The sequence below is a fragment of the Scaptodrosophila lebanonensis genome, unplaced genomic scaffold, assembly GCF_003285725.1.
Source record: "Scaptodrosophila lebanonensis strain 11010-0011.00,11010-0021.00 unplaced genomic scaffold, SlebRS2 tig00000161-arrow-arrow-pilon, whole genome shotgun sequence".
Lineage (NCBI taxonomy): Eukaryota > Metazoa > Arthropoda > Insecta > Diptera > Drosophilidae > Scaptodrosophila > Scaptodrosophila lebanonensis.
Window position 1 is genome coordinate 433,415 of NW_022060597.1, and position 144,179 is coordinate 577,593.

General features: G+C 38.7%; 11 protein-coding genes across 12 annotated transcripts; 5 read left to right on the forward strand and 6 right to left on the reverse strand.

The window, feature by feature from the left end:
• Nucleotides 1-28,389: 28,389 nt before the first annotated feature.
• Nucleotides 28,390-35,697, forward strand: LOC115629634. Its single transcript, XM_030526135.1, has 10 exons — nucleotides 28,390-29,254; nucleotides 29,323-29,504; nucleotides 30,276-30,484; nucleotides 30,549-30,982; nucleotides 31,050-31,129; nucleotides 31,188-31,286; nucleotides 31,343-31,599; nucleotides 34,282-34,476; nucleotides 34,539-34,708; nucleotides 34,775-35,697. The coding sequence occupies exons 1-10, from the start codon at nucleotides 28,390-28,392 to the stop codon at nucleotides 35,257-35,259; spliced, it is 2,976 nt and encodes a 991-aa protein (XP_030381995.1). The 3' UTR covers nucleotides 35,260-35,697.
• Nucleotides 35,698-36,238: 541 nt separating this feature from the next.
• LOC115629635 (NAD-dependent protein deacetylase Sirt2-like) lies at nucleotides 36,239-37,672 on the forward strand. Its single transcript, XM_030526136.1, has one exon. The coding sequence runs from the start codon at nucleotides 36,239-36,241 to the stop codon at nucleotides 37,670-37,672; it is 1,434 nt and encodes a 477-aa protein (XP_030381996.1).
• A 1,493-nt stretch (nucleotides 37,673-39,165) lies between these two features.
• Nucleotides 39,166-39,729, reverse strand: LOC115629636. The gene has a single exon (XM_030526137.1). The coding sequence runs from the start codon at nucleotides 39,727-39,729 to the stop codon at nucleotides 39,166-39,168; it is 564 nt and encodes a 187-aa protein (XP_030381997.1).
• Nucleotides 39,730-42,067: 2,338 nt separating this feature from the next.
• Nucleotides 42,068-43,895, reverse strand: LOC115629690 (sulfotransferase 1C4). The gene is made up of 5 exons (XM_030526210.1): nucleotides 43,802-43,895; nucleotides 43,506-43,740; nucleotides 42,964-43,168; nucleotides 42,619-42,745; nucleotides 42,068-42,562 (listed from the first exon to the last, which is right to left on the reverse strand). Exons 1-5 carry the CDS (start codon nucleotides 43,884-43,886, stop codon nucleotides 42,141-42,143), a joined length of 1,074 nt encoding a protein of 357 aa, XP_030382070.1. The 5' UTR covers nucleotides 43,887-43,895; the 3' UTR covers nucleotides 42,068-42,140.
• A 1,716-nt stretch (nucleotides 43,896-45,611) lies between these two features.
• LOC115629688 (malonate--CoA ligase ACSF3, mitochondrial) lies at nucleotides 45,612-47,704 on the reverse strand. Its single transcript, XM_030526208.1, has 3 exons — nucleotides 47,569-47,704; nucleotides 47,313-47,502; nucleotides 45,612-47,250 (listed from the first exon to the last, which is right to left on the reverse strand). Exons 1-3 carry the CDS (start codon nucleotides 47,647-47,649, stop codon nucleotides 45,668-45,670), a joined length of 1,854 nt encoding a protein of 617 aa, XP_030382068.1. The 5' UTR covers nucleotides 47,650-47,704; the 3' UTR covers nucleotides 45,612-45,667.
• A 3,129-nt stretch (nucleotides 47,705-50,833) lies between these two features.
• LOC115629660 lies at nucleotides 50,834-56,845 on the reverse strand. The gene is made up of 3 exons (XM_030526174.1): nucleotides 56,569-56,845; nucleotides 55,130-55,450; nucleotides 50,834-52,481 (listed from the first exon to the last, which is right to left on the reverse strand). Exons 1-3 carry the CDS (start codon nucleotides 56,650-56,652, stop codon nucleotides 50,856-50,858), a joined length of 2,031 nt encoding a protein of 676 aa, XP_030382034.1. The 5' UTR covers nucleotides 56,653-56,845; the 3' UTR covers nucleotides 50,834-50,855.
• A 426-nt stretch (nucleotides 56,846-57,271) lies between these two features.
• LOC115629664 (autophagy protein 5) lies at nucleotides 57,272-73,649 on the forward strand. The gene is made up of 6 exons (XM_030526179.1): nucleotides 57,272-57,461; nucleotides 57,527-57,626; nucleotides 57,737-57,842; nucleotides 57,915-58,140; nucleotides 58,714-58,819; nucleotides 72,665-73,649. Exons 1-6 carry the CDS (start codon nucleotides 57,309-57,311, stop codon nucleotides 72,781-72,783), a joined length of 810 nt encoding a protein of 269 aa, XP_030382039.1. The 5' UTR covers nucleotides 57,272-57,308; the 3' UTR covers nucleotides 72,784-73,649.
• An 8,487-nt stretch (nucleotides 73,650-82,136) lies between these two features.
• On the reverse strand, nucleotides 82,137-84,922 carry LOC115629637 (box A-binding factor). Its single transcript, XM_030526139.1, has 3 exons — nucleotides 84,404-84,922; nucleotides 83,696-84,289; nucleotides 82,137-83,395 (listed from the first exon to the last, which is right to left on the reverse strand). Exons 1-3 carry the CDS (start codon nucleotides 84,920-84,922, stop codon nucleotides 82,220-82,222), a joined length of 2,289 nt encoding a protein of 762 aa, XP_030381999.1. The 3' UTR covers nucleotides 82,137-82,219.
• Nucleotides 84,923-121,747: 36,825 nt separating this feature from the next.
• Nucleotides 121,748-124,547, forward strand: LOC115629674 (protein unc-119 homolog). The gene is made up of 4 exons (XM_030526193.1): nucleotides 121,748-122,031; nucleotides 122,298-122,851; nucleotides 122,917-123,089; nucleotides 124,191-124,547. Exons 2-4 carry the CDS (start codon nucleotides 122,433-122,435, stop codon nucleotides 124,307-124,309), a joined length of 711 nt encoding a protein of 236 aa, XP_030382053.1. The 5' UTR covers nucleotides 121,748-122,031; nucleotides 122,298-122,432; the 3' UTR covers nucleotides 124,310-124,547.
• Nucleotides 124,548-125,203: 656 nt separating this feature from the next.
• Nucleotides 125,204-131,868, reverse strand: LOC115629638 (protein ABHD11). Its single transcript, XM_030526140.1, has 4 exons — nucleotides 131,629-131,868; nucleotides 125,896-126,069; nucleotides 125,604-125,836; nucleotides 125,204-125,546 (listed from the first exon to the last, which is right to left on the reverse strand). The coding sequence occupies exons 1-4, from the start codon at nucleotides 131,866-131,868 to the stop codon at nucleotides 125,273-125,275; spliced, it is 921 nt and encodes a 306-aa protein (XP_030382000.1). The 3' UTR covers nucleotides 125,204-125,272.
• Nucleotides 131,869-132,144: 276 nt separating this feature from the next.
• LOC115629677 (zinc finger CCCH domain-containing protein 18) lies at nucleotides 132,145-139,252 on the forward strand. 2 transcript variants are annotated; one of them, XM_030526195.1, is made up of 7 exons: nucleotides 132,145-132,543; nucleotides 134,093-134,858; nucleotides 135,450-136,301; nucleotides 136,701-137,157; nucleotides 137,242-137,385; nucleotides 137,446-137,583; nucleotides 138,390-139,252. In XM_030526195.1, the coding sequence occupies exons 2-7, from the start codon at nucleotides 134,172-134,174 to the stop codon at nucleotides 138,644-138,646; spliced, it is 2,535 nt and encodes an 844-aa protein (XP_030382055.1). In that variant the 5' UTR covers nucleotides 132,145-132,543; nucleotides 134,093-134,171; the 3' UTR covers nucleotides 138,647-139,252. The 2 variants fall into 2 exon arrangements, with proteins under 2 accessions (XP_030382055.1, XP_030382056.1); XM_030526196.1 differs by lacking the exon at nucleotides 132,145-132,543 and adding an exon at nucleotides 133,007-133,137.
• The last annotated feature ends 4,927 nt before the right edge of the window (nucleotides 139,253-144,179 follow it).

The following is a 144,179-nucleotide window of genomic DNA, read 5'->3' on the forward strand; positions in this document are numbered from 1 at the left end:
CGTGCCAGTACGACTCTTAAATATCCTCCCATTCAACTAAATTAAACTTCAATGTCTAGGGTAGGGTGAGTTGGCTGGGAAAATGAATCTGTGCTTGGAATAATATAAACAAGAGAGAACGCTACAGTGGAGCAAGCCCGCCAGTGAAATACCCTGTACCCAGGTAAACTACCGACACTGAGGTATATGCGCCTCTAGCAGAAGCAAAAGGAAGAAGAAGGGCGAACTTGATGCTGCAGCTTGTGGGCGTGAAATTATTTCGCTAATAGCTTTTCTTAAAATTAATTGATTTAGATGAAATTTGTAACAAAAGTAGACTATAATGTATAAATTATGTGTGCAAAGTTTGGTTTAGGTAGCTTTTGAAATGTGAACGCTAAATTCCAAAAAATAAAATAAACTTGTCCTTTCTCCGATCTATGAGAATCTGGATACCAACTTTGGTTATTCAAGCTTTTATAGTTTCAGATCGATTTCTCTCGTCATGCTGCATGTTACATACTTTGCACAATACCTAATATACCCTCTTTACCCTACGGGTATAGGGTATACAAATGAAATTTTAAAACAAGAAAGGAATGACTACCAAATTTTAGATTAAAGTTCCAAGAAAAACGGTAGTTATAGAAAATTGCGAATAGCGGGAGAAAAATGAGCAAACTTGCCCTTCCTCAGGCGTTGGAGAATCTGGATACCAAGTTAGGTTATTCTAGCTCTTATACTTTCTGAGATCCTTGCGTTCAGACAGACAGGCAGACGGACTAAAATACAAGTACACTGTCGTATTATGGTACAATTCGCTCGCCGATTCGCAGTATAATGAACAAGAGAGAACGCTACAGTCGAGCAAGCCCGACAGTGTAATACCCTGTACCCAGGTAAACTTCCGTCACTGAGTTATATGCGCCCATAGCATCAGCAAAAAGAGGAAGAAGAAGAACGAACTTGTTGCTGCAGTTTGTGGGGGTTGTACTGGCGAAAATTTGTTTCGCTAATAACTTTTCTTAGAATTGACAGAATTGAATAAAATTTTAAACAACAGTAGATATTTATTTATAAATTATGTGTGCAAAGTTTGGTTTAGGTAGCATTTGAAATGTGGACGCTATTGACGAAATTCTGCAGCGGGGGAAGAGGGCGAAAATTAAAAAAAAAACTAAACTCGTCCTTACTCGGATCTAGGAGAATCTGGATGTCAACTTTGGTTATTCTAGCTTTTATAGTTTCTGAGATCCTCGCGTTCATCCAGACGGACGGACAGACGGACGGACATGTCTAGATCGATTTCTCTCGTCATGCTGATTCAGAATATATATACCTTATGGGGTCGAAGATGCTTCCTTCTGTATGTTACATACTTTGCACAAACCTAATATACCCTTTTTACCCTACGGGTACAGGGTATCAAAATACAAAATATATTTATTTATATAGTACAAGTATATATACAAAACAAACGATAGTTTGGCCATTGAGTCGGCTTTTTTATTGCCCCTAATAACGGGGTGCCTGGGAACCGAGATCATCTAATTCTTTAAGCATGCAAATTGTTTTTGTGAACTTTGCATATTTCTATTGCTTCTATCTTTTTTCAGTACATCTGTTTACAGTCACATCATCTATTCTAAACTCTATAATGGACATTTCCGATTTCTGGGTTCGTCCATCGTGTTATTGTTCACTGTAATAAAGCGTGTCTGTTCTATGTATTTATGTCTTCTTTATGGTTGACTGTTGTGCACTTTAAGGAAGTAGTGTTCCAGAAAGTTCGCCTATTTACTTTACCTTCGATAATTATGCAACAGATATTTCTCACATCATTTCAGATAAATCTCAAATCATCATCATTGAACTACATTTGAGCTGAGCTGGCGGCAAAGTGCCAATCGTATGTTATTATAATTTTTTTGTGGGAAAGCTATCGGAATTGCTGAAACATTGACCTGCTAACCGCCAATTGGCTTAATCCATTATTCTCTCAGTTATTGTGGGTCATCGTCACATTAGCCGTTGATGTGCTGGCTCATTGTCGATTCTGGACTTAAAGAAATCAAAATTTGTTGTCATTAAGATCGCGAATTATTTTTTTCCGCTTGACGGGAGCTCTTGTTTTTGGCTCATGCTTCTCTTTTTTTACATTTGTTGTTTTCTTACATTTTTAGTTTTGTGTAATTTTGATGATGATAGTCGATTTGGCAGCCTCATCGAGCGTGTCACAGTTACGGCTTTCCTCGCTTCGCGCTAATGTCTTCAAAACCGTTAGTCGCCAAAGCGTGAACAATTCACCTTAGCAACTAATGGGGGTGGGGAGATCGAAGCGGAATTACATGAAAGTTTGGGCACATTTGTTGTGGCATGCAATGAACTTGCAAAAGGATCATTAAATGCATTTAAAAGTCGCTTGCGAATTTAGGTAGCCGCCTAAAAGTATGCAATGTTAAACCTCAGGGACTATTACTTATAGTCGCTGAAAGATAAGATAATTAAGTAATTACGGATCAAGGGAGTAATTGATTTTCCCATTATTGGGACTACACCAACCAATATTCCGTTTATGGGTTAGATTCCGTACATCACCTCAGTATATTATCGGCTTTCAGAACGGAAAGGTGAAATATGCAAAAAAGATTATTTGGGACCATCGGTGCAATTTTTGTTGCATGGTTTTTTGGACCAAACATATTAAATACAAAAGGAATCATTTAAATCGGTTTACACTGTCTAAAGTTCTGAGGTACCAATGAACAATACAGTCGAATTGAGAACGTCCTCGTTTGCAAAACCTAACCAAACTCTCATCAAAGTACCCTTAAAGTACATCCTTTCCAATAAAAAAAGAATCATCGAAATCGGTTATCGTGATATAAAGTTATTCGTTCATTTGTCTTGCACATACTTAATACAAATTTAAGACATATGCTGTTTTCTCATGGATGCCATTGTCAGAACTGGACTAAATTTATATGGGACCATTCTGGAAGCACCAGCTTTCAAATGGTATAAGAAACATTAAAAACAGTTCACCCAGTCGAGTGTACCGAGGTAACAAACATAAAAAAAAAAATAAATAAAAATAAAAAATACAGACGAATTGATAACCTCCTCTTTTTTGAAATCGGTTAAAAAGACATTGATCATATGTAAAAAAGGTGATTGTTTTCTTATCTTTAAAGAAATGTATATGAAATTTTTAGTTTTCAAATCGTGTTATATAAAAATCGTGGTTTTGCGGCGAAATTTGGGCGAAAACGATATCTGCGGCACCCCCGCTAATGCCCTTAAGTGAACAACTATCTCTCAAAACTAAATTTTAGTTAAAGAATAAGATATGTTTGCTTTTAATATAAGCCATAATACTGTTCACATTTCAAAATCTACATAAACCAAACAATTATCTACGTGCAAAAAAGTTATTAACAAAATAATTTTACTCCAGTTTTACTCCACTTGTTTTAAAGTATATATACTCGTATGTATGGTGAGGGTGAGTAATAAATCGGTTCTTTACTTTTTCTTTGTTTTTATTTATTTAAAGTTTGTAAGTACATTTAACTTTTATGTATATCTAGGCACTCATAATTCACAACTTAGCTCTAATTTTGTTCATTTAACTTTTCGTATACATGTCTACATTTTATAAAATTAAAGTTTATTTTCGTAGTTCTTAATCAATATCTCTGTCTTTTTGGAAGTACTTTTTTAGTGCCTCATTTAAATTTACTTCTTTGGTATACTTTTCTATACTTTGGTATTATATTTTCTCTTCCTCCGGGTACGGTACAAAATATTTTCAAGCTTGGTAATGTCTTAGTTCAATAAGATTTCTGTCTTGTTTTATGTCGTTTATGTGTTATTTTAAGAAGTCCATGATAATTCATTTTTGATTCATTTCGAATAATAAATCAATTGGGGTGGTGCCTGTGATTTTGTGCAAAGTGTTGTTTAAGGCAAACTCTATCTCTGGTAGTATATTAATTAATGATTTTGTGGTTCCTGCACATGTTCTTTTTCATTTTATGGTAAACGTATAGGTTTAAAATGAAAAGGTTTTATATTACTTAGATTTAATTTTAGCTGACATTTGGTAGCTGGATTTTTATAATGGGTGCTTTTTAAATAATTTTGAACAACTATTTGAAGTAATTTTGTCTTTTCCTTTATGTGTATGTTAGTATTGTTAATTATTGGGTAATGTTCTAACTATTTATATCAATAGCCATTAAGTTATCATATTCTTCTTTCTTCATAAGATCGCATTAACATTCCCATTCTGTTTCCCACTTTTCCATAGTCTTTTCTGTTTGTTTATCAAACATTTAACTTGATTTTCTTTGCTTACCATTTTAAATGTTTGGTATTTTTTTTACTCATACAAATCATTCTTTTCTAGAAAATCAGTTCCCAATATTGCTGATTATTGCATTGTTTCCTAATATACTCTAAATCTTCAAATATGATTTTAAAAAATAATAATAAGTCTGAATAGAAGAAAGAATAATTTTCATTAATTCACGTATTAAACTGACAGCTTCGCGTGTCAATTAGAGTTTCCAAAAGATGTTTAATGATATAATTAGTATTGTTATGATGAATTGTTATCTATCCTTATCTCATTTGGAATTAAGTAACATATTTCATGTTTATGGGTCCTATCTTGGATCTTTCGTTTTTTAAGCTGTTAAGGTCTAATGATGGAAAATCATTAGTAGCGATGGGGTTACATATGACTAAACTAATATATATATATATATATACATAAATAAACGAATGCCAATAAAATATAAAAAACTAAAAGCAACACACAATGTACAATAATCATTCTGTAATCCTCTCCCTTTTCTTTTCCATCATCCGAATTGTGTGTGATAGATGGAATCACTCTGCTGATATTCTCCTTTTTTTCTTCATGTTCCTCAGACGAAATGGTGTTAGTTTGTAAGCTTCCATCGTCCGAACTGGGTGTGGTAGGCGTACTCGTTGTGCTAATATCCTTGTTTACTTCTTCATGTTTCGCATTGGAATGTTCTCCTATTTGGTCTTCATCTTGTTTATCAGACGAAATGGTGTTAGTTTGTAAGCTTACAACGTCCGAACTGGGTGTGGTAGGCATACTCGCTGTACGGATATCCACATTTTTTTCTTCATTTTGAACTTTTGAGGGCCCATGTATTTTCCTCAACGGATATCGAAGGGGATTTCCCTTATGGTCTATTGTTTTGGGTAGATTTCTAAGAGATTGCGGAACTGGCGGCGCCGAAACCAACACCGGAAAAGTCAGCAGTATGATTAAACGGATTGCCTGCAAATATTAAAATAAAAGACGAAAAAATACTTCACTTATTATGAGTGTGATAGAAAGCCAACATAAAAACAAGAAAGGAATACCCTGTACCACCCCACAAAAAAGTAATTAAATTAATTAATTAAATTAATTAACTAAATTAATTTAATTAATTAACTAAATATTAACTAATTAAATATAAAATATTCCATGCATGCATACATACATTTACATTTACATCAGAATCGTGCCTTATGCGTGTTTGTGTACTTGTACATATGTATGTATGTGTGCATTGGGCCTGGTTATATGGTTATAACTCTCTTTCCGATCATTGTATCATAATGATGGTATACGGATATATAATTACTAACCTAATGTGACTACCAAATTTTAGTTCAAAATTCTAAGAATTACGGGAGTTATAGAAAATCGTTAATATGGGGGGAGTGGGGGGGGTGGATCAGAAAAAATGAACAAACTCGTCCTTTCTCGGGCTCAGGAGAATCTGTATACCAAGTTTGGTTATTCTAGCTCTTTCGGAGATCCTTGCGTTCATACAGACAGACGGACATGGCTATATCGACTCGGCTTGTCATGCTGATCAAGAATATATATACTTTGTGGGGTCTACCAAGCCTCCTTCTGTGTGTTCCATGTGTGTTCAATTAGAGAAGCTAAAGTCGGGTATCCCGACTTTGAAATACATATGTTTAGAAAAATTATAGAAATTAAACAAGAGAGAACGCTACAGTCGAGCAAGCCCGACAGTGTAATACCCTGTACCCAGGTAAACTTCCGTCACTGAGTTATATGCGCCCATAGCAGCAGCAAAAAGAGGAAGAAGAAGAGCGAACTTGTTGCTGCAGTTTGGGGGGGTTGTACTGGCGAGAATTTCTTTCGCTAATAACTTTTCTTAGAATTGACCGAATTGAATAATTTTGAATTTGAATTTTGAACAACAGTAGACAATTATATATAAATTATGTGTGCAAAGTTTGGTTTAGGTAGCATTTGAAATGTGGACGCTATTGACGAAATTCTGCAGCGGGGGAAGGGGGGGGAAATTAAAAAAAAATAAATAAACTCGTCCTTACTCGGACCTAGGAGAATCTGGATGCCAACTTTGGTTATTCTAGCTTTTATAGTTTCTGAGATCCTCGCGTTCATCCAGACGGACGGACAGACGGACGGACATGTCTATATATACTTTATGGGGTCGGAGATGCTTCCTTCTGTATGTTACATACTTTGCACAAACCTAATATACCCTTTTTACCCTACGGGTACAGGGTATAAAAATTAAGAGAATTAAGAAAAACAAGAGAGAACGCTACAGTCGAGCAAGCCCGACAGTGAAATACCCTGCATCCAGGTAAACTTCCGACACTGAGGTATATGCGCTTCTAGCAGAAGCAAAAAGAGGAAGAAGAAGAGCGAACTTGTTGCTACAGTTTGTGGGCGTAGTACCGGAGTGAAATTGATTCGCTAATAGAATTAACCGATTTGGATGAAATTTAAAACTAAAGTAGATAATTATGTATAAATTATGTGTGCCAAGTTTGGTTATGGTAGCTTTTGAAATGTGGACGGTATTGACGAAATTCTGTAGCGGAGGAAGGGGGGGAAAATTCAAAAAAATAAAATAAACTCGTCCTTTCTCGGACTTAGGAGAATCTGGATGCCAACTTTGGTTATTCTAGCTTTTATAGTCTCTGAGATCCTTGCGTTCATCCAGACGGACAGACGGACGGACATGTCTAGATCGATTTCTCTCGTCATGCTGTTTCAGAATATATATACTTTATGGGGTCGGAGATGCTTCCTTCTGCATCTCACATACTTTGCACAAACCTAATATTGGTTAGAGCCACAGCCATAATAGTAGTTGCCAGTGCATATTTACAATAAACATTATAACGTTGTTGTTGAAGGTCAATTTGATTATAGTATTCAATACAGCTGCCAAACAAGATAGAACACTACAGTCGAGCAAGCCCGATAATAAAATAGCCTGTACTCTCCACAAAAATGAAAAGTTAAAAAAAAAAATATTTAAAAAAATTAAATTATTTAAAAAAAAATTAATTAATTTATTAAATTAATGAAGAAAATTTATTTAATACATACATAGAAGACATCTTTATGCAGATTTACATTTACATCACTTGTCTATGCTTGTTTATATACGTGTATATATAAGCAACAACAATAACAGCTGCGGGCAGCGCTGCAAGCAGAGCATGGGCAGCGATTTTATTTATGGCTATAACTTTCTTTAGAATTGACCTATCATGATGAAACTTGGCGTACGGACACATAATCACTAACTGGGCGTAACTACTAAAACTGATTTCAAAATTCCAAGAATTGCGGGAGCTATAGAAAAAAAATTGCGGGGGAGTGGGGGGGTGTATCAGAATAAAAACAAGAGAGAACGCTACAGTCGAGCAAGCCCGACAGTGTAATACCCTGTACCCAGGTAAACTTCCGTCACTGAGTTATATGCGCCCATAGCAGCAGCAAAAAGAGGAAGAAGAAGAGCGAACTTGTTGCTGCAGTTTGTGGGGGTTGTACTGTAGAGAATTTGTTTCGCTAATAACTTTTCTTAGAATTGACCGAATTTGATAAAATTTTAAACAACAGTAGATAATTGTATAGAAATTATGTGTGCAAAGTTTGGTTTAGGTAGCTTTTGAAATGTGGACGCTATTGACGAAATTCTGTAGCGGGGGAAGGGGGGGAAAATTAAAAAAAAAAAAATAAACTCGTCCTTACTCGGACCTAGGAGAATCTGGATGCCAACTTTGGTTATTCTAGCTTTTATAGTTTCCGAGATCCTTGCGTTCATCCAGACGGACGGACAGACGGACAGACGGACAGACGGACGGACATGTCTAGATCGATTTCTCTCGTCATGCTGATCAAGAATATATATACTTTATGGGGTCGGAGATGCTTCCTTCTGTATGTTACATACTTTGCACAAACCTAATATACCCTTTTTACCCTACGGGTACAGGGTATAAAAATAAACTTGACCTGCCTACGGCTTAGGGGAACCTGGATACCAAATTTGGTAATTCTAGCTCTTGTACCTTCTGAGGTCCTTGCGCTCATACAGACGGACGGACGGACGGACGGACGGACAGACGGACATGTCTATATCGACTCGGCTTGTCATGCTGATCAAGAATATATATACTTTGTGGAGTCTGCCACGCCTCCTTCTGTGTGTTACATGTACACACGCACAAAACTAATATATAAATATATAAAAATGGCAAAGACATGTCAAAAGGGCAAAACGGCAGAAAAATGTACATCGGAGATTGACAATTTACGAAAGCTACTAAAAGCTTCATATATCGATGAAGGCCTGACAGCCGAGCATGCCGATAGGTTTAGCACCAAAGAAGCCATTAGCACAATTGTTAAAAATTGTGAACATGGTCGACTTAAGACCATCCTAGAAGCAGGAAATTTCACAACGATGAACAAAGCCGTCACAAAGTACATACAATGCAGTACTGAAATGACAGGCAGTTCGAGGCTATACTTTATTCCCAAAGAGGACAATTCCAACGCAGTAGTAGCTATAGAGGCAATTATCGCGGCGGAAGAAGATCCCGTGGGTATGGCTCAAACCATAACCAGAATTATAATACAAATTATAATAACAATCAGAACAGAAGTTAACAATAGCTATAATGGAAGTAGAGGCCGTGGTATCATACGGCAATAATTATGGTGGCTTCAATAGCAACAATAACAACAACAGGTATAACAATGTCCGACTGGTGCAAACCACGTCAGAACACGTATAAAGTCCCTTAAGATAGACAAAACAGTGGAACAAACGGTTCGCAGTATAAATATTAATTTAAATCTTTACGTTAACCGAAAAAATGAATCAACACATAAGTTGTACACATTGTTGGTTGATACAGGTGCAGACGTTTCTTTAATAAAGGAAAATACAGACTCATTTAATAACGTCGATTACAAAAATATTACTCAATTGTCCGGTATAGGTGAGGGAACAACCAATTCTAAAGGATCGGCAATGATAGAACTTCTATCTTAAATCTTCTTAAATCAGGAAAGTGATTGGCTCATACTGAGATCTAACAATATTGACCACTCAATAAAAATCCCAATACAACATACAAGTCGTCCGAAAAATTGCAATAAACACTGCAAGCAGGTATATATTCATACCAAACCAAGAAATTCAAAACGGAGAATATATTGGAAATTACATTGCAGACTCTAAAAATATTTTTGTCCGAATTTTGAATATAACAGATAAAAATGAAATCATTCAATTAAACACAGTAAATTTGGAACCGTTGAATGATTATGAAATAATAGAAACAAACACGAACGGAAATCACGCTGAAGTCTTGGGTAAACTAAATAAAAATTTCCCACCACAGTTTAAACACGCTCTCACCGAGCTATACACTAAATATATTGACGTATTCGGAATAGAAACCGATGGCTCCTATCGCTTCACGCGATTTCCATATGGTTTAAAAATAGCACCAAATTCCTTTCAAAGAATGATGACAATCGCATTTTCGGGTATAGAACCCTCTCAGGCATTCCTGTATATGGATGACCTGATTGTCATCGGGTGTTCAGAAAAACATATGATTAAGAATCTTACAAGCGTTTTTGATTTGTGTAGAAAACATAACCTTAAATGGCACCCAGAAAATTGCTCATTCTTCAGACACGAGGTAACCTTTTTGGGCCATAAGGTCACTGATGAGGGTATTTTGTCAAACAGCAAGAAATATGATGTCATAGAAAAGTACCCAGTCCCAACGGACGCAGATAGCGATAGAAGATGCTATTGCATTCTGCAATTATTACAGACGTATACCTCCGATTTTTCACGGCACATAACAAGATTATGCAGAAAGAATGTTAACTTTAGCATTCCTTTCTTGTTTTTATAACAAAACGTTTACTTTTCACAGATCAAAGATTTTCACAACGCCTGCACGAAAAAAGCTGTGACTCACCTCATGTACATACATATCTAATGTCTGTATACAAATATATTTTCCAGCTATCGTTTATGGAATGCTGGACAAATTCCAGGTATAAATAATTTTTCCACCGGCATTGAAATCATTCAATTAAACACAGTAAATTTTGAACCGTTGAATGATTATGAAATAATAGAAACAAACACGAACGGAAATCACGCTGAAGTCTTGGGTAAACTAAATAAAAATTTCGCTGCACAGTTTAAACACGCTCTAACCGAGCTATGCACTAATATTGTATGTATTCGGAATAGAAAACAAAACATAAGATAAGATAAGACATAAAACAAAAGAAAAGATTGAAAGACATCCGTACATAAATACTTATGTTAGCAACGACTCCAAATTAAAACACTCAAAATCTGTCAACGCCCCTTTGGCACCCACATAGCCCACGCACGGCGCTATCGTTTATGGAATGCTGGACAAATTCCAGGTATATATAATTTTACCACCGGCACATACATATGTACCAGAGAACTGCATGAGTGCCTATTTTTGTGACTCTAAGTATACTTACTGAAAAAGCGGTTGCGGTGTGATCGCCACCGCATACTATTTTGTCAATTCAGTGACCTACTCAAAAGGCATTTTTGTATTGCTATGACTGGATCACTTTCGTACTCGATCATGGGTGTATGCGGTTTCTGCTTTACTTTTTCATCGCACATTCTTGTTGTCGTTTTCTGCAATCGTACTTATACTCATACGCGCACAATACAAATATTGCGTGCGCAAGAAACGATGAGAGAAGAGTTGACAAAATCAATGTGATGATTAGCAAAGCAAAGACCGGGTACTGCAAACACCGCATATGAAAATCGAAGCGAAGCAAAGACCAAGTACTGAAAACAACGCATGTGCATAACGGCGTTTTTTTATGTATGCTCATAATGCACTGTAAATTATTTTTTTCTGCATTCTGCTTCATATGGAAGGGTATAGTTAATTGCTGCATAAGCCTCATTAGTGTTGAATCGATCATAGAGGAACGTATTCATAAGAGCAAAAAAATGAATTAAATAAATCCTTTTAATTTTGTACACATCTTTTTTTTACCTTGCCTTATTTATGTTTGTATTCTTAGCGATATAGCTAAAACAAAATCGTAGCGGAATATGTACAGTGTACACACAAAAGAACATACATACATGTTCTACTACATACATATGTACATACGTGTAAACACATGTGCACTGAATATCCAAGGTCAACATCGCAAATCATACTTTCATAAGTAGAAGTATTGCAGGCACCGCATCTGAATTGATCGTGCAGAGCGAACACTCAAAAAGACAGAGTAAAAAAATTGCCGAGTGCGAGAAAACCCAATACTCAATTGATCGCAAACATTTGGTGGTGGTTTTTACTCTCACAAGTTTCTTTGCAATCACCAACCGCATAAGTACAAAAATGAGTGAAGAGGATAGCGAAAAGTCTTGTTGTGATTGCATTGATCTAAGTATAAGAAGGCCATGAGTATAATCAACACCGCATCATTTTTTATGCGGTGTTTTGTGTGATCGTGAGTAAAATATTCTAAGTAGGTATGCGGTGTACTTATTGTTGCGGTGCACCGCTGCAGTTCTCTGATATGTACATATGTATGTATCTATGCGCGTATTTCCACATACGCCTGCTACATCTTTATTTAATTTTAGCACAACAACGCACCTGTGTACAGATCGAGCACACCCACAATTGGCATCTCCTCCAAGCGAATATTCCAGCACAGCTCCATGGACACGAACACGCGTTCCACAAAGAACATAACAAAAGCGCAGCCGATAAGCACTAGAGCTGGCAAAAAATCGATGTAAAACTCGATTAAATCGATCGACCTTATCCCCGTCAAACCATCCAAGTGGTTCGGCCCGCGGCGGGGCGGCCATCCTCATCCGCAGCAGCATCAAGTTCGAGACCCTACCGGCCATCCAAGAGGATTGGGTGCAATGCGCCCGAATTTCCGTCAACACCACTCATGGCGACATCACTGTAGGCGCTGCCTACTGCCCTCCAAGGCATAGGGTCAGAGACGAGGATTTCGAAATGCTCCTGGACAGCCTGGGTCCCAAGTTTGTCATAGGAGGGGACTTCAATGCCAAGCACACCTGGTGGGGATCCAGAGTCTGCAATCCAAAAGGCAGAGTGCTGTGCAGGCAGGTTCTGTCCCGCAATCTCAAATGCCATGGGACTGGTGCACCGACCTACTGGCCCACCGATCCTGCAAAAATCCCAGACGTTCTGGACATTGCCATCTCCGGTGGCTTGGATTCTGCAAGGATTCTAGCCAGAGAATGTGCTAAGGGACGTCCACTTTTGGAATCCCCAAGTAATCGAGCTGAAGACCGAGAAACGGCGTCTCCGACGAGTATGGTTCCTCTCAAGAAATCCTAGAGACAAGATCGCTCTTAACAGAGCCACAAAGGAGCTTAAGGAAGCTTTGGCAAACCTGAGGAAGGAGGCCCTTGACAGCTTCGTAGGGCCTGGTGACCCTCATCACAATTTGTGGAATGTCACCAAGCACATTAAGCGGCCGCTCAAGAGGATTCGCCCATTAAGAAACCAGACGACTCATGGTGCAGAACAGAGGCGGAGAGGGCCAACGCATTCGCCGAGCACCTGGAGGGAGTCTTCACACCAATTCTTCGATGCTCTCCCTATGACGCAACGGAAACGGCCAGACTCCTGGATGAACCTCTCGCAGACTCTGAGCCGATTCCCCAAGTTACGGAAGAGGAGATTGCCGAGCTAATAGCTGCAATGCATAACAACAAGGCACCAGGCGATGATGCCATCAATGCAATCGCATTAAAACTTCTCCCACCCACAAGCAAGAAACTCATTACGCTCATATTTAACAAATGCTTGCAAATGGGGCACTTTCCATCATCATGGAAACGTGCAGAGATAGTTATGATACCTAAGCCTGGAAAACCTGAAGCTAATCTTGCCTCCTATCGGCCGATCAGCTTACTGGCAGTACTCTCAAAGATACTCGAAAGAGTATTCTTAAATAGAGTATTGCCGATAATGGACGAGGCTGGTCTGATCCCCGATCACCAGTTTGGATTTAGGCGCTGCCACGGAACCCCAGAGCAATGCCATCGAGTGGTTCAATATATCTTGGACGCTTTTGAAAACAAGAAATATTGCCTAGCGGTCATGCTGGACGTCAAGCAAGCCTGCGATCGGGTCTGGCACCCTGGACTCCTCCTGAAGATTAAAACCGGCCTGCCCCAGCCCTACTTCAAGTTCTTGAAGTCATTCCTGGAAGGCCGAAGGTTCGCCGTTAAATGTGGAGAAGCCCGCTCAGGTCTCAAAGATATTCGCGCTGGTGTCCCCCAAGCAAGCGCCCTCGGCCCGCTTATGTACAATGTTTACACGGCCGACCTCCCGGTGCTACTGAGCCCCAACATTATGGTAGCCACATATGCCGACGACACGGCCTTCCTCACCGTAGCAGACACCCCAGCAGAGGCCTCCCAGGTAATGCAAGAGCAACTCCATCTGCTTAACTCGTGGCACAAGAAGTGTAATATCTATGTTAACAGCGATAAGTCCACCGCCACCACCTTCTCCACCCGCTTCGGCAACTGCCCACCAGTTAGCCTCAATGATATTACAATCCCAGAAGAAGACACTCCCAAATATCTTGGCATCACCCCACAGGAGGCTAACGTGGAAACCGCACCTGCAGAAGAAGCGCCGCCAGGCAGAAGACCGCATTAAAGCGTTCTACTGGCTGATGGGTAGGAGATCCAAGCTGCCGACGTCATCAAAGCTTCTTGTATACGAGGCGATCATCAGGCCAATCTGGACATATGGTATCCAATTGTGGGGCACCGCCTGTAAAACTAATGTCCGAATTATACAGACATTCGAGAACAAAGCTCTCCGCATCGCCACCAGCGCTCATCCTCTGCACGACAACGACACTATTCATGAAGTCCTCAGCTTTCCTTGGGTGAAGGACGAAGTTAAGAAAATCAGCAAGCGGTACATGCATAGGCTACATGACCACCCCAACAACTTGGCGATGAACTTGCTGGACAACAGCGAACGGACCAGGAGGCTGCTCAGGACCCATCCTCTGGACCTCCCCAGGGACTAGCCGGATACTACAACCACACTCTAAATGAAATAATAAACTGAGAAGTTTATCTTTATCAAATTTAATGATTGTCCATGATGGACAGTTTTAAATAAAATACGAAGAAAAAATATGTTGTAAGTATATTATTATATTTAACAATGTAAAATTAATATAGATAAACAAAGTGAAACAAAAGGCGTTGGCGGGTTTCCGATGGATGCATATTTACATTGTTCAATAGGTAAGTTTCATACACAGCCTTACACAGGTTGCAGGTTAATTTGTTTCTTACAAATTTAAGATGGCGCCAAAAAAAAAAAGTCAGTGGCAAGCTACAATGACGAGATTGGCGACTTTTCGGGAAAAAACGGAAAAGGTTCAAAGGTATGGACATATTTTGAAAATGCTAAAGATGGTCAATTTGCCAAGTGTCTTTTATGTGGCTCTAAATACAAAACATGCGGCAATACCACAAATATGTTTAACCATTTGAAGCCGTGCCGTTTTGTCGAAGTTATTATACATACATTTTATTAATTAAATATTCTCTCGTGTAGAGATGAACTCGTATCCCATTTCTGAACCGTCAGGTTCTTTTATTGTATCCATTTCTTCAGATTATTAACATACAAGGTTTTAATCAAACAATATATATAAGAACTTAAAATAAGAATAACTTCTGCTGTGCTCTCGTCCACGCACACCTTTGCTCTCTTCGACGACTCAAACGATACCCCCTTCTCCACATACTTGACAATGTTACATCGATGTTTTGCTTTAAAAACATCGAAAACAACGATGTCCGCGAACATCGATGTTTCTCCATATGTGTAATGTAAAAGCATTAAGTATTTGGGCCATCTGTCTGTTTTGATCGCCATTGAAGGTTAATAAAGTGAAGTAAAGAAAAGCTGAGTTGAAGAGCGCAATTCTTTTTTTTCGGCGCTGCTGTTAATTCTTCCGAAGTGGGTCCTTCTCTGCCAAGCGTCGACGCGCGTCACGAGCGCCTCCGTTATACAGATTTGTTGCTGCAGCCGCTTCGCCAGCCGCCCCCTGCACAGCGTACACACATAAGGCATCTTTGTGCAAAATTTGGTGTCTCTAGCTCTTATAGTCTCTGAGATCCATGTGTTCATACGGACAGACGGACAGGGTACAGGCTATAAATACTTTTTGAAGCGCGGATCCAAAATTGTAGCCGTTGCCAATATTGAGACCTGAAATTGAGCCCAATTAATTATACTCTGTACATGAAATGTACAAGAGTATATTAGGTTTGCGCGAGCTGAAAAATGTAACAGGCAGAAGGAGGCGTGGCAGACCCCACAAAGTATATATATTCTTGATCAGCATGACAAGACGAGTCGAGTTAGCCCTGTCTGTCTGTCCGTCTTTAGATTCTCTACTTGTTTTAATTAATTTTTTTAATTTCTATAATTATTCTAAAAATATGTACAGAGTATTTCAAAGTCGGGACACCCGACTTTATCTTTTCTACTTGTTTTAATTTCTATAATTATTCTAAACACTAAATTCCATACAGAGTAAATTTGTAAAAATTTAGCTGTTGAATATCGATATTCATGCGAAATCGCCTATATTTGACATTTTCGATATGATATTCCATGAAATTTTTTGTCCAAATAAATATCGCCATTTTCTTGTCGATATCCATCCCTAATTTGCACACCCACAATTATTAAAAAAAGAAGAATTGGGAGCTGCCTCTGGATTTCGTCTCTCCCTAATATTCTAACTAGTAAGAGCTTTACGGGAATTTGTAAAGTAGGATAAAAATAAGAATTAACGTGAATAGGCGCATAAAATAACAAAGTGCTAGTTTTTTCCTAACACCGCCATTTTGGAAATATTTGCCCAAAAACGACGCCCCACTCCTAGTCACTGAGAATACACTTTTTTATACACTTCCAAAGATAAAAACACAATTAGAATTAAGCTATCAAAGAAACAATTAGAGTTGGTCACACAAATATTGTATAGAATTAATGCGCATAAAAATAATTCAATTCTAATACTCCTGTACGTCGCAAGCATGGTTCTGGCGAACACAATGGGAGCCGTACACGTCTTCAAATACGAAGCGCCCGTCATTCCCCTACAACAAGGAGTTGTCTGCCGCGTCAACGGATTATTTAAACTGGCACACATCATCGATCTCGGGAGAATGCAGCAAATTATTAGAGAGATGGAGGAGGAGGCGCTACACGTTGCTGATCCCGGAACTGGCACCCTAGTGTTATATTACGTACGAGGACGCAACAGCGTGCCACAGCGGAGGCCATGGTCCTTAGACTGGCTGGGGTCAGCCTGGAAATGGGTCGCTGGATCGCCAGACGCGTCGGACTGAGACGCGATCCTCAAGGCTCAGGGTAATCCAGCATGTCGAATAAGTATCACTCCGCACGGAAGCCGCAATAATCCTGGTAGTCGCGGCCACGCTCTACCTCATCTGGAGCAAAATCACGTCGACCAAAGGCATTCCGAGGCCGAGCGACATCGCTGCATCGCCTGCGAAACGTCCAAGACCTAGTGATCTGTGGGACGCAGATCTTGTGGAAGGGAGGAGATAACACTCATGTATATATACACATATACTTATATTGTACTTTTTTTTATTTTTTGTTCTTTTCTTTAGCGGCTAATACTATTAGTGGACACTATATTTCTTTTCTCCTGGAACATTTCAAATCAGACGGCGCTTCTCCTTTAAAAAAAGCTGAAGTCGGTCTAACTAGATCGGTTAATCCATTCCACGACGTGCACTCCAGTTGATGGTGCGGACGAAATATCAGTTGATGGTCGTCCAGATGAGCAGAAAGTTGGTTTAGTTGCCGGAAATTTATTGGACTTGCTTGGGATGACAAACAATTTCTTTGAAGCTAATCCAGATGACCAAATTTCGTCAGGAGATTAAGATGTCAAAACAATATGTCATACAGTGGTTCGGATGACCAAAAAGGCCCATTGGCTGCTCGTCTGCAACTGGGTCTACAATTGTAGATGGTAAAATATTTTCATTACTTCTTTCCGACTGCTCACGCCATTTGTTTCTCACCTAATTATAAATTAACTGGAACCACAAAAAAAAAAAAAAAAACGGATCCACGCTTGCGGATGCCGTTGAAAGCTTCATTCGAGCGATATTTATTTTCGCGCCCTACGCCGGCATTGGTTGAGATGGTCGTTAAGATGTAGTTGATCGATATCGAGATGATATCAATTAGCTTCTGCTTCTGTCATTCATACTTATTACGGGCCAATCAAGGCAAGATGCTACCATCATCGCGATGCATGATTGAAGTACGAAATGAAATACAAACGTGCAGTCTTAAATATTGTAAGTATGCCTCTTAAAAGAGAACGCTACAGTCGAGCGAGCCCGACAGTGTTATACCCTGTACCCAGAGAAATTTCCGGGACTGAGTTATATGCGCCCAACACAAAAGAAAGAAGAAGAAGAGCGAACTTGAGCGTGGAAAAGAAATAGTGCCAAAGTAAAAATTTAATATATATAAAAGTTAAGAATAATAAAATTCCCCAAACGAGAGTTGTTCCGTTTTCTGCTGGAGGGCCAGGTAATACAGTGTCGCTTTATTATAAACATTGCCTAATACTTAAAAGTGTTTCAGTGCCTAGGGCTAGTGCCCTCACCGCTCATCACTCACCTCTCACCCCTCATCTTGAGGTTGGTATTCCGGCATAGAGGCACCCAAATCTCGGGTATATGTCCCGTAGGCCGTAGCGTATATGTCAACTGCGCTGCTGCTATTTTATATAAATTGGCGCTGCGGCCGTGGCATGAAATTGAAGCTGTGCTGTGATATTTAAGGAAAGCAGAAGCACTCTTTCCTGAGCCCCGCCAAAATGATACTTTTGGGATCACCGTGGGTGAAATGCGATGCCATCTCGGAAGAGACCAATTTCCCAAAAAATGTGCTAGGTCTTTTTACCTTGATTTATATAATGAAAATCGTGGATCATTAGTAAGTGGCTAAGAAGAATTGCATCTTTTTTTATGCATTGTTATCAAGCAATTCGGGTGCTGCGTCACATTATGCCACTTCGGATTAAAAATAGTTTTCTTTTTATGATTCTTTTGAAAGTTCCCTGATATTAACATTTTGGATGAAAAATAGTAATGAAACATGCGGAAGAAATAACTTAACTTAACTCAGTTAACTTTTCCTTGTAAATATTGTTAATCTTTAAAAATTTAAACTCACGCATGCTTATTTGATCCACTATAATTGTAATTTTTTAAGAATTCCAGCATGGTCTCATTGAGCTCAACGACGGCATTGCGTGGTAAGTCCAATTTATGTCTTTTATAGTTGGTCATGAATCATTTACTATACATACATGCGTTTAATTCTAATCACGCCTAAATCTCGAAATATTTTGCTCCATTACTATTATAATTTTTCTTATCATAATTATTTCCGAGCTATGTTCGATTATTTTGAAAATCCAATTATTATCACATCTTTGTTATATCTTTCTCTCGACTTTGAAATAATGAATTTTAAACTTAAAAATAAAACTGAATGATGGGATTTGCTCGAATAGAAATGAATATTTAACTTTATTTTTAAAGGTCTATCGCTGGACATCATGCCAATAACTAAACAAACCGAGTAGCTTAATCAGAAGTTATAAAAGGGACAACCCTTAATTACTAACATCGGTGTTGTCTAGGTAGGGTGGGTGAAGAATCGGGTTCCACCAACATCGGGATACCCCCATAAATCGATCTAATTCGCAGTTTCATCTGTCGATTGCATGCTAAATTATTCCGGGGAATAGTGTTAGTAGTTTGCTTGTTTATTTACGTTAGATTCCTTTGTTTGTTATGTGCACTTAATTATTGTGGCAGTGTGTTACATGGTAGGAGTGAGGAAGAAACCCCACCCCATCCGACGAGCTAAACCCGAAGTGCACGCCTCCATCTCCTCCATTGGCATGAAATATACTACTATAGAATAATTTTCTGTTTAAACTACCGGCACGCTACAATTTGAGATTGTTTTATACCAGTCAGTATGTATCCTTAGTTTAGTTTTTCCCCAAGTGTGTTAATGCAAACAACTTGCATGCATTTATCCGAAAGAAAAATGAAAATAAATAAATTGGATTTTTATGAAATGGTGGAGAGCGTGCATTTCACAATTGCCTCATGAAATCTTGATTTTGACAAGAAAGCAAAGCGCCGTCATTGTCGTAATTCGTGTTGGGAGCACATATAGTAAGTATATAGATATATTTATATATATTAATGTGTGTGTGTGTGTGTGTAAGCAATGGGGCAATCGGTAAGTGTTTGCGGTTGTTTTCATTGTTCCCAGTTTTGCTGACTGCCTGGCTTTTTGCCTGCTTGCCTACTGGCTGGGCATCGTATCGCATATATCGCAACCAGTGAGTTGTGAGGAGTGAGTAGTGAATAGTAAGTAGTAGTAAGTAGTGAGTGCTGCCCAATTGCATCATTGTTGGTTTGGCAATCGCACACACACACACACACACACACACACAGTGGTACACTCACTTAATGACTACGACGACGATGGCGATGACGATGACGGCGACTATCTCTAACCGCCGCTGCTTGTTTTGATAGTTTGGGCCAAGTCGACGTGCCCAGTCATTGAATCGGTGCTGGCAATTTTCACGACGGACGCGTGCCACAAATTGGTGGCAGATGTGGTGGCAGTCATTCGTGCCAGACAGAGGCGTGCCATAACACAACCAAATATCTGCGCAATCGAAGCGTGCTGAACATCAGCATACAATTTTCGCTTATCAGAGTCCTCATGCTCCTAATGCCACCAAACATACGAGTAGTCTGAGGTCGCACGATCACCAATAATGAGTGTTGAAGTTTTCTTTAACATTCGCAACACTTGTCGATCGCTTTTCAATATTTGCGATTAGAGCGCCCACCTTGGCCTGCTTCCTGCACTATAACTCGTCTGTTTCAGTAATTAACGATTTCAAACCTTTTTTCTTGCCCCCCCAAAGAATGGCAATGTTCGGGTCTGCAGACCCAGACCAACAACACACAATCCAAAGTCATTGAGCTCATTGAACCAAGCCGAGTCCAATCAAGTTTATCTCGCATGCAAAGACCCTCTACTGCTCAGCATCTCTGCACAAAAAGTATTTAAAGTCCCAAGTCCATTACACGCGTATTGCCGATTCAATTGCATTTTCATATTTCCAAAGTCCAAATACGCTAATCACGAAATTAAATTTAGCCACTAAATACCCTTTGTTTTGCTAACGAAATTTCAGCAGCACTTAGTTTTTTGATATATAATCAAAAATGGTTCAAATCATTCATTTTTAAATTTTTAGATAGAAGAGCATGATTACAAAAATGTCCAAGTTATCATAAAATTTAATAATTGTCGAACCTAGTACAGATCTTAAATAAATAATAAAGATTTAAACAAATATTCGAAATTGGAAATTGATTTGTATCATATTTTTCGTATTGTGTATTTATTTAATTACTTTAAAATAAAAAAATTAATTTTTGTAAATAACATTCTAGAAACAAAACAAAACATTAATTAACTTTAACAAATAAATAAATAAAAAGAAAGTATTTTCTCCAATAAAATAGTTGAAGTCACCTATGTAATTAATCTAGATTAAAAAATACTGTAAATAATTGTAAACAATCATAAGCTTAGGGCATTAGTTACTAAAGATAACTCTATAAGCTGCTTGTGAGTATAATTGCGATAATAATAATTCAAATCCTCCTCTTTAATATTCAACATTAAATCCAAAAACTCACTCAGATTCCTAAATAGTTAATCCCACTAAGGCATAACAAAAACTACTTAAAATCAAATATGAAAAACTTAATTATTACTTCCATAAGAAATAGATTGATCAACAGCTGCTCGTAACCCTCCTAATAAAGCATAATTCGTATTTGAAGACCACACTGCTACTACCACAATATGAACACATTATGGCTTAAGTTGATATTTTTACTAAAATATTACTAAATAATTATGTTTCACTAAAAATAAAATTAATTTAAGGCTAACCAGTCGTTTTACTTTAAAATAATTTTCTCTAAAATGCAAAATAAAATTGAATTTTATTTCAAAAAATTTTTTAAATGCTACTCGTATTACTTAAAGCTTGTGAAGAGCGTATAAATATTAAGTGTTGCTACTAACTTTGGCAATTTTTAATTGCATATAATGTTGAAAATTTGAATAAAAATCAAATAAATTGTAAAGGTTTGAAATATACATAAATAATTGAAGCTTGTGAAGCGTGTAAATATTTATAAAGTTATAGGCGCTGTTGCTTTAGTAACTGAAGTTATGTCTGCGGTTGGATGAACTTTTTAATTGCACATTAATATCCGTACTTGAATAAAAATCAAATAAATTGTAAGCTTTAACCATTTAAGTAGATAGATAATTCAACTAACTTTGCGCAGCTTTTGAGAAATATTGCTCATACGCCATGTTGTAAGGTAAGAAGAATTGAAGAACTCGTCTGCCTTAGGATGAATGTTTACTTTTGAGATGCCAGCCATTGCGTTTCACCTGTTGCGTGAACTTCATGGCTTAGCTGTGATGCCCACATTTGGTAGGGGGCGGTGTTTTAAAACGCAACACGCAACGTTTACTTTCAATGACAGGTGGCAGCGAGTTGGCTGACTGGATGAGGGCAGGTGGGAGGCAGGGCACTGCCATCTGTTGCAGGTGGCTGCTGAGGGGCAGAGTTGTTGAGAGTTGTTATTGTTGTTGTTGTTGTAGTTGTCTTTGTCGAAGTCGTTGCCACTGAATGTTGTGTGCGAATTTGAGATTTTTTTTTCTTGCTACCAATTTGGTGCATTGCGACATTTTTCATGTACATGTATAGGTTTTTTTTTTTTGCTTTACATCACTTGTTGCAATTGTTGTTGTTGTTGTTGTTGTTGTTGCTGCTGCATATGAGCGAGTTCTACCAGTTGACCAGTTAGTCTGGTCCAGGCGGGCAGTTCAACTGCCTTCAATTCATTTTCGTTGGCCACATTTGTCGTCTGGTCGTTGTGTCTCTCTCTCTCTCTCTCTCTCTCTCTGTGTGTGTGTGTGTGTATGTGTGTTTGCCACTATATGAAAATGCATCTAATGGTTTGATTTCATTTGGGCGACTTATGCAGTGGCTGTCGCACCACCACCACCACCATCAGCACCACCACCAGTGGCAAATCTTCAGCGAAAACGCCAAGTTTTTAGTGCATGTTATATGCCTTTGCTTGTTTATTTTATTACGCTTTTCCACACACACATCCACACATATGTCTGTGTTTAAGTGTGTGTGTGTGTGTGTGTTTTTGCCTCACTTATGTTTGCATTTTGCATCGCCAGCTTGGCGCTGTTGCCATTCCATCCATTCGGCACTGGGCTCGTACGTTGGCTTCCACTGCTCCCCAAGCTTATGGCGCTTGATCAGTCGCGGTTTTTACTTTCATCGCTTCGGTTCAGCATTTCGGCAAACTCCAAGTCACTCACAGTCGTCACAGTCTCTTTTTTCTCAAAATAATATTACTGTCTATTTGTTGTTGTTTCTGTTGTTTCTGTTTTTTGTTATTGTTGTTGTATTTTTGTTTTAACCACCCAAGCTATTTGCTCACATTACCCAGCATTGAGTTGTGTTTTTCTTGTTTTATTAGAGCGCTGGCATTGTTGTGTTACGGATTTTATGTAAATAATGTTGTTACCGAACCGTTGAATTGCAATATGTTGCACATAATCGTTATTTGTTGCTAATTGCAAACAAACACATACAAATACATACACGCATAAATATTAATTTTGTTTTTGTTTTGTTGTGCATCAATCCATAAACAAAGTGCGAACATTTTCGACAACAAATTCATTCAATTGGGAAGCCGTAGAATGATAAGAATCCACAGGTAGTTCTTCATTATTTATATATAATGAAACATACTATATATAATATATATTATAATTATTTACATAAGTATTTATTAAAGTCTTAATATAACTCAATAATGTTAATTCAATTAAAATATAAGTAGTCTTAGGTACAACACACTTTTCTAATACCATTTGACTACCGACTGTTGCTTTGTCAATAATGGAATGAAAGCTTACTATACTATACAGAAATACCAGTACTGAAAAAATATGTGGGCCAAATTTTGAGTCCCTAGACTTTAGAGCTTTCAAAGCCTAAGCATCCATACATACATACAGACAGAAAGATCGATGGCAGTTGGAAATCAAATTCAGTTGGAATTTCAGTTGAAAATCAAATCCAAATAAAATATACAAAGCAAAGAGAAAGGAATCTGATGATATTTTAGTGCTTGATAAGAAAAGTGCGAATGTGATATCTGATTGAAATACCTATGACTATGATTAGTTCCACTGCAGACTCTTGAGACTCACCATAATTTCCAGCATATTCCTGTTTAATTAAGTTCTGAATTATTGCTTATTGCTTGGTATGAGGAGTGCATGACGAGCTCTTTGAGTTAGGACTTTTAAGACCCTACTACTTGATGGCAGATTCAAAAAACATTCCATACTTTCCAATCTATTTACTAAACCGTTTTTTGCCTATTGCTTGGTATGAGGAGGGCAAGAAGAGCTCTTTGAGTTAGGACTTAAAAGACAGCAGCAGTTAACATGAGCTTGATTGCAGATTCAAAAAAACTATCCAATCTCTTTACAAAGCCTCTTCCGCTAAGTTCTAAATTTGTCATTTCTCATATAAGAAGCCCTCAAAATATTTGATAAATGCTCGTTCATGAATATCGACTTATTCAAGATTTTAAAAGTCTTCTATACAATTCAAGCTATTTACTAAAGCTGCTCAATTTATTTCTGGAATTGTTTAACTCCGAATTGTTCATTATTTAAATGTCTCATATGAGGAGTGCAGGGGAGATTCCCCATAATATTTAATAAATGCTCGTTCATAAATACTAGCTCCATTAAAGTTTTTAAAAGTCTTCCATACAATCCAAACTATTTACTAAAGCTGCTTAATTTATTTCTGGAATTGTTTAATTCCGAATTGTTCATTATTTAAATGTCTCATATGAGGAGTGCAGGGGAGATTCCCCATAATATTTAATAAATGCTCGTTCATAAATACTAGCTCCATTAAAGTTTTTAAAAGTCTTCCATACAATCCAAACTATTTACTGAAGCTGCTTAATTTATTTCTGGAATTGTTTAATTCCGAATTGTTCATTATTTAAATGTCTCATATGAGGAGTGCAGGGGAGATTCCCCATAATATTTAATAAATGCTCGTTCATAAATACTAGCTCCATTAAAGATTTTTCATAACATCCAAGTTGCTCAATTTATTTCTGGAATGGTTTCTACTAAACTAAACGTCATGAGCCCAACAATTATTTTTAGCAATGTCTCTCATAAATACATAAGCTCGTAAATTAGTACTGCGCAGACCCCCATAATTTCCAGTTTAGTCACTAAACCTGTTCGATTAGGTTCTGAGTGAGTTAATTCGATAATTGGTCGCCAGTAGCAGTACATACGTGTATATCGGTCAAAGCTTGGCAATTGCATAATGAGGCAAAACTAAGGCAGTCTTAAGGCGAAGATCACCACCAGGCGACGCGTCGCGACGGCGAATTGAAAAGCGATCGAGGTGAGACACGGAAGTTATATAAGATCGGCGATCAGTGATCAGCGAACAGCGGCTGCTGTGGCTGCAGCATTTTCCAGCATTGTCGGTGGCACAGCCACAGACTATAGCCACAGCCACAGCCTCGAACACTGTACGTTGGTCACAACAAGTTTTACAAGTTTTACCAGGAAATTTTGCAATTTCCCTCTGGTGGTTGCTTTCACAGCCGCCAAAACTGTTGCGGCCACCGCAGCTGATGGCTATTGCTTCGGCTTCGACTGCAACAGCGCCCAGCGCCGCCGCTTAGAAATAATCAAAGGCGCTGTTGAAGATCCATAAATAAAAAAATCAAAACATAAAATGAAAAGTGGTGAAAATTTGCCATCCATATGAGCACATACATATGCATACATATGTACATATGCATGTGTGTATGTTTGTACGCATGTGTGTGTGTATGAACATCAAATAAATCAAGTCAATAAAATGTCGAAAACATGCAAAGGAGAGCAACAAAATTGAAATGCAAAATTAAAAAAATACCCGTATATATACATATATTTTTTAAACTTGTGGCTCTACGTGACGTTTGTGAGATCAACTCAAAAGAAAGTGCAGATATCGGAGTGCCAAAGTCTCAACCAGCTCTATTTTACAGATGCGCTAATATCACTGCAATAATAGCTATACAACTAAACCAATATTCTTCGATTCCGAATAATACAAGTCCGCTTCGACCCTTAACGTTAAAGAGAAAATAGATGCAAGAAACAATTTTTAAGTTCCACAAACGTTTTTCAAAACAAGTAAAAAAGCTAAAGTCGGGTGTCCCGACTTTGAAATACTCTGTACATATGTTTACAATAATTATAGAAAATAAAAAAAATTAAGAAAATAAAAAAAAAAATTTGATCGATTTTACCTCTCTCGGTATTCGAACTCACGTAAAGGGTGTATAATTGCACATTTACATAGCAATTGCGTTTGTGTGAGTGTATGTATGCCTATGCGCATCAATTCGTGTCTGTGTAAGCATTTTCGCAGTCAACCAAACAGCAACATCAACAACAGCCGCGGGCAGCGCTTGAGCAGCGCTGCAGCAGCGCTGCATCAGCAAATATATTTATGGCTATAACTTCTTGTTAAATCGGTCTATCATAATGAAATTTGGCATACGGACACATAATAACTAACTGGGGGTATTTCCAAAGTTTTAGTTCGAAATTCCAAGAATTACGGGAGTTACGATTTGCGGGGTAGAGGGGGGAGGGAGGGGAATTCCAAAATATACATTTTCTGCGTATTCACATAAGGCATCTGGAACTAAAATTTGGTGTTCCTAGGTCTTATAGTCTCCGAGATATAGGCGATTATACGAATGGAAAATCGGGAAAACCCCCATAGGGGGGAAGTGGGGGGGAAAATCAAAAAAATAAAACAAACTCGTATAGAATACACACATAACGCATCTTTGTGCAAAATTTGGTGTCTCTATCTCTTATAGTCTCTGAGATCCAGGTGTTCATACGGACGGACAGACGGACAGACAGACAGACAGGGCTAGATCGACTCGTCTCGTCATGCTGATCAAGAATATATATACTTTGTGGGGTCTGCCACGCCTCCTTCTGCCTGTTACATTTTTCAGCTCCCGCAAACCTAATATACTCTTGTACATTTCATGTACAGAGTATAATTATAGCTTTATAACTAGTCCAACATTCTTAGATTCTGATTCGCTTCGGCGTCGCGTACTCCAACCCAGTTGATTCCTTTAAGTTAAAAGTGAAAATAGATTTAAAAAATTGTGTTAAGTGAATAATACAAGTCCGCTTCGATGGTGCTTAAATCAAGCCCCATACTCCAACCCAATTGATCGCTTAAAGTTAAAGTGAAAAAAGATTTTCACATTTTTTTTACGTTTTCCAAAATTATAGCTTTACCAGTTGATTCCTTTAAGTGAAAAGTGAAAATAGATTTAAAAAATTGTGTTAAGTGAATAATACAAGTCCGCTTCGATGGTGCTTAAATCGCTTAAAGTTAAAGTGAAAATAGATTTTCAATTTTTTTTAAGGTTTTTCAAAATTGTAGATTTACAGCAAGTACAAACACACGTAGATTTAAAGATCATGTGTTCTATTATGTCTGATGTATATTGTGCGCACTTAAATTTCGAGTTATTAAAAAAAAATATACATAAAATATTCACGTAAAACTTTTTTTTTATAATTATACAATATTTTCCCCACTTTTTTGTCTACTCTTACTCTAACAACAGTATTAAATGATTTTAATAAAGATATATTTTGTAAATGCACATCATATTTATTTATTTGGAAAATAATTTTCCAATATTTTTTGTTATTTATAACTATTGACGTTATTCGCTATTTAAAACTTAGGATGATATTAAAAGTCAGTGAGAAATAAATTATTGAATACTTACTTGACACATACTTCACGAATATATACTTGTATGAGTATGTCAATGGATTTTAAAACAGACTTGGTAATTCTCGTCAATGTCTGTTTATATTTAACATTTGAAAAAATATTCGACTTAACTTTTACAAAATTTAAAAGGCAATATATTTCTGGAAAATATCAATCAACTACAATAAACTTCAAGTTAAAGTTGGGATAATATTAAAATTTAAAAACCATTTGTAATTTGACGTGGATGCGTTATAATTATCATTATAATAATTAAATATAAATTGATCAAAGATTTAGACTCTGTTTTGAATATTATTCATATGTTAATCAGTAACTGAATATGTTTTCAGTTAAATTTATGTTAATTATATTTGATTTAAATACGAAATAATAGAATATTGAATTAAATATGAAAATATAAATTTTTTTTCCACAGTCCTTAAAGCAAAGCTCATATTGCAATTCACGTTAGTTAAAGTTGTTTGAAATTTGTTTTAGAATGCACACTTAGTAGCATCTTAAGAAAGCTGTACAACTAACCCCACATTCTTACCCACTTGTTAATAATGCAAGTTTATTTCGACAGTTCTTAAGCCAAGCCCTATACATTCGAAAACAGTCTGGACCCAGTGGAACGATGAGAACCCAAGGCGAGCGCAGAACTGGGACTTAAGAAAATGCTAAAACGTTGAAAGCAAGACCTTAAATAGTAGATTGAGCAGCAGCACCATTAAGAGGAAGCCGAACACAATATGTTAATGAGCGTGCTCCCAGCTGATGGCCATGCATGTGTGATACAATGGAGAATTGTAATACTATCGAGTGTTGTGTGTGTTCTGCTGTTTGGGCTGCCAAGCAGCATGGCTGTGGAAAACAGGACTCGTGTAGCAGCAACAACAACACGAACTGTCACAGATCGAGAATTCGCACCGCATCGCTTCACGAGTCGCAACAACATAACCATATTGCACGAAGTCAATAATGAGGAGCCACCGATCACGTTGAATACGCACGAAGTGTTGCCGTTGAAGCCCTTTAAGAAGAAGACCTACAGGCCGCTGGAGAAGACGGCGACGAGCAACCTAGAGTATGTGAAGCCGCAGCAGCCATTAAAGGAGTTCGAGCTGCATCCGGTGACATTTGATTTCAATTTGGGTGATCTGGAGGATCTGGAACATGAGACCATTAAGAAGGGGGATCTCAGCAGTGAGGAACAGCATCTATTGCACATCGATGAGGCGGCTGAGATTAGTTACAAGCCCAATAATCCAGATGACGGTTTAACGGAGCTTCCTACGGTCTCAATACCAACCCTAGAGGTGCTCAGCACAACTGAAGAAGCCATATCGACAAGGACAACAACAACAACAACGACAACAGCCCCAGATACTCACATATTGAAAATATTACGCAACAAGCCCGCCAAAAAGGGGCGTGAGCTGCTCAAGCAGCAACAATCTGAAGATGATATGCAACTGAAGACCTTGGGAAGCACCATTAACAGCATCAGTCGCTATTTGGGCAACAACTCGACGGCCAGCCTCAACACATCCAATGCGGAGAGCTTATATGGTTCGGCCAACTATTTCCAAATCGTAACGAACCTCTTCGATCATTTCTACTGGCAAATTGCCGAAATTCGCACCAATGTCCGCACCGGATGCGGTCTCGAGATGCAGGCCTATCTCACGGCCCTTCATGCCAGCTACGAGTGGGCACAACGAGGCAAGTTCTGTGGCACTTTAATGCCTTTAATGTCTGAAGCATAAATGTTCTAACTATAACTCTTTTAGCCTACGATGCTTCGGGACGCTATCGTGGCCAATTATTCTTTGGCAATGACAAGTGGCTGGGCCAGTTACCCTTCTGCCATGAACTGAATCGACAACAGCCCAGCAGCGGCGAACGCAAGCACTTCGAGCTGGAATTCTTTGTGGCTAACATTGTGCTACATCTACCTAAGCTCAATAGATCGGTAAGTTGAAGGACAAAATAACAGTGAGAAGTGCTCTTCCTTTCTTATCTCATTGGGGTTGTTTAAGACACCAATTCTTGGTTGATCTGTCGATTTATTGACTGAAGATGCTCTGATTACATTCTTCTCGGACAGTTTCTACTTTCATACACACTTTCATCTTTTGTTAACTAATTCGGATTATTAACTTAGAAACTTTTCGTTTGAGAAATTCTGTGAGAAGAGCCCTCCCTATCGTACCCAAATGAGATTTTCTTTTCTTGGTTGATCTGTTGCTTTGACTAAAGATGCTCCAACTACATTCTTCTGCGACAGTTTCTACATCAACTGTTTTCATCTTTTGGTAATAATTCGCGTTCTTGACTTAGGAACTTTTATTGAGAGCTATAAAATATTGTTCTGAATAAATGGTGGAGCAAAAAACGCTCCGAATCAGGAGCATTGTACGGATTCTTGTGGATTTTATTGAGAGCTACAGGCCTATAAAATCGTATACTAAACAAATTATGGAGCAAAAGCTGCTCCGGAACAGAAGCATAGAATGGATTCTTGTGGATTATATGATTGGTTGGGAATTCTTAAGGTGTCTTAGTATTTTTTAGGGTTTCTTTGGATTTCTTCGTTTGTGATTTATAGACACAGATTTACAAAGTGCTTAGTTAAGTTTTGTGCTAAGTAAATGGAAGGAACCTTCGACTTCTTAGAACGTATTCATTGGTTCTTACTTCTAATGAATCCCTCCTTTTAAAAATATAACTTTCATTGCAGCAGCTGTTGCTGAGCTTGGGTGAGTGCCTGCCGAAATCATGTTCGGCCCATGATGTGAAATCTATACTGGCGTTGGATCCCTATGCCCGTATGCTCACCGTTCTGGGGGCACACAACGCCTCCGTCCAGCAGCCACCCGTGCAGGTGCTTCAGGTGCGCACCGTGCCGGGCCTCTATAGTTACTGGCGCGAGTTGAAATTTCAAGTGTTCATGTGAGTAAGAAGATAGCATGGCAAGCGTAAACGTATTTAATGAGCTCTATTATTTGCCCTGCAGAAGCTTTCTTTTGACACTATTGCTGATCGTGATCCTGGCCAGCTGGTATCAGCTTAAGATCGATGAGCGTCGTCTAGTCGCAGCCCCCATACCGGCCATCAGTGCGAAATGCGACATGCCAACTAAGAGCGGAGACTATGAGTCCTACTATGGCAAACCTTTTGAGCTCTTTCAAATGCGTCCGCTCGGCAGTAACGGGATTGTGAGCTCAGACAATGTCCTGGACATGGATGTGAATGGTAACAGGCAGCGTGGCACAGCACAGGAAAGTGTCACAACGGAATCCTTGCCAGCAGAAACTGGGGCTGGACCAGTTCCGGTCGTCAGTGGCCAAGCGGTGAAGCGTCACGAAAAGACTGAGATGACAGACTATCAAGTGGAGACCGGCAGCTGCACTGGCGTCGCTGGCACTTACGAAGCGGAGCAGCCCATAGGTTAGCACTCTTGTCTCTTACTTAACTGAACTTATTACATATCATCTTATCTAATTACATAATACAGCTCTACATCAGCAAATTTTATTGTGCTTTGCGTTTCAAACAAATGCCAAGACCATACTCAACATTGAGAAAACCAAGGAGGTGGGTTAATCATAAATATTGTACTCGTATCTGATCTTCATGCATTTCAATTTTTCAGTCGTATACATCTTGTTTGCATGGATTGCGCGTATTCTCTGTGCTTTGGACCATGATGGTGCATACATATTTACAAATATTTGCCATTGGCGAGAATAAAGTAGTATTGATCTCCCTTCCAAGTATAGTCAATTATGAATATTTGTGATCTTGCAGTTTGAACGCGTCATCACCGAACGTTCTGTGTGGTATCAAGTCATAGGCAATGCCACATTCTCTGTGGACTCTTTCTTCTTCATCAGCGGCCTGCTGGTAACATTGTTGTATCTGAAGCAAGAACGCAAGCATCCCGCAAAGCCCGATGCCTTCATACAGCGAACTTGTCTCGACACTCTGATGATGCTCCTATATCGTTATCTGCGCCTTACACCCGTCTATCTTTTTGTCGTACTCTTCACTGACTTTGCAGTTAGGTGAGTTGGTTATATATGTACATATATACAAGTAGTGCTCATCAATACTGTGCCAATACTTCCAAATGTACGATTTGATTTTGAAACGAAACTTCTTATGTGAGGATTTTGTCTGCTGTCTTGGCAACCTTTTCTGTAACAAATCCAACTGCACGGTTGTGTGATTTTCGGCGGACTCTAAGAATATTTCTGAGGCTTTGAAAGGTGGATCGAAAACTATCGGTGACAGGGGGTTTTCTATCAATTTTTAAACGGGTTTTAAAAGTATTTATAGCAGTTTTTCTATCAATTTTTAATTAATTTTCTATCGGTTCTTCTTACCGGACTTTTCTATCCAATTTCTATCTATTTATAGCGGGTTTGTTTCCATTTTCCAGCATATTCTACCAATTTTTAGCTGGATTTCCAACTTTTTGTTGAGTTTACTACCATTCCAGCATAGAGCTATAGTGCAATTTGATATCTCTAGCTCTTATAGTCTCTGAGATCTAGGTGTTTTATGTCTATAATTAGTAATAGTAATTTCTTTAATTGTGCAAAAACCTGACAAAAGGAATCGTCTCGACTTGCCAATTATTTATTAATTATGATTGCGTCTTCCATGCTTACTTCATTACCTTACATTTTTTGAGAGAACTCGTACGCTCTCCTGCTTTTTTGATTGATCTAACAGCGCTCTCTTGGTCTTTTGCGACAAGTTGGGTTGCTCGGCCACCCAAACTCTAACTTGTTGGTACAAGTATGTCTTCATACAACAGACTCAATACACAAATGTAGGCAAGTTAGCAAACTGTTATACAACACATTCGGCAAGTTCTGTAAATTGAGTCTTTTTTGTGTGTATCTGTTATGTTATGGTGACATTTTGTCTGCTAATATAAAGGCCACTGTTAGTGAGAGCTATTCATACGTGTATGTACATACTTGTACATACATACAACACATTCGGCAAGTTCTGTAAATTGAGCCTTTTTCATTCCTTTTTTGTGTGTATCTGTTATGTTATGGTGACATTTTGTCTGCTAATATAAAGGCCACTGTTAGTGTATGTACATACATACATACAGCTCATTCGGCAAGTTCTGTAAATTGAGCCTTTTTCATTCCTTTTTTGTGTATCTGTTATGTTATGGTGACATTTTGTCTGCTAATATAAAGGCCACTGTTAGTGTATGTACATACATACATACAGCTCATTCGGCAAGTTCTGTAAATTGAGCCTTTTTCATTCCTTTTTTGTGTATCTGTTATGTTATGGTGATATTTTGTCTGCTAATGTAAGGCCACTCTTATATTCATACGTGTACATACATACGTACATGAACAAAACATCATTAATATAAATCGCTGCGTACTTACATTTTCATACTGATTAATTGCGATTGCTTTACTATAACTAAAAATTATTTTTAAATTGAACACCTTTACTTCTTTGAATCACATTTACAAACACTTAAAAAAATAAAAACAAAAATTGAGGCACTGCGCAATTATTTGAAATCACGAACACATACATACACACATATAAGTATTTTCGCATTAATAAACACATATTTTGCACACTTTACACACATTTTAATATGTACATATGCTTTTACATAATTTTTCTAATATTTAAACTATTAATTAAACATTTTCTGAGACTTTTCTGCAACTGCATTGCAGCTGCAAGCAGAATGCTCTCTCTTTAAGAACATAAAAGTGGAGGCAAGGAATCAAAATAACTGTAAATCCGCCCACGCGCTTGTCATACGTATTTTTTTCGTGCTTATTTTCTCACATTAATAAACACATATTTTGCACACTTTACACACATTGTAATATGTACATATGCATTTACATAATTTTTCTAATATTTAAACTATTAATCAAACATTTTCTGAGAGTTTTCGGCAACTCCAAATAGAAACGGCGCGACGCGTTCAACAGGTCGTGAAAAACTAAGCCTTGCATTGCAGCTGCAGGCAGAATGCTCTCTCTTTAAGAATATAAAAGTGGAAGCAAGGAATCAAAATAACTGTAAATACGCTCACGCGCTGGCCATACGTATTTTTTTCGTGCTTATTTTCTCACATAAAATTGTTGGTTGATCATTTGTAACTTTTCAAAATGTTTATATAAATCAACAAATTAATTTAATTAAAGGGAAATTCTAAGAATTACGGGAGTTATGGAAAATCGCTAAGGAGAGGGAGGAGAGGGGGCAGGATGGGAAATTTTAAAATATAAATTTTCTGCGTACTCACATAAGGCATCTTGGAATGAAATTGGGTGTCCCTACAGTCTTACAGTCTCGGAAATATACATACATAGGTGATCGTGCGAACGACTTTACGGAAATATCCCGTTAACGGGGGGAGTGGGGGGGGGGAAGGGGGGGGAATCAAAAAATAAAACAAACTTGCAAAGCGTACAGGTTTGAAAATGAAAAATTGCACATACACAAGTATTTCTTTAGAGATAAGGAACCAATCACCTATTTTTGCATATGATTAATGTCTTTTTTTACACGGTTGTTTCTGGAAGCAATCTACCGTGTAAAATCAGAATCAGAATGTACATATACTATTGTACATTTAATGTAGAGAGTATAAAAGTGAACTCAAATGAAATTACTCCAATATAACCACTAAGCTTCACTTCTATCGCGTGTCGCCCTGCCACACAATTTTTGATCAACAGACATGGTTTGGATGCGTCGGTATTCCAACCGCCCATGATGCGCCCCAACGCCTGCCGCCTCTACTGGTGGCGCAACATTCTCTACATCAACAACTATTTTCCCCAGAAGGAGATGTGCATGATGTGGAGCTGGTATATGGCCAATGATATGCAGTTTTATGTGATGGCCGCCTTACTTCTGGCATTCTCCAGAAAGTAAATAAATTACATTGAAACGGCATTTATTTTGAGTTGCTAATCCATTTGGTTACTTGCAGATACTTTAAGGCCGTGACGATAACACTCATTGTATTTTTACTGAGCTCGTGGGCCATTTCGGGTCTCATCTCCCTAGAGCATCAGTACACACACAAGGTGGCCTTGCCCTTTGAGTCCTTTGACTTTTTATACGATAAACCTTGGCAGCGTGTGGGCGCCTATATCGTGGGTAAGACCTTAAACACAAGGCATCAAATGAATCTTTTCTTTAATCCATAACTATTTGCATTCGCAGGTATGTTTGCTGGCTATGTGCTCTACAAGATTAAGACACCGCCAATCATTTCGACACGCCTCAATGCACTGCTTTGGATCGGTAGTCTGGGCCTGCTGATTGTCGTGGTCTTTGGCGTATGGGAGGGTGAACTGAGTCCCGTAAATACTGCCTTTTATGTGGGCGTTGGACACACCGCCTTTGGCTGTGGATTAGTCTGGATTGTGCTCTCCTGCTGCTGGGGCCTGGCGCCCACAATCAATAGCATTTTGTCGTGTAGGGTGCTGTGGCCGTTGTCCCGTCTCACCTACTGCGCCTACCTTATTCATCCCATCATCATGTTCATTTGCTCCTCGCGCATGAGTGGCACAGTCCATTTGAATAATACGATGTTAATGACCATATTTCTGGGCAACGCAGTCGTCTCCTTTGGCTTGGCCTTTGTATTGTCAGCACTATTCGAGGCGCCGGTCATTCGGATGCTCAAGATATGTTTCAAGAAGTAGTACAGATGCGCTTTCTTCATCTCACACAGTTTTCGAAGTCATCTCTTAACTGTTGTCCTCTCTCTCTCTCTCTATTTTTCTGCGGTACAAGCCTTAAAGAAACCTGCAAGTCATAGCGATTCTTCAGCTCTCCTTCTTTTGCCTTTCCCTACACAGCTTAGTTTCATTTGTCAGTTAGGGAGAGATTTTCACATGATTCTTGCTCTTCTCACCGCAGCTGTCCTACATCTCTTAACTGTCTCCCTCTCTCTCCCTCTCTCTCTATCTCTCTGTTTCTTTTTTGTGCAGTAGAAACCTTAAAGGTGCAAGTCGCAACGTTTCTTCAGGTCAAGAAGAACTCCATATTCTCAAATCTTTTGCCTTTCTCTACACAGCTTAGTTTCATTTGTCAGTTATGTAGAGATTTTCACATTATTGTAATCAAATCTAGTGTTGATTTTTAACCCCATTTAGTTATTTTTTTTTTTTTAATTTTAATTCCCTATAAATATATGTGTATGTATATATATAGACAACTGTTAATGTTAATACGAGTATAACCCCCGTTGATAACGTAGTCTCTAATTGGTTTTGTGTATGAGTGCAAGTAATTATGTAAATACATAAGTATATATGTGTACAACAACAGAGTCTAGTTTCATTTTAGTGTCAGAGTCAACTATATAATGAAACAAAATTTATTCTATACGTGTATTTGCGTAAATTATGTAAAATTAAATATTCTCAAATTGTATACGAGTAAAATGTTTTACTCTGGCTTCCCTAAAAAACATAGTAAGTTTTGCATTTAAAATCATTATCCCATTCAGTTCATATTATTCATTACAGACATACACGGACACGAACACACAGATTAGTTAAAAACATAGAAAATATTTTAGGCAAAGCCTAAAATTCAAGTTCAAAATTTTCAGTACACATGCAATTTTAATTTCACGCAGCTCAGGCTCAGGCGCACTTACATCTCGGACTGGCCAAGATGTGTGATACCAACGATAATGTCGCCAGCAGCAGCTGCAAGGCGGTTGCCACTGAAGCAAATTTGAATGTGAATGTGAATGTTGGTCCCATTGCCAGCGGACACGATCAAGCTGGTTTCTCGTCCGCTAGACCGAGCTGTGAGGCGCCCAATACCACCCCACTAGACCCCATTGCTCCGGCAAAGTGTTCAACACGGAATGATCTGAATGCCGCCGTTACCGAATCCAATGACGACTCGGAGCCCGATGGTGTCACACAGACAGGCACCGATATGGAGGAGATGGAGAGCGTCACCGAAAGCAGTGTCCAAACCGAGAAGCGTAAGGAGTCCAGATTCAAAAAATTCAAGCATAGTGTGGACTACAGTGGCTTGGGCAGACTAAGACATCTTGTATCGAAAACATTTGGCGGCTGGATAAACTCCGACCGGAACACACCCAAACAGCCACCCAGATCCATTTGCGGATCGATACCACCGGCCATTGCCCAGAGACCGCAGGAGGATCGTGTCATTACAAATCTAACGCTAGATGGCTTGGCTGAGCATTGGCGTCGATTTGGATTCGAGAATATTGTCACTATAGCGGGTGCGGGTATCACACGAGCCGCCGGCTTGCCCGATTTCCAAGAATCATCCCCTGCCCTTGACCAATGGCTGCAGAGATATGAGCTTCCCAATGCAAAGAGCGTGTTTGATCGCGAATTTTTTAAGCACAATCCGCGCCCGTTCTTTGCGCTGGCCAAGGATCTCTGCTCCGGTAATTTTGTCCCCACCATGTCCCACTATTTCTTGCGCCTCCTACACGAAAAAGGCCTCCTTGTCCGTCACTACACCGCCAATGTCGATGCCCTCGAGCATATGGCTGGGGTGCCGCATTTAAAAGTACTCGCACAATATGGTGCCATCTTTAACTGTCATTGTACGCAGTGCCGGAAGTTTTATTCCCACGACTGGTTGCGCGAACAGTTGGCAGTTCAAGATGTACCCAGATGTGAATACTGCAGAAATATCGTTCGGCCCGATATCGTCTACTCAGATCAGCCATTGCCCCCCGTTTTTCGCACCTGTCCCGAAGTAGACTTTGCCGAATGCGATCTATTGATTATTATGGGCGCCAATTATAATGTCGAACCATATACCACACTACTTAAATGTGTCAGTCCCCGCTGTCTGCGACTTATAATCGACACGGATCCAGCGAAAAAAGAATTCACCGGTGAATCTCCGGTGCATTATGGCCAAGCATCCAACACACGGGATGTCGTCTACCAAGGTGAATGCGATGATGGTATTACGGAGCTAACGAAGGCCATTGGCTGGGACAAGCAGTTGCGAGATCTGATTAGGTATGAACGGGAGCGTTTGCGGCGAGAAGCAAAGAAACAGTTGGCGAAACAAACAGCGGCTAACGCAAATGCATATGCAAGATAGATTACTTATGGACACGGACCTGGAGCAAGCTGGGGGCGAGTTAAACACATAATAGACCTAAAACACCACTCACCCAGTAATAGTCCGAATTTATCAAAGTTCAATCACAATAAACTACAATTAAGAAAATTTAAACAAGTATTTGTTTCTATAAGCCATGATGTATATTAGTAGTACAGGCGTCTCTGACATATTACCCTACAATCTCTGGAAATGTTGATCATTTCATTTTCATAAAAATATATAAAAAGTTGTTTGGCATTCAAGTAAGTAAGCGAGCTCATATAGCGGCGTTGTTTCAGTCATTGATTCCACAGAGACCGGTTAAGCTACATGGGCTTAGGTTATGTTAGGAGGGATTAGGTTAGGCTAAAAACGATAGGGCGAAGCTATGGTCAAGTTAGGTTAGGCTTATATTAAATTAAGTTCTGTTAGGGTATACACATTTTTTTGGCATTCAAGTAAACGAGCTCATATAGCGGCGTTATTGCAGTCTTCGATTCCAAATAGACCGGTTAGGCTACATGGGCTTAGGTTATGTCAAGTGGGATAAGGTTAGGCTAAAAAACATAGGGCGAGGCTATGGTCTAGGTTAGGCTCATATTAAATTAAGTTCTGTTAGGGTATACACATTTTTTTGGCATTCAAGTAAACGAGCTCATATAGCGGCGTTATTGCAGTCTTCGATTCCAGATAGACCGGTTAGGCTACATGGGCTTAGGTTATGTCAGGTGGGATAAGGTTAGGCTAAAAAAACATAGGGCGAGGCTATGGTCAAGTTAGGTTAGATTAAATTAAGTTATGTTAAGGTAAAGCCATGGAAAGAAGACGAATATGGATAAGCAGGCAAACGGATGTCCGACCCATTAATAGAGCTGTAGCGAGACAGTGTTCAATGCAGCAGTGGCAAACCCAATGGGTCCAAGTGACCACTGGGAGATGGAGAGCTCGGCTAGTTTCCGAGGTGAACGCTTGATAGGATGGATAGGACTCCACTCCGAAGTAATGCCAAAGAAGTTCCAGAGTGGAAAACAGTCCTAGAAGGAAGGGTTTTAGTGGTTAGGACTTCTACATACCTCTCTGTGATGTCAGCTCGGAATAAATCCCCTCCTCACTAAAAAAAAGATAGGTAAAGTGTGGTTCAGATGCGTTAAATCAACCGTTCTCTTCGGCCAGAAAAGGTCCATGTAGGGAAACTAGATGGGGTTCGGAATGAACATGACCTCCAGCTTGGATATTGCCGAGAGCTCGCTCAAGAGAGAGGTCTTCCCTGACAACCTACTGCCCAACACACAATTCATTTTCTATATAGCTGGATCAGAAATGTGTAAAACCTTAAGAGAACGTCTCTAAAGTATTTCATATAGTGTTTTCACATACTCTCCTTGGCATTATTTCTAGCGGTTATTCCATATTCACACTGTCAATATTTAATTTCACTTTTTTCCTATTTAACGGGCAGCACTAGTTTTATTCTTTATCGGACAACTCATTTAAGACATTACGCTTCCATGAAGCAGTCGCCTGAGAAAGGCGTCATCCATTTCAACATTGACAGTGGCATAGCCAGCATCTTGCAACTCCTGGTCCTCCTCTTCCAGAACGAAATAGGCACAACTGGTGGCTAGAGTGTGGAGCTCGTGCTTCGGATACAGAACTTTTGTGGCATCGCGTCGAAACAAATTGATCGCCTCGAGTACATCGATCTGCCAGCGGGTACAACTATCTAAAGTGTCCTTGCACCCCTGCACCTTCTCACTCAGCTCCTTCCGGCACTGTCCTACTGCTCTCTCCAGCTGCATCAGCAATCGCCTAAAGATGAAATTGGCAAACTGACGGCGTCTCTTCTCATTGAAATGCTTGCGATGTAGCGTGCTGAGCTGGAAACATGCTAGGAATATGTAGATCAATATGAGTAGCTGTGCAAAAATGAAGAGGACGAGCATCATCAACAAAGAGTCCTCGTCGAAGTAGCCCAATGAAGATCTTGTCCAGCCCAGCATGTACCTATCATTGGGCGGGAACTTTGGCATGAGAAGTGCCCCCAACATTTCCATTTGGACAGCCGACAACTTGCCACTGGTGTCCAGAGACCTGCCGGGATGCAGCCTAACCAGCCGTTCCTCTTGCCATACACTGAGCCGCCTCAAGGAATTTGTCGAATTTCCGAAAAGGTTGTTGCCCGAAAGTATTTATGTCAATGCTGTCAATGCTATTGTTGATGCTGGCATGTTGTAACAGACTACTGGATTGATAAGCACGTGCGATGCAGCCCCCGACCGAATGCATCCACAGCTGTTCCCAATTTCGAAAAATTCCGAATCTTTGAAATAATGTCGGAATATGCATTCCAACTCTTAGAAGATAATTACATATAATAATTGGAGAGGGCTCTCAAGTGGGACTACGCAGATGTAGGCTCCAAAACGAATACATCGCGTGGCGCAAAAGGCCAAAGGTCCATAAGTAGAGACCAAGTCGAATTTCTTAAAATTGATTAGACTTATTTTTACATTTTATACTGGAAGGCTAAAAAGATATAGTAAAGAGTTTGAAAGTATGAAATAAATTCTTGTAGTTCACGATTCCAAATGGCGGAGGTCTTGGGAATTGTAAACCAATGTAAATCAAGAAATCATATGTTATTGAGAGAAACCATTCGTTTTAGGCCCAATCTCTTTATACACCGTAAGAAGGAAGTAAGATTTTGTATTGCCTTCTTTTTCTTCAAAGGTCCATAAGTACAGACCATGTTGAACTTCTTAAAATTGTTATAACTTTATTTTTAAATTTTGTTCTGGAAAGCTGAAAGGGTATACTAAAGAGTTTGAAAGTATGAAATATATTTGTACTGGGGGATCTTGAGAATTGTAAACCAATGTAGGCCCAATCATACGTTCTCAGAAGAAAAGCCACTCTTCATACACCGAAAAGACTGCACAAGTTTAATGAAGTGAACATTTCTGTTTCTTCTGTTTAAATAAGAAATTGGCACTAATTCTAGGGTAAATCCATCCTAGTATGTACCTTTATTTAGTACTTTTTTTCGCTTCGATAAAAATAACATGCATAACACATTACAAAAACAAAAGTTTAACCAGAAAGAGTGCTCTTCGATGGGCGACCATTAATAACTCCAGCGAATAAGCAGTGATATTTTTTTTGCAAAATAAACAGAAAATAAATACATACCCGTATTACAGAACTACAATGATGTATCTAAATCGGAAACTATAAGGTACTATTATAAGTCTTTCCCCCAACGGTGTCTGAGATTCCATTTCCCCTCCACCTTTTTACATATTTTTTTTATTTTTTAAATTAGGCTTTTATCTAATACTAAGACTCTTTCTCTGTTAAATTTTTCAGTTTTCATTTTTATACCCTGTACCCAAAGGGTACAAGGGTATATTAGTTTTGTGCGAGTACACATGGAACACACAGAAGGATGCTTGGTAGACCCCACAAAGTATATATATTCTTGATCAGCATGACAAGCCGAGTCGATATAGCCATGTCCGTCTGTCCGTCTGACCGTCTGTCCGTCTGTCCGTCTGTCTGTCCGTCTGTCTGTCTGTATGAACGCAAGGATCTCCGAAAGTATAAGAGCTTGAATAACCAAACTTGGTATACAGATTCTCCTGAGACCGAGAAAGGACGAGTTTGTTCATTTTTTCTGATCCACCCCCCCACTCCCCCCTATTAACGATTTTCTATAACTCCCGTAATTCTTGGAATTTTAAAATTTGGTAGTCACATTAGGTTAGTTATTATATAACCGTATAGCAAGTCTCATTATGATAGAATGATTGGAAAGAAAGTTATAGCCATATAACTAGGCCCAATGCACACATACATACATATGTACAAGTACACAAACACGCATAAGGCACGATTCTGATGTAAATGTATGCATGCATGGAATATTTTATATTTAATTTAGGTTATTAATTAAATTAATTTAGTTAATTAATTAAATTTAATTAATTAATTCATTTAATTACTTTTTTGTGGGGTAGTACAGGGTATTTCAGAGTTGAGCCTGCTCGACTTTAGCATTCCTTTCTTGTTTTTTATTAGATATTTTAAGTATTTATTTATTAGAGTTCTTCTACATTCTTAGGCTTTCCTACCTTATAAGGCTTTTTTAAAACTTTTTTAGTCTTGCCTGTTTCAAAAAGACATTTGAAATTTTGAATAAAAAACCAGAAAAAAAATACAAACCACTTTAAAAAGAGACGGTATTAGTCTTTATTTTATTAAGGAATAAAGCTTAAAAGAAAAATGATATTTGAAATGAAAAATCGGTGATAGCCTACTTGGGATTTCTCCATTTCACTCCATTTGTTCTGATCTCCAAGTTGCTTAATGAAATTTTTGAGGACCTCGTACATATCGCTTAAAATTGTTTATTCAGATATTTTGGATTTCTCTATAACTGAAGTAATTAGTATTTGATTTCGCATGTCTATATGGTTTTAATAAATGTTGAGTTTTGTCGAACCCATTCATTGGCACTGGCTAGTAGCTTGGGGTCTTTAATGAACTCCTTCTGATCGCCGTTCTGCCTGTCGGGGATGTCCTTGTGATCCTTGTTGCCACTGCCACCACCGCTGCGCACAAAACCGGCCTCGCCCTTCTTGAGGATCCCAACGGCGGCCATTTCGTGCATATTGACGGACTTATTTTCGCGAAAGTTTTCTATGCTCAGATGATCCAAAAGCTGTTCCAGACCCGCTGCACTGAGCTCGCAATTGAGAAAGTTTGCGATTCCATTTACAGCACCCGACAGGTTCAGCAGCATGTCCTCGTAGTTAAGGAAGAGGACATTGGACAGTTTCCTGTGCTCGTCCGCCTCCCGTATGTGACTATAATAGGGCAGCCAGGGATCTGTAATGCAAATAAGCTTAGTCTGGCGCTATAAATTATTATTTCCAAATAGTTACTTAGGCCATGCTGAAAGTAACGCCAATAGCGCTCAAAATCCCCCACATAGCCCTGCGTGCGAAACAGACGATTGAGATGATAATACGAGACAGCCACATCCTTGGGATTGCGTGCGACGTAAATGATCTGCAAATCGGGTGAAAATATAGCTTATAGGCACACTTCCCTGTCGAAATAATTATCTCCACCAGGCCTGCAGCCGTTTCGGAATTCGATTGAGGACATTTCTAAAAACCATTTCATTTTGAAAAACAAGTTAGTTTTTAGTTCTTCGACATTTGAAGAATTCAACAATTTCGAATGCGGAAACGGAAACGGAATTGAGGTCTGTTTCCAGTTCGAACCTTGCACTTATTTTCCATTACACTTGGTGGCAACAGTGAGAACGGGAAATGGGTTTTGATGAAACGACGCTGATTGTGTGGCAGCTCGGCTAGGGTCTGGTAACCGGGTCTAGAGATTTGCTCAATAAATTCCTGAGCAAATGTGGACTGTTTGTTTTCTGCCAAAAGCTCAGCCTTGACAGCAGCATGCATGAACAGTGGAAATCTGCAAGGAAATATTAAACAATTTTTAATAAAAGATTAAAGACAGTCTGCACCCCAACATTTTCATTAATCAAAAAAATAAAATATACTTGTGTTGGCTAGGGACTAGAAAGTTTGGTTAATGAGGGAGCGGGTCCATTCCGAAATCCGGGACAGACGGACGGACATGTCTTATTAGAATTCTCTCGTCATGCTTCACTTTATGGGGTCGGTCCTTCTGCCTGTTACATACTTTGCACAAACCTAATATACCGGGTACAGGGTATAAATATCAGCAGCTTGAATTGTTCTACCCTCTACAAATAGTCTTCCTTTAGTTCCCTACAGTTAGCGCTTACTCGAAAAATGGAAAACGTTCGGTTAACGGACGATGCTTGGCCTGCTCGAAGTTCAAATCGTTGGCCACAAGCCAGATGAGCTCCTGAGTCCAAGTAGTGCCCGAACGTGGCACGGTAACTATCCAGATATCGTCGGGCCTCGCCTCAAAGTTGTAATAATTTTCCGCCTCAGCTCTATATTTGCCGGGAAAAAAGTAACGTTCAGGTCCAACCTGCACAAAACCATCGCGTTCACCTGAAATCGAAATGAGAATATATAGTATGTCTTCTTCTTTCTTTTTTTGGGTCAAACAAACCGTGAAAATATTGCAAAAGCTCCGCATTGGTAGCCCCAACGACATCGTATATATCATAAGGAAACTTATACTTTGGCCGATCCATCGCAACAAGTAAAAACTGAAATCTCAACTCTACACGTTTCTCGCGGCTGACCAACTGATTCGGACTGACTAGACCTCCCAACTGTTTACCTCACTCCACATAAGTAATAAATGCCACACTTTCGATGCAGGTGAAAGCGGCCGGTAACCGACACTTCGACACTCCGACCCTCCCGCCACTCCGCCACCCCGCCACCCCGCCACTAGTCGATGCAGCATAAGCATTTTCATTAACGCTGGCTTTTAGGCTTGGATTTGGCGGCTTCCAGCGCTGTAAGTGCTTGGCTAAGCCGAAATGTAATGACGATAGACATACTACTATGTACTTATACATGTGTACATACCCATCTACATACCCATCTAGTTATACAAGCGCTTAAGCTATTTTAATTGGCACTAGTTTTTATACCTTGTACGCGTAGGGCAAAAGGGTATACAAGTTTTGAGCGAATGTATGTAACAGGTAGAAGATGCCCCCTTCTTCGACCCCATAAAATATATACACCTAATTCTGTTTATACACGGTAGATTGGTTCCACAAACAAACGTATAAGCAAAGACATTGATAATATGCAAAAATAGGGGAGTAGTTCCTTATCTCTAAAGAAATATATATGCAATTTTTAATTTTCAAACCGTGTTATATGAAAATCGTGTAAAAGAAGACCGTGTAAAACAGAATTAGGTGTATATTCTTAATCATCATGAAGAGATCAATCGTTCGAGACATGTCCGTCTGTATGAACGCCTGGATTTTTAAAACGACTGAGCGCACATTAGTAAAACTTGGTATGTGGACGCTTCTAGGCTCTATAAAACTCGAGTTTATTTTATTTTTTTGATTCCCCACCTTCCTCTCACGCTACAGAATTTCATCAATACTGTCCCCATTTCAAACGCTACATAAACCAAACTGCACACGTAATCCTATACAATTATCTACCTTTCTTTCAAATTTCATCCTAATCAATTAATTCTGGCGAAACAATTTTACTCCAGCACCACTGCCTACAAACTACAGCATCAAGTTGGCTCTTCTTCTTCTTTTTATACCCTGTACTCGTAGGGTAAATAGGGTATATTAGGTTTGTGCAAAGTTTATGTAACATACAGAAGGAAGCATCTCCGACCCCATCAAGTATATATATTCTTGATCAGCCTGACGAGAGAAATCGTTCGAGACATGTCCGTCCGTCCGTCTGTGCGTCTGTATGAACGCCTGGATTTTGGAAACGGCTGAGCGCACATTAGTAAAACTTGGTATGTGCACGCCTAGAAGGCGCTATACATCTCGAGTTTATTTTATTTTTTTGATTTCTCACGCTACAGAATTTCATCAATAATGTCCACATTTCAAACGCTACATAAACCAAACTGCACTCGTAATCCTATACAATTATCTACCTTTCTACTCAAAGTTTTACAAGTTGGCTCTCCTTCTTCTTTTTGCTTCTGTTAGGGGCAGAAGTTTGTCTGGCTACAGAGTATTTCACTGTCGGGCTTGCTTGACTGTAGCGCTCTGTCTTGATTTGTTTTTTTATTACCTAAGCACACCACATGGAAACCACTCGAAAATTGTGGAAATTGGGGGGCAAGGTCGGTCGCACTGCTGAGAATCTCTTAATATCATAACAGCTTGCATTTATCATGTGTGGTAGAAAAATCGTTGTTACACAAGTATATTCATAAAATCTTTTAAAAATAACACAAAAATTTAAAAGTATTCATTTGGGAGGGGTGGGGGGTTGGGGGAGGGTATGGGTTGGTGTGGTTAGAGTCCTACTATTTGGATACAATTGTCTTGAAAACAGTCGGTCGCTTATGCACTGGCAATTGGCGATAGCAATAGCTCTTAATGCTATCCAGATCGAGATTCGCATCTGGGGAGACAATGCAAATGACGCCCAGACGATGACCCCATAGTTTATTTGGTATACCCAGGACGGCCACATCCTTAATGCTGGGATGTGTGATGAGAACCTTTTTAATTTCCGAACCGTAAATTTTGTAGCCTCCAACGGTGAATACATCGTTCGATTTGCTCAGAAACTGGAAGCCACCGTTTTGATAGGCACAGATATCGTTAGTCTTAAAGAATCCGTCTGCCAATTTTTCGGTATTATCACTCTGATTGAGATAGTTTGAGGAAACGCCATCGCCCGCTATTTGTAGCTCCCCAATGGCCGCATTAACGAGCTGTGATGGCAACGGATTCTCCTCCTCACAGGTCGGCGGCTCTTTCGGTGAAGGTGAAGCGGCTGTGCCGTCGCTCTTCAGATCGTTCAGCAAGCTCTGGCGTTTTATCAGAGTCTTACCACTGTTGTCCATCAGACGCACCGATACGCCCGGCAAAGGTAAGCCCAAGCTGCCCGGACGATACTCGACAGCTGGCACGGGTGCCGAGGCTGCCGGAGCTGGCGCCGGAGCTGCCGTTGCTGCGGTGGCGGTGGATGGTGGATCGGTCTCGCAATGCTCCTTGATGGGGTGTCCCAGCACCAGACCCGTCTCTAGCATGCCATAAAACTCGTAAATATTCTGCCCTGTGATCTCACGCCAGCGATGAAAGACCGGATCCGGCAGCAGAGCAAAGGCGGTACCCATAAGGCGGATCTTAGTCTTGCAATGATTCATAATATACTCCACCATGCGCTGATCCTGCGCAAACATCTTATCATATTCGGCTATCAGTTGCTTATAGATGATGGGCATGGCCATAAACAGGGACACTCGCTGCTTACAGGGACTATTGATGCCCAACAAGGCGCTCCAGGCCGTGTGGCTATCGAAATTCTGCTGCAATATCAGATTACCGCCAATGCTAAGGAGTGCCCCGAAGGCGGCCTGCATGCGATTAATGGAGATGAGGGGGAAGAGGCAGTCGCCGGCACGCAGACGCCAGCTGGCAATGAGGGAACGTTGCTGGGCATCAACATTCCGATGGGTAAGGACCACAGCCTTTTGATTGTTGGAGCAGTCCGGGGTGTAGAGCAGCATGGCCGAGGACTTGGCATAGAACTCATTGGGTAGGGTGCTTTCGGTTAAGACTGTGCCTTTGGTGCCCACCAGCTGCTTGGCATACACCGTGGTCGAGGAGACGCTCTCCAATGTTGGCACAAAATCATGATCCACTATTATAATGGCCGTCTCTAGGACTTGGGCCAGCTCCTGAACGGTAACCTCGCACTCGGGTGTTCCTATTATCAGTTTAGTCTTACAATTCTCGGCCTGACGACGTAGCTGGTCATGAGGTCCGTTCTGATCTACAGGTACGGCCACCTGTCCCGATATCCATATACCCCACTGGATAATCAGCCACATGGCGTTGTTGGGACTCAGAAAGACAACGTTCGATTGTGAGGCGCTGCCTGAAATGTGTGATCCACAATAAAAATAAATGATCAGAACATACGAGTTTGTCATTAATTACCGCAAATATTGGAAATTTGTATCGAAAGCTTCTTGGCAGTTACATAGAGTTGGAAATACGTGAACTCCCCAACAACATCCTTAATGGCTATTTCGTCTGGGAAGAGCATTGCCTTCTTAAAGGTTGGCACCACCAAATTGCTCTTCTCATCCTCCACATAACTCTTGCGCAGCTTCTCTATAAAGGTGTCCTGCGGGGATGAGGGAGGGAGTGGAAGAACCGTTCTGAACCGTTCTAAATCGGTCATAGTTCTTACCTTATGTATCAGCTCGGTAGCACAAAAGCGCACCAAAGATTTCAACGGCTTTAGTCTTCGAAAGCGTCGCACAACCAGCATTTTGCAGAGTCTTCCTCTCTATTATTTAGTCTCACAGTAAAATTACTTTTTTTTTTGTTAATTTTAAATCTTGTTTTCTGTTTCGCAATAAAATTAAATAGAAATTAGTATCGTTAACGACACGAGATATCAATCGCAGAGCCTGCTATGCGCAATAGTGTTTGACTTCAATTGATAACTTTCTGATAACTTTTGGTATTATTGTATTATACCTTTAGAAAGGGCGTTACTTTCGAAAGAACTCGACTACCCTGCCCTGTACTCGAACGTCAACCAAACAAATGAAATTATCAGCAAAGTTTCGAGCGATGCTAACTTTACTTTCAAAGTAGGTTAGGCTATTTTATATTTGTAAACATGAATTGTTAAGGCGCTCATCTGAATGCACAGATTCTACGCTTATATTAAAAATAGAAAACTATATATAATTACAACTAAAACTTGTAGTTAGTTTTCTTAAAATTGAATATTTATAATCCAGAGACTTGAAACTTCTGTGAAGAATATGTTAGAATATTAAAACTATATCGACACGACTATAAAGTCTTTAAGTTATTGCCGTCAACCAAATACTTTTCAGCTTTGTAGTTTAGCTGGGTGTTTCTTGGGAAAGAATTAGAGTTGGTTCAGTCCCGTCCGCACTATGTAGTTCCAATGACCAGGTTTAAAATAGAAAGATACTTCGTTTTAGTTTCTCTAGTAAGAAGAGAAAGATCTTTCCACATACATACATAATTGAAAAAACTGCAGAATAGAGGAACAACTTAAAGAGCTGTCAAAAAAGTAAAATAAATTCGTATAGACTAGGGACTAGGAACGTCTGCATACCAAGTTTGGTTTATGTACGCTCAGCCGTTTCCGAAATCTAGGCGTTCATCCAGACAGACGGACAAGCATGTCTAGATCGATTACTCTTGTCGTGCTGATTCAGAATATATGTATATACTTAATGGGGTCGGAGATGCTTCCTTCTGTTACATACTTACATACTTTGCACAAACCTAAGATACCCTTTTTACCCTACGGGTACAGGGTATAAAAACAAGAATTGGCTTTCAACAAACGAACCTTGAACATTTATTAACAATGAAAGCTGCAAATCAGTTTTGAAACAAATATTAACACAAGCCAGAGCTGCAATAAGAGATTTGTAATCTGTTCCAATAAATTCATCAACATTTAAAAACAGATATTTCATTTTGTATTTTTTATATTTTATTTTTATTTTTTGTTTTTTTTTTTTTTGTTTTTTTGTTGTTGTGTGTTTCTTTATTGACATAAATCGAGTTCGAAGAAAAAAACATGTACAATTAAAATGTAACTAAAACTAAAGTAGTGTTTGCCACAATTTGGTAAGCTACCAAGAATCGAAATCGATATCGTCTGGAATGGAATGGAAAACAACGCAGTGATCAGCCGACCCAACTAGAATGCAAACATTAACACCTACAGTCGTGTGTAGATATAAGTAATATAGTCGCTGCAGATTGTTACTACAAGTATGTACACAACATTTTTTAAGGACATTTTTGTTCTGTTTTCTTTCGTTTTTTTTTTTTTTTTTTTTTGGCCAACTCTTATGTGAGAAAAGTCATCTCTGTGTTTACAACTTTGAGTTTAATTCGGCGTGTGTGCTTCCACGCACACACACTCATACACACATCCATATATATGCACACACATACATATGCAACTAAACACGACCCTCATCATTATTAACAGTAGAATCACAGATTATGAATTTAACAAATTTGAATTATACAAAAAAAAAAGCACTTATCTGTCAATTAAGAGCAAATGCAACATTATCTGAGCAATAACATTTGTCGATTACAAATAAATCGTATAATTATGAAAATAATAGTTATATGGCAGACACATAATAGTCAATGAATTGAGCAGCATTTAAAATTTTGCACAAATTGTTTAAAAACTGAAACCTCTCTCCACCAAATACTTTTACCAGTTACTATCGAGGGCTCTGGTTAACAAAAATAATTTGGCAATGCGGCCTGAAATACGAGCAAATCCTATGGCATACATATGTTAGTGAAAATTCACTTAAAAATTAGACTATTTAAGTACTGAATTGCAATATACATTTGTTCATAATATAAATGGAATTTTGATATCGAGTCGTATCAATCAAAGATTATCATTCATAACGAAACGGCAAACAGGTTTTCGCTCGATTAACATTTTAAAACTCTCTACAGAAATTCTGAAATAGCTCTCGACTTTAAAGCTTCCTACTATTCTTTTTAGTCTACAAAATCAAAAAAATTGATAAAAAAAAAAATTGTGACTTTTGCTTGATTTTCCATCATCTTCCCTAAGCCATCAACCATCGTATAACTCTTTTTTTCTATGGGCTTTACTGGTGTTTGTAATCCATCATCTTCTTAGGCCATGCCATCATCTTTCATTCAAAAAAGAATTTGGGATTAATGAAAAAGTGTCGATCCCATAAAATCTTTTATATAAAGAAGAAATAGCGTTAAAAATCTTTAAAATCTTCCAAACAAATCTCAAGTGAAATAAAAAACAACTCCTGAGAAAATTGGTCTAAAGAGATCGTTAGATAGAAGAAATGTGTAGATGATCTTTGTTTCCTATAATTGTATAATTTTTGCAGCTCCATCGCCCAACATTTCGTCTACCTTAGCTGGCCTTTACATTAGAATGACAAACTGGCGCTACTTTTTTCACATTTTGTTCCGCTCACAATATCCGGTTTAAATTGTGATAAACGATATTGGGCTTATTCAGAGATTTCGATTTTAAGCGTTTGAAAAATTATGAAACAAGGAATTCTTCTTTGTTATTTGCGATACAATTTCAACCATTAAATGGCGGTTTTTCTTTCCCCTAACTAAAAAACACTTTAATCAGACATTAAGAGAACTGGCCTTAAAGCTACAATTTAGTTTCCTTTCGTATTTCATTCCGCATGCCTTTGAAATCCAATTGTCACTTGCTCTTTCAACAATAAGATTGCCATCTCTTTCTTCTCTCTTCTTTCGGAAAACAATAAAAAAAATATCTATTATAATAATAGTTATAAAAAAAAGTGTTTCACTTATATTCGAAATGTGTGCTTTACAAGAGATTACTTTCCCCACTAACCTTGCTCCGCACCGAACCGAACCGCCCCGTCACACCCCACCCCACCCTTTCAGTACTCTCCAGACCGACCTTCACGAATCTTACACTCTCTTGGGCTTGCTAACGATGGTATAATTGAGGCCATTATAGCTGCGATGATCCAGGGAATGGTCGTTGCTCTTGTTCGATGTGGGCGTTGTGGGCGTGGTACAGTTGCTGACCATCGTTCTGGTGGGAAACATGGATTCGGTCGCATTGTTGTTGTTGCTTGAGATTCCGATGGTTGCAGTCACATTATTATTGTTGTTGTTGCTGCTGCTGCTGCTGCTGGCGGTGGTGGTGGTGGTGTTGGAGGAGATGGATTTTCGGAGTACACCGTAGCCCAAATGGCTGTCATCAGCCTTGCGAAAGCTTTCGGTGTCGGGACTAGCGATCAGTTCGTATTCATTCGGAGGCGGTGGACTGCAGCGCAAGCGATTATTGGGCGGTGTAACATTAACAATGGTCTTGTAGCCGCTGGAAGTTTTATTGTTGGGTGAGAAAAAGTCGAGGCGATCGTATGTGGAATCAGCAGCTGTTGCCGCTGCCCCCACACTGACCACACCGACACCAACACCGACACCCACACTGCCCTCACCAATGTCAATGTCTATGATTTTGGGTGTTGTGTTGGTGGGGGGAGTCGGCACCTCCTTGCGTTTGTCGCGCTGCGATTGGGAACGCTGGCGGACAAACTCATTCTCGCATAGAATTTGTGGAATGCGTTCGCAATGCTTGACATCGCCGACGCCGCGCGTCTTCCACGCATCGGTTATATTCTCGATGCATTCGTAATCGCGTTCGAGCATTGTTTTGGCACTTTCGTTGCGTAATGGCAGATCGGGGGGATTGGCTGGATGGGCTGCGTGGTTGGTGTTTGATGATGACGAGCGGGACGTCATCTCTGGTGATGGCGGTTGAAGCATCACAGCCGAGCCGCTATTCTTATTGTTCGCATCCGATGGCGACGATGTGGTTATGGCAACGGGTTCGTATTTCACAATGTTCTTGAATTTATCACAAAGGATTTGGCCAGCTGGGCTGCTCGCGCTTCCAACGCTCAGCTTGTCCAGCGGAGCAGGCAACTTGCGTGGCGGTTTGTTCGGAATGTGTTTCAATTGGGGCGGCAGTGGTGGCGGCACCGAAACACTGCTGGCATTACCGCCAACGCCACTGGCATTGCCCGCAAAGTTATTTAGCGAATCGTTGGAGGATATAAAACCTCGCAACGAAATGCAGCTTTGTGTGGAATTGATTTCGAATTCGCCGCCATGCTGATTCGATGGCGACGGTGGCAGTGGACTACGAGAGCCCGGTTCCATGCAGGCAGCAGCACTGAAATGGTTCTCGCCACACTCAATGCTGCTCAAGCTGTCGCCACTGATCAGTTTCTTCATGGACTTCATTTTGGCGGACATGCAGCGAAACACCTCCTGCGGATTGCTGTGATCCAACGTGAAGACACCCTCGCCTGTCGTGCATTTCCGTCCCGCCTCGAAGGTGAATTTTCCATCGCGATACCCATACTTTCGTATGAAGCGATATGGCCACATGGCGATAGTCACATTCAGGTCTTCCGATTTCAGCTGCAGCTCTGTGGGCGTCATTTGCAGCATATATGTGCGCGGCTCGATGTTGCATCGTATGGAGGCCTCTGAGGGTATGAGCGTAATGATAAACAGACCATCCTGTAATTAAAAAAAAAAGAAATCAGTTTGTAAATGCGCATAATTAAGGTGAATTCTTCGAAAAGACTCCAATTAGAGCTTCTTAGTGATAAGATAAGTAGATAATCTAGTTTACTTATTCAGTGCAAGCGGGAAAGATAATTATGAATATGCTGCGCGTATCGGATTGAAGATTAAAGATTTAACTAATATAATACAAACTGGAAAGAAAATCAAGAATATGCTGGTCCTATAGGATTGACGATTAAAGATCTAACTTCTCTTTAAATAAGAATAGTTTTCGGAACAAGTTTGCTCTGTTTTCTCTCTTTTACATTGAAGATTAAAGATTTAACATCTCTTCTCTTTAAATAAGAAATGTTTTCATCTGTTTTCTCTATTTTAAATTTGGGATAATTTAACAATGCATAGATTATTGTTTTCTCGTCCTGCTAACTTCACTGAAATCCTTCCCTTTCTCAAAGATACTGTACTACACTATTTCTTCTACTTTAATGCTCATCGGCTTATAGCTCTTCTGTAGCGTATTGTAAAGTTTTGATTACATATGTCGAAGTCTTGATTAGTTAGGTTATGGATTATGATGTTTTATTTTGAAAAAATTAAACAAATATTTTTATACTTCAGTTAGTTCAGAATAGAGATCACAAATTTGGGTGAAAAAATTGAGAGCCATATTATACCGTTAATTTCAAGCTTTGAAAGCGTATTCCGAGGGTTCAATTATGTGTGGCTGCTGTTGTAATGTTCAGAGGCTTTTCTGTCAAAAAATCACATTCGAAATTTCACGTACAACTTGTAATTTGAGGTAAACAGAATGGACAGATGTATAAAAAGGTGAGTTGAGATGTGTAAAATTAATGATGGTTATTTATTGATCGGTTTTGGGTTCCAAAGCCAAAGAGAGTCCAAGAAACCAAAATATACATTGGAAGCATTTGATGCGCTTCTGCAGTGTTCCAGCGCAGTTGAGGTACATATACCGGAGAAGCCAGCGGTAGCGCCTCTATCGCAATTTACGCCAAGAACACAACACTGGAAGAGCCATCCAGTGCCGGAGCGACGCACTCTAATGCACCTACTGCTGAACATGTATCTGCACAATATTCGACCCACGTTGATTGTGATGGTCGATGGCAAGCAGTATTTCTGCCACACAATGGTGTTGCGGATTATCTCGAAATTTATTAGAAGCTTAAAACAATCCCATGTCCTAAACTTGCCCTCCTCGAAGGTGTCGGCACGCGCCTTTGTCGCCATCTATCGTTGGGCCCTGGACCCGTGTGAGGATCTTTCATATGCCATGTTCATGGATATCTTTCGAGCCGCAATGTTTTTGCGCATCGATGAACTTGTCACGCAGTCCTGGATGTTGCTCGATGTGAATGCCAAAGAGGAGGATAGAGCCCTCTTGCTATACGAGGCCGGCAATAAAATCTCATTTAATATGGAGGACACACTATTTGGGCGCATCAATTGCATCTTTCTGACATATGTGGCCAGCCTGGAGTTTGCGCACCTGCCAATCAAGTCCCTAAAAAACCTTCTCTATCGCGGCACAATTGCGGTAAACAGTGAAATGGAGGTATGATATTGATAATGGATAGATAACCCTGCACCCACAACGAGCTAAGCCGTTAGAATAGAATGTTTCCTATTTAAAAAAGATATAACAAAGCGGATGATTTCTAAATTAGGCATAGGAACGAAAAGTATAGGAAAAGTATTCGTTCTGCTGATCAAGAATCAATATTACGATCTATAGAAAAATGTAGCCAATAAGAGTTTTCTATGCTTTCAAATTGTAAGCACTATAGAAACTCATAATTGACAAGAAAAGCATACACCATTTAGACATGATTAGAATTCTATTCCCTTTGGCTGCAGGGTATTTATTTTTCTCCCTCTGGCAGGCAACTTTGGACGACGTTCTTTGCATTTTTCAGGTTTTTATGGCTGTGATGATGTGGTTGGCACACGATTGGGACAAGCGCAAACCTTTGGCAGTGGAGGTTATGCAATGTGTCCGTTTTGAACTGCTGCCATTTATGTTTCTATTGACATTTCGTAAGCGGCGCGATTGCAGTCATCTAGAGGAACTGATAACCATTGAGGGGATTTCTAGCATGTTTCTCAAAGGCCTAGACGATTCGTGAGAAGTTGCATATCCATATATAAATATATATATTCAGTATTTGTTTGATTGCAGCATGAATTGGTCGGGGAAGTACCAGGGACGAATGGCACAGAGTGATTGCGCACGGAAATGGATTTACGATCGTAAATGTTCCTACCATCATAGTCTTGGCTGCAAAAAAATATTATTTCTAACCTATGGGATGTTCCTAAACTATTTGCATATGTTGCAAGATGAACCACAACATTGGCGCACTCTAGTTCCCTACGATTCTGAGAGTATTGTGTGTTGTATGACAAAGTCCAGGAATCTTAACGAAATTAGTACCACAAATACGAATAGGCCGGAACCGTTATACACCATAGAAATGTGATATGCAGCTTAAAAATTATACTGTGTTGGTTACTTGTTGTTTGTTCACAGTTCTTTCCTCCTTCTCTCCCTATATATTAATATATGTATACTAAAATATATCGTTTTGTATATAATTGTAGAAAACTATATTACTTACAAATGAGCTACAATACAGATCGTTATCCTCCTCGATGGCACCATGTGAGGCATGGACGACGGTATTATCGCAAAAGGCCACTGTTTGCAGAGCCGTCACCCAATCCTTGAGCTCCTCATCAGTCGTTGTGTTTAGAGTTAGAGTGCCATTGCGTTTAACAATCTGTATTAGATTTGATGGCGTCTGCTCCTGTGTTATTTTCACACAATTCTCGAGTGTGAATATTTTCGGATTCTTATCATCTTTGTTCTCACAAATTTCAAGGCGTGCAATGCCATGACGACTGGCCTTGAATAGGAGACAATATCGGCTGGCTGCTTTCTGCAATATAATTAGTTGTTAGTATTATTATTATTTTGCATTATTTGCGAAAGCCCTAAAGAAAATAAACATTGCAAATGCAGATCACATTTCCAAACAATGTGTGTCAGCAAATTAGCAAATGGCAAGCCAATCCTTTTCACATTCATGAAAATGTAGAGGGTCGGAAAGAGTCGAGCAAGCAAATATTATGTGTGAGTGTGATTGAAAAACTCATTTCATGTGTATTGCTATTTTATTTATGGCCAAAGACCCAATCATCAAGCGCTTTAGTGCTGTGTTAATGAAGTTTCAAGTTGGACTTACATAACTTGAAATTATTTTAGTATTTTTGTGTTTATTTGCTTTTTTTGCGAGACTGGAAGAGCCATAAATACAATAGAAGTTTTGCATACATATGTTCATGTACGTATGTATGTATGTCCGTATGTAGATTTGTTTGTTTGTTTTTATTCATACATACATATATGTATGTATATATGTAGTATGTACAGACATTGCTCAAGCATTTCCTGTGATATGGACATGAGTACATAAACACACACAGCCCCACCAAAACATGCACGGATAAAATCGCACATTCAACATGTGTGTAGAAAGATACTTGGGAATGGGTACGGGCGGTTATATGTATGTATGTATGTAGGTATGTCGCCTATATGCGCATGCCTGTGCGTATGTGTGTTTTATTTGTTTGTATTGGTTACCACACAGGCGCGCACACGCAAACCGAAAATATGTTCGGCATATACTATGTATGTACGAACATACAGACATACATACATATGTACCTTATGCTTCATTTGTATGCAACAAGTATTTCATGCACATGCAAATACACATACATACATCCTTACATATGTACATACATACATATGTATATATGTATGTATATTTGAATTTCAGAGGCGCCCCCGCCACACCACATGCTTGCTACAAGCACAACAAGTCCTGGTTTAATGCGCAAATAGGCGCAGGCAAACGTACAATTTCTCAAGAAATTTGTAGTTTTTTGAATAATTTGTTTTCATTATTATGCGCACATTGTATTTGTGGGGGATTGGCTGCCCTGCCTTGCCTTGCTTGCGCTTGCAAGGCGCAAAAGGCAGCGCACTTACCTTTTTCGAGATGCGATTTAGCGAAAATCCAGTTTGTGTTGGAACATTAAGATATCCAGCCAAAACAGGTATTTCAACATCCATTCTGTTGAGCCGTCGTCGTCAATATCAAATGCTCTTGCTCTTTGATGGGCTCCAACAACAATCCCGTCGAATTTATGAATCACACGATTTTGAAAACAGTTCAAATTTGTTCGCATGTGCAACGAGATTCCACTTCATATTTACATTTCGCAGCAATTTCAAAAAAATTCGTAATTTAATATAAATAAATAAACGTTGAGAATTACCACAAGCAGCCAGCCAGCTTTATTTATTTATGCGCCCAGAGCTGTGTTGGCGCTGCTATCGAATTTTCTAGAGATGAAGGCCTCTGGCTATCGAGTGGTGGATAGATCGCGGCCTATCGATCTAATCTGCTTAAGTCAATAGCTTGAAGTTTTTCATTTATCACACGCACTATACTAAATGCAATTATTACTATTCGGTTATTTAGCTCTTTATATTTATGTAAACTGAATGTTAAAGCCCTTCTTATTTAATGCACCATTCATTTTCAACTGCTTTTGACAAGCAATGTGTGTACACACTGGCTGCCGCCGTCTCAATGCTGCCTGCTGTGGCACGCAATCATCTGTTGTCCGCCCATATGTTTATGGAACTCGCGTTTGGTTTTTGTTGACTGTTTGTTTGTATTGTGAATAATCAGTAATAATAATAAAGTAGCCAAATATAAGAAAATGGCCCATGACCGTGAAGTGTTGCGCATGATATGGGAGGGGCAAATTGCAATTTGCTTCCAAGCCGATGGCGATGAAATCGTTGGCCTTAAGCCCGAACCCTTCTACCTGATGGTCTCGCGTCTAAGCTACTTACCTCTCGTCACTGATAAGGTTGTAAACATGATGAATAAAGCGAACAAAGTATCAATAAAGTGCTCGTCCATTTTATGTTTTAGGTGCGAAAATATTTCAGTCCTTATATACCCAATGAGCATCAGGAGGGAGCTGTCTGGTTCGATTTTAACGGCACACCCCTGCGTCTACATTTTCCAATTGGTAAGCACCACACACACACACACACACACTCACATGCATATATGTATATATATACACACATGCTCAATAAGTATTAAATAATGCAAATAAACACTCGACTGGCTTTGCAGGCGTGCTTTTTGACTTGTTGCATCCGGAAGGAGACACCGCGCCATGGTGCCTCACGATACACTTCTCCCATTTTCCCGAAGAGACTTTGGTGAAATTGAACACAAAGTATGATCAAAAAATTGCTTGTAACTTGTTATTACTTTGCTAATATATTATGATTATTATTGCATTTTACAGAGAACTGCTCGAATCACATTATATGTCCTGCCTAAAGGAGGCCGACGTGCTAAAGCATAGAGGCCAAGTGATATCCTCGATGCAGAAGAAAGATCACAATCAGCTCTGGTTAGGGCTAATCAATGACAAATTTGATCAGTTCTGGGCCGTTAATAGGCGACTCATGGAACCCTACAGCGATCAGGAGTCGTTTAAAAACATTCCAATTCGAATTTATTATGACGATGTACGTAAGCATTAAGGGATAACTGGAAAAGAAAGGGTAGCATAAATCTAATATATAGTTTTCAATTTATAGGAAAAGGCTTCTTCCTTCTTTCCTCTTTTTGAGCTATCTTTCGATCAAACGAGATTAGGCATTTATATTTCCATTTTATAGTTAATCATAAAAATAGTCTAAGATGTGTTTGTTATTTGAAAATAAGTTCATTTAAAGGCATTCATTGACATAACTTTGCCTTTAAATGCCAAAAGCTTAAGTTTTAATTAAAGTTAAAGCAAAATATCTGAAAAATGCTAATACCCTACGAATGAATAGCCGCCTTTTATAAAAAGAGTCCATGAAACAAATTACTTTAAATATAAAAAAACAGTAGCTTTTTTAATAGTATAATAATAATATACATATGTCTACTATTTAAAGTGATTTGTTTTTTATTTGCTTTAATTTCGATGCAATTCTTTCAATTGATGCTGCCTATTATGAGGCTTCAAATACTTACCTTCAATTAAGAGATAGTTAGTTATATTTTAAACCCACTAATATGCAGATTTTGTGTGTATCTTTTCTTTTTAATAGGATTTTACATATACGCAAAAATTGATTTCCCCCCTAAGCGAGAGTGGACAAAAGAAGAACCTTGCCGACCTGATGGCCGAATTATCGACACCTGTGCGCAAAGCGGGTGAGTTGAGTTTCCAGCTGTGTGTGCCATATTCTCGATTCTATACTATATGTACATATCCATACATACTATGGTTTGGGAGTAGGTAGAGACTACTACTGTCCATTGTGGGTGCAACGGATTTTCCGGTTATCAATTACCACAGACCCTCAGTCCAACCATCATCCATCTGAGCTATGGAGCACGAATTGTGCGTGTGTTTTCCTTCTTTTTTTCATAAAAATCCTCTGAAATCGAACGCTGACAGACCAAATGAAAAATATAAAATACACGCACACACCCATACACTGAAGACTAGACAGCCAGCCAGCCAGCCATGCTGACTGCATTCATTAGAAAAAAAAGGTGCCAGTCAGTCTGGTTGCTCGCCTGTCCGTCCGTCCGTCCGTCGATCCATCCATCTATCCGTCCAACGCAAGTGCATGCCTATGCGGCTCTCTGACTTATTTATGTTTCTATTGAATAACACAACAACAGAAACGCGAGGCTGTCAGACGAGCACAGACGAAACGCGAATCGGACTACTCTCCGCTACTCTACTCTACGCTGCTCTGGGCCTGCCAGGGGCAGCAGACTGGCTGGCAGGCCCAGACGCAGCGACTCTGAGGTTCGTTTAAGCGCTTGCAGGCCCTTTTTGAGGCAAGCAATCATTCTTCAATTCATCAATGTCGTTTGGTCAGTCCGAAAAATGAAGAAAAAAGCAGAAATAACAACAATACAATACAACAACAAAAAAAGAAATTATATTGAACAATGCCCCCGGCAGGTCGCACCATCGAGCCACCCGGGATCGAACAACCAACCGACAGACCAAGAGACCGATCGACCGTCCGACCGACCGACCGACCGACCGGGCCAAGTGTTTCGGGCCATTCAGCTGCCGAAAGCGGCGCGTCCTAGACAAAACAAAATAAAACAAAACGAATGAAAAATTAAACAAAAACATTGTAAATGAAAAGAACGTGCACGTTTGGATTTTCATCGCCAGAAAGCAAAGGCACCAAAGTACTCTCAGCACTGTTGGGTTCCTCCAGTTTGCTGCTGTCTCTGCTTTTGACCTGCGGCGCCGGCGCAGCAACAGCCTAGAGAAACCGACCGAGAGAGAGAGAGAGAGGGAGACAGACAGAGAAAGAGAGAGAGAGAGCAGGCGAGAAGCAATGGGTGGTTGGCTGGTGGTCTCGTTGTTGGTATAGCCAGTGGTGATGGCTTAGGTGCAATAATAGCATTGGGAATTCCATAGATAGACAAAAGGCGGAACTAAATACCTGCGGCTGGGATTTACGAATTACTTGTGAAGAATTTTTAGGAACCACTCGGCTGGGTCGTACCTCTCTCTGTCTCTTCAGAGCCTCAGCTTCATTGACAAGCGCCTGTTGCTCCCTCTCTGTCTCCCTCCCTCTCCCTCTCTCTCTCTCTCTCTCTCTATCTTTTGTCAGCACAGTCATGCCCATGGTCCGTCCTGTTGTCCTCAAACAGTGCGCATATGTTTGTACAGCAGGTTGGCAACAGTTGGGATTTTCCCAGATGCGCACCGACCCACAAAGATGTGCGCAGCACATGCGCAAAGGTGTGAAATTTTTATTTGCATGCTTACGCGCCGTTTTCGTACAAACCAAGGAATTTCCCATTTGAAAGGTGAGAGATGCACACACATATGTACGAGTATGTACAAGTATTGCCTTCGAAACGCCGAACCGATCCGAAACGGCCGTTAGAAAAACTATGGATACTTGCCATACTGCAACAGCAACACGTATTTTCCAAAAGGTCACACCAAATTGCCATCGTCCTCACTGTCCTTGATGCCTCATTTGATGCGCTCGCCTGCGCCGCCTAAAAAAAATATCCATACAATATCCATACCAGACATTTATAATACACATATAGAAAAAAAAACAACACTGCCCAAGATCACGCCGTACTCAGCTTAACCTAACACGGCGGGCTTAAATGGATCGTGCCAAACTAGATTTTATAACGATTCTGGCGCACCGAAATTATTCGGAATTATAGCCCTTGAATGCTTTTGATTAGACCCTCCTTCGAAAGTAATGGGTGTGCTCTGAAATCCGTAGCATCACTTATCAACGTAAATGATTTTGATTTTTGAGATTCCGTACATTTTATGATCTGAAATTTTAGGTTCTAAACTACATTTCATAATCAGTCTGACTAACCCAAAGTGTTCAAAACTATAGCCCTTGAATGTTTGATTAGACACGCCTTGGAAAGTAGTTAGCGTGCCACGTAAATGATTTCGATTTTTTAGATTCCATACATTTTTTTATTCGAAATGTAAAGTTCTAAACTACATTCTATAATCAGCCTGACTCACCCAAAACTGTCCAAAACTAAAGCCCTTCAATGCTTTTGATTATACCCTCATTGAAAAGTATTTTGGCGTCTGCTAAATGTTCCAAACTTTATAATTAGAGTTTCTAATACTGTCAGCTCAAAACTTAATGGAACTATTCTGAATTATACCCATTGAATATTTGATTAAACACGCCCTGAAAAGTAATGGACATGCCTTGAAATCCCTAGCGAGGAACTGCAGAGCTCTGCTAAATGTTTCCTTCATTTTATTGGCAAGCATCTGTCAAACACTGCCAACTGAAATTTTCTTAACAGCCAGTAAATAAAACCATTGAATGATTGAAGAATAACTTTGCGATTCCTAGGGTTTTTGCACCACTTATCATCATAGATGATTTGAAAATTTGCCGGTTCCATAATTTTTTTTTTCAGAGCTCACATGTGGTCCTAAAAGTATCGTACCAAACTACATTCAATAACGAGCCTAACTCACCCAAAACTGTGTACAACTATAACCATTGAATATTTTATAAAAGTCTCCTTAAAAAGTAATGGGTATTCGTCAACATCACATGGGTTTTAACACGATTTTAGAAACACTTGAACATATATTTAGAGTAAAAGCCAGGAACTATATTAAATTGAAAAATTTAATTGTACATATAGTGTAAACTATAGTAGCCATTAAGTGCTTCATTAGATCCTCGCTGAAAAGCAATATGCGTACCGTGAAGTACCTAAGGCGTTTGCGTTTACTTAGGAAATAGCAGAAACCACTTTCACCATTTTTGGATCCGCTTAAGGTTAAAGTCTAGCTCTTACCACTACATTGATTATACTTTGAAATTCAACTTCTCGTCTATCCTCAAATTCAACGTATTATATTTTCGAGTAAATTATTTCGAGGTCTGTTGCCTAAAGAGACGAATTTAAGTAGAACGTATAGGTCGAAAATACATCCATTTATGATCAATATTACTTATCAAAGAATTCGCTAAAAGCAACCGATATTACAATTACAATAATTCTTAAAATTCTATATTGATTTAAGTTCTCTTCTCCTTTTTTTTAAATAATGTCAAAGAATAGATTTGGAAAAAGCTTGATCCATTCTTTCGCTTTCTAAAATCTGAATGGAATTTAAATTTAAAACTATATTTCAAATTTGACATGAAGACAACATTCCAGAAAAACTGCAAAGACTAAATCGATTGCTTCGACAAATTACGTAAGAAATTTTAATTGATGTCATTTTTTGTATAGCGACTATTCTTTAGGATAACCCTAGGTTCACATTTGTAACCTGAAAGGATGAAGTTTACAATACAAAATAATTAGCGGTACTTACAACAAAATCTATTCCGAAGATGAAAGCCGCAGTTTCTCGATTGAAATCAGAGAAGCCGAACTGTAAGACCTATTTTTACACCTTTTTCAAATTTTATTAAATAGGGATTGCTTTTTAACAACGGTTAAAGGACTTGTTGCTATTTTGAGGATAGCTTCAGGAGTTCGCTCTCATAAAAGCTTTGGTCCTTAGTGGTCCTTACTGCTCCCAAATTACTGTCTATAATGAAAGTTATATAATTGTCCGATATTCCGAGCCCCTTAAATTATAAAAGCTCTGGACTTTAGTGATCCTTACTGCCCCCAAATTACTGTCTATAATGAAAATGATATAAATGTCTGATATTACAAGCCCCTCAAACTATTCAGCTGCGGTAATACCCTACTCTATATAGCATGGGAAATGGAAAACTTTTCGCTGGTCGTTTGGGAGTTTTCGCCATTTAATGCAAATCGTTCGATAAATGAGTTCAGATTTCCATGAATTGCCGCTAAGTGTGAAATGTAGGAGTACTGATGGGGTGAGGGGGGGGAGCGAAGGGGTGGTGCGCTGGGCGAGAGTAGATGAGTGAAAAAACAACAACAATGAAAACAAAAACAATCAAGCTCTTGGGCATGCATGACCAACTCCTTTCCGGAATATTGTGTATTTTTTATGGCCCTGCCGGCCGCCTCATATGGCAGCTCGTCTTTCGCACTGGAATCGCATTCGGATTGCAACTCCTAAGTTGCAAGTAACGTCAACTTGCAACGTCGCGATCGACTTATTGGGGGCGCACACACACACACACACACACTCACACACACACGAACTATGCGAAGGAGTACAAAATGCATTCAAACATACGTTTGAAAAAATTCTTGGACATGGATTGAAGAAAGGGAAGTGTGAGGGGGGAGGGAGGGTGTGAGAGGAGCAGCAGCAGGGAGGGAGGGAGGGAGGGAGGGGTAGACAGCGGTAACATTTTGTAGTGCGTGCATTTTCATAGAAAATGGTATTTAAATTGAAATTGAAATGAAATTCAAATATACAATGCAGTGTCGGGCCATGATGTGAGAAGGAAGGTTCAAAGTAGATGGCGATATTCCAAGAAATCAAAAAAACCAACCAGCCAGCCAACAAACATAATGATGCTGTTGTTGTTGTTGTTGCAGCACCAGCAGCAACGACGACGACGACGTCGACGTCAACAGAATCTAAGATGCATCAAAAATAAAGAAAACTCATTTCTTCGGCCGCAGGCGCTGGTATTTTTTTTCCATTTTTTTTGTTTCTTCCCTCTCGCCTTATATATATTTTTTTATTCTGTTGCGACGGCGGCGGCGGCGGCGCAGCTCAGACGCTTTCATGATTTGCCGCCGGCTGTGGCGGCGGATCTGTTCACCGGAAAGCAGCGCGCCGCTGGCCCAACGTCATCATCATCGTCAGCGTCAGCAGAGCAAGCAACGAGCATCGACGTTGGCAGAAGCAGCAGCTGAAGTAGAAGCAGAAGCAGCAAGCACTTGCGTTCTGGCTTTTTGAATGCTGTACACACACACACACACACAGAGAGAGGTGTACACTCACTTATACAAGGCAATTGGCTGCTTGTGTGTGTGTGTGTGTGTGTGTGTGTGCGCGTGTGTATTTATGCTGTTTGTGTAGGGTGCTCTGAAAAGTGTGAAAAGGAAGTTCTGAGATATCACCTCCGCTTATTTGTATTTACACCTCCACTCGCCGCCGTCGCCACTGCGCGGAAATCGCACCTTCACACACACACGCATGTGTATGTATTGTGTGTGTGTGTTAGTGTGTGTTTATCACTTGCCATTGCCATTGTTGTTGTTGTTGTTGTTCTTGCTGCTGCCCTTAGATCTTTTATGGCCACACACCATTTGGTCACTAAATGTTGCCGTTTTCTTTGCTTTGCTTTACATTGCCTTGCTTTGCTCCTCTCTATCACCTCTCGCCCGCCACTTTGCATTTCCCACCTTTGCATTTACTTAGTAGTCCTATTTCGACACATTTTCGTTTGCATTTCTTCAATCAGACAAACAATACACATTTATTTAGCCCCCAAGCCCTCCTGTCACTACAGCTGTGTGTGCCTGTATATGTGCCACGCCCAATATTTAAATAGCAGAGTCTTCAAGGAACTGCAGGATCGTATATTCTCTTTTCAATATAGCTTTAAGGAATATCGTTAAAACTAAATTAGGTCTCTAAGCTGGAAAACAAAGGTCCTAATTGGGTATGATATGATAATAGGCAATTGGTTATCATATTCAGCATCAATCCTTCCTATGGCTATTGCAAGATATAGTTAACCGATTTTGATAATGCTTTCCAAAATGCTTCAGGTTATAAAAATTCGAAAAATGCTTAAATGTGTTACAATATTGCAAACAGTATTTAAAAAAAAAAAAAAAAAAAAAACATTTTCTAAGATTTATTTTTGTACCGATCTTGCCTTTAATTGTTATAAAATATAGTGTACTGAAATGCTTTGATTTAACATGGGTTTTAAAATAAAAAATTTGATATATACACAACTTTATTCCATTTAGCACGATTCAAAATAACAAATGATCAATGTCTTTTTTTACACGACTTTCTGGAAACACCGTGTAAAACCAGAATTAGGTGTATAGTGTACGATATCGATTTGAGCAAGAAATTGTTCTATAATGAGTTATTTTTGCACCATTCGCAACTATGCATCTATAAGTGGTGTTATGGTTTGCTTTAAACTTAATCTGCGTATGTATAAGACAAATGTAAATGCCAAGTTTGGTGTCCCTAGCTGTTGTATTTGCAGAAATCTAAAGGTTCATACAGTCGAACAGAGCATTTAAATGCTCAGTGCATAGCAACTGACTCGTCTGATTTTGCCTGTTCCATACATTGCAAATTTGAAAGTCCTGATATATAGTAAGCTGCTAAGTGCAATTCCCATTCTATGAGCTTCCTCGTTTCTTTTTTGATTATAAATTTATATAAATTTCTCTTGTCATCCAAAAAATAATAAAATAACCTAATCATTTTTATGCTAATAAAACCGTTTTTGTCCTGCCCTGTCTTGGGCAAACAATTCATTTTCTGCAGTTAAGGTGCATATCATTCTAATCAAAATTATAACTAACTACTGATTATTCCTAAGAATGCGCAAGTCCCAAACCAAGCATTGGGCTGCAAATACAGTCTGTAAGATGCCGTTTATCAACAAATTTTCAGAAATGAGAATAAGGAAAACCTATTTTAATATTTATTATCGATGAAGAATCTGTGCTCATTACATGCTCGTCTACGAAGAATCTTTTTAGACTTAATCCTGCTTTCTTTGTCCAAAAAAAAAATGGTTTCAAAACTTATCAAGTAATAGTCCCTCCTTCCGATTGAGCAGAAGAACCGCCCTTGCTCTCTCTTCGGAAGCGAAAAACTTGAATGGCCAATTAACTTATAGGCATGTTTTTAAACACGTTTGTGATATTTTTTCTTAGCAGCAATTATGGAGCTTCATTGAAGCAATACCAAGTCTGATATTCGCAGAATATGTTTCTATTGAGTAGCATGAAGGCCTGCCATAGTCCATGAGGGGAAAGTTGAAAAAAAAAAAGCTCTGAAGCACACAGCTGGGAAAACAAATCCGACCTAAGAACATACGTGAAACGTACGAGTACTCATAATTCCAAAATATTTAAACTCATAATGCAATCAAGCGAAAAACAATTGCAGAATACTAATACGATTCTCAGCTACTTATCTTTTATGTTCCCAAGTACATATGTATGTATATATACGAGTCCATATGTACATACGCATAGTACTCGTATATGTACGATATTCGAGAAATTCTGCGAACTCCTTCGATAGCAACGAGGCCAACAGAAAGCCCCCAGGCTGATCTGAATGAGTAGCATTTACTAATAGTGTTGTTTGTACATATGTATGTACGTATATACTGATAAGAGAAGTTTGTTGTAATTTAAACGTTGTGGAGAGTTCTAGAAACCTTAATAATTACGCAGTCCTTAATTCGTTTTTCACTTTTAAAAAAATCATGCCTAAGGTACATTTTAGAGAAGCTTAGGTGTCATCTCAAGCCGACCCTTGCAGTCTTCTGAAAGGAATTCTATTCTGTAAGTTCCGAATAGTACCACTGGAAAATGATCTACAGATTTTTGAATCACTGAAAGCTTACTAAAGATGTAAGGGTCGTTGGTTAAGTCCCTAAAGCCTCAAAATTAGACAACTCTAATGGAAGCATGTTACAAATTTAAAACGCCCGTACAAAATCTAAGAAATTGCATATAAATACGATCTATCAATAGATTGATAAGTACAGTACAGTATTCTTACATATCTATTTGAAAAGAAAGGTAAGAAAAGAAAATCCCTGTTTACAGCGTATCTAATCCAACGTTTATAATTTGCTAAATAAGTTTATAGGTGGCCGCAAATCCGCAAGTCATGAATACCTTTCGGGACGTCCACTTGACAAATGGTTCACAAAATAATCGACGAGTTTTGTTTTTTAAGATACCCCGCTGATTACACTTCTGCACGAACAAAGGCTTGTTTGGAGCAATTTCATCAAAATTCCAAGCAATATATGACCATTAATGGTTCATTGATCCAAGTTTGGTCTCTCTAGGTGTTATACTTCCAGAGATCTCGTGGTTCATATAGTCGAACATGCAAACGGAAGGACTGCTGGAAAAAAAGTTGAAGTCAAAGAATATTCCATTGAAGAAACTGCTCCAAAGAAGGCTGAGATAGAGGAAAAGTTTTTAAGACGCACGCGGCATAGTTTGTATTGACATTCGATGAAAAAAAAGTTCTAACTATAAATGGATTGGTTCCAGAAACAACCGTGCAAAAAAAGATTGATCATATGCAAAAATAGATGGTTGGTTCCTTATCTCTAAATATATATTTATGCAATTTTTTAATGTTCAAACCGTGTTATATCAAAATCGTGTAAAAAAAGACCGTGTAAAAACAGAATTAGATGTACTGGTATTAACGACTATAAGGAAAGCACAAACGACAAATGGAGATTATTAGATCTCAAGTATTAACTATCAAGGGAAACTTCTTAAAGCAAGAACCTAACAAATTATTAGCATTTCTTTGGGTTTGTAATGACATGATGCATTCATCATTTACTATATTTCAATTGCTGCTCCCCTGAACCTTACGGATGTTCAGTTCGTAGCGCCCATCAATTGACGTCTCTAACTGACAAACACTTTGATGTCAAGACAAGACAAAGTAGGGTCTGTGGATGGGAAGGCAGGGAAAGGGCACGGGTATGGGCGTTGGCAACAAGTTTGCTGCACTCTCCAAACTGCCAAGTCGGCGGTTTTTTGTCAACACAGCCGTTGCTATAAGTTATTACTTTTTTAATAAATATATTTAATTTTTTTTTTTTTTTTTTTGGTTATACATAGTTGCTGCGTCAAAACAAAATTGGAAGCGCAACAACAAAAGAGTGGCAGGAAAAAACAATTGATTAGCAGTTTTAATGGCGTCACTGAACTGGTAGCCGTAAATTTGCAAAAAAAAAAAAAAAAGAGGAAGAGTAGTAAAAACATTATATACTGACTATACATATACATATATACACACCGAGTAGCTCTAAAAACTGAATGGAACAGCAAAATTTGCAAAATGAACCTTCAAAGTCGAGGGAGAGAACAAATAATAATAATTATTATTCTGATAAGAAGCAAATCCTTAACGAAATTGCTTAATCGAACAGCTCTTTAATTATGTCATAGCGCACATATGCCCATGTATTGGGCATTGGGTATTACCTTCGGACTGTGGTAGTCCAAAATATTGGTATTTAGCCCACATTTTATACGTAGAATTGCTGCGAAAAAAAAAAAAATAAAAAAATGATCAATTCATATACGAGTGTACATACGTATCTGTAGTTATATTGGTTTATAGAATACAATCTCTTTAAATTATTATGATGATTGACTTTCTTATCAGATTCGTACGCCACTCGTTGTGACAATTTATTTTTAGGCATGAGCTATGCCTCCGATTTTGAATGCGAATGGAAATGAATCGTTGGTCAGCGTCCGCGTCATCATCGACATCGTCGTGTGTGTGTCGTGCTTCGTGCTTCGTGAGTCGTGCGTTGATTATGGGGTGGGTTGGGGTGGCGCTGTCGTCGCGCTCATCGGTCGTCTCTCAGCTATATACCCTATACACACATGTATACTACAAAGCTATTTGTCGGACATTGAACGTCGTTTGCGGCGTCGATAATAAAAATGGGATCAATAAATTTTCAGACTGTTTGGCGCCACTCTGCATCGAGTGCTTCAACATGCAATTCCTCCTCCTCCTCCTCTTGTTGTTGTTGTGGTAATACTTGAGAGCCCCTTTGTTGTTGTTGTTGTTGTTGCAATAATGGCATACGTGTAAATGGTCACATTTACCCCACAAATACAAATAGGGTCGTTGCTTGTCGTTCAGCCATCGATTCCATTGAAAATTGTTTGTTCAAATTATTGGACAGCGCTCCTACAAAACTCAGATCGTATTCATATTTTTGATTCAATTGATCATACAAGTAGTTGTATGCATACAACTGAATTGGTTGACGAAACTGGCGAGTCAGGAATGCTCGACATCGAAATACTAACGCAAAATATCCCTAATATTATGATAAACAACCTTAATAGGTTTTTTGTAAATAACTCTTTATGGGAAAGCATGTAAGTCTTTACGTAATTTAAGTTAAGTCGAGTCGAGTCAGGAATGGTCGAAATCGAAATACTAACGCAAAAGATTCCTAATACTATGATAAACAACCTTAATATATTTTGTGTACATAACTCTTTATGGGAAAGCATGTAAGTCTTTACGTAATTTAATTTAATTTAAGTTTCATTGAAATATTTTTAGAAGTGAAATTTATATTTAAATTTTTATTTCAAATCACTTCATTACTCATATCATACTCAAAATATCCAATGTATAGAAATATGTTTTACTTTCCATTTAAAGATCTTATCCAATATCAATATAATTCCAAGTCTGAACATATTTTAGATTAAAATCCAGTTTTATTTTGCATTCAACATTCTAACAAAGTCAATAAACATATTGCTAATTAGGATTGAACTAATTTCTAGATTTAAAAAAGATATTGCTCAATGGTGTTCACTAATCAGATGCTATAACTGGGAAACATTTTATGTAGCCCTTTCTCTTTCTGGCTTACTTCTTCTTGATAGCTCTTTTTTTTTTTAAATTGTTTAGATCGATAATGTCTCTTACAACATATGGCTGTAAATCGGGACATAATAGACATTATTGTATAGCTTTTTTGGAGGCATTCAAATTTTCTTAAGTTTAAATTATAGCTTAATATCAGAAATCCATACCGACAACACTATTTGTTGATCTATTAAATAAATATATCTCTTATATTTTTCAATAGACATATAACGCTAAAAATTTATTGATTTATTGACTAGGCATTGAAGAGAACTAAATGAAATATTCAGATAATACTCAAAATATTCATAGTATTTTCATAATTTTCCATAATCAACAATATTCAACATCATATTCTGTGAAGAAGCAGAAAGTTGGTCCAAAGTTGTGTGTGAATTTGTTGACAATAAATCGCAATCACTAACCATATTTGTCTGATTTCCTTTTCGGAGAGCGCTATAAGATGGGGAAGCTATTGAAAACGCTTGTACCATCCATTCTGAAGGATAAATGTTAAAATATGTACTCGTTTATCCATTTAACAAAATGAGCCCATTTTTTCCAAAAATAAGAATTCTGTGCTCCTATTTTGAAAAAGTTCTGTTGATGATGATTTTATTGTTAAGTTATGTTAGAAAAAGAAGTTATTAAAAATTCATAAAAAGACCAATTCAATAAATTTTTAGATCGAATTCAATCTTTGATTACTTCAATCTTTAATTACTAGGTATTTCTTTAAACTTATTTTACGGCAACATTTGAAAATAGTTTTTTTATTAGAAAAATACTTCAATTTCTTTTAATTTCCACTGTGTGTGGCTATTGTCTTTATATACGTTTACTATACCTTTATACCTTGAAATTTATTTTCTGCTTTTGACCATTTCTGACCATAAAATAAAAATCTTGGACGTCAGCTCTTGGTTAGCGCCATGCTTGGTCATTAAACTCGTGACTTGGGAACGATAGTGCTGTGTGCCAGCGATATTGCTTGTACTAGTACCTACAAGTATGAGCCAATGAGTAACCCCCCTTTTGTGGGCCACCCTATCAGCTGCTATATGCGAGTATGTGTGTGCTTGTATTAAATCCGATCGAATCAAATGGAATTGTCGTATCGTACATTTAATACGTATGCGTCCTACTTGAACTCGACTCGTTGCACAAATCTTATCTGACAGTCACCCGATTCACCCTGTGTGTTGCTTGTCGTTTGTGGCTTGTAGTGGATAGGTATGTAATCAATCACTATCAGATTGTGTTATATTTAATATATATCTGTGTGTGCGTGTGTGTGAAGCTAACCCATAAAAACGCGCACCACTACTCTACTCTAGCCTGTATATGCTGGGCCCAATTAAACATTTGTGCACGCCACTTCGACAATCTATAATTACAATTCGCAAGCTATAATTATAAATGACGAAATTCTCACCACATGATATCGCCAAAATAAATAGCAATCACGAGAAGAGAAATTAAATGAAAAGACCATTATAATAATAATTCAATAGTCAACACACAGTTTAGATTTGTCAAAGCATAGTACACCTATTTATGGGTGAATTGAGAAGGAAGCCTCCCATTATATCCATTCATATATCAGTTTTTCGCTACAAAAACCAATCTGGCTAATATTATACAAGTATACGAGTATATCGTTCACATCACCGCACTTGTCGGCACTTTCCAAAGCGAAAATAAAATGGCATGATTAATTAACTTATTATGAAACAAGTGAATACATTATTTAAGTGCTTATTTAACCATGTCATTCAACAATTCAATGCACGATACTGATATCGAAAATTAGAAACGATTTGTTAAAACATCATAGTAATTCACAAAATTGTTGGCCACTCACGAAGGCAACACCCTACTTATATACTATACAAAGCAGAGTGTCCTGATAATCAAAACACAGCCCAACTGATGGGTCCTTTTCCTATATGGTTAGCGATGTTAAGAAATTCGAGCCCCAAAAGGGTGAAAAGAGAATTAAAATTTGGCGCTTGTGCAGTTTTCACCCAAATAAGTTGAAACTTGGTTTGCGGGCTCGAACAATGAGAACAAGAAAAAAATTCTTTGCCGTTTTTGTGAGGTCTGATTCAAAAAAGAAAAAGCCTTTCATGGCATAAGTGAGCTTTAAAAAGTAGTTTTTGTAAATTTCAAACTTGAAAGTTGGGAAAAGGGCTCGAAAGTTAGTATGTGTTTTTTTCATCCAATTTTGTACTCTAAGAACGATTACAAAACCAACACCATTCAATATTTTATGGAAATGCCAGTAATCATCAAAGCACTGTCGAAATGCTTACAGCTAGGAAGCTAATATTTGGACGCAAGTCCTTTCCTTTCGTGGTGTCAAGAAGTAGTTTTAAAAACTTTGTACTCCAAAAGGGATAAAGGGCTTCAAAAATTAGACGCGATTCCTTTCCTTTCATGGTGTAAGTGCGTACTAAGAAGTGGCTTCAAAAACTTTGTACTCCAAAAGGGATAAAAAGGGTTCAAAAATTTGTTTTTAATGCCGTAAGTGAGCGCAGAGGAGCATTTGAACCTGAAAGGTGGGGAAAAATTGGTGATGCATTTAAAACTTGGCTTATGCCATATAGTATGTATATAGGTGGAACCATATATAAATATAATTTTAATAAACCTGTTCACCGTGGAGGAGCCGATTGGAAGGCATACAAGTAGATACAGTGACAGGCTTCTGAGTCACCGCAGTTTGCTTGCAAGAGGACTCCTGTTTTTTCAAAACACTTAGATAACCATAAGCCACCACTAACTTATTAATCCGCGCGCGGAAGTGCTCGAAGTTGGGCTATTTTATATTTGTAAAAATGTATTGTTAAGGTGCTAATCTGAATGCACGGCTTCAATGTTTGATTAAACAGGAAAAAAAAAATATATATATATATACAAGTATATAAAATCTCATTTCTACATTTGTTCCCTTTCAGTGGGAATTCGAACCCATGGGATTGATCTGCACGAAGAAACGCAACTCCAATGGATGTCCGAGCATATGAGCTATCCGGACAATTTTCTGCATTTATCGATTGAATATAAGAATGTGTAATTGCAAGAAGGTGACCGAGTGGCCAGTGACCGATTTACTACATGTAATTATTATTATAAATATTGTATTTTTTTTAATGCATGTAAAATAATATACCACATAAGTTTGTGCAATATAGCTCGATCTAGCATTTAAACTTGGTTCTACAAACGACGCGTACGACCTAAGCGACGAGTTCAAAAGTCTTGGATCCTATATTGTAGACGAGCCATATTTATACCTAAATACCATTGCAGCTAGAAAATACCAAGTATAAGATTTGCTTAACATTTCATCGATCAAGTTAACGTATTTGTGAAAGCATTATTATTATACGACAGCCGGCAACCCGGCGAGCTATTTAAAGCGCCAGGCACCCCCATGCTCAGCCCATGCCATACCCGTACCCATACCTACTTGTATACCCATACTTATACCCATACCTATGCCCATACTTATACCCATGCTTATCAATATTTTTATGTATCATGCATTCTGGAAGTGGGTTGATTGGGCCCCGTGCGATTCGTGTCCGTTGTCAAGATAATGCAACCTTACACAATAATTCGTGTTGTGAAATTTGGATTGCTCCTTTTGTACGATATACGTATATATAGCATATATACATATGTATATATAATAAGATAATCGATTATCATAATGGCCACAGGGCGAAAGACTAGCCCACAATATATCTATACATGCATATACAGATAGTATATATACATAGAGGGACAAAGAAACATTTCAGCGCTCGCTGAAAATAGAAACGGGAAGTCAATCGCCGCCATTTGATCATGATTAATTTGTTTACTTAACTAGCACTAAGTGAAATTAAAAATAAACATTAAAAAATCAAATGCAATAAATACATTTTGAACACTGTATGATATTAACTTTCTAAATGATCGATCGAGCGAAAGCTTAAGCCCCTCAACTATCGATCAGATGAATTATCTGCCTCTGATTGACGGGAAAAAAGTTTAAGCTACTTGTATAAACTAACAAAAAGTAAGTAAATATTTTTATTTTTAAATAATTGTTCAATATACTTGATGATCATTGATGCCTCCATCCAGATAAGAATAATTGTGAGAACATTGAGCTGCTTTTATACAAGCACTATACTTATAATGATCAGTGATTGGAGATTATATGTATGTGTGGGTGTGATTAGTGATCGAAGATTAAATGATTTCAAAGGTTGTAGTAATAATTAGATCAGAGTGATCAAAAAAATTCTACGTAGTGCGATCATTGCTCAAAGACTTGCATAAAATAGATGCGATCAGTGATTAAACACTACATCAAATCAAAGATTACGATCACCGATAAAAAATTAGAAAATATAAAACGCAGGTTAGACCAAAATTTGCGAGCAGTGATTGAATTAAATACAAATTGCTGCGATTAGATAAGTGATCAAAGGTTATAGATTACTTTCCTTAAATAATACAAACAGATGGTGAATAATATAACGAGTGCATTTACTAATCGAAAGTACACAAAAAGATGAGATCAGTGATTAAATATGACTCAAATATCAGCGATCACTGAATGAAGATTACCATTGCTTATACATAAATTTACAAATGGTGGGATCGCTGATCGTTGATAAAGCGTAAAGATACGGACAGTGATTAAATTTAAATACAAATAGTTGGATCAGTGTACAAAGGTTGTAATAATAGTGCGATCAGTCACTGCAAATTATAGAAATAAAGTGATCGGTTGCCTTGATATTACAAACAGTGATCACAAAGAAATAGTAAGATCAGTTACACAAAAGAACCCGATCAGTGATTGAATTCAAATAGGTGCGATTAGTGATTACGATCATAAACATTGAATGAAGATTATCAAAACATGTTCAAATACATAGTGGAATCCTAGATAAGGCGAAAAGGTGCGATAAATGTTCAAAGGTGTGCGATCAGTGACTGCAAAAAAAACTTAAAAATAGAGCAATCAGTTACCTCAGATAATGCAAGTGGTCATTGATTATGTAAGTAGTGCGTTCACCGATAAAAGGTTATATAAACAGTGATCGCAGGCTACAAAAAAGGTGCGATCAGTTTATTTAACCATAAATAATGCCGTTATTCAATGCGCTCTGTGATCGACATCCGTTATAGAAATATATGAAATCAATGACCCAAGATTATACAAATGTGAAATGAAAATAATTCAATACTTATTTGCACTGCTTGCGATCAAAATATGTACATAGTCGTCCGTTTCTGAGAATTATGTCTAATGCTATAATATATCGTAAAATGAATCGGAACACTTTTTCAAATAATTATCTACTAAATGGCCCATCGAGAAAGCCATGCATAATATACTATATACACCGACCATACACGAATATACATATATATGTACGTACTTAGTGATCTTGCATCTGCAGCTCGTGAAAAAGCACGAGGTGGTGGTTACTTTGTAATCGCCCGCTCGTGCGATGATGCAAATCAAAAGTGTTACATCAACTGCTGGCAGGCGGAACGACAAAACGGAACGTTACGGCGCTGACAACGAATGCGGGGGGGCGCTACGAAATTTGTCACGTGGAATGAAAAAGTCAAAAAGTACAGAAAACAACAATTGCATGCGGCAGCAAAAGAATCCAATAAAAATAAATGTGTGGCAGCAACGAACGAATTTCACCCACCACCCCTCTCTCCCTTCCTTCCTTCGCAAGCCACAAGCCATACGACTATAGAAAGGTATACTGGCAAAGATCATCTATCGTCTGTTGTACAATACATACATACATACATGTATATATAGGTGTATGTATATTTAAGTAAGCTTGTATGTATGCTGTGAGCATGCACATAGATTTTTATCACCTGAACTAGTTGCACGGGCCTGCAGCCCAACCGGACAGTACCGATTACGCCATAGCCCACCCAGCAACCGAACAACCGGGCAATCGCAACAATCGAGCAACAACCTAGCAACTGCATCGCCCTCACCCTCACGATGAGCCGCTTTGATACCGAGGGTGGCTTTGAATTCACGCCACCGCGCCAATATGGAAATATGAATACTTGTACAAATCAAAACACAAGGTGCATACAGGCATGCAAAAATTCTCCATGGTTGGACATGGGCGGGCGCCACACCACGCTACCGTTGATTGCTCCAAGTTTACATAACTTCTGATTGATTAGTAAATTTACTCTCTTTTTTGGGGAAATACTAATTGTAATCACAATTTTTATAGTGTTTAGTAAATTTAACATCTTTTTTGGGGGAATACTAATTCCAATCACAAATCACTAGCACAAAATCGTCAAAGTACAATAAATTTACACAACTTTTGGTTGGTTTTTCAAAAACTGTTCATAAAGGTTAGTAAATTAAACCTCCTTTTGGGGTTAACACTAACTTAAATCACAACTTTAGTTTCTTTTTCTCAATAGTGTTTAGTAAATTTAACGTCTTTTTGGGGCAAATATCAATTGTAATTACAACTTTTGTTTGTTTTCCCCATAGTGGTTAGTAAATTTTACCTCTTTTTGGGGGAAAATTAATCGCTAAGCGCTAACACAATATTATTTTTTTTATAGTGGTTAGTAAATGTAACCTCTTCCAAACACACAACACTAACACAAAATTGCTCTAAGTATACACAACTTTTGGTTAGTTTTTCAAAAAATGTTCATAGAGTTTAGAAAATTTAACCTCTTTTTGGGGTTAATATTACATTTTTCGGTAAATTTAAAAAATTCCAAAACTTGTTATTATTCTAGACCAAATATCCCAAACAATTATTTGACATTAATTAAGACATGGAATGCAAACTTTTGCAAGGCTAGGCAATGGAATCACACAATGCCAGGCCAAGATCATTAGGTTGCTCTATTATCCCCTTTAAGCTAGTTACTATATTTCAAGTAACAACTAATGGTTGTCTCTATTTTAAGCTAATTCAACAATGTCAACTATATTAGTCTCGGCTTTCTCAGATAAATTGGCCTCGCATTCCAATAAACAGGCCAACCCAACAACAAATATGGCTACACAGTACTGATTTTTCAGACCGGTCGAACCTTTTACGAAATGTTTAATTAAAATTTATTACTTTTTTGTATAGCCTCAATAGTAATTTCACCCTTTTTTGGGGAAAAATAGTTGCAACTTCTTTCATCTTACCACTGAAGACCTCTATAGAAAAATAAGTGTTGTGGATTTGAACTATTGCTAATCATTAGAAAATCGGATCTCTGCATTTGACATCCAGCTTCAGTATTATTATTTTTTTAAACTAGAAATCAATTTATACAGACAAATTTAAAATTATTTTATTATACCAATAAAGACATTATTCCTGCTCGCAATTTAATTCGTTTGTATATTGATTATTAACTTTTTCGAATTAATGTACGATAACTCCTGCATTGTTCAACATTGAATTAATTTGTTTAAAAGATAAGAATTTTGAAAAATTAGCAGATAATTTAAATGGTTTATTTATATTCTTCTTTCTTGTCTGAGAATAATTCTTAGGCTTTACAAATTATTTTAAGAAATTAAAAAAAATTAAAGAAATAATATATTTGATGTGTCAGCATAAAAACCAATTGATAAGTTATAACTAGTCAGTCACCTATTCAAAAATATTCTAGATTATAGAAGTTATATACTAACTGTCTTTGTAATACACGAAAATTGAAAGACTACTTGTAGTTGCAAATCGTACCAAATGTGCTAAATTGTTAACAATAATTTCTTATCGCTGGTATTTCCAGATATATATATTTTCCATAAATCCATTATATAAATACCATATTTTAGGTAATTGTCAGCTGAAACCAAATATTTCAATAAAAAATTTTATACACATTCGAAGGTCATTCAAATCATGAAATTGAAGTGCTGGAATCTGGAGCTCATTAGTGTGCCAGATATGTTTTTAGACTTACTTGTATGACTTGAGTTGGATTTTCCCCCCAAAAGCAGGAGAAGAAGAAGAGGAAAAAACAACTCCAATTTCCACAGATTGCAATTATTATTTTTCGACGTAGGGCATAATGAAAATGTGGCGGCTCGCATGTTCGGTTCGAATGAGAAAATGTCGCGAAAATTCTTTGGCAAGCATAACCAGCAGCCACGACAATAACGCAAAATACATACTATATATATATATGTACATATATAAATATGTATGTAGCTATGTTTTTATATATATATATATATATATATATATATATATATATATATATATATATATATATATATATATATATATATGTACATATATAAATATGTATGTAGCTATGTTTTTATATATATATATATATATATATATATATATATATATATATATATATATATATATATATATATATATATATATATATATATATATACTATATGTATGTATATGTTGTGTAGCACTTGGCGTACTTACGTATGTACCGTCCGCACGTACAACTGCTGGCCACACATACGAGTATACAAACAATTTTTACAATGCAAAACACAATGACTATGCCGCTGCCGCTACCGCTACTGCCACCGCCACCGCCGCCCCTTACCACCCGACCAAGCCCCTACCAACTACTTATCATACCCATCGCCCCACACGCTGTCGTTGCTGTTGCTGTTGCCGCCCTGGCTCTGGCTTCGCCCGTTTCTACGGCTCTGGCTCGTGATTGGCGCACACATTGGCAAACGAGAGCACTTTATTTTTAAACGTTTTAAAAATACGTCCATTATAGAATTTGCGGCTTAGTCATACCATACCCACCATAGTACCGAAACCGAAATCTTTTAGGCGAATTGACCAGCTCGTCAACACCGAACCGAACCGAACAGCCGTGAAGGCGTTTGGCGTTTGGGCGCTGATCGTGGAGGCACACATTAGGCATTAGGGTACGGGATGAGGGGCCCACATATGCCCGACACATGTGTCGTAGGTGATGAACATGAACAGAGAGCATAGATATAGAACTGGTACCTGTATCATCATCATCATCATCATCATCACCATCATCATTATAGTCGTTGTCGTTGTTGTCTTCGTCCACGTCATGCGTTGGCCAAACAGATGACACACGCTCTGGCAGAGACGCACAGTATCATGTCTGGTAAATGCCTGCCTAATACTTTCTAGAATGTAGTGCGTTGCCAAAAAGTTACTATAGATTCTAAATACCGGGAATTGTAAGACTAAGCATGCATTATACTTATAGTATACACGTATAGTATATGTATCTGACTGATCCGTCGAAATGAAACTCACGGCATTTAGAACCAAACTAAGTAGTGATAGGACACTATATGAATGTTTCTAATTATTCAAATATTATCTCTGGATCCACTGAAGATTCTAAATGCCGGGAATTGTAAGAGTAATAATATATACTTATAGTATATATGTATCTTACTGATCCGTCGAAATGAAACTCACGGCATTTAGAACCAAACTAAGTAGTTATAAGACACTATAATAATATTTATATTTATTCAAATATTACCTCTGATTCTACCGAATATTCTAAATACCGGGAATTGTAGGACTAAGCAAGCATTATACGTATAGTATACACGTATAGTAAATGTATCTGACTGATCCGTCGAAATGAAACTCACGGCATTTAGAACCAAACTAAGTAGTGATAGGACACTATAAGAATGTTTCTAATTATTCAAATATTATCTCTGATATTATCTTACTGCTCCGTCAAAATGAACCAAACTAAGTAGTTATAGCACTTTATATATTTATAATTTATATTCTACTGAAGATTCTAAATATCAGAAACTGTAAGAGTTAACATTTCTAAGTGCTCCGTGGGCTTGGAACTAAAACTAGTTGTTGGACTTTCCATCTTAAAAATAAAGCACTTTATAATTGAGTGTTTGCATTATATCTGCTTCTTCTGTAGATTCTATATATTTTAAGACTAAGCATGCATAAACTTATATCTCTGACTGCTCCATGAGACTATAACACAGAACTGAGCTACTTAGTTATAGAGCTTTCATTCTTATTCCAATAAACCACTTAATAATTCTTTATATGGTTGGGTATATTATCTCTGGTTCTCCGCCTTCTTTGTTATCACAGCTATATTAATTCTTAAGAAAACAAACAGTTTTTTCAACACAGTTTCAATTTTTGACATATATTTTCCAATGCATATTCGTTCGAGCGGTATATCCTCACTAAAATCAGTTCTTGGATATTCTGTTTCTTAGCAAACTTTATGAACTACTTTTGATGCAATTCTACCAGAATTTATAGCATATTCTTTTGACATATTTTTTCAAAACTTTTAACTTATTAAGCCAAGGGGGCTATATCCTTACAGGGAGAAGCGTAATTAAATTCTGATCTTTTATTTAGAAAAGCTTGAACTATGATAAGAAAGCCAAATTTCAAAAGTATGATGATATATATTTCCAGACACTGCTCGAGAAAAGATTCTATGATGACGGCTCTAGTGCCATTAACAAACACTAGATCGAGAATTCGATATATTTAAACAAGTTCTTATAGAATTTGGTAATCTTAACTTTCAGAAGAAGTCTGGATATGTGACATAACTATTTTCTGATATTGAGAAACTTTCTCAAAAGTGCGCTCAAAAATAATAGGAGTTTTGTTACATAAATTGAATTTAATAAAAAAAATTTATGAATTCCTCTTGAAAGATACTACTTAAGATCTTTTTTTTTTTTGGTTGCTTGGCAAATTATGTTTGCATGAAAATCCTAAAAAAATAACAACAAATTCCAGTCATATGAGAATATGTCTCCTACGCGTCCTAACTGATCCAAACAATACAGATATTATGAAAATACCTAAAATTAAAACTTTTAGACAAATATGAATAGGACTTGGAAGAAATCGAGCTTACAGAATTGTATATCCTTTGGAAAAAATGAGGAATAAACGCTTGACATCGCACCACAGATTCTCGATTGGATTAAGATCTGAAGAATGTGTAGGCCTTTCTAGAACCTTTCTTCTGTTGATCTAAACACTAAATATGTACATATATATATTCGCTAACTTTCAGGCACATTCAGCAAAATCCTCTGCTCTGTAATAGAAGTCCTTTGGCAAGAAAACAAACACTTCACAATTTTTTAATTTTTTTCTGTTAATATAATCAATTTTTTTTTTATTTTTTCATCAATTTTCATATATAAAAATACTGCTTCTTTTTTTATATATATATATATTTAGAAATTTTTTGTTGCAAATTTTTGCCAAAAAAAAAAAAACTCCATTGTATATAAATATGTTGTATATATGTATGTATATGTATTTGTAAATATATAATATATATTTATATATATCTATAATTCTTTACGCTTCAGTTTTTAACAATTTATTCAATTTTGTTTTTATATCACAAGAATTTTCAATTTCCAAAAAAATAATTACATATTTGATTAGTTATGCTGTTGTTGTTGTTTTTCTCTTTCTTCATTCAATAATGCAATGCGCGGCCTTCAACCCCCTCCCCCGCCCCCACCAACACACAACACTGCGCACAAGAATGCGTTTCTTTGCTCTCGTATTGCATTTTTATGTGTGTGTGTGTGTAAGTTTTGTTGTTGTTGTTTTTGTTTTGTTTTTAAAGCTTTTTCTTACAATAAATCGAATTTTATCAGTTTTTTGTTGTTGTTGTTGTTGTTGATTCTCTCTCCAACTCACTCCAACTCTCTCTCTCTCTCTCTCTCTATCTTTCGCTCTTCTATGCTTAGCTTTCAGTGTTGCCAGTTGCGATAATTTGTTGTTCTTGTTATTGTAATTTAATTTAGCGTAGAAATTCTTTTGAAGAAAAAAAATGTAAATAATCAAAAATTTGATTTTCCGCATCGTTGTTGTTCGCATTCACGATATATATACTATATATGTTTGTATGTATATACACATTATTATAAAATTAAATATTTACAAATATTTGTTGGGGGTTGGCAACAAAATCAAGCAATCAATCAATCAATCAGTAAATTAACTAAAATTATGAAAAAAAAATCCTTAAAAATTATGATATTGTGTGTGGGTTTTTTTTTAAAACTAATTTGTTCCTATTAGTTATTGAAAAAAAATGTATAATTATAATTAGAGAATTATGATTTTAAGTGTAAGTAGAATTTAAAATAGATTTTACATTTATGACAGATCCATATTTGTTTACTTATTTAGGTGTGTGTGTGTGTTTGGGTGTGTGGGTGTGTGTGTGGTGTTGTGTGATATGTTTTGGAAGTGTTTGTTTTTTTTTTTGTTTCTTTTTGTTTTTCAACTTAAAGCTAGAATTTTAAATTAAATTTAACAATAGACGACGACGACGACGAAAAAAAAATTATTTAAAAATAAATATGAAATATTTGTTGTTGTTGTTGTTGTTGTAACGCCCCCTCTGCTCAACTATTGCAAAAATAATAAAGATAGGTAAACTAATTAATTGGCCCATAATGGGTTAAAGGTTTATGCTACGAGTGTTATGGGCGCTTGGGCCGCTGTTAGGGGCGTGGCAACTGCAGTCGTTGGCGTTAGACGAGCGTTGGCGCCCAGCGCCAACTGTTGCTGTTGCTGTTGTTGTTGTTGTTGCTGCTGCTGTTGCTGCTGTTGGATCATCTCCTGATCCAACCAGCGCTGCAGATGCGTGGAGCGCTGATGTTGTTGCAAGAGCTGGTGCTGCTGCAGCTGCTCCTGTTGCTGGTGATGGATTAGGCTGATCTTGTTGTAGACGGCGGCATGCAGATTGAGGCTATAGCTGGCGGCACAGCTGGAGGAGGCGGTGTCGCTGTAGGTGGAGGAGCTGCTCTCATACCCGGAGACTGGGGAGCCTTTGGGACAACAGAAGCCGGTGGGTGAGAGCGCCGGCGCCGAGGGGCTGAGCACGCTTTGTGGTGTGGATGCCTTGCTGGAGCCGCCACTGCTGCTGTTGCTGCTGCCGGGAAAGTGAGGACTCCCGACGGGAAATGGCTGCAATTGTGGTCCGGCACGTTGCGACAGTTGCATAACCACTGGCGATTGAAAGCTAGCGGCACCACCACTCCCAGCACCACCACCACCACCACCTCCATCATTATCTGGATAGCTGTGTGGTGAGAGGCGACAGGTGGGATGATTGCTCCAAATGATGGGCTCCCGTTGTTCGCAGAGTTTGTTTTTCTTGAACTTGCGCTGCTTTTTGCCATTTAACGAGTGGTTGCCCTCGTCCAGTGGCTCGAGAGCGCAGGCCTCATCCTCATCGTCCACATCCGCATCGGCGGCCGTCTCGTCGTCATCATCCTCAATGGCATCGTTCGCATCAACCTCGTCCTCATCGGCATCACCCAACAGATATGGCTTAAATAATTTCACCTGCTTCGAGGGCAGCACTTTGTGCTGTTGTTGTTGTTGTTGTTGCTGGTGGTTGTGATTGTGGTTGTGGTGCTGATGGTGCTCCTCATGCTCCATCACATCCACATCGACATCAACGTCCACATCCTCGCCACTGGCATCCACTTGAATCTCATCCAGGAGCTCGCTTTTGATCGTCGGCAGCGCCTCCAGCTTGCTAATCTTGTCCGGCTGCTCGCCATTGCCGTTGGCGTAGCCAGGCCACAGCTGAGTGGCGTGTGGTGCGGCGGTGGTGCTGCTGCTGCTGACCTTCCGCTTCCGATATGTCAGATCCACAATGGCGCTCGATTTGGCGCGCAGCGGCGCTGGCTCGGCTGCTTCCATCTGCTGCTGCTGCTGCTGTTGTTGTTGTTGTTGTAGTTCGAGGGCGCGGCGCGTGCCACCGAGCGACAGATCGATGGGCGCAGGCATGGCGGTGGTTTCGAGGCGGGCCTGCAGCAACTCGTGCTCGTAGTCCTCATCATGTAGACCGCTGCGCGCACCACTGCCGTTGACACACTCCAGGAGTGGCGGCAATAGCTGCAGCTGCTGCTGTGGTGGCGGTGGTGGTGGTGCTTGCAGCAATGCTGCATGATGATGTGGCAAATAGCCGGCGGCTGCAGCGGCGGCGGCATGATGATAGGCAGCGGCATAGTGCTGGTGGGGGTGTGGATGCGGGTGGTGCGGATGGTGCGGATGCGTTAACGCCGCATGCGGTGGCGGTGGCGGCGGAATGTGGCTACTGGCGCCGCTTAAGGTTGGCACTGGAGTTGGCACTTGGACAGGTGCTAGCGTGGAGCTGTATGGCAACGCATTGGCTGCCACCGTGGCACCGGTGGCGTTTGCAGTGGTGACTGTGGTGGCTGCTGCCACCGATGAGCTGCTGTTGCTGGTAATGGCTGCAACGGCAGCGGCTATTTTCGCGGCATCCAAAACGCTTCTGGGTGAGGCGGTGGTGCTGCCTACACCACTGCTGCCGCCGCCGCCGCAATTATTGTTGTTGTTGCTGCTATTCCCACCATTGCTGAGCGTCGAGGGCAGTGGCGCATGCACCGCCGGCATTGGCACAGGCACGGGCATATGCAGATGTTGCGCCATGTGGTGCCCGAAGCCATTGGTCAGCAAACGATTAACCGCTGCCACATGATGATGATGATGGTGGTGGTGGTGCTGTGCCGCATGATGCGCTGCATGCGGCAGTGCCATATTATGGAACTGATGCTGCTTCATTGCACCACCACCAATGCCACCGCCTGCACCACCAACTGCTGCAGCTGCTGCTGCCGCTGCCGCCGCCGCTGTTGCAGCTCCCCCGGCCGTCGTCTGATGCTGATTGTTGGCCACCGAGGAGCGCAAATTTTGCTCGCATTGCAGCCACTTCTGTATCTGGCGACGATGGATGTTGTATTTGCGAGCAGTGGCTCTCTGATTGCCTTTGCAATCGTTATCGTTCCGGTACGATTCGAGCACCTGCAGCTTGAATTGTGGCGTAAAAATGCGGCGCGAGCCCATTTTTGGACTGCCGCCATTGCCGCCACTGACGACGGCGCTGCTTTCGTTTTGGCTGTTTGCTTCCTTGGCCTTCGATTGCGCCTGTGGTTGTGGTGGTTGCTGTTGTTCTTGCTGTTGTTGTTGTTGCAGTTGTTGTTGTTGTTGTGCGTCGACCAGGCGGCGCTTTTGCTGATTAAAGCCGAGCGCCATAGCGGCGGCGTTGGCGTTGGCGCTGACGTTGGCGTTCGCGTTGGCGCTGCCGCTGTTGCCGCCGCCGTTGATTATCGAACTTTGTTCGTTGTTGGTATCCATTTCAAATAGAATTTCTTATTGTTTTAAAATTGTTTATATAAAATATATATTTATATTAATCTCGATATAAATGTATATGCTCTCTTTTTTGTTTTGTTTTTATTGTATATATTTTGTTGTATTTGATATATATATGTATATATAAAATATATCTTCTGTTTTTGTGTACTTTTTATTAAAAACGTTGTAAGGCTTGCACGTTGTAATTATTGTTATTGTTGCTGTTGCTGTTGCTGCTGCATTTATTATTGTATAAGTTATTGCTGCTCTTGTTGCTGTTGCTGTTGCTACTACTACGTCGGCGTAGTGCGTGCGACGCTTGCGCTTTCATAACTCGCGATCTTGCAGCCCTGGCCAACAAGTGAGCGCCCTCGCTGTTCTGCCCATTAACGTTATTATTATTTGCTTGTTATTGTTGTTGCTGGCTGGCTGGTTGACTGGCGGGCAGGCGTAGGTTTCTTTTTTTTCAGTTTTTTTCTTTCTTCTTCTTCTTGATTTTGTTGTTGTTTGTTTGTTTGTTTTTTTAATATATTAAATCAAAAAACTTTACACAAAATTATAATATTAATAATAATCATAAGAACACACAGAAAACAGTAACAGAAAAAAATTTAAAATAACTCGCGAAAACACAAAAAAATTGTTCTTTTTGCTAGTGGCTGTTGGTGGTGTGGTTGTCGTTGTTGGTGCTGTTGCTGCTACTGCTACTACTGCTGCTACTACGACGGCGCAGTGCGTTCGATTGCTGCGCTTTCATAACTCGCGATCCGCACGGCAAGGAATCCAAAACACAATTGTTCAACGTTCTGCGTTCTAGTTCGAAGATACGTTCTAGACTGGCTGGCAGTTTTGCTTGCTTATGTCGCCTTCGTCGATGTGGTCGTCGTCGTCGTCGTCGTCGTGCGCTCTTCACACACACACACACGAACGCAACGAAACGAAATGAACAAAATCCGAACGATGCGATGAACACAGCACACACACATGCACTTGCAGAGAGTGAGAGAGAGAGAGAGACATGCAGTTGTTCTAATATGCGAGAGTGTGTGAGTGCAAACATGAGTGTGTGTGAGTGCGAACGAGTCAGACACTTGGCGGCCAGACCAGACCAAGCCAACCGTCAGCTTTTGTTGTTGTACCAGCAGCAACAACAATACGAGCACGGTGCTGAGCATTGCAGACAAACTGACGACAATCGTCGGCTAGGTGTCCGCATGTCTACACACATGTGTGCGTGTGTAGTTGAGAGATTCGACTCGTTCTTGTCGCTGCGACAGCGGACGCGACTGCGGCGCTTTTGTGAACGCGAACGCGACAAAACGTATGAAGTGACAGACGAACGGTCGACATGCCTTGCCATACCCCCCATACGGCCCCCGCACACAAACGACCAAGACCAACAACGCACAGTGGGACACATTTATGACATGCATTTACAATTATGATTTTTAAGCATGTACATATGTACGTATGTACATACATATGTATTCAATAGAAAGAAGTTGAATTTCACAAGGTGGGCTTTTATTTTGATTAAATCATGTATGTATGTATGTACATATGTATGTATGTATATCAGTAACTGTAAAACAGGTATGGTCAGGTGATAAAGTGTCTAGGCTTGTTCTTTGTTTTTATTACTCACCTAAAAAGGTGACTAAGCTAGTTGGAAATTGTCTGTATCAGTTAAACACTTCAGGACCAATGGAAATCAATTAATAATAAAATAACATACATATGTAATTGTACTCGTGAATCAGGTGACCATTTTAAAATTTGATTTCTCTTTTGTCTACATAGCTGAATTAGTTATAAGTAGTGAGTTTAGTAAATCCCTAATTTTCCAGAACTAAAATACAGTAAGAATAATTTATGGCATTTATGGTTATTTTTATAACTCAGTCTTTTATAAAAACATTTCCTCATATCTTTGAGAACATTACATTTATCTTTGAGAAACATAACTCAAAGCTAGAAAATGTAATACGTTAAATTAGGTTCAAATAGCAGGGGTGATGATGTTCACCCGCCCACTTAGGCATTAAGGCCCGTTGTGATTTAAGAATTTTGCTAGATCCGAGAGGTCGCTTATGAAAGGTTTCCCTAGAAAATATAATAACATACTGAGACATATGTTGTATACAATATATATTATGTAGTTATACAATATGTAATATACAATGTACATACATATGTAGTACATATTTTAAAAGCGCTAACATCCCTAAAAATTTTAAATTGCACTTTTGAAAATCTCCACATAATTGTTATTTCTAAAGTTCGCTTCGTTTAATAGCAATCCCATTAAAAAATAAGACTATCTTATAGAGATCGGGCTTGGGAAATATTGATTAAAGTCAGGAAGGCAAATTTGTAGTTTTTGTAATGAAGGATATATTATAACAAGATAATTGAAGAAAGGGAAATCGTAATTTTGGAAATTGTAATATTGTGAAATCAATTGTTATTTTCTTCAGGTATGGTTTTTTATTTTACATAAAAAATTAATATGTGTATGTATATTAATACAAGGACTAAATCATTTATTTAAATAGGTAATTTTATTTATTTTAAAAACCAATTCCATTCATGCATAGTTCAACCGCCAATCGTTTGCATGATTTGATTCTAACCCACTGTGCAGGACAGAGACATGGCAGAAACCACGTTCATCGCTGCTTTCTGTTGCTGCTTTCCGAACTGTTGGCAACTTGCGCCACAATTTTCGCTGCTCACTGCTCGCTGCTCCGCCGCCGTATTGTTTCACACCATGACAAAAATGCGCGTTTAACTACAGACACACACAGTCACACTCACACATACACACTCAATACTTCAAGTGGTGCTACAGTCGTCGTCGCTGCCAGACATTCTGGCACTGCGGCCCATGCAACCACAGTCGTAGACCAAGCCCGAGCTCGCAACCGATCGTCAGACCACTCGCCACTCGTCCACACACAGATGGTTCAAATAATAAGTACACTTGTCTTTATGTTCAAATCTATCGAACTAAAGCATCTGTCCACGGGTCTTTCTTTAAATTACTAGGCACGAGATATTAATTGAGAATCCTAAAATCAGATATCACACAAGTTGAAAAGAATTAATGAAACTATTAACAGCACCAGATGCTAACATAAAACTACAAAAATGAGCAAATAATAATAATTTTAATAGCCGTTTTAATTTCTGATTTATTAACTATGCATTATTATGCGAATTTTGTTTAATAAACTTTAATGATGACTAAACAATAAAAATATGTACACATATGTATGTACATATATGCATGTACATACATCTATAAAAATAAGTTAAGAAAGTGTACTTATTATGTTGACCATCTGTGTATACTTGTTGAGTGGTTGATGCAGCAGTAGCAGGCGGGAGGGCGCGTCGTCTCTGCACATGTATGTATGTATATGTATATGTGTGTGTGTGTGTGCGAGTTACGTACACAATTGAAAATCAACTGTTGAATGTGCAATGCACTCCGCTGCCTATGCCGCTGCCTCTGCCGCTAGAGGACGGAGCGACGTCGACAGCGAAGGCGCAACGGCGATGACGATGTGTAGCGAACGTTGCGTTTTTTTAATAGTTTTTATTATTTTTTTATGTTCATTCTCTTTGTTGTTTTTGTAGGTAGCAGTGTGTGTGTCGTGTGTTTGTGACTTTGTATTGGTGTGGGTGCATAACCGGCTTTACTGCGGGCTTTGCGCCGCTGCTTCTAAGCTTCAAGACTTGTGGCCAGATATGCTAAATCATTGGCTTGTATGATTCTATGATGCATATATGTACATACATCTGTATGTATGTATGTATGTACATATGTATATGTATGTGTTTATGTATTAATGTTTTGGACCACGTTTAACTAAACTAACTTCCTAATTGCTGCAAACTGGAGCATAATTGCAAGTGCAGTTGGTGCACCAAAATGTTTCTGACCCTGTGTCTACAGTGGAAAACATTCAAAAGTAACGCCATGCTAGGTTTTATCTTGTTATGGCCAATCGAAATGGCCAGTCGAAAGATTCATAAAACTAAGCCTAATGAGTTGCATGAAGATCATTGTGAATTTTGTGCCAGTATATTGAAAGGTAAATAAATAAAATCTGACGGTTCCACATCGGGATTCTCAAACAATCATATGACTTGCAAAGTCAATTGAGGAACTCTCTCAAACAATTTTCTGTCCTTAGCTGTTAAAGGCTCTGACAAAATGGCGTTCATACAGACAAACAAAAGATACATGGTTGGACGCAAGTAAAAGTAAAAGCCCAATAAAATTAAATAAATAAATAAACTATAAAATGAATATTATTAAAAATAATGTATCTACATTAAAATATTCAAAATCGAAAAAAAGTATATACATAAATGTTTCTCATTTAGGAATCACTGAAATCAAAGTTACAATAAATTAACACCATTATTTATTTTACCATAGTATTTAGTAATTATTAAAATTATTTTTCTAAAACATTCATTTTGATTGAATTTTTTGTATAATACCATTATTATTGCCATAATTTATCCATTACTATTAAATTCATTAATTAATTGAGTATAACATTAAATTATATAATAAATTGAAATTGATTTTCTTAAAGATTAAAAATTTTTCATTCATTTCTTATATAATAGCTTTAATTAAATTTGATTTTGTAATTAAAATTTTTCATTTAATTTACAACAATATTAAACCTTTATTAAAATTCGTCTAGCATTTATTTTAACAATACTAAACATATTAATTATATTAAAAAAATTGTATTATCTTTTAAAGCTTTTTTTTACAATACTACAGCTTTTATATTTATAAATAAAGTTTATGAATTGTATAAATACAATCTAAGTAATTTAATTACATTTATTTGTTTTTAGAATTAACCCTTTTAAAGTACCCGATGCTATAACTATACCAACACTTGATTTTAAGTTTAAAAAAAAAACAAGAGACTCTTTTAAATATTTGTTGCCATGGTTGTGCTAATAGCCGCAACAACAACTACAAAAATAATAATAGTAATAATAGTGCCCATGGTGCGGTCCAGCGGTGTGACATCGGAGGGTCGCACTTGTTGCAAATGATAAACGAAATTTTTTATTCGGAACGAGAAGACAAATCTGTGCGCTGCCGCTCTGTCTGTGCCTCTCGCCGCTCTCTCGCTTGCCTGCTTGTCCAGCCTGCCTGCCTGGCCTGCTAGGCTGCCTGCCTGCCTGACTTCTCGTTTTCGTCGTCGTTCTCTTCGTAGTCATTGTCGTTATTATTATTGTTGTTGTTGTTGGGTTGGCTGCGTCAACTGGAATTCATGAATGAAATACACTGGTCGGCACAATTATTTTGACGAACTGTACTCACGACTATCGGTGCTGGTTGTTTTTAGTTTCAAGGAATAACGGTACAATTTTCATACGGGATATAGAGTTCATAGCAACAACAATATGTAGGCAAAATATTTTGTCTATTACTCTTCACACCTTCTTTCTACAAATGACAATGTGAGTTGACTGCGGATTCAGGCACGGCATAAGTATTTTGACCAAATCTTTGTCGCCGTTTTCGCGCACGTTTTGTCAAGTGATACTAAAATAACTTTGCTGTAACCATTTTTGTTGACCTTTCAACATTAAATTCATTCAAATTTGATTGAAAAGTTATAAATACAATGGGAAAAACAGCAGAATTAAATTATGTTGTTAGAGCCTCAATAGTGGCGAAGTTTAATGCCGGCGTAAAACCAAAAGACATTGCAAATGAATATAATTTGTCGCGGCAAACAGTCCACTATCAAATTAACAAATATAAGACCCACAATGACGTCAAAAACTTGCCTAGTTCAGGTGCTAACCGCAAAACAACACCCATTGAAGATCGAGTCCTATTGCGGGAATTTAAAAAAAATATTCATTTAAATCCGCAAGCTGCTGCAGATCAATGGAATAAGTCGACCAAGACTCCAATCAGTGAGCGTACTGTTCGGCGACGCCTAAAAGAAGAAGATTTTAAGACATACAAAGCGAAGGACATACCTTACATATCAAAGGTGAACAAGCTCAAAAGATTGGCTTTTGCAAAGGAGCATCTGCATAAGCCAAAAGAGTTTTGGAGAAGCGTTCTATGGACAGATGAAAGCTCCTTTGAATATAATTCATCAAAAACAAAGATTTTTGTAAGGCTCCCACAGTTTCAAAGACAAAAAAATATCCCCGTATGTCAAAAAGTGAGCCATGGCGGAGGCTCAGTCATGTTCTGGGGATGCATTGCGTACAATGGGTTAGGTGATTTCGTTCCCATCATCGGCTCAATTAACCAGCAACAATATTTGAGTACCCTTAACGAAAACGCATTCCCTTCCGGTGACAGGCTGATTGGAGAATCATTTATCCTGCAACAGGATAACGCCCCATGCCACAAAAGCAAAATGATAAGAGCATTTTTAACCGATGTTGGTGTTACTACTCTGGATTGGCCACCACAAAGTCCGGACTTAAACGTTATTGAGAATGTGTGGTCTCTTGTAAAACGTAAAAGAAATGCGTCTTTGCATAAAACCGAAGAAGAAACTATTTCCGAAGTCACTTCTCTTTGGAAAGAGATACCATTAGAGGTCCTTCAAAATTTAGTGGACTCAGTTACAAGACGTCTTCAAAAAGTTATCGAAGCCAAAGGCGGGTATACATTTTATTAATCTACCATCAATTTCTTATGTTTTGTTTAGTATTAAGCTTTGTTTTTTTTGTTTATATCCATTGTCAAAATACTTATGCCAACCCATGAAAATTACCTTGATTTATAATTTTAAAAGTTCTTATAAAAATATATCCTTTGAATTATTTTTAAGTTTGTAATACCAATATGGAATTGAGAAAAAAAGTTTCCTTTGATATCTTAAACCAATAACCAGTTATTGACAAAAATGTATGATTTTCTTCTCGTCAAAATAATTGTGCCGACCAGTGTACATATGCATATGTAAGTAAGTTTGTATTTGTGTATATGCGTGCGTGCGTTTGTGTGTTCGGCGGCGTGTGTATGTAAATTCATAAATAAAAAATGTGTTTTGTGTCCATTTCAGTTGTTGTTGTTGCTGTTGGCAACGTTCTCATCTAGCGCAGCATCATTTGCGCGTGCGATATTGAAGACACACGCACACACACACACACACATGCGCAGAGAGTTGACTGTTAAATCAGCGCCACGATTAGGTGCCATCAGCGAGTAACTAAAGCAACAACAATAACACCAACGAACACATAGATCATTTAGAATATGTATTTATGTATGTATGTACGTATGTGTATGCGCGTATGTTTTGCACACACATGATAAAAGCATTGACTCATCTAAACACCGATGCTAATAATGCCGATGCTGATGGAGATAATGAAGATTTTAATGTTGGGGATAGATCTAATAATGCGACACGCATAGGCTCTCCTCAGCCGAACGGTCAATTAGAAAACAGTGTGTACCCTCCTTTAGAAAGACCTTTACAATATTCAGAGTGTACGGTCGGTTTTCCTAGAACCATCTCATTGATTACTGATCGCTAATCGAAACTGGAAATTTAACATTTTAATGTTAATCTGATTTTTTGGGGTTTCTTTTCTCAAAGTGTTCCAACACCTGAAATTTTGGATTTTCCCCTAAAATTGATCAACATTTCCACTGCTGCTAAAAAGTAACTCGTTTATTTGCCCGTATTTCCCAGAATAATCATATTGATTGTTGATCGCTAATCGAAAATTAAAAGATTAAAAGAAAGAAAGGAATCACAAAGTTCGATCAGTCTTCATTGATATGAAAATGTTTCTAAAGCATTTAGAATTGTCCTAAAATAAAAAAAAAAAAAAACAAAGTTCAATCAATTAATAAATTATGTATTATTTGAAAAAATCAAATTAAAATTTAAAATAAATTTCGTATATTTCCAGAATTTAGAGGGTATTCTTTATTCGGTGTGGACCTTTGAAATAAATAGACGTACTTATGCTAACAGAAAAATAAATAAATAAATTTTAAATCTCCTTCTAAATTTAAGACAGGTAGAAAGCTTTTAATCACAGCACAATAAATGCTACGTATATAAACGGAACAACAATTGTATGTAAATTAATGATTAATATTAATTAAATTAATTAAAACACATTTCATCCAGTTGTTGAAAAATTATACGTCCTTTTCAAAATAAATAAAAATTCTTCAATTGCATTCAATAATTTTTGGATTTATTGCTTAAAGTTTATAAATAGTTTTGTTGTTTAACTATTTGAAGATGAAAACAGTAATAAATTAATTTTATAGAATAATTTCTGAAAGATTTACAAATACGCGTCAACAATAGTAAATCCATTAATTAATATTGAAAAAATATGCTATGTCTCGTATTTCATGATTGATATATAATATTTAATCGGCTTTTATTTTGACTAATTGCTAAAAGATGAAAACATTACCATTTTGAACAACAGAAACATAAGTTAATAATTAGGAAACTCCTTTTGTTTGTTTAATATTGAATATTTAATCAGTTAATCTGAACTTTATGGATTAACTGCTGAAAGATGAAAACATTTCCCATTAAAATAATCCTTCAAAATTACTTTTTAATTGGTCTATGTATAACGATTGATATTTAAGCAGTGCTCATTTACAAAAACAATTAGGCGTTAAACAAATACAAATCATTCTGAACTAAATATTATTATGATAATGGATTAAAATATTAATATATGAGTATTGCAAGCTTTGAAAAGTTCGACTGAGTTGGTTGCCGACGGCGTTACGTTTGTGGCGAAGATTCCCACGTCGCCTGAAACGGGCATTATTGGTGGGCGATCTGCTGCTGCTGCTTTTGATGCGGGAAAAGGGGCAGTGGCAGTTAGGGGAGCGGGACGGGGAATGGGAATGGGGAAGCAGGGCAACCATGGCACCCAAGAAACGTCGACGACGACGACGTGTTGTCTGCAATCGAGCGCCGAAACGCCTGCACATAAAAATACTTTTGAATTGCATTTCCAAGTAAAAACCAAAAAACCGCACCGAAAATATGCTCGCAACAAGAAGAAAAAAACGAAAATCAAAACAAAATGAATGTAAAAAAAACCGAAAAACTTCAAAAACAACAACACCAACACACCATGAGTGTGTCTGCTGTGTGTGTGTGTGTGTGTGTACATACATATGTACGTGTTTAAAATAAAATCAAAAGAATTCCACGTTTTAGACCCGTCGGCTTCTAAATCGATTTATCAAAAAGAAAGAAAAAAGCAAGCAAGAAAAAAGCGGAAAAGACGCAGGCAAAGAGATAAAAATTGAATATAAAAAGGTAACGTAAAAATCGAAAACCTATACACACAATAGATGCACACACACACACACTCACATACACATACACACATGCCAAGCGTCCGACACATGAATTGATTAAAAAGTTGAAAACTAAATACATTTATATGTATGTATGTACATACAAATATATATACATACATATATATCAGCATGTATGTATGTATATATAAAATCATTTGGGACTGACAACTGGGAGCACAAACGATTGGGAAGGGCGCGGCGGCGCACAACTAGTAGTTCTTTCTTGTTGCTGCTGTTGTTGTTGTTGTCGGCGGCGCTGGCACTTTATGGTCGAGTCTCGGTCTCGGTGTCGGTGTCGGTCCCGACACCGGCCCGGCCCCGGCCGTGGCCAAAGAACCGATCAGGCCAGCGCCGCTTTGCCGCCGTGCTGTCTGCGTTTTAATGCCTAATGCGGCGCATCAACCCACACACATCTACACACACACACAGACACACACACACACACACACAGCGACACACACTTAGCGACAAACACTTGTGCGCATGCGTGTAAACGTTTTTAGCTCTTTGGACCAAACCATCAAGCTGAACAACGATTGCGTCCAAAGATAAATTGGTCTTGCTTTCAAGAATAATAAAAAGAGCTGATCAGAACAGAATATTTATTATGTATAAAAACACATACATATGTGTATGTATATATTCTATATAAATACATATGTATGTTTTCTGAATTCAAGGCAACTCAATTTAATTCACAACTTTTCCAGAACTATCGCTGAACTCCTTTCACAGCTCATCCATCCGTATTATAGTTTTCTTTCAGCATCTATGATTTTCTTGTTGTTTTTAACAATGTTTTTAAAACATTCCACACATTTGATCAGCCATTAATAATATACATATTTCTAATCGAGTTTAAATCTTAAGATTAATTTGATCTTTTTTTCAAAATTTAGAAATCAGAGCTGATCGAATGTATACGAGAATATACTATATGTTGTATTATTGATGATATTTCTATATGTTTGTTTTTTGAATTCCAGGCGACTCAATTTAATTCAGAACTTTTCCAGAATTATCCCTGCAGATATCGGAACAAAATATATGTATACAAGAGTATATGTTTTATTATTGATGATGTTTTTTGAACGACTCATCGTAAAACGCTTCTGAGTTCCACACTTTTCTTTCATAATCTCTTAATTTATTGTCTTTAACGATACTGTTACTAAGGGATTATTCACATGTGATCATTCATGCATATTAAAAGCTCTTCTAATCAATATCAGCCTATTATATACAATAATATATACTCTTTTGGCGAAACACTAAGGACTGGCTCATCTCAAAAGGATTCATACATCCCACACTTTTTCTCATCATCTCTGCATTTGTCAAGATTTCTAGCTGATGGGCTCTTATAAGTTATCTAATGCAACAAATTAGATACTCTTATTTCTAGTCATGAGTAAAAAACAGTTCGCAGGCCCTAAGATAAATTGATATTTTATAAGAATGGTAAATTCAGGACAATGTCGTGTTTTTATCCAACAGACTTATTCTTGAGACGCATTTTCCAGATCTATAGCTGTACTGCTTTTCACGTTTGAATTGTTTGTCAACAGTTTGATATCGTTCCTGTTCAGATTTTACCATTTATGGCTATTACTTCCATCAACTTTTCAACAACCAATTATAATAGCTCTTAAGATTTCCATTATTTATTACTTATTACTGCCATGTGACTATCAACTTTTCAACAACCAATTAAAATAGCTCTTAACATTTCCAGGTAAGTGATTTAGTGGTCTGAACTAATCGGTTATTATATGTACGTAGATAACATAAGGAGCTGAGAAGCAGCAATTTTTTAATCGGAAGTATGAATAACTTTCGTTAACCTTCAAATAAATTGAACTTTTATAGAAAATGTATTGTTTTATTTATTAAAACCAGAGCAGGAAATGTAGAAAAAATCTATTTTTCAAAGATGACTTTATGTAGCAACCCTAATAAAAAGTCCTCAACTATTCCTTCAACTATTCACCCTTCACAACTCTCCATCAAACGGTCATCCAACCAACCCACACTTTTCTTTATGCTTTATTAAAATATTTCTATCATTATAATCTCTCAATTAATTCTATAAAATAGAAAAATAATAATATTTCTTCTATTGTTTTCTCAGCTCAATTAAAGCTTTGTCGAATTTTTCACTAAATATGTAATTAGGAAAATTTTCAATCTCTTGTTTTAAAAGCGTTTTTATAAATATGTATAAACATGTTTGTAACTGTAGTTTATTTTAATTCTTTAACACCTTTGAACTCAAGTTAAAATTTTAGTATTTACTAAACATAGTACTTTTTTTATGAAACAAACATAGCATAACCAGATTACATTTTAATAGTCTTCCTGTATATGTTAATGATGTAAAGCAATTGGGTAACATAGTAAGGAGAAAAAGCCCTGGGTTGCTCTTACAAACTCTTGCGGATATAACATAAAACTCGCTTTGGCTTAAAATAATTGAATCCCAATCACCTATTCTTTGCTATTCGTTACGGGGTCACCACAATTCTCACAAATTCTCTAAATAGCTAAAATGCTGTAAATATTTCATTAAGATTTGTGATGGAAATAAGAAACAATAGTTTTAGGCGTTACTTTATTTACCCTGATCGCCAGATAACTAATGCTGTCCAACATATTTGTCCGATATTGCTAATGATAGTTCTATCTATTCTAAAGATTTGGGCCCAACAAAGTATTTCATTAAAGCCGTTTGTCAAACAACATCTGAAGGCCCCAAATTATCGAATCATACGACTAACATACATATTTAGTAAGTCGCTTCGTCCATGGTAATGCACCTTATTTACCTTATCGGGAGATAAGAAACTCTTGAAGTGCCAAATTCCAATTGTACGCCAAAAAAGCTATCTGTGTAGTTAGGCATTTCCGATGACGCGCCATATCGCTGATATCTGCGACTCACCAGTGAACATTTCAACACGAGTAGTCTCTAAAAACGAGCGTATATTACTAAATAAATAAATACATACATATAAGTACTTACTACATAAAGCCTCTTTATGGCTATTACTGTGATGAAATTAGTGGCAATTTCTAAAACGCAATGACCGGATTTCTTTTGTTCTAACAACCATTTACGTATTTCCACCATTATCGGAAATTGTTAATCTATAAAAACAATTCATTTAGCCATCTTTATGGTATTTGTTTCTCCTAACTTTTGTTTTATTATTCATTATTTTCGTTTTCGCATGACACGTGGACTGGTCACGTTTTTGACTGTACTTCTCGGTTAGGTCGTCTCGCTGTTGAGTCATGGGAAAGCAGGGCCTTTGGAATGTGTTGCAAGGGCATTACGCAAGCTCAAATCAGTAGCTACAGCTATGGCAATAGCTATAGCTGGTTTTCCAGATTCCGATTGCAGCTTTTACACTCGCACTCTGCACTCTGACTAAGTCTGACCCGCGACTATCTCGGATCACAACAAATGTTTGATTGCCCGCTTGCATGAGCAGGCCCTTATACGGGGTCTTGGGGAACTAGCTAGGGGTACTGAGCTGAAGCGGCATTACTCTAAGATCACTTTTATAAAACAGTTTTCAAACATTATTGTTTACATAAGCGAGTGATTCAAGCTTATCAGTAATAACAATTTTATATAAATTTGCAATTAAATTTGCATATAGAGGGTACAAAAAATTATTTCGTAGCTTCTTAAAATATTTGTTGATCTATAACGAAACCAAAATGGCCGATGAATCAAGATCAGCAGAAATCATGAGTTAACTAGGAACGGATATGGGAAGCTATGTTTGGGAGTGCAGTTTACGACAATGGAGGTTAGGGAGAAGGAGCTTATTCAGGACCAATATAAATCGATAGCATATCAGACTTTTGACGGCCATTCCTAGCAATTTAATGGAAAGAATTTTTTGAATAGAATCTATCTATCTATACCAAAATATTTTAAAGGACGTTTTTGCAAAACATACCATGCTCCCTCCGAAAGGAGTTCTTTGCCTTTATTTAGTGGCATTTGCTCCAATTCGACAAACTGATCTCTGAGTAACTGAGTACTCTTCATTACTGTACAATATATTGTGTATAAAAACACATATTCTATATAAATACAACATATTGTTAGATCTTTAGTCAAGCACAGAAGACGTCGGGATCACTATAAAAAACACACCATGCCCCTTCCGAAGGGACTACTACGTCTTTATATTACAGTATCACTAAACTACATAAATATACATATACGAAACTATTTCTAGTATAGTGTGTGCTCTTTAGTCCACCTTTGTTATAAGTTTATCATTAGTTTTGAAACCCCTCACATATTTAGCACTTATGTATGAAGGTTTTTCAACTAAGCTGAAGAAGGTACAAATTCTCGTTTAAGTGCATTCCGAAGCGGCAGACGGAATCGAAACGAAACCATCAAAATACTTAGAAGTCTGAAGGTTCTTATGCCCCATTTAAGTAACTAAGTCTTCATCATGATCGCGAACATAACGACGTTATTAGGACTGAAGAATTCTTGTTCTGTGCTTACATACTTGAATACAGACTGAAGGAAGACGGAATTCCTTAGCCTTACCTTTAAATAGACCCTTGCAGCAGTATTAAGAAGCGCTGCTCTTGAGCCCCCTTTCTGATGCTATGTATGTGGGCCGAGGACGAACCAACTAAATACTTGAACATATACTCGTATGCTCCATTTACCTATGTGGTTGGCTACCTTTCAAGCCCCATTAAGATTGCCAATTGCAGACGTTCTCGGACCCAGACGGTTTCAAGACCTTTTGAGCATCATTTCGAATGGATTCGCTCTAAGCCGTTTTATTTTCAACACGATATTGGCCAATTCCGTCAACCTTCAAGAATGGCAGGCTTTACCTTCCATTAATTTCCTTTAGACCAACCATTTGAGCAATACTCGATCGTTTTATGTTCGGCACGATATTGGCCAATTCCAAGTAACTATAGCGTTTCAGTTGACGATGGATTGTTGGTGTTGTTGTTAGTTGGTGGTGGTGCCAATCTCAGGCGCCTAATGTATGATGGTTCTTGGAAAAGAAAGCCGCTTGCCAAAGCTCTCAGGTTTCGACTCTTGCTTTAGCCGCCTAAGCATGCTCTGAAAGATTTGCGGCCCTCTGCGTTTGCTGAAAAAGTGGAGAGGTGTGGCAGAGAGGGGGGCCAGGGAGCCGTCTTTGACGTTCTCAGAGCAGGCAGGCAGGCAGGCAGGCGGCAGCCGCGTGACTCTTGAGGCGCATAAAAATGCGATGGGCAGCGACGACGCACGCACACACATACACACACACACAACAATATAGTATACATGCATATAAGGAGCGCGGGCATGAAAGAGAGAGAGAGAGGCACAAGAAAGGCGGCGGCGGCGCAAGAAGGCAAACTTTTATTAACTTTTCCAAGAAATGGAATTTCTTGGATCCTGTGCCTGTTTCGTTTCGTTTCGCTTCGACTGACTTTTAATGCAGCGAATTCTGCTGCTCGTGCGAAGCTTCAGTCTCAGCTTTGGAGCTGAATACCAACAACACAGGCAGGTACACACACAGACACACACACAAGCACACAGACAGACACACACCTTTATGAGTGAGCTTCAGGTGCTTGTGGTTTGCCGAGTGGGAAGGGTGGGGCAGAAGAGGGCTTAGAACTCGAGACAGACGGATGCACGTTCGCTTGGTCGAACGATCGGTCGATTGGTCGGTCGGTCGGTCTTCCTTCTTCTTTGCCTTTGCCTTTACCTTCATCGTGCCTTCTCCAGACCCGAGTGCATAACCGACCCGACCTGGCCCGGCCCGGTCCGTCCCAGAGCCCCAGCCAGGGCTAGTTAGCAAACGTCTCAGAATTCTTTGAGCAACGACGATGCCCCGTCGTGGCCGCCATCCTCATCGTCAATTTGAGTCAATTTTTGTTCGAGCCGCAGCAAAATGAATCGAACGAAATGAACGAAGCGCATAAATAACGTAAAACAAAAAAAACACACACAAAAAAGCGAAAAGCAAAAAATAAAAGCAAAGCAACGCGCGCGCCTTGGATGCCTGGCTGGCTGGCTGGTTGGCTCGTTGGCTGCCTGGGACTGGGGCTATGTTAGCTGGGGCCGGGGCCCTCCAACGCCAGCAACAACAACAGCAGTCAGAGACAGACCCATGGACGCCTACGTGCAGCCAAACGAGTAAACGACGGCAAAGGCAACAACAACGACTACGACGAAGACAAAATCCCCGACCTACCGCTGCCGCTGCCCGCCCACCAATCCCAACTAGAGATGAGCGAGTTACTGATTTTATATGATTTTTCAATACAAATTTCCATTTTCTTTTTCAAACAAAATAAGTTCAATAAACAATAGCTTTATTATTTTGTTTACTAAAGTAATTCTTAAGTAGTATGAAAATAATTTTTGTACATAAATTAAATTATTCCAGGTTTGCCTAGCATAATGAATCCTTTTACCATTTCTGGATTCTGATAAGTTTATATGTATTTATATGTTTTATGTATTTGCATAAAATTTGTGTTTTTTAAATAATTATCCATTTATTTTATGTGTCTATTTAAAAACAAAAAAACATCCAAAATATGTAACTGCGTGATTTTGAGCTAATTCACTTAAAAGATTTATATATTGATTTTAGCTTTTGAGTGCGTGATAACACATTATGGTTGCCATCTCTAAGAAAAGAACAACAACAAACAGCATACTACTGCAACACAGCAACCAAACGGTTAGCAGAGCCCAAACAAGCGCATTCATATTGCAGCGGGCACGGGTCGCTGTCGGCGCTGGCGTTGCTGGCTTTGGCGTTGGCGTCGCAGCCAACGCCGGCGTTTTGGTTTAAACAGCGGGTGGTTGGACAACGGGGGAGCGGGCAGCGGTCAGAGAACTGGTAGAAGACTGGCGCACTGGCAGACACACTGGCTGGCGGCTCTTCCTCTTCCTCCACATGGCCTCATCTTGTATGAGTGTGTTAGTGTGTGCGCTTGGCGTCGGCGTTGCCGGGCCACATAAAGCGCCACACACACACACACACAAACACACAAGCGCAGCAGCAATTGACATGTGCACGCACACACTCTAAAAAAAACAACACATATGTATACAAAGCTACCTCTTGCACTCACATACACATGCATATGTATGTATGTATATTTTCTCTATCTCTCTTTTGCTCGTCTCTTGCTCTTTAGAATGTGCATGTGTATCTGTGAGTGGCAAACGTATATTTTTAGTACAAGATTGTTGTTTAAACAAACAGGTTTTTTTACACCGCAGCAAATAACTCGTCTGTCGTCTGCAATGCTCCCTACCCCTCAGCCCTTGTTGCCGCCTTCACTCAATCACTTGCTTGCTTACTTGCCTATCTATGCCTATGTCGATGTCCATGTCCATGTCCCCTCTCTGTCCAACAACAACAACAACAACAGCAGCAGTACATTGTGCCGGCTTCGGTTTCGGCTCCCTCTTTGCAGTTGTTGTTGTCTCTGCGCTGTTGTCGATTTTCAATTTATTTGTGGCTCTTGGGCCAGACAGTCAGACGACAACGAAGACAACGACGACGACGCTTGGCTAATTTTCCATAGAAGCCATTGCAGCTTATGTTGTTGTTGGCAGGCGACAGTAGCGCCAGAACGACAGCAATTCACGCCCAACAACAACAGCAGGAACAACAACAACAACAAACTATAGCTATAACTCAAGTTTCATTGTAGCCCTGGACGGGGGACTGCTTCAACTAATGCCACAGGTTGGCGCACAGGAAACGCACAAATACATACAAACATACATACATACATATGTATGTTCATAAAGAAAATATACATATGTATGCATGTATGTATGTATATATGTATGTGTTTAAGTGTGCAGTTTGCGCAATTTTAGCCCCTTGAAAACTTTTTTTTTTGGGCAGTTCCCGGTCAGGGCACGTTGCTAATGCTTATGTTGCCGATGATGTTATGCGAATTTCTCGTTAAAAACGCGTCCACCACCGTCACCACCACCACCACCAGCATTACCACCGCCACCGCCACCACATCATCATCAGCGGCATCAGCGGCATCATCATCATCATCATCGCTGTCGAGGCACCTCTGGTGTGAAATTCCGTTGTAAATATCTCTACACCGAAAAGCGTACGCTGCATACGGCGGTGGCGATGGCAGCGGCGGTGGCGGCGGCGGCAACTTGACGGACAGCAAAGGTGGTGGAGATGGCGGTGGTGGTGCGGTGGCGGTGGCTTGCGATGCTGTGGTCTGGGCACCAATAACGTCCCTTGTCATCATTGCTGCTCTTCTTGTTGTTGTTGGCGTTTGTGTCAACATCAAGTGGTTGAGCTGCATCGAAATTTCCCATGCGCTGCTGTAGCGTGCAAAAAAAGTTGAAGCAAAAGCAAAAATGGCTAAAAATTTCATATTTGAGAAATCCCTCAAAAATTTGCCCAAAAGCCACTATCGTACTACAATTTTGTTAAAATTGTCATCCTTAATCAGCACGAACCGTAACTTCTCTAAATTTCTGTAAAAGTTACTCCATTCTCGATTCGATAATACACGATCCTAATATACGATCCTCAAAAACGTTCTATTTCACAACTATCTACAACAATTTTGTGTATTTCAATTTATTTAATTCTCTTAAAATCTCTATATAATATATACATACTTCTTTAGGAGTAACTTTGTTAATTTTACTGATCTAATTCTACAAAAGTTTGCTTCAAAATAATTGAGATACCTTAACTTTTTAAATTGTCTGCAAAACTTTCACGTATTCGATAATACAAATATATGATCATGAAAAACTGTATGTCTCAAAACTATCTATAAGATATTTTCATTGTATTTATATATTCATCACTAATAAGGCCAAATTGTTAGCCTGCTTTAAGTATTATTCATAGTTGATTTGAATTAATATTTTAAAAATATTCCCACAAAACACACTAAAGAGACTCAAGAATGGTGTGCATAGAGCTCTAAGCTTCTTATATAAGAAATAACTTCAAAATGTTTCTGCACATCCTTTATATGTGATAGTCAGAGCTATTATTCCAGTGTGGAAATCTGTACTCTTTGTCTGAATCAGGTTCTTTAAATAACTTTTTTAATCATTTTACAATGAACGTTCAATTGATGATTAATAATTTAAACTAATCACCAAATATATGTATGTATGTTATGGATTGCATATTGACGTTCAGGCCTCCACACGGGCATCGAACATTCAAGTTAGGACAATTCTTCAATCGCAAAAATAGCACTGTTTTATTTTTGCAATATTATAAATTATTATAAATATTATTTATTATTTCAAAAAGAACTAATTCATATTTTATATGGATATTTTTATGGTTGGAATATTTTAATGATCGCCCTTCTTTAATGATATTTCAAGAGGTAGATTAATTCTTCCACTAACCAGTTATAAACAAAATTTATGGGTTTCGAATCTTTTGAAAAATGAACGGCCTAACCTAAAACTTTTGGTTCTGATTATTCTAGTTTGTAGTGCTTCCATACTATGTTATCTGAATAAGATCATATAAACTTTAACACCCTATAGCCAAAAGAATAACGAACGCCAAAGAGTTTATATTACTGATCAGTGGGTTCTCTTAAGTCCGAAAAGCTTCTGTTGCTTTTTATTCGATGCAACCCCCCAGACCCCCAAATTTAAGCCTTTCGTTTTTCATAACTCCCGTAATTCTTGAACTTCTGCACCAAACTTGGTAGTGGAATAAATCAAATCTAGTGGAAGGAAGTATAATAGAATGTTTGAAAAGTATTTTTTTGTTTGCATATTTTTATAAAACTGAAACACAACAAGAATTGGAGGTGAGTAAAGGGTTCCAATAGTCGGGAGCGCTCGACTCTAGCATTCCATTGTTGTAGTTTTTTTTGTTTTTGTTTTCTTGTGTAGCGCACAGTGGCGATCGGCAAGGTGTACCTTAAATTAATGTTATTTAATTTATTTTTGTATTCACACGTTTTGCGTGATGTGTGGTTGTGTTTGGTGTGGGGTGCCCGCACATTTATGACCGCAGCTCCACACACATACAAATATACAAACATACATACATACTATGTGACAAACGGTGAGCGAGTGGGACCGTCGAACGGACGTGGGCAGTAGCGGCAGCACAAAAACGAGTGGAACGTTAAAGCCCGTTAAAGCGAGCCCGACTCTTGCATACCCTGTACCGGCCCCCTCTCATCAGCACCGGCAGCGTCATTCAACTAACAAATACTGTATTGGACCAATCGTCCCTATGCCAGCTACATAAAATAATGAGGCTATATATGGCTTGTAATAAACTTGTAAGGCTATAACATGAAGTCTGCCATGCCTCCTTCTGCCTTCTGTTACATGCATTTGGCGCCTAAAGTTTTCAGTGCAGGGCATAAAAAGCAGCGAGCAAACCAGCCAGTCAAGCGCCAAAGTCTTTGCATACACGTATGCGTGTGGGTGTCAGTGTGTTGGTGTATGTGTGTGTGAGGATGAATACGCGCCACTCAGAATGAATCTTGTCTTGTCTTACTCGCTAACCCGCTCACTCTCTCACTTGCTCTCACAATGTTCATCGCCGTCGCTATCATTGTCGTCGCTCTGTCTGTGCTCGCTTGTTGCTCACTTGTACGCCCCTCTATCGTTGCCTCCTCACTCAAGCTGTGCTAGCATGCGCGTGTGTAAGTGTGTGTGTGTGTGTGTCACCGCCAGTCGGTTCATTTCTGAGCGCTCTCACCACACTGATATACAGGTACATTACATACATACATATATATATACATACTGCCACAGCCACAGCCGCCTCTGTTGCGAGTAAAGTGAAGTGCGGCAACGGCGCAATTGATCGGCACCAGACAGAATGTCGCCAGTTCATGCTAGCCGCCAGACATACTGTCGTCGTTGCTGCTGTTGTTGTTGTAGTAGTTGTTGTTGTAGTTATTGTCGCCGCTGCGGCTCTGCTGCTGTCGCCGCCGCTGCCGCTGCTGCCTGACGAAGAGGCGATCGCTACTACTGCTGCTGCTGCTGTTGCTGCTGCTGGCGTTGTTGCCATTGCCGTTAACAACACCAACCCATTGGCGTTGGCTCTGCATTTGCGCGTCCCTTGGCGCCCCCCTCCACAATTTTTGTAGTAGTATACAAATATATATAAATATATACATACATATGTACATACATACGTGCATTGCATGTACAGCACATGCCCATGTCCCCATCTGCCCCCCTCTCTACACACCCCAGCCAACTGCATAATGCGTGCCCACGATCCACATCTGAGCATGTTATTACACACACACACACACACACACACACATACATATGTATGTATATACACTCGTGCATATACCACCTTATACTACTACTGTATACAGTCAGTCAGTACGTCAGTTCTCGACTCTGGAAACTGATCACAGTTGGCAGCCATGGAAATTTTTCCTATATCGACGACTATATAGTATGTACATATATTATTCAGCATTCATTCTCAACTAGTTTTCACAACTTGACAGATAAGGTTATATGGATCAAGGTCCATAGGCCCCGAGCTGAGCCATATACAAGGTATTCAATACTCACTGAGAAACCTTCCCAGGAATTCTATATTATTGGGACAGAAAACATTTTAATAATAATTGTATTGTAGACCAGGAATCGTTTTATGGGTAACAAATACTGACCCCCAAAACCATTTGAATGAACCAATCTGGCACTTTCCTTTCCCTCCAAAAGAGTCCCTGCCCCTGGATTTGTGTTAAATGCGCTAAATGGGAAATTTTAGAAATACGTACCACTAGTTAGAGGCATTCGTATATTACGGTTGTGTGCGACAACTAATTAGCATATACTTGTATGTATGTTTACATATGCCCCTAAAGGGATTGCTACGATTTCTACGAACGCGGCCAATCCGTTAACTTAATAGGGACTTACATATAGATGCGGCTATATACTATAAGGCTAGATAACAGGAAGGACCCTCAGAAGAGGTTTCCTCTAGTTCATACGAGGTTTCCTTTAGTTCAGAAGATGTTCCTTCTAAGTTAGAGGACGTTCCTTCCAAAGCATGAAATAAAAATATATTATTTAAGCAAGGAGGTTTCTTCTAGTTCAGAGGAACTTTTCTCTAGTTCAGAGGAGGTTCCTTCTAGGTTAGAGGAGTTTAGGATGACCCTCTAGTTCAGAGGAGGTTCCTTCCAAACCATGAAATAAAATAACATTAAAGTCAAGATTTCCCCCTAGTTCAGAGGAGGTTTTCTCTAGTTCAGAGGAGGTTCCTTCCAAAGCATGAAATAAAAATAAGATTTCCCTCTAGTTCAGAGGAGGGTCTTTCTAGGTTCGAGGAGAACTTCCTTCCAAATCATGAAATAAAAATAAAATATTAAAGTCATGATGACCCTCTAGTTCAGAGGAGGTTCCTTCCAAAGCATGAAATAAAATAAAATGTTATAATCCTGACTATAACAATAAATAAAGGTTTGGAAAGTACAAATAAATAGTACCAGTCATATTTTTACACAAAAAATATGAACTTAGAGATCCATGATGTGCAACCCATTATCTATACGAATATGCCCCGAATTGAGGGCATTTATAATGTTCATGGGGTTCTTTTCTTTTGGCTTTGCTTTTTGTTGTTGTTTCATTTCGTGTTGAGCATCGCAGTTTGTCGCCAAAATAAACAAATAAATGCAATTTACAAAATAAAATGGCGCTGCAATTTTTTGTCCAAATCATATCGTTCATGTACGGGCACTACATATGTACATACATCTATATATATATATATATATATATATATATATATATATGTAATATATGTAATAACATATGTATGCAAGCGACATTAAGAGCCGCAATGCGCCAATTACAGCAGGAAAAACAATAAATTTGTCCACTCAACGAAATATCAGGTGTATATATATACATATATGTATAGCCCCCCCCCCTTCCCTTCCCGCTATCCATCATTTACATCTGCATAATCGTTTCGCTATCTTTTATTTGTTCGGCTGACCTCAGTCAAGAAGAAAAACGAAAAACGAAAATTTATAGAAATCTCCACAAAATGAAACTAAAAACTATAGTTTTTATATCTTTCGATAATTTAAATGTATCAGCTATTTAGTTGTGGGCGACGTGGACATTAAATTGCGAGCCCCAATGCGATATATATATGCACAGTGCTGGTGAAAAAATAGCACCGCAGTAAGTGAAAACTAAAATCTTCTCGTATAGTTCTGAAACTTTCTTCCATGCTACTCTACTGTCTTTGCATCAGAAATTGTTCCCAAAAAAGGGATTACCTTCTAGCTATAGGTAACACAAAAACCTTTGATTGCTATGCTTTGAACTTTATTGTTATGTTCCACAAGATTAAACCAATACTAGGATATCGGGCTAACGGCAAACCTCAACTCCAGCGACATTCCCAAAAAAATTTATTAATAGCTCCAACACATTAAAAGACAATGAATTACATTCTTGAACCTCAGATGACTTTGTAAATCTTGATAAGATTTCAAGCAAAGCTATTCTTCGAATACTAAACTAAAACTTTCCAGGTACGACAAAATCAAAATGACTAGACTTAGACTAAGACTGTCTATTTTTTCTCAAAAGTCGCACAACCCTGCATGCAATAAGAAAACAAGTCTTTCGTAATATCGTTGCCTTAATCCTTCTATACCTTTATTTGGAAGTTCATAGAACTTAGCAATCGTTAATAATATCGATCCCTTACTTTTTCTATACCAACCAATGATATTATTATATTATATTAACTTTCCCATTATATTTTAAAATGGATTTTAAATATTTTTAATATGTTTAAAATGTGCCTGAATGGAAGATTAAAGCACCAGCAGAGATATATTCTTATAATAGAGCAGCGCTTCTTTTTTACCGCAGCTGTTCATAAAAAACAAACAAGCAGCCCACACAATCGGGCAAATGACAGCCTATTAGGTATTTAGTTCACTTTAATAAAAAACATTTTAGTTTCCAGTTATGTTGTGCAGCTTTATTTAATTGAATTCTATTTTTTTGTGAAATTCCATTTATTCAACCACAAGTACACATTTTAAGTTCAACTAAAATAACCGTTTTTGCACCGATCTTTCTATGACAGCTATATAAAATAATGGGGCTATATATAATGCGTGATAAACTTGATCTGCATATAGGAAAGATCGGTCTTCACGCCAAGTTTTGTAGCTCTAGCTGATATGGTTCAAAAGTTCTCGTTTGTCATACAGACGGACAAAGGGACAACTGAATTAATTCGGCTCCTTTGCTGCCGTCAGTTAAAAGTCTACCCTTACATGCATACTCCTATATCCTGGCGGCTCTAAAATACATCGAACTACAGTCGGCCTCTAAACGAATAAATAAGTTAAAACTTAATTTGACAGCGCTGATTTTTCAGAAAATATAACGGGCAAACAAGTAAAGGAATACAATGGAGAAAAATAAGTATAATAATACTCTAATAATACAAAGGAACCAAAAACTGAACAAAGTAAAGACCTTTTCATGCGAATCATAATAGTTCTCACTGCTCAGTGATCTGAAAGATAGATAATGCTTGAGGCAAACTATGTCTTTGGCAAGCGAAAAGTAGTAGGATGTACGTATGATCCATTCGGAACATTTTTTAATACATATATACCAATTATTTTATGTATGCTAAATAATTTTCAATGCATGCTGATATTCAGACCTCTTTATTTTCAAACCCGGAATTTTCCCAGAATTTAAAACATTTACCAATTTTAAACGAATTTTGAAACGAAAATAGACCTGATAGCTGCAAAATACAACAAATAGGACCCTTAGATTATATCTATAATATGTAGAAACGATCGAAATTTCATTTCGAAACAAAATTTAAATATCAATTAAAATCTTTAACGGAATGGTTGATTTCAGGATGGATTTAGTTACAATTCTTGAATAAGTCAGACTATATTATTGATATCTTTATTATATATAAAACATCCCACCCATTCGAAAGCTGTCCATACCTGACATTAATTTAGTTATCCTACAAGTACTATATGTGCTTGGCAGCCCCCGAGACTGCCTGCTTAGGCATTTAGTCTTATCCTTCGCGTGAACCTGTCAGGGACCCTGACAACATGATTACCCTAACATGTGTTGTCAGCGATCAGCTTTAAGATGGGGCTTTCCCGCACACCCACAACACACACAGATATGCAGATGCAGCTCTATCCTTCTCGGGCCTTTAACTTTATCATCGTCCCGGGCAAGTCAGTTCAATAACTTGACACGCCACACACACAGACACACACACCATCCGGCAGAATTTGTTTTGGATTTCCCGTCGGATTAGGCAACTTAGTGCACAATCCTACACATGTGCGAAACGACGGACGGACGGACGAGCGGACGAGCGGACGGACAAATTGTTTTGTTTTCTTTCAGTTCCGTGTGTGTGCACTTTGCGGACAAGGTAGCGCTCAAAAGTCCTCGCCCAGGAGCAGTGCGCTCTGCCTGCCTTGCCCAGCCCTGCCCTGCCATCCGCTAATTGTAATCGTGGGAGAAACCAATCAGACGTAACATTCGCCGGAGTGTCTCTCTCTCTCTCAATCTCTGTGCGTGCGTGTTTTTATTAGGGGCAATATTAGCGTAATCCACTTTTAGGGTTTGTGAAGAAGCCGTAAAGAACTTGGCTTGCGTTTACGGCCGCCTCATAAAAGAGCCTTGTCAGCATTCCTATAGAGCCGACTTTTCTGCCTGCCCGCCTGTCTGCCTACATGCTTGCCCGCCTGTCGGTCTGTCTGTCTGTCTGTCCGACTGTTTGTTCGATGACGAGGACAGCAGCGACTGTGAAAAGCAGGCAGGCCCCTAGGATTATCGCCTCTTGGTCTCTTGTTCACGGACGCAGCGCACCAAGTCTTACATTCCACAATGCTGCGCATGCGCATTAATTTCTCTCACCCGCTCGCACTCGCTACCCCTGCCATTTGGCTGTCGCGCATGCGCTTTTCTATTCACCGAATCTATTTGTACCTGCGCATCCTTTCATCGCCAGCTCGTCGTCACTTGCATTTTAATTAATGCGGTCAGGGCTTGGTCCTCGATTCGAGTGCCAGTGCGAGTGCGAGTGTCCGATTGTCACCCGAATCTTGGCACTTCCTCTGTCAGACCCTTATGTTGTTGATTGCATACAAATCGTGCCCACACATACATATACACATTTATGTGTATGTATATATAAATATCTACTGTCAAACACCCCAGGGCAGCTTGAATAGGAGTCTTTAAGGCTTGGCCAGTTCCACTCTGTCCAAACTTTTTCCCGCTAAAACCAACCGTGTTTGTTCCAAACATTCCTATAGTTATAGAGAATATTTCACCGATTGAGGGGCACTATAGAAAAAAACATAATTTCCAAATTTCATTATGAAATCGAAGTAGTCAGATGAGTGGTTTTTGAACCCATTTTGATTCAACTTCAGATTACAATGAGGCATTTATAAAAATTTTAAATACAATTTGACACAGAAAAGTTTTTAATGCTATGAGTTATTTATGAACTTTTTAGTCATATGACAGCTATATAAAATAAGAGGACTATATATGATTTGTTATAAACTCGATGTGCGTATTCATGGGACAAATTAACATGCCCAGTTTGGTGTCCCTAACTGCTGTGATGCAAAAGATATCGGTGTTCATACGGGCGAAGAAATGATCGAGTTAACTGACTCCTGCTGCCTTCTCCTTTTGCGTCCCCCTTCTGCCTCCCCCTTCTGCTCCTCCTTCTGCCAGTTACATGGTCGTATTTTTGGCGCCTTGACTTTCTAGTGTACCCTTTTAATTTTCGGGTACAGGGCATAAAAAAAACCATCTTCGGGAATCTTTCCAAAGATAGCAATACTTCGGCAGCTGTATAACATAACATGTTTTTTTTATAAACTTGATGTGCGTATTCATAGAACAAATCAATATGCCGAGTTTGGTGTCCCTAGCTGATGTGATGCAAAAGATATCGGTGTTCATACGGACGAACAAATGGTCGAGCAAACTGACTTCTTCTGCCTCCTCCTTCTCGATTATTTCAACTTTCTGGTACAGGGCATAAAAAAATCACATTTGGGAAAACTCCAAAAAGAGCAGTACTACGTTAAGTCTCTTGGGTTACCCTTAGACACCCACTCCACACTGGCGAGGCTTTGCTGCTTCAGAGCACCAGCTGGCGTTAAGTTGGGCATAGATCGCACCATTGCCGTCAGTTCCGGCCTCAAGGCGCAGATATGAATAAAAGATCCATAAATATGCATTGAAGCGATTCTTATCGCTGATTGGCTACTGAATATCGACGCCAACGCCAACGCCGACATCATGGCATGGACAGGTGGCCATAATTCAATATTCGGTTTTAAAATGAAAATGAGGAGCCCTCATTAGATGGTGGTGGTGTCTCGGTCTCGGTCTCGGGTCGCTGATATTTTGTTTTGGATTAGAGGCACGCGCATTGCATTAACAATTGGGGGGGAAATATGAAAACCGAACGTCAATCGCATCGTATACAGTAGTCACTCGAACACCTGACCATAAATCGATCACATCCAAAACCCCTGAATAGTGTCAACGGAGCAACGTTCACGCCATACTAATTACTAGATTGTAGCATAAATCTACAAGTTAAGCGCGCTTCCAATACGTACAGTACACTTGCCCATAAATCAAATCAAATCAAATCTACTCGACTCGACTCGTACCATTCCGAGGCGTTATAACGAAATCATCACCCTCGGTGTGGGTAATGGGATTGCCTCCCAATGGTAATGGAGAAGAACTGTCTGAGATCCCAAGCGTGATAAAAATCTCCAACTTATGGAGGAATATATACTTGTATGTTCGATCATTATTTGAATTCCAAGTGCTCAGCGCATGCCCAGGGGAAGGGGGGCGAGAGATCTTTGGGAAAGGGCAGCAGTCGAGTTAAGGAAATGCTTAATATGCACTCTGAAGTCGCCCTTATATTGATTTATTATTTATTTATTTATTGATTCACTGTGTTTGCCTGAAAGTTGTAATAATTCGCAAAACCGAAACCTAAAAACGTTTAGAGGAAATGCTGTGCCAATTATTTACCAATCAAATATTTGCCCCATCAGCATTGGAGTCGTGGGTGCGATCGAGCCTCGATGCATTCGTTTCAAAATACAATTCCACTTGTGTCGGAAATTTCGGGCAATTTATTGCCGTACTTTGCAAAATTGTTCTTGACTGCTAACCAGAACACACAAATCTGTGTGTGTGTGTATGTATGTATGTATGTATGTAAGTATAGCCGATAAGTCTGAGTCGCTTATCTTACATTTCCTGTTGATCAACGACACGTTTCTGCATATTACTCCCAATTTAAATAGATACGAGTTTTCGATGTTATGAGAATTCAGATGCATTTCAAATAAATCCAAAAAGTGCAGAATCTGATTAAAAATTGGGCAACGATGAAACAAAGTCTAGTGAGATCATTTATTTGAGACGTCGCTTAGTTGATTGTTTTGGGAAGAATGGTCTGAAAACAGACCTGGAAAAATAGTCTAGTACAATCATTTATCTAAGACAATATTTAATCCTTTTCAACTTTTAAGGCCTTTCTATGTTTCCGACTTTGAAAATAATGATGTAAAGACAGTGTTATTTTTTTATTGCTTTGGGAAGAATGGTCTGAAAACAGAGCTAGAAAAATAGTCTAATATCTGAGGCAATATTTAATCCTTTTCAACTTTTAAGGCCTTTCCAAGTTTCCGACTAAAGACAGTGTTCTTTTTTGATTGCTTTGGGAAGAATGGTCTGAAAACAGACCTGGAAAAATAGTCTAGTACAATAATTTATCTGAGGCAATATTTAAACTTTTCCAACATTTAAGGCCTTTCTATGTTTCCGACTTTGAAAATAATGATGTAAAGACAGTGTTATTTTTTTATTGCTTTGGGAAGAATGGTCTGAAAACAGAGCTAGAAAAATAGTCTAATATCTGAGGCAATATTTAATCTTTTTCAACTTTTAAGGCCTTTCCAAGTTTCCGACTAAAGACAGTGTTCTTTTTTGATTGCTTTGGGAAGAATGGTCTGAAAACAGAGCTAGAAAAATAGTCTCATACAATCATTTATCTGAGGCAATATTTAACCCTTTTCAACTTTTAAGGCCTTTCCGACTTTGAAAATACTGGTCTTAAGACAGTGTTATTTTTTGGTTGCTTTCTAACGAATGGTCTAAAAACAGAGCTAGAAAAACAGTCTAGTACAATCATTTATCTGAGATGATATTTAGTTGTCGAATCTTTCAGCTGTCTCTCGACTTTTAAAATTATAGTCTTCAGACAGAGTTTGAAAATCAGTCTAGTAAAATCGTTTATCTGAAAGGATCTGTTCTCATTTTCCAAGCTTTAAGGCTTTTTTAAGTTTCCAGCTTTGAGAGAAATTGTCGGAAGACATCTTTGTCATTAATTTGTCTCAGCTGGATTCCTTAAAGTTTTGGGCAGAATTGTAGACGCGATTAGAATAAAAGTACCAACTACAATCTACAATTAACTGAGGATCTACAAATCAAGAGCGTGCAGCCTAAAACTAAAATCAATCAACCAATATTACTCTATTTTTAGAAGAAAAACCAACATTTTTAATAAAGTTATGTTTACAATTGAAAGCGAAGAAAACAATTATGAAAATCTGTGATTTATGAATGACAATAAAATGTTATTTTAAATATTATTGCTTGCCAGAAGACTCTTTACTAAGTCTACTATATATCGAATTTGTGTCTATCTATCCAAACATTTAGAGATAATGTTTTTAGTTGAGCTCAACAATATTTGCTGCTTTGCTCCAAACTATATCAGCAGATTAAGCTTTAGATATCGTGTGGACATTCTAAAAACTTAGAAGACACAGTATTGTGGCGTTAGCTGATTATTTTCCGATAGGTTTTTCCAAGTGCAGTATTAGGGCCAGTTTATCAAGAAAAAGAAGAAGAAGAAGCATTAAGGAGAGACTTTTAAGCTTATACGAGTATAGTACTGAGGTCAAGAACATTTTCTTACCCAAGAAGTCTTACCTTTAGAGATCTTTGTGAACATTCCAAAGGGTTACTAGTCAAGGTGGAAACTAAGGTGGAAGTGAAGTAATGGAGGGAGTTTATTGGGGATATCATTGTTTTGGAAAGAGTCTTTAGCAAATTAAGGAATGTCCAGTTAGGTGAACTTGTCCAGCTCTGTAGTAGACGTAGTACACCTATGTAAGTATGAGAAGAATCATAGAAATACCATATCCATTTACATAGCATTGTTTTGGATAGACCTATTTAACATATAGACGTGTGCTGAGGTCAACAACACTCTCTTTTCTAAATGACTTAGCTTTGGATATCTTTGTGGATCCTCCTACAGCTTACAAGACTTAGTTTTATGATGAGCGCTATTTGTTTTTCATTAAATCATGTCTGGGTACAGTAGTGGGAGAAAAGAAGAGGAAGAAGAAGAATGCTAGGGAGTTGGAATTCAGTTAAAAGCAAGTGAAATAAAATATAGTCCAAGTGAACTTTTTCGTAGCTAGCATAAGTAACTCGTAAATACCTTATATGGACAGTGTATGTACAAATAAACAGACATTCCACATATGTATGTACATATGTATGTATTATGAGAGCATAATAAACATATACATACCTACATACTTACATACATACATGTATGTACATATGTACATATTTATAAGTATTTTTGCTTTGCTTGAGGTTTGAATGCAGTCGCAGCTTTTGGCGTTTCATTGAAAGTAAATATTTACATACATATGTATGTATGTATGTACATACATATGTATATGTGTGTGAAGGTATGTATGTTGATGTGCTGGCCAAGCAGCCAATATGCCTCAATGTACATACATATGTATATAAGTATATGCATATATGTATGTACATATGTATGTCTGTTTGTTTGTGTAACTTGCAGAGCTGCGTTTGTATGGGCGCGAGATTGTTTATGCATTCGTCGTATATTTTATGCTTTACACACACACACACACACACACATACATATCTATGTAGGTATGTATGTATGCATGTATGTATTTTTGTATAGGTGTGCAACGTATGCATGTGGCTGGCGTTGCAATGCTTGAGAATCCATATCAACACACACTCACAAAACAAAGGCAACAAAAAAGAAGAAGACGAAAAAAACACATCCATATCCATGCCCTGCCAAACGTACGAAAGTTCAGACACACACACACACACATATACACACACACACACCATTTAAAGGCAAACAAACGTGCGGCGTCGAATGCCAGCCAGCCAGCTAGCCAGCCAAAGGCAAAGGCAAAAGCAAAGCCAAAGTCAGGCCAGACAGTCTGTCGCCAGAAAAATCTACAGAGAGCGCAGAGCGTAGGCCGAGAGAAGGGCACGGGTGCTGGTGACGCCGACGCCGACGGTGCTGGTAATGGCGATGACGACGGTGACGGTGACGGGCGAGGGCGCGGTTGAGGTTGAGGGCACGGCTGCGGAAGAGAGGGGCACGGCACGGTCGGTGCATGGCCAGCAACGTTCAAGTCGTCTGCGTATGTTGGCGGCAACGCACAGTGGTCTCAAAACACAATAGCATTGGAAGCGGGCACTTTAGTCAAATGATTCACAAAAACTTTTTATTTTTTATTCTTTTCTATATTATACAAGTATATGTATATAATTATATTTTATATATATGTACCCACCTAATTCTGTTTTTACACGATAGATTGGTTCCAGAAACAACCGTGTAAGAAAAATACATTGATTATATGCAAAACTAGGTGATTGGTTCCTTATCTCTAAAGAAATATATATGCAATTTTTAATTTTCAAACCGTGTTAGGTGTATATATTTTATATTTTATTATTTTCTATATTATTTTTACTCTCATTATTACAATAGCTTATGTACATTAATGTGTTTACAAAAAGGAAAATACAATCGACTTAAAATTGATGATGGGGTTATTAAAAATTGAGCACTAGAGATGTCTGTTCGGTAGATCAATAGATTCCCAGATAAGTCTTATTTTTGAATTTTTGAACCATACATTGTATATTTATTTCTAAACATAATTCCTTTCAATTTATTGAATTTTTTCTGAAAAATATGTCTCACATTTTAATTTTTCGCAGGATAACAGAGGGTATACGAGTAATACTAGATAGTTTTAGCGACAAATGTATGTAATAGACAGAAGGAGACGTTGGTGGTCGGCATTACGAGACGAATCGATTGACCGTCTTAATCGAAAGGTATTACAAGTGTATTACAAACTACTTGTGGACTTATTTAATGTATATCATATATTCTTAATCAGCATACTTACGTACTCGTATATTGTTAATACGTCCGTCGGTCTGTCTAAATTTTGGAAATGGCTGAGCCCCGTACTAGTATAGTATTATGAAACAAACTATACGAATTTTGTTAAAAGTATTACAATAAAATATAAAATGTATCGTATAAATGGATCTTAGCATTAGAGAGCACGTTTAACTATTATCAGAGAGCATATTTATCTCCCGAAACTATTATAAAAGAGTATATCAATCAAAATACTTACGTAATCTATATCTAAATATCTTTATGCTTTTTAGACAAGCTCGGTAATGAAACGAAAGATTATATCTATCGATAGAGTGAGTCTTCCGACTAGAGTTTTTAATGTCCATTTATAGGCTTTCAGTGTAGAAAATATTTATTCACAGAGAGTATTAAAAAACCGTACAAGAACTAAAGCCTGTCAGTGGAGACTTACTATACTTGTAGTATATTAAATCGGTATAACTTATAACACGTTCCTTTGTCTTGCCACAAAAAACAGCAACATTTTAATATACTAGTTTCGAAGATGTTATAATACCAGGAATGTTATACATATATATTTTGGCATAATTTAAATAAGCTCTTTACTCTTCTTCTTGCTGACTTTAATTTGTTTTAAGAGTTATATTTAAAGCTGCATGTTTATAAATAAATTATCTCACGAAATGCTGAAAATCAGACACAGTTTAGAAATTTCTATTACCATTATTTCCATAATTAATAACACTACTTCTTGTATTTTGTTTATTGAATAGTTTGGAAGATTTCTATTACAATTTGTATGAAGAATCTATTATAATACCAGGAATGTTATACCTACCTGTATATATTTTGGCATAATTTAAATAAACTCTACTCTTCTTCTTGCTGACTTTAATTGGTTTTAAGGGATATATTTAAATCTATATGTTACAAGTAAATCGTCCTACGAAAATCGTAGGAAAATCAGACACATTTTAGAAATTCCCATTACCATTATTTCCATAATTAATAACACTACTTCATGGATTTTTTTATTGGATCTTTTAAGTCCCAAAATATGATGAGCTTTGTTCTACTGTGCGACGCCAACGCCAGCGATAGCGACACCGCTCTGTGGTCGTTGCTATTGGTGGTGTTGTTGTAGTTCTTGTTGTTGTTGTTGTCGGTGGCGGTGGTGCGGTGGTGCGCTGGTATCTGTATCTGGTTGAGAAATCGTTCAAAAAGCGAAGCGCAAAGCAAAGCAAAATTCCATTTAGATTATATTCTTTCGTTTCTGTTGTTGTTATTGTTGGCACTTTTGACGAACGGCGTGTTGTGCGGCTCGGGAGGTGTTACAATACATAATGAACGTCAAACACACACACACACACACACACACACACACACACACACACAGGCACACACACTCGATTGCATATGTTTGAGTGTGTGCGAGTAGTGTGAGGCGACGACGACGCCACGACGAACGATGTGGATTGCCAGACCGTCCGGCGCGCTTTTTTTTTACTGCGCCACGACTACGAACAACGATGCACCGTCGACGATGTAACGTCATCGTCAGTCGGAATCAAAATCAGGCAGTGCCGCCGAAGCTGTAACTGCATTTCCAGAAGGGGTACAAAAGCTTGGGAGGGAGTGTATCTGGTCAAATTTTTAACGGACTGGCAACTAGTGTCTTCTGGATCGAGTGCTTCAATAGATCCTTAAGAATATCCCTGATAAAATACTGCTTCTCCAGAAGGGGTAGAAATATGAAGTTTTTATAAACAATAGAACCGTCTTATAACGAAACCTCTTTTGGACAGGCTTTGTTAGTAAGTCCTTTACAATATTCATAATTTAGTCAAGAGCATGTCTGCATTTCCAGAAGGGGACAAATATGTTCCAATGCGGGAGGGAGTGTATATCATCCAATTTTTAACAGACGAACAACTAGTGTCTTTTGGCTTGAGTGCTTTAATAAGTCCTTAAGAATATCCCTGATAAAATACTGCTTCTCCACAAGGGGTAAAAACATATAGAAGTATGAACTTTTTATACACAATAGAACCGTCTTTGAACAGACAACCCCCTCTGAAGAGCCTCCGTCAGTAAGTCCTTTAGAATATTCATAATTTAGTCAAGAACATACCTGGACAAATATGTTCCAATTTTTAATAGGAATACCTCAGAGAAGATACATGCCCTTAATGCTTCTCCAGAAGAAGTACAAATATGTAGAAGTAATTAAAAAGTTTTTATAAATAATAGAAGCCTCTTTTAACAGACAACCTCTTCTAGTCGAGAACATACCTGTCTAAAGAATGTCAGCATTTTTGGAAGGAATATACATAGAAAGATAATAGAATCATTTTCTAATCACGGATATATCCATCACTCACCAAAGGACTTACCCAGTACTAATGAAGATGCAATTGCACTTCCTATAGAATATAGGAGAGTCTAATTTGCATGAAAAGAGATCACTCTTCTCCAAAAGACAGCTTCCGCTGAAGTTCTTAAGCAAATCCTTTAATATATCCATATTCTATTATAGAGCATACCTATCTGAAGTACCGGAAATCGCTTTCTCTTCTGGAATACTTAAGTAAATAAGTTTTGACTAAAGTATTCTATCAGTCAGTTGGGATCAGAGTTTTTTTTTAACACAGCAATGATTGTTCTTTAATGGAACTGCCTCGCTAGCACTTCAAAACTCTCTCTAACTACTGCTACGTCTATACGAGCATATCTCCATTTTCCTATCGTATGCGACCCCCTCCCCCCATTATATGGAACACCCATGGCATCATTTCGTCTCACTGCCGCCTGACTTGGCTTGGCGGTTGGCATACGCTTCGACTCGAGTACGAATTTATCGCCCACGATTTTTTGTTTGTTTTTAATACCCTGCATGCACACAGGCATACAGGCACTTGAATTCCATAAAGGCCTTTGTCGAGGTGGCTTCTCGAGAAGGTGGATGGGTTGGCTGCTGATGGGCGATAAACCAACCTGGCATGTGATTCCAATTTCCTTCCAACGTTCCAACAGTGAATAGCTTATCGTTGTAGGGCATTAAAACACCGTCATGACAAAATAGAATACACATTCTTCTTGTTTTTAACTAACAATGCACACACACACACACACACACACACACACACACACACACACACACACACACATACACACATGTATATACATACATACACTTACAGAGCTTTATGTACAAACACACTCAGTGAACTGCTATGCACATATTTACAAATGCATTGATATACATAATTCATAAACAAAGAGAGCATGGCATGATTTTTGGTGATTTGACTCCGGTGTGGATGAGGAGGACTTCTGTGGGTCCTGATGGGAATTGAAGTCCAAAGCTTCCTTGACTTAATTAAGGGTTTTGTGAAACTCTTCTGGAACTGTTACGTAAAGGAACTTTAAATCGTTCACTTTTAAATGGGACCGATTTATGGTGAGTGGAATGGAAAGCAGGAAAGAAAGGAAAGGAAGCCTCATCTAGCAGGAAAGTGGTACCTAGAATTGAACGCCTGCAGTTGTAGATCCGGATTGAAATCCTTTCCTCTAAAAGGTTATATTTGTGATGTGGATTTCAGGAAAGTGGAATGGAAAGGGGAAAGAAGAAAGTCTCATCTGGCAAGAAACTGTTGAGGACATGTAGACATCTTTGAACAAGTTTTAGGTATCATAACAGTTTTGAAGATTTCGACTTCAATCATTTGCCTCTTGAGGTGTGTGGAAAGCTTTCAAAATTAACAAAGCGATTGAAGTCTAGAATTAGCAGAACTATATTTGAAATACCTTTCTTAATTTAAAATAACTGCGCTTTCTTAAGAGTATCGCATCAAGAACTCTGAAGTTTAGAGAACAAACTCTATTGATTTGGAGATATTTTTTTCTAAGCATGCTGATAGGAATGCTTAGAATTCTGTTAATTTCAAGTAAATGTATTTAAAATGTTTGTTTAGTTTCGAAAGCTGAGCATTCCTAAGAAACAAACAGCATATATTGGAAGGAAGTTAGATAGATAGATCTGAACTTAATGGAATGTTTTTAAAAAGAACAAAGTCTCAGATGATACGGAGATTTTTAATTCAACATACATATATGTTTTTTAAGCATGTGTGCATTTGTTTTGATAAATCTAACAGCAATAGCTCTTAACTTTAGTTTTTGCTTATAAATGATAAATAAATATAACTTTATTCATTACAATAATCCCAATTTATTTTGCACATCTTCGATCTGCAATTTCTTTGCGTGAATTTTCAAACTCCAGAATCTGATGAATGGTTTCGTGTCAGAATTGATTGGCATCGGTATTATATTGCTGGGTTGCTCTCAGACCACAACACAGTCGACTGTACTAAAGATACAAAAGTGAACACGTTCTCACTTTTGAATACAAACACACATACACACACACACGCATACACACGCACACGCTGGCGAAAGAACAAAAATACAGGAAACGTGGACGTCTAGGGACTAAAGTGGACGACACATAAAGCGGAATAGCGTGGCTGGACTGGGACTAAGGCAGGGACTGGGACTGGGTTGAAGTGGATGCGGTCTGAAACTTAACACTGTTGGCCTGCTGCGAATATTAAAATACCACTTAAAGCCAAAAACAATGCATATATCAATATACAAATGACACATAGGCGCATTAGGCATACACATACTACATATAGTATACTGTTTGTGCATGTATGCATGCATGTTTTCCAGAAGTTGTTTGCTTGGTCGGCTAGTACTTTTCCTCGTTGTACGTTGCCTAAATGACTGAACTTTAATTTAGGAATTAAATGTATAATTTCTTGTTAATTAAAAAACTATGAATGCAGTTTTCAAAATTGCACATTCGCAACAGTTGGCAATTTGAAAACGGTGATGTTTCGCGCCAACTTCCCAAGTGCCGCGCCAGTGTGTATACTCTACTCTACTGTGAAAATGTAGCGACAGCAGGCAACAATCGAGTAGGATTTTTCCGTTATCGAGTTGTTGCGCGTTGGTTGCCCATCACTAGCATGCAGCACAACTAATCTTGTCAGTGCAGAACTGCAGAAAAGAGTTTAAAAATTTAAAAAAAAAAAGAAAAACAATAACAAATCAAGAATGTGTTACAGTTAAAAGTCAATGAAAACGGTGTTCATTTCGCGGCACAAAGTCAACTTTAGCGAACACACAGGACAACAGGCAGCGACAACACAAACAAAGGCACAAACAGATACTCTCACACACACACACACACAGAGACGGGTAGAAAAACAAATACAAACAAAGAAGCTTTTCCAGAAATTGGGTCGCGTTTTTGGCATTTGTTATGGCAACTTTTCCTTGTATAGGTGAGTTTTTTTCACATGAATTTTGCTGTGTATTTGTGTGTGTGTGTGTAATTGCGTGTGCCCATTCGTATGCATGACTTAATTGCTAAGTGCGTTAAGGCAGAACTCCTACAAGCGATATGCGAACAAAAACAGCAACAGCAACTACTCGTGCGACCAACCATGGCGTGTCGCCAACACCAAAGTTCCTTTATTTCAGTTACTTTCTCCACAACAGCTGACAAATTAATTATTATTTATTTATGATATGCATTTTGCCATTCTAGCTTGAACGCCGAGTTGGGGAAAATACGTTGCGACTAAGCTCAAGAAACGCAATCAACACACACACACCCCCACCCTCTTCAACAGAATAGCAGAACAAAGGAAGCGGAGTAGAAGGAGTGGTCATTGTAATCATCATGAGTGTTGTTGGCAAGCAATTGAATCCCGTACAATCGTCCTCATCGTCGTCGGGCAACAGTGATGGTAGGGAGAATGCAGGTGCCGAATCAAAGCGACCGGAGGGCACTAGCATTAGTCCCGAGGATGTGTTGCATCTGACAAAAATTACGGATGATTACCTGTGCTCGGCAAATGCCAATGTGTTCGAAATTGACTTTACACGCTTCAAGATCCGTGATCTGGAGAGTGGGGCTGTGCTTTTTGAGATCGCTAAACCGCCCAGTGAGCAATTTCCGGATGGACTGTCCGTTGAGGAGACTATGTTGGCCGCCACCGAGGAACTCTCACTCGAAGACACTGCCGATCCCAATGCCGGGCGCTATGTGCGCTATCAGTTCACACCGGCATTCCTTAATTTGAAGACCGTGGGAGCCACGTAAGCCAACCGATTATATAATCACAATTACCAATTTAATTTACAAACACTCCCTTCCCTTTCAGTGTTGAATTCACGGTGGGAAGTCAGCCAGTTAATAATTTTCGCATGATCGAGCGGCACTTCTTTCGCGATCGCTTGCTTAAAACATTCGATTTCGAGTTCGGATATTGCATTCCATACTCAAAGAACACTTGCGAGCACATATACGAGTTTCCTAATCTTCCACCAGACCTAGGTGAGTTCCAATTTGCGCGCTAAGCTTACTTCTAATAAGCATATGGGCTCTAATTGGCATATTTACGTGGTTTTTATGAAAACGTGCCCATCAAAGTATGCTCCGTTTTTCGTCTTAACAAATAATCAGCCGATTTGAAACACCAAAAAGAGTAATGCGTTTGTCGCTAGATCTTTGTTTAGAATCAATAAATGTAATTAGAAATGAATAATTGTTAAAAACTAGGCAGAAAATTGACAGTTTTTGGTTGTCATTTTTAAATCTATATCTCTAAGCCCACATACATATATGAAGTAGGAAGAAAAACGCAATTTGGAGACATTTTAAAACTGATTAATCTCAAAGAATATGCAATAAAGCTACCAAAGAGGGGTTACTTATATCTTTCATAACTTCCTGAAATCTTCATTATTGAACAAATTTAATAATTTAATAATACATAATAATAAGTTCTATTTATCTTCAATATTGTTTATCAGCTGAAAACTAATTGTCCCATTTCAAGAGGTTGTTTAGTCATTTATATTAACTAGATTTTTTATTCAGTAATTTTTATGAAAACATTAGATTTAAAAAAAATCTCATATATAAACCTCACCGGGCCTTAGGCATAAAAAGTTGACTTAGCAATCAATGTATCGTTTACATAATTTTGAAAAGTGGGCAGTAACGCGCCTTTCTTTCTTCCATCCGGAGTGCAGTGGAATACATTTAAAATGTATGTACGTTGAACAATTGACTGATATGACGGATTCTGGCTTTTGAATAGTTCCTTGCCTTCCTCTATCATTAATACAATAAATTGGCGTAACTAGCCGACCAATAGAAATAATAGGAAAATCTATTAGGCATAAAAACACTTCTAAGAACTAAAGAAGTCCTCAAGCTAAAAAATGGAACGAAAAACAGAAAATTTAATTGATTATATTTATAATAATTTATTACGCAATGCCAAGCACTTTAAGCATCACACACGCGATGAAAACACACACAGTTGCCAAAAATAGACATCCGCTCTTCCGGCATTAAGGGTTTTTGGGTCAAGGTTGAGGGTTAAATAGAGCGAACATAATATGCTAACTCAATTGTTTCTCGTTGCAGTTGCTGAAATGATATCGAGCCCCTTTGAGACGCGCTCGGACAGTTTTTACTTTGTGGAGAATCGACTCGTAATGCACAATAAAGCTGACTACGCCTACGATGGTGGCATAATTGTTTAAGCTAAGCAGCAGAAGAGCATCAATTCAAAATGCAGCGGCATAATGGAAACTACAAGAAATACCTAGGAGCATAACTAAAGCCTAACTAACTAAAATGCTAAGTTAATGTATCACAAAAGAGTCATGCTAAAGAACTCACACCCAAAACACACCACACACACGCAGGCATGAACAACAAACACATCAAGGAAAACCAAAGGAAAAATTGTAATAAAACCTTTTTAGCCTTAGCACAAAAGTTTTACCCACCATTCCTGTTTAATGTATTTATTAATTATTACAAACATTCAAACACACACACTCACTCACCCACGAAACTGTGTTCATTTTACGTGTTTATTTTTTTTAAATTTAATTATTTTTTCATATAATTTTAAAATGCAATGTGATTTCCCCTTATTTATGTATGTATGTATTTATTTATTCGTACCTTTAAGTAACAACACTAAGCAAATCAACAAGGCATATATAAACAGTAGCATATACATACATATATACGACTTATCTACACACATAAGGCGGTTTTGTATGCAGCATACGTTTTAGCTTCTTTGGATTTGTGTAAGTGTATATTTTTTATCTGTACTTTATGAAAAATCACACGAAATTAAATGACATTTCAAATGTACATTCAAAAACCGCACTGTCTCGCTCTATTGCATGTAAAGGGAGAGGGAATGACTAAGTAAGTGGATGGCAGAGAGAGAAGGACAGAGGGCGGCGAGATGACCCAAAAATATGATGCACTTTTTTGCACACTTTTGTGTTTGCTATCGATAATAATCAGCTGGTGTGGTAAATAGCGCTGCCACGTATTGCGATGTCCTTAAATTCCATCCCATGGTCGTTTAACTCAATGCTGCCACCTTTTATAAACAAATGATCGACCAGAAATTGATATTTAAAATTTGCAATTTAATATTTCGACTTTCTTTGGAACTTATTCACATAGTCAGAAGAGCATCACTTTTTGTTCAGAAAATCCGCAACAATTTGTATAAATTTCTGCGGCTGCTCGAAGTGTACGAGATGTCCAGCGTCGAGCCAATGAATCTCGGCATTGGGGAAGTATTTGAGCACCTGTGGCCAATGATCTGGTGACATAAATGGCGAGCGCGTGCCACAAATAAAAGTTGTGGGTCCATTGTAGGGCTTCAAGTTTTGCAGTTCCGATTCGTAATTGCCGAAATGCGGTAAGCTGTCATGCAAAGTCTGAACATTGCACGCCCATACAAATCTGATTAAAGAAGATTCTTAAGATCATATCGGCTATAGAATGAAAAAGAACACTTACTCTCCTGTATCTGGTTTCTTGCGAAGATTCAACATTATAAAGTCGACCGTCTCCATAGAATCTGTGGCCTGCTTCATTTGCTCTTTGACTAATTTGCGACCCTCGGCCATAGGCAAATTCGATGGCACTGCAATATTAAGCATTGCATCAAAGATGCGATTCATTTCATAGAAACTGCGCGGTATCGAAATGGGCGAAATGTCCACAACAATGAGACGATCGGTTAGCTGAGGCTATAAAAGTAGATAAGAGTATGCAGCATATGGTAAGAATATAGATAATATCGACCTACATACGTCAGAGCAAAGTGCATCATGGTCCGACCGCCCATACTGTGGCCCATCAGGCAAGCCTTGCTCAAGGAGTTGGTGCTGAGGAAGCTGCTCACATCGGCTGACATGCCTGCCGAACTGTGAGACGATGTGTGTGGACTGTCTCCATGGTTTCGTGCATCCACCGTGTAAATCTGATTGTACGATTATCAAAAATATTTTTTTTTTTTTTTTTTTTTTTTGGGTTTAAGTTACCACGATGCCCTTGGGTATTGTGGAATTATTTGGCCGCCCACTTATTGGTGAAGTGGAAATTGCCACACTAGATAAATGTAGGATGTTGCTTGAAATTACAGTTTGACTTTTGTGTCATTTATGAAGTTTACTATTGCGTTATATTCTTGAACCGCCTCATGCTTAAAGAAAGAGTGCAGATTGTTATATTTGGTTAGCGATGGGACGCGTTGTCGATTTGTATTATGTTTTGGACATTCAAATATGATGTGTGATGCGCTATCGGGAACGCCGCAGCTGTTACATTTGTTATCGTCGATAACATGCATTTTTGAAAGAGTGACTTTATCGAATGTGTATCCACTAAGCAGTCTATTAATTAGTTTTGTATTGTTTGCGTTAAAATTGCAGCTCTTATTTTGGAACCACGGTTTTCCAAGCGTGGTCGGAAAAAGTGCGCAGTATGCTCTGTTTTTCTCTGCCACGAATCTGGCGTACTCTAGTTCCCATTCGTCATGGATTAGACTGTACATGGTACGCACTGCATCCTTTAAGCTCCATTTTAGCACCATGAAGGTGCCGTCTGTTGTTGCTCTTTTGGCTGCCGTGTCCACCGCGGAATTTTGGGGAATACCCACATGTCCCGGTATGAAATGTAACTCTACAGCTAAAACACTGGAACAGTTATTAATTTTTCTTTTAATGTTGTTTGCTATGGAATTGTTAAGCGAATGATTTATTAGTGTTTGCACGCTGCCTCGGCTGTCCGTTAAAATTGCCACATGGGAAATTCTCAACCAGATTGCATGATCAACTGCCTTTTCAATTGCAATAAGCTCTGAGGAGAGAGACGAGAGGATTTTGTTTGTATAGAAACTATCTACAAACCCTGATTCTTCCTGCAAAAAAGCAGAGCTTGAGTGGCTGGAGGTGACCGATCCGTCGGTAAAATATAGCTTAAAGCCTCTGCTTCTCAGACTGGAGGCTTTCTCATTAAAAATCAGGCGCATGGTTGAATTATCCATGGACTGCTTGTTTCTTGCTGAGCCCTTCAAAAAATCCGTGTCTCCTTTCATTTTTGCGCATTTGAGAGGTATTAGAGGAATCTCTTCAATGTGGTCTAGTATGTTAGCAAACCTCCTGTAAACCCTCGCATAACTAGTGTTTATCGTGCTGGTGGATGACAGCAAATCGCAGACTGGTAAATTGAAAGCAAATGCTTTTGCCAATTCTTTGGCTGTGAGGAATAAAATCCTGAAATCCGGTGGCATCTCTGCTGCCATGTGGTAGATGATTTGAATGGGGGTACATTTTATTAGTCCTAACGCTTTTCTCAGGTGCATATTGGTATGGCTTTTGACCTTAGCTAGGGCTGTCTTGGATAGGCTGCTAAAAGAGGAGCACGCGTATTCCAGCCTGCTCCTGACGAAAGCCTTGTGCAACAAGATTCCTTGCCTAGGACTGACACCGTATTGACAGCCGCTAAAGAGCCTGATGAACGCACATGATTTATTGGCCTCTGAGATAGCCTGACTAATATGGGTGCATGCCGAGTTATTTGCTGTTATGTTCCTGCCTAAATAGCTGATTTGTGCAACTTCCTTAATGTGGAAACCTTGGCTTACCAAATTTAGTTGTCTTCTGCGTGAGCTGAAGTGAATGACTTTGGATTTGGCTGGATTAAAAGATAAGTTGAGCCTGCTGCATTCTCTTTCAAATTTTTCTATTCTTTCACTTAGCGTTAAAACGGCTAAATCAAACTTCTTGTGAAAACAGATCAGAAAGAAATCATCTGCATATTGAAAAAGCAGACAGTTCGAATTGTTTATGGTGTGTAACTTGGCTGTGTAAATGTTGAAAAGAGTGGGACTTAAGCAGCTACCTTGGCAAACTCCTCTATTTATTTCAGCTTTGCTCGACCCCTTTACCAGATATCTGCGTCGGAGGAAATCAGTTATCCACCTTACCTGGTGTGGATCAAACTCCACGGCACGAAGCTGGTGGTCTAAGGTTTCAATATCCACACAGTCAAAAGCCTTTTTTAGATCTAGACATGCTGCCACAACTTGGAAACCCTCAGTCTTAAGGTATTGGATCTTGTTAATTAGATCGTTTATGCATAGAGCTGTCGATCTTCCTTTCCTGAAAGCATATGATCTTTCCGGTAGCAGGTCGCGACTGGCAATATGTTCGTCGAATTTCATTTTGATTAGACCCTCTACTGTTTTTAACAGAACACTAAGCAGGCAGATTGGTCTGTGGTTACAAACGAGGTCAGAGTTTGAGCCCTTTTTTGGTACCGGCACCAGCCTGATCTGTCTCCAGGATTCTGGGAAGACTCCAGCCCGCCAAATGTCGTTTATCATATTAAAAAGTTGATTCTTCTTAGGGTTCGGTAATGTCTGCAGCATCCTATACGAGATGCCATCGAGCCCACATGCCGAATCTGGATTTCTCGCATTCAACACTGACATAAAATCCTCAAAGTTAAACAAAATGGGGACCCCTTCCTGGACCAATGATGTCGCCATACGTGGACAACTGAATGTTGTGGTTGGCGTGTTCTTTACTATCATAAGGAACTCCTCGTCCTCTGCTTTTGACCAGGTGTTAGCTGTCCTTTTCATTCTTTTATAAAGTTTTAAATGTCTTGTTCCATTCCACAGTGTGGGAGCTGTCGTCATTTCGTCAATATACTGCCTAAAATTAGCTCTGCGACAGTTTTTTATTTGGTTTTGCAGCTTTGCTTCTGCTACCATGAGTAGCTCCGCATCTTCCAGCTTTTTGGTGAAATAGAACTTTTTCCTGCAGGCATTTCTAAGGCGAAACAGCTTGTCAACTTCCTCGTTCCACCATCTCTTGGGTACATATTTGTTTTTGCTTGATACCGTAATTGTATTGGTTTTTGTGATAAGGCGAACATTGCCATTGAGTGAATCCAGGTTTGAAAAGTCACTATTAGCGAAAACTCTCGCAATCCTATTATGAAGTACCTTTTTGTGACTTGTATTCGCGCAGAATTGGACCAAGTCTATTAAGACTGGAAAATGGTTGCTGTTTGTTAGTTTGCTGCTTTGAGCCTGCCATCTATATTGAATACTACTCGTATTGCAGAAAGTCAGATCCAGCACCGAGCTTTGACCTGGGCAACGAGAAAACGTAGGGGAGCTGTCGTTCATACATACAAAGCCCGAGTTAGCTGCCGCCCGTTCCAAGCCATGTCCTTTGCCGTCGCTACTGGAGCTGCCCCATGTTGTGGATTTGGCATTAAAATCCCCACATATTAGTGAAGCAATGCTCAATGATGCCGCATACTCGAAAATTTCTTTTGCCCCCTTTTTCAGGATAGACACTGATAATGAGGGGGCCGCATAGATACCGTAAAGGCACAAATTTCTCTTTAGATTTAGGGTCTGAATGCCCATACATTCCATGTCGTTTTTAATCTTTAGGATTTTGAATTTGATTCCCCTTCTTATGTACATCCCTACTCCACCGTATCCGTCTTCCCTTGGCTTTCCATAAAAGTTAAAGTCAGGAATTCCACACTCTGAATTGTCTTTCACCCATATTTCCGACAGAATGGCGATGTCTATGTTGTTGTTTAGGAGGAACATGTGAAGAATTTGTTTGTTGTTGTTGAAAGTCAGGCTTTGGATGTTGAATTGGAGGATTCTCATATTGTTGCTGTGCTTGTCAAGGCCGAGGCGATGCAAATTTGATTTGCATCTAGCTCCGCATTAGCAGCATTTATGAGATCCCTGATTTCCTCCCAGAACTGTAGAGATGGGCCCGCTCCGCTATTTGGGTCCGTTATGAAGTTAGATATTTTCTTTTCCACTATATTAAGTTTTTCTTGGGCTAAAGACACTTTGGTGGTACCAACTTCAAGCACCTCCGCTCTGTGAGCGGTATCTGCCAAGTTATGACTAGTTGTATTGCCGTATCTGGACGGCTTGGGCTTGGATGTTTCCCCGAGAGCTCTGCCTGGAAGCCTAGCTACCCTGGCATATGGTGCAATGGGATGCACCTCCTTCGCCACTTCGTGGCTGCTGTACTCGCGCTTTCCTGAGCTATTATTTAGCCTTCTTAAAAAAGGGAATTCTGACTGATCTCTTAGATCAGGCACCGTCCTCTTAAAGAGAGACGGATGAGTCTTCTTAATTTCTGCTCGGGACATATTCTCCAAGGCCATACACTTTTGAATAGCGAATTCCTTTTGTCTGGCTGCACAATGGGGTGATGTTGCCATATGGCCTTCTTTGCAATTGGCACAAGCAATATCAGTGCAAATGTCCTTTCTCTCATGTTCTTTTCCGCACTTATAGCACCGTGCACTCCCCTTGCAGTGCTTGGCCATATGGCCAAAACGTAAGCAACGGAAGCATTGTTTGAAGTGTATAAACGGTTGTACCGCCACCTTTGTATATAGAAATTTTATTTCTTTTGGCACCTGGTGTCCCTTAAACCAGATCTTTACTCTGGAGGTAGGGACCAAGTCCCCTGTGTCCCTTGATTTTTTGAAAATTCTCTCCACCTGCATTATGGGAATGTCCGCCGACAGGAGTTCCATCATGTGGTCGGTTGACATATACGTGGGAATGTTAAAAATAATCCCAGCCTTTCTAGTGAAATGCTTAAAAATGTTGGCCTCGAAGCCGTGAACAGCGAGAGCTTCCAATGAGGCCAGGTCATTGGCGCTTTGCGCCGACACACAAGTGACCTTACACCTGCCATGCCCTATCCTGCTTACTTCTTCTATGCCACTGATTTTTAGCGAAGAGAGCAGCTCGATTAACTCGAATTGGTTAATCGCTTTGCGTACTCCCATTTCGCTAGCCTTGTCCACATAAACAATAAAAGGACCCTTGTGGTCCCCGTCATACTGCATGGCAACCACAATTTCCTTGTCGACCACACTTTTGCTTCCCGCATTTATTTCATCAGAAGTGGTAGAAATCTTGGAATTTTTCGACTTACATGAAAGTCCGTCCTTGTCAACTTTTACGTCATTTACCGCAGTTGCCTGTTTACCAACACTTGTATTTGGCGCGCTTTTGGTTGGGCCGCATTTGGCTGGCGCGTCGTTCTTTCCCTCTTTAGTTCTGCGAACTGATGGTGCTTCTTCCTTTTTGGGCACCTCGTTAGGGTTGGCGCGGCGACTGGTGGTCCCAAAAGCCCCGGTGGTGCATACTTGTCCTATCGGACGACCAGCTTTACTCCTGCCTGCCATAAAGCCTCGAAGTGCACGTTTCTGCACGAATGCTGCGTTTCTGTTGAAATCGAATCCTTTAATTAGTTTAAAAGTTGCAAATCAATAAGTAATGTGCTGTAGCACATTAAAACCGAAAAAAGTTGCTGATAAATTCAAATTCCACGAACTGCCCGTTAGCAGAAAAACGAAAAAACTTGAACACTGATACCCGACCGCGATGTTGTCTCCTCAGAAACCTAAAAGCAACTCCTTATCAAAAATATATAATCAACTTAGGCATATGTATTTACGATAGTTTGCTTACACGACGATCGGTTTTGGAGGTCAGTGCTTTGCTAATGCCGCGCCAATTTTGCTTTGAGCCGAACAGGCCATGCATTGTTATCAAAGGCGCTGTATTGGCATCGGTTTTTGGACCCTCAAACAGCTCCGAACTTAAGGGTACAGCTTCCACTTGCTGCGCATAATTTTGTTCTGTTGTTAATGTCCTGGTTAAGAATTTTCCATTACGTAGAAAACGTAACGATTTTACGAACAGCTGCATTTCTATTTGCTTTATCAGTGTGTACACACCATTGAAGTCCAATCGCTTTATAAAATATAGACACATTAGTTAACGTATGTATGTAAGTTGTGTAACATTTGGGAGCAACATATTGGGATAACATGATAAGAGTTAGATTTATTAATTCCTTAATAAATAACAACAATAACTTGTTGTGGCGCTGCAATGCACATTTGTACATTTTTATCGAAGGGACGGCCAAAAAGCAAGCGTGCTCTCCGCAGTGGCAACGCCGAACCGCAAATATCGTCCATCTCTAGACAGAAGCGCAAGCGGCCATATTACTACCGACAAATAGAAAGAAGAACGGGGATGAAAATTCATTTTCGCCAGCGATAATAAGTGAATATAATTCGTTAATTTATCAGGTAATAGTGCTAACTAAGAGGGGCAACCACATTTTGCCATCAGTTGAGAAGACACGGACTGCAAAAGCAGTAATAACGCAACTGGCTAGGAAGACTAAGGAAAAGAAATTCACAACTTGACGCGCGGGCAGAGGGCGCCTCCGAGGCGAGCACACAGACACAATCACAGGTCGCACATTTTATCTCTCTGCCGCTGCTGCCGCCGACGCAGCAAAGTTTTGCTTTGCGGCTGCCGCTGAATAGGTGGCCGACAACGTCGACGTCGACCCAGACGCTGCAGTTATAGGTAAGCAACAACAACAACAACATACTCAGCATACTGCAAATACCAACAATTGATATATTTCAAGAATTCTATTTTTCCCCTCCAACACTACGTAAGTGATAAAGTGGTCTAAAGTAAAAAAAAAAATTAAAAAAAAGTATTCTTAAAACCAACCAGTCAAGCCAACCGAACAGGCTTGTGATTTGTGAACTAAAATTGTGCTTGAAGTCAATTTAATATTATGTATTGTAAAAGACAATCAATTTCAATATAAATAGACAATTTTTCCAATTGAATTTCATTTAACAACTTCGTCGGTCGCGAAAAGTATATACGAACAAAAATAACTCTACTACTTCTGTGTGTGTGTGTGTGTGTCTGTATTTGTAGCCGAAACTCTTGAGAGTTGAAAAAAGAGCAAAATCAGTTTATTGTTACAAATTGTAGTACATATATATATTTATATATTCCGCTCTGCATTGCGTATTGTTGTTGTAATACTTTTTTTTTGCTCACTCTCTGTTGTCTTTCTCGTTCGCGTAAAGTCGAAATAAATTGTAAAGAGACCACACACTAAACCAAAAAAATTAAAGAAAAAAGGTTTACAATATGAAGGTAAGAACTGAACAAGTGAACAGAATACTTTACGATCAAAAACATATTTATCCCCCCCTCTAAAAAAACTAACGCACAGACGACTGTGCGCTAAATAATAATAATAAATAAGGTCGATAAATGAACATGGATTATGTTTGCAGCGCGAGGCTGAAAAGATTATAAATGTCTATGAACTTGGTTGCACATTTCATTGTCATGGTTTTATTTTATTTTTTTGTGTTTTTAATTTATTTATTTCTCATTACTTAAACACTCGTTTATACATACATACATGTGTTTCGCTTCTCTTGAACATTCTCGTATGTGTGCGTGTTGGTGTAGAGAAAGCTAAACAACTGTATATATGACGACGATCAGTGGAAAGAAATGCCGGGCCATCCAATCTTTCGATGTCGAATAGTATTTTCATGCGTAAAGGGTTGGTTTCTCGACAACAAATTAAACATCTAGAGAAGGTCAGATTGTTCAAAAGGAGACATTTCGATTTGATTTCCTACTAAGCAACTATTTTCAAGCGGCTGCACACTTTCCACACAATCCTATCCCTATTTGAACCATGACTGCAAGCTAAATGCAAATTTTGTCAAAAATTAAATTGCTGGAACGGATTAAACTTTAAAAAGTTTCCAATTAATTACAATTACAGCTTGATTTAATGTTTAATTTCGATTAAAAGGCACTCGTTCGCTGGTATGTTTAGAACTTAGCATATTCTGATTCAGGATTTATTCTGTTTAAAACTGCTTATGACAAACACTTATCGATATATGTATAATCCAGCTTTATCTGGTGGAATACCAACTGCAGGGCTTACATGCTTCGGCCCGTCGAAGGTTCATACTACTTTGTCCAATCGCCAATATAGTCTATTTGAATAAATCTTATATGTATTTTATGCACGAATTGACTGTGTGGAGCTGATCAACTGAATACCCATTCGAATTTTCTACAGAAACAGAAACAACAGCAACAGATACAGCGTAGGTTGAGGCTAAGGAAGCGCCACCGGAAACCGAGGCGTTACCTACTTTATGGGTGTCAGTATGGAGTCCGATGATTCTCACGCCAGCTCTGGGTCCAATTCATCTGAGTCCTCGTCCAATTCGCGGGCAGCAACGCCAGAAAAGCAAATCGAAGCCGAAGATGCGCCAGCGAAGCCAAACTCTGAGCCTAACAGTCCCGGGCGTACGCTTTCCACCAGCAGCTCCTCCTCAAACACGAGCTCCTCCTCCAGCGATGCTGTCAAGTCGAAAAAGAAAAGCTCCAGCAGTAGCAGCACCAGTGGCAGTGGCTCTAGCAGCAGCAGTTCCAGCGACGAGGAGGAGCCCGAAGCTGATGCCGCGCCTACCACTGAGGTGGCGCCCAATCCTGAAACCGGCTCCCCGAACAAGTCGCAGCAGAGCTCGTTTCTCTCCTCGGTGCGCAGTCGCAGCAACAGTCCCCAATTATACAATCAGGCCGCCGTCGACCTTAACATCAGTCATGAGGATCTGAGCGATGTGAGCGAAATTGGCAGCGAGAAGCGCGCGCCCTCCAAGAATTCGGATAATGAAGAAAACGATAGCGATGATGATGACGATGACGGTGCCATCTCCAACGACTCGCTATCTGTTGCAGAGCCGGAAGAAGGCAAAACAAATGGCAAATCGCCCAGCGAGGAGCGGCAGCTGCCGGACGATAAATCCGAACGGGAAGCTGTAACCAACAAAGGGACAAAGGTGAGAGAACGGATATAAATAATCATCATTAAGGTTTAGGTTTTTCCCCACAGAAGCGATTTAGAAACAATTATTTCTAAAGCCCTCTGATGCTACTGAACCCTTTAACTTATTGAAATAAATGGATCAGATTAGATCCTTCAGATCCGCATTGGTAGGTGTGGAGACAATTCTTCCTTAAGTTTTTCGCTTCTACTCGAAAACTATCAAGGAATAAAACCATTATCAGCAATGCTGAACGAATCTCTTTAGCTTATTGAAATAAATGGATCAGATTAGATCCATCAGATCCGCATCCGTATCAAGGAATGAAACCTTTATGCAGTTCAAGAACTGAAGGAACCTAATTCATTCAGTTATTCAGAACATCAGTTGAGATCCATCAGAGCAGCATTGGTCCATCAGATTATTACCAAATCTCTTAGTGTTAACTATAAAATAAATATATTTTCCATTGACTAATTGACATTTGTGTGTGGAGCCCCTAATTACTGGGTCTCTTACGAGTAGTCGAGATACAGACTTGAAATAGAAAATACTCTTAATATATAGTATGTATATCTAACTAGCAGTTCTTCTTCTTGATTGCAGAACGAGGAGAAAGCGAATGGAGTGGTAGTTGCTGGTAGTGCTGTCGAGGCAGCGGCACTTGACGACATAGTTAAGGCGCACGATGATGATGCTCTAGACTTTGAGGCCGAGGAAGGTGAGTGTCCAGACATTTGCAAGGAGAGCGACGACACTTCTAAAGCCAACGAAACAAAGAAAACATCTAAAGCCGATCCCTTGAACGATGATGAGGGTGAATTGGATGGCGATGGAGAGGATGAGGAAGATGCCGCCACTGCGGCCGCCAATGCCAAGAAAAAAGATGATGACGAACTCGAAGAGGGTGAAGTATCGGATGAGGATGAGAAGCGACCCGAGGAGACAGAACCCAAGCCAGTTTGTCGCTTCTACACGCGCGGTCAATGCACTTGGGGCATGAGCTGCCGATTCCTTCATCCGGGCGTCACAGACAAAGGCAACTACACTATGTTTGAGAGTATGGTGCGATCAGTGCCCATGCAGAGCAGTAGTAGCGCCGCTCGACCACCAGCTGGCGCCTACAGCAATCATGTAGCGGCAGCAGCGGGTGATTATCACGACTATCGAAGCGAACGTCCAGCGCTGCATCATCGTCCGGCCGTGCATCATGCGCCCAGCGTCTATGCGCCCCATCATGATGCGCGCGGCATTTATGTGTCTGATGTGGTGCCGGTGGTGGTAGAGAATGCTTGGGAGCGTGGCCTGCGAACGGCCAAAGAAATGATGCGTAAGGCAAACAAACGGAAGGAGCAAGATATGGACTTTGAGGATAAGAAAATGAATCTTACACTGTCGCCAGATGAGCTGGAAAAGGACCCCTACTACATCAAGGATCGGGCCAGTTCACCCTCAGCTGTAAGTAAAACGGATTATGCAACCAGTTACGAGAATAATAATAACCATAAAGAAATCAAAAAGTGCGCTGATAAGATAGAATAAATTGGGTATATAGAGCATACCTAAAATCTCGACTGATTTCCAAAGCGTACACGAATCATAGCAGAAAGTGGAAATGCCAATTGTAGAAGGCGCGGCAAACACTACCTTATAAGTAGATATATTTATAAGCATCATAATGAGACAAACCGATATATATATACTATTTTGTAGTCAGTCGTCCGTCTGTCCGTTTTTATGAACCTCAACAACCTTCAAGCCGCAAAAGCTAGAGACACCCAACTTGGTTTCCATGATATTGGTTTAAAAATGTTATTAATTGTGCCTTCATCTCATCTTTGATCTCATTTATTGCAGTATTCCGTTTACAGTCCACCGGACCGTTATGGACGTGCTGGCTATTTGCCGCCGCCATATGAGGATGTCGATGCCTATGGTCGGATGGCGCGCTATCGTGAATTGCCGCCACATCGCATGCCACAGTATGAGGATGATCGTCGTTTGCGTCCGGCACGCGAGGTAATTGTGCAGCGAGTCGAGGCTGTGGGTCGTGGTGATGAGTGGAACGATCCCTGGATGCGCTCGAAATCGATTGGACGCGGCGGTTCGTTCGAGCGCGATGATCGGAGGCGCCGCGATCGTCGCAGCTACACCAGCAACTCATCCTATTCCACCTCCAATTCCTCGCAGAGTGATTCAAGTTCGGAGTCGTCTCGCTCGAGCAGTCCATCCGATCACAAGCGGCGTTATGCGGGACGTCGCATACGTGCCCATTCACCAAACGAAATACCCCGACGTCCGCGACGTTCGCCACGTAAGACAAATCATTGCAGACAAGTCTTTGAAAACACTATAACCAACCACCAATCTCTTCCTTTCCATTCATTTGTGCGAGCAGCCAGCGTGTCGCCTTCGTATAAACGGCCGGCGATAGAAAAACGAGGCGCACACAGTCCCGCATCAAAGCGCAAGAAGCTCTCCCCAGTGCCCAAGAAGTTTGACAAACTGAGGCGACGTCGCAGCTCCTCATCATCAGATTCAGGTAGGCATTTAAAGTCTAAACATCAAGCTGCTGAACTAAAATGTGCTTCGCTTATTGTAGATTCATCGACGACATCATATTCGGATTCCGAGTCCGGTTCATCATCGTCGGAAAGCTCTTCGGGATCTCGGGATACGCCACAGAAGCGTGTACGTGCAACGGACAAGGCGCTGAATGAGCGCAAATTAATTAAGAAACGTATGTATTGCAACTGAACGTCCCAATCATCACGTTCATTCACGAATTAGATCCATTTCTCACGCATTCCTTCCACGTTTGACCAGACGAGTCAATATTGCCATGTCCGTCTGTATGAACGCAAGTATCTCAGAAAGTATAAGAGCTAGAATAACCAAACTTGATATTTAGGTTCCCTTACGCCCTAAGCAGGTCAAGTTTGTTTTTTAAATTCTTTTCCCCCGGAAAAGTGTTTTTTTTTTTCATAACTACAATAATACTTACACGCATAGACACGATTCTGATGTAAATTATGCTGTTGAGCCGGTTCATAAACATGTGTCTCCACTTACAAATGCATGCATTGGAAATTTTTTATTAAATTTATTTATTTCATTGATTTAATTTTTTTTAAATAATTTAAATTTTTTAAAATTAAATTTTAAAATGTCTTTTAATTAATTTTAAGCGTTGAGCCTCCTCCACTCCAGCATTTCTTTCGTGTTACAGTTCGGGCATTGAAAAGTCTAGAGCTGAAGAGCAAATATCTTTCAATTCTAAAATATTTATTTCTCTTATTTAAACAAATAGTCGTGGTATCCATATTAGTAACTTTTTATCCCTTACTAATACTTAAAATTAGTTTTCAATAATAGTTATTATGCGATCAGAAAGAATCTCTTGAGATCCTTGAGATATTATTTATATACTTCGGCTCAGCTTTTCAGAACTTGTCGATCACGCACAGCTCTAAAACACACTTGTATCTAAATATGCAAATGTCGAAAAATTTCTCCAATTTATAATGGTTTTCTATTTCGTTTCAGCTGCTGAACAAATCGCAAAGAAGCGTTCACCTATTTTAATTGAGATTAAGAAACCCTCGACCATGGTTGGCGTTTCTGCGCTCGTCTCGCCAAGCAACTCACCCAAATCAGATAAGGAGAAGGAGAACAAGGAGAAGGAGAAGGATAAAGAGAAGGACAAGGATAAGGATGGCAAGAAGACACGGCGCGAGGAATTGCTAAAGCAGTTGCGCGCCGTTGAGGACGCCATTGCCAAGAAACGCTCCAAACTGGCCTGATAATAGCGTCGTAGTTGTAGGCTGTAACTCCATCTCTCTGCACCCTGAATTTCGCCAAATGGTCAGATTTCTGTTTAATTTACATTTTTTACATCCTACCATGCACTGTTACTCTTTATTATTATTTCCTCCTCTTCCGTTTTTATGCTTTACTTTTGTTTTTTTTTTTTTTTCTTTTGGACCAACCCTCAAAGCATGGGGCGCTGCACTCTTTCGACCTTGGGCGAGTGCATCTGCTTTTAGATTAATTAATAATTAGAGATCAAGATCATATATATACATACATACATTCACTTGGCATTGCCAGCGACGAGAATTGGGGCCCACAATTGTTTGGTTGGGTTGATGGGGAGGACGAGGAGGAGGAGGGGACTAAGAAGATGAACACACAGCAAACAATGCATTTAGATTTAATTTTGTCCACCACTACCTTTTTTCTATAATTTTTTTGTTTTCCTCTGCTCTCATTAATCTAAAAGCGCGCTGTTCACAATTATGTAAAGATATATACACAAACATATATACGAATACATACATATATGATGCATTAAATATAAGAGTTCACATTTCAGTATGAAATTGTGGAGACATAAGTCCAGATTGTAACAATTGTCGTTTTCATTTAATTTGTGTAGTAAATGGATGAATCGCCATTATGGCTTCAATTAAGTTGCAACCTTTTCTTTTTCTTCTTCTTCATCATTATCAGATCAATGGAATTATGTATTAAAAGGAAGAAAGAATTGACAATTTAACGAAGAGACGTTTCAGTTATTCTTGTGGGAGGGGTGGTGGTGGATGTATTGGCTAGAAGGCGCTTGGCAAAGCTGCACGAACACATGACAGTTGCATGGGCTGTTTGAGCGCTTAAAATATGTATATAGGAGTATATATATTAAGTATGTGATGATTGCATCGAAATTCTGAAAAAGAATAATAGAAAGAAGCATCTATTTGTATTTTTGCTTCCTACTTAAAATGTATTCATTCGCTCCCGGGGGTAAAGGTTGTGGCATGGGCTAGAAAGTGTGCAATCTTTGCACACGAACACATGCCTCTTAGCAAGGCCGTTTATGTGTGGCAGGTGTTGACTGTTCATTCCGGTTGGTTTTCGTTTAAAAATGAAATGAAAATTAAAGAATTGACAGATCTTTGAAATAGATGAATCAATCAACACGGCCGTTACGATATTTCAGGCATTGGCTGCAATAATGCCGGCCTATAGGATCGAAACATTGTGGCTGAAGCGCGCTTTTAAAATGTGCACGAACACATGACTCTTGGCATGGTCTGCATCGTTCCGTTTAAGGTCGCGACCTTTTTTGATTTTCTCCGCCAGATCTGACCAATTTTGAAAGAATCTATGAAAATAATTTGTATATTATTAAATTTGTTTGTTTTTTGCAGTTTTGGCGAAGATTTTTGTTCTATTCTATTAGGGTTTGCATCGTTAGGGTTTTTAAAATAATTTATTGTTTCGAAATCTTCGAATGGAATTCATTTGGAATTAATCTGCAGACTTCTTCAATTCGAATAAAGCTAAACCAATGATCTAGTCCAGGGGCATAAATAGTGTTTTGTGCCTTCGAGATATTTCTATGCTTAATTGTGCCCAGAAAATAATTTTGTCTGCAAGAAAATATTCTAAATCCAATCAAATCTTTGCAAGAAAACTGAAATGCCATGTCAATTCTATTTCATATAATCTTCGATGTGCGGTTAGGATATATCTGATAAGATTTTCAAATAGGTTATAAAGTTATAAATTTAATATTATTATTGAGTAACTCCGTTTCCATGTCATCGTGTGTCCTTCCTCATCGGAAACACCAAACAGCTGATTCAGGAGCTGGCGAGCAGCTTCCCCTTTGGCCCCCTTCTTAGAATTTCCAGAGCCCACAGCTTCAATAGACTTCCCTTGGATTTCAGATGAAACCCGATAGGAAAATATGGGATTGTTATGGATGTTCCGCACCTCCAACAACTCATAAATCGGAGCGACCCCAAAACTAGCCAAATATTCTTGAACGTTGGTAACCGGAGTCTTGCTGAACATTTCTAGGGCATTTGGCTTAGCCGGGTCCATGCCAGTCTTTGGCGACGGGACAAGTTCAGCAAACAAATTGAGAAGCTCTACGCCACTCAAATACGTCGACATATTTATCTTTAAATCGCTGACGTAATATAATAAATAATAATAAAAAATTGTTAAAGAAAATTATAAAGAAAGCAATACGTACAGCCGTAGCTAGTTCTTTAGTCTCCAATTATGAAAAGGAACAAAACAGTGTTAACACTAATTAAAATAGCCATTGGGGAGGATCAAAAATAATACTAAAAACAATGCTTTTTTTGGAGTTGTGGAAAGGTTCTGCTCACCTATCGATAACAGCGCAATACTGAGAAATGCGAGAGATGTTATCGCTAATTGGTATTTGAAAAAATTGCGTGAAGAACTCGGCAGTCACGCATTCGCAAAAGCTAACGAAATTGCCAGGAGCTTCATGCTGATAAAAGCTTGGAAATAAGAGCGGGATTGCAAGATGTTATCCCAATTAGGATCAATATTTTAGTATTTGTAAGCGCTTTTTTGTAATCGTGATGTGACGACTGAAAAACTGTACCTAAAATTCGTGATGACTTCACAAAGAAACTCATGAACACACACAAATGCAGGGGAAATCAAAAAGCCGTTAGAGTGCCAAGCAATTGAAAGGTTTTATCGTAATTATGACGAATAAATTATTTGAATATTGTGGTATTTTGTAAGCGCTTTTTTGTAATCGTGATGTGACGACTGAAAAACTGTACCTAAAATTCGTGATGACTTCACAAACAAGCTCACGAATACACAAAAATTCAGAGGAAATCAAAAAGTCGTTAAGTTGTCAAGCAATTGAAATTTTTTATCGTAATTATGACGAATAAATTATTTGAATATTGTGGTATTTTGTAACCGCTTTTTTGTAATCGTGATGTGACGACTGAAAAACTGTACCTAAAATTCGTGATGACTTCACAAACAAGCTCACGAATACACAAAAATTCAGAGGAAATCAAAAAGTCGTTAAGTTGTCAAGCAATTGAAAGGTTTTATCGTAATTATGACGAATAAATTATTTGAATATTGTGGTATTTTGTAAGACACTGTCGGGCTTGCTCGACTGTAGCGTTCTCTCTTGTTGGAGTTGTGGAAAGGTTCTGCTCACCTATCGATAACAGCGCAATACTGAGAAATGCGAGAGATGAGAGATCAAAAGATGTTATCGCTAATTGGTATTTGAAAAAATTGCGTGAAGAACTCGGCAGTCACGCATTCGCAAAAGCTAACGAAATTGCCAGGAGCTTCATGCTGATAAAAGCTTGGAAATAAGAGCGGGATTGCAAGATGTTATCCCAATTAGGATCAATATTTTAGTATTTGTAAGCGCTTTTTTGTAATCGTGATGTGACGACTGAAAAACTGTACCTAAAATTCGTGAATGACTTCACAAAGAAACTCATGAACACACAAAAATTCAGAGGAAATCAAAAAGTCGTTAAGTTGTCAAGCAATTGAAAGGTTTTATCGTAATTATGACGAATAAATTATTTGAATATTGTGGTATTTTGTAACCGCTTTTTTGTAATCGTGATGTGACGACTGAAAAACTGTACCTAAAATTCGTGATGACTTCACAAACAAGCTCACGAATACACAAAAATTCAGAGGAAATCAAAAAGTCGTTAAGTTGTCAAGCAATTGAAAGGTTTTATCGTAATTATGAGGAATAATTAAATAACTTATTTCTGCAATCTTTCCGCAAGATCTGAAAGCATCTTCCTTGCCTTGGTAGTGTCCAGAAAGCCATATCAGCTTTAATTTTCATTCTTTTAAAGAATTTTAAGGCGGCAAAGTAATTTTATAAATCAATTATATTCCTGAATTGTGTGTGTATGTATGTGCTTTTTTTTTTATTTATCGGCATTGACCAATATTTGCTTGTTCTTGAAAAGTCGGACTAATGCCATTATGCACACATTTGAGAGTTATGTGCGTCTTTTCGGTGGCTGTAATGCGTGGTAATTTGATACATGTCTGCCTCCTCCCCCAACCTAGAACATAACTCGTCGAGAGGCCCCACATGTGAACGAGTGCTTGTAAAAACCTATTTAGATGACGAATAACAGAAATTTGGCTCCATCAATGTTTGCGCTCAAATCACAACTCAACTCAACTGAGCTCAACTGAACGGCGACCCCAACCCGTCCTGCGACTCCTTTGGCCATTTCGCACGCACACGCATGTTGGTCCACATTACTGAACCACACACGTCGACGGAGCAACCGACTCGACTATATTACATTTCAGAGCTTTTATTTTTCGGCATACCCTTCGGACAAACTCAATCGGCATGTTCTGTTTTGGAATGCGGGCTTGCAACATTTACGAAGAACGAGTCCAATCGATATGGGAATCATGTGCTAAACGTTTCCGATATCGATCAAATAGCTTGTTATCGTTTGGTATTGTTAGATTTTCACAAAACGAGATTTCAATTCACTTCGCTTTTGTGGTGAAACTTTTACTTCTACAACTAAGTTGTTGAATTGAATTTGAAGAAATTTTAACTATCGCCAAATCGCTTCTGGAAACCTCAAGAGAAATTAAATAAGTAAAGCAATAAAGATCGTTGAGTTCTACCCTTTGTAGTTGATGAAGGAAGTTCTTGGATTTTTTCTACAATCAGAAATCCTTTATGTTAAAAATTGGTTGACATATATAGAACATCAAAATTAATTTTCCCATGAAGTATAACGGTTTCTTATACTCAGGGGGCTACATAAATGGTACAAATAGTAAGACTCGCTGGGATCTTTTAATAACACAACTGTATTTCTTATAAATAAGAGAGAGATAATATGAAAAGAACTTGCTTTTTAGGAATTGTTAAGCTTCTAAATGTTTTAAGTTAGAAATGGAAATTGTCTAATGGGATAAATTTTTTATAGTGTTAATGTTTTCTTCTGTTTTTTATTTTGATTTGTATAAAGTGAATATTCCGAGAACAAAGTAAGCCTTCAATTTAAAGGAGCGATGATCAGTTTTAGCTTTCTAAGATGAAGATAATATTTGAGGCGAAAATGTAGCTAAAGCCTGTAGATGATGAAAATAACATTAAAATATCAAATAATGCCCAATTAAACTGCTAAATGTTTGAATTAAGATAATATATTTAATGCAAAAATGATGAAAATGAATTAAAAATAGAAATTGATATATATTGGCATATATTTTTTATAGGGTCGAAGTTTTCTTCCGAAAACAAAGTAAGCCTTCAATTTAAAGGAGAGATGATCGGTTTATGAAAGAGATGATGAAGATATTTGAAACGAATTGCGAAAATGTTTCTAATGGCTGCAGATGATGTGAACAGCATTGAAAGATCGAATGATCTAGCTATAAAAATGGCCAATCAAACTGCTAAATGTTTGAATTCAGATAAAATATTTCAGGCAAAAATAATGAAAATGAATTAAAAATATTAATCGA

Excerpts from the sequence above, each read along its gene's own strand:
- LOC115629634 (XM_030526135.1), top strand. The coding sequence starts at position 28,390 with ATGGCTGTGGAAAACAGGACTCGTGTAGCAGCAACAACAACACGAACT. Across the intron at positions 29,255-29,322 it reads CTACGAGTGGGCACAACGAG|CCTACGATGCTTCGGGACGC; the intron begins GCAAGTTCTGTG and ends TAACTCTTTTAG. Across the intron at positions 31,287-31,342 it reads TTGCCATTGGCGAGAATAAA|TTTGAACGCGTCATCACCGA; the intron begins GTAGTATTGATC and ends GTGATCTTGCAG.
- LOC115629635 (XM_030526136.1), top strand. The coding sequence starts at position 36,239 with ATGTGTGATACCAACGATAATGTCGCCAGCAGCAGCTGCAAGGCGGTT.
- LOC115629636 (XM_030526137.1), bottom strand. The coding sequence starts at position 39,729 with ATGGAAATGTTGGGGGCACTTCTCATGCCAAAGTTCCCGCCCAATGAT.
- LOC115629690 (XM_030526210.1), bottom strand. The coding sequence starts at position 43,886 with ATGGATCGGCCAAAGTATAAGTTTCCTTATGATATATACGATGTCGTT. Across the intron at positions 43,169-43,505 it reads GAACGTTTTCCATTTTTCGA|ATTTCCACTGTTCATGCATG; the intron begins GTAAGCGCTAAC and ends ATTTCCTTGCAG. Across the intron at positions 42,563-42,618 it reads TTACTTTCAGCATGGCCTAA|ATCCCTGGCTGCCCTATTAT; the intron begins GTAACTATTTGG and ends TTTGCATTACAG.
- LOC115629688 (XM_030526208.1), bottom strand. The coding sequence starts at position 47,649 with ATGCTGGTTGTGCGACGCTTTCGAAGACTAAAGCCGTTGAAATCTTTG. Across the intron at positions 47,503-47,568 it reads CTACCGAGCTGATACATAAG|GACACCTTTATAGAGAAGCT; the intron begins GTAAGAACTATG and ends TCATCCCCGCAG. Across the intron at positions 47,251-47,312 it reads ACAAATTTCCAATATTTGCG|GCAGCGCCTCACAATCGAAC; the intron begins GTAATTAATGAC and ends CACACATTTCAG.
- LOC115629660 (XM_030526174.1), bottom strand. The coding sequence starts at position 56,652 with ATGGATGTTGAAATACCTGTTTTGGCTGGATATCTTAATGTTCCAACA. Across the intron at positions 55,451-56,568 it reads TAAATCGCATCTCGAAAAAG|AAAGCAGCCAGCCGATATTG; the intron begins GTAAGTGCGCTG and ends ATTATATTGCAG. Across the intron at positions 52,482-55,129 it reads ATCTGTATTGTAGCTCATTT|GATGGTCTGTTTATCATTAC; the intron begins GTAAGTAATATA and ends TTTTAATTACAG.
- LOC115629664 (XM_030526179.1), top strand. The coding sequence starts at position 57,309 with ATGGCCCATGACCGTGAAGTGTTGCGCATGATATGGGAGGGGCAAATT. Across the intron at positions 58,141-58,713 it reads TTCGAATTTATTATGACGAT|GATTTTACATATACGCAAAA; the intron begins GTACGTAAGCAT and ends TCTTTTTAATAG. Across the intron at positions 58,820-72,664 it reads GACACCTGTGCGCAAAGCGG|TGGGAATTCGAACCCATGGG; the intron begins GTGAGTTGAGTT and ends GTTCCCTTTCAG.
- LOC115629637 (XM_030526139.1), bottom strand. The coding sequence starts at position 84,922 with ATGGATACCAACAACGAACAAAGTTCGATAATCAACGGCGGCGGCAAC. Across the intron at positions 84,290-84,403 it reads CAACAGCGGCGGCGGCAGCG|CACCACCACCACCATCATCA; the intron begins GCAGCAGCAGCT and ends CATGCGGCACAG. Across the intron at positions 83,396-83,695 it reads ATCATGCAGCATTGCTGCAA|CGGAAGGTCAGCAGCAGCAG; the intron begins GCACCACCACCA and ends ACATATCGGAAG.
- LOC115629674 (XM_030526193.1), top strand. The coding sequence starts at position 122,433 with ATGAGTGTTGTTGGCAAGCAATTGAATCCCGTACAATCGTCCTCATCG. Across the intron at positions 122,852-122,916 it reads TTGAAGACCGTGGGAGCCAC|TGTTGAATTCACGGTGGGAA; the intron begins GTAAGCCAACCG and ends CTTCCCTTTCAG. Across the intron at positions 123,090-124,190 it reads TAATCTTCCACCAGACCTAG|TTGCTGAAATGATATCGAGC; the intron begins GTGAGTTCCAAT and ends TTCTCGTTGCAG.
- LOC115629638 (XM_030526140.1), bottom strand. The coding sequence starts at position 131,868 with ATGCAGCTGTTCGTAAAATCGTTACGTTTTCTACGTAATGGAAAATTC. Across the intron at positions 125,837-125,895 it reads TGCACTTTGCTCTGACGTAT|CCTCAGCTAACCGATCGTCT; the intron begins GTAGGTCGATAT and ends CTACTTTTATAG. Across the intron at positions 125,547-125,603 it reads AAGAAACCAGATACAGGAGA|ATTTGTATGGGCGTGCAATG; the intron begins GTAAGTGTTCTT and ends TTCTTTAATCAG.
- LOC115629677 (XM_030526195.1), top strand. The coding sequence starts at position 134,172 with ATGGGTGTCAGTATGGAGTCCGATGATTCTCACGCCAGCTCTGGGTCC. Across the intron at positions 137,158-137,241 it reads ACGTCCGCGACGTTCGCCAC|CCAGCGTGTCGCCTTCGTAT; the intron begins GTAAGACAAATC and ends TTGTGCGAGCAG. Across the intron at positions 137,386-137,445 it reads CTCCTCATCATCAGATTCAG|ATTCATCGACGACATCATAT; the intron begins GTAGGCATTTAA and ends CGCTTATTGTAG.